The sequence below is a fragment of the Telopea speciosissima genome, chromosome 11, assembly GCF_018873765.1.
Source record: "Telopea speciosissima isolate NSW1024214 ecotype Mountain lineage chromosome 11, Tspe_v1, whole genome shotgun sequence".
NCBI lineage: Eukaryota > Viridiplantae > Streptophyta > Magnoliopsida > Proteales > Proteaceae > Telopea > Telopea speciosissima.
In genome coordinates, this window is record NC_057926.1 from 49,597,159 (window position 1) to 49,727,028 (window position 129,870).

Sequence of the window (129,870 nt, forward strand, 5' to 3'; positions counted from 1 at the left end):
GAATAGGAATTGGAAAAACCGAATAGAAACCAGTACATCTAACTCGAATACTAGCCAATGCATCCATTAGATTAATTAATAATATAATAATTAATTTAATAAACAAAAATTATTGCATCATACTTGAAAAATAAAATAAATAAAATATGTTGGGTTAACTATATATTATATTTGTTCAATTGTCCTTACTTGCTAATAGAAGAAATAGTTTGTTTATCATGTGAGAGTAGAAAAGGAAAAAACATAGGAAAAGAAGGACGGGTGAAAATGGGAAGTTTTTTTCTTTTTATCACATAAGGCATGGGAAATATGATGAGTGAGGCAGATCGGAGAGAATGGGGAAACATGGGAATATGAAAGCTTTGAAAATCGAGGTTGTCTTTATTACTGTTTCCCAAAACTAGCACTACACAAACCGCATGTAAATCGATTGTGAAACGGATAACAAAAATAACGAATAGAAATTGTTAAAATTGGATCGTATGCAAAATGGTTATAATTTTGGTTGATTTCTATCCGGTTCGGTTTTGATTTTACCTTATCAAAATGTAAACTACACCGCAACCGAACCGAATAACCAGAACCGCACCGATTGCAACCTGACCTCAACCCAACCCAACCCTGACAAGATTTCCCCAAGCCTAGCCCAGCCTAGCCCTGATCGGCCCTAATTCACCTAGCATATCATTTAATAAATATTGAATATATAATATCATGGAACTAACAAAGCCCATCATAGCGCACTTTTGTTAAGCCCAGGCTTTAATATTTATTGTATATATAAAGGACCGAGTTTCCCTCCACCCATCCCATTCACCAAAAGGCATGAGAGGGCAGGAATGGGTATCAAGAGGGCAGTTTGAAAAATTATTAAAACCCTAGGATGGTGGGTGAACCATCCTCTATGAGTGGAGAAAAACTTTATCCCCAAAATCTTTTAACGTTTAGAAGGGTTAGACCATTCTTTATTGCCACGTGTTGTTATCTAGTAGGTCCTTGGAACATGTATCAACAGCCTACAAATAACCCTATCATCTCTCAAAAACTATAGCTCAGCAGTTAAATGTTGCTTTGTAATCCCTTTTCATTTACTACTACAACAACAAGAACATGGCTCAGCAGTCCATAGGTAATAAAAATTTGGGAAGCAGTTTCTTGTCTAGGAGTGGAGTGTGGCCTGCGGTAGCACTCCCATGTGTCTATTTCTCTTCTCCTCAAAACAAGGGACAGAGATGTCTTTTCATATGAGGAAGAGAGAGGTAGACTCATGGGAATGCTGGCATAGGCGACACTACCGTACAAAGTTCTTTTTCCTTAAAAACTTTCACAAGATTTTGATCTGGTTTTTGCTGTTTCAGAGACCGTTTTGGTATATTAATCATGGGTAGTTCTTGTTTTGTTGATTGATGGTTTGTGATTTTGATCTGTTTTGTGGTGCATGCCTGCCCTTGTTTTTATTAGCAGTACTGTATCTTCCAACAGGGCAGACCTATCCTCCTCCACCTCCTACCCACCACCAGTTCTGCAGGGATAACAACAGGGACCTTATGTAGCTCCTCCACATGTTGGCTATCCTTCCAAAGATGGTTGTGGATACCCACAGAAAACTCCTCCACCAGCAGACACCAAGAGCAGAGATGGGAGTTTGTGTACTTGGTTAACATTTCAAGAAACTCAAAAAAAAAATTTCTCTGAAATCCAACATAGGCGTTTTGTTGAAGCTTTCTTTAATACTTTTTTGTTACTTGGTTTGCTTTGCAGTTGTTGCTGCTGTTTCTAGGATATGTGAACTTCTTGAGGACTGATTGTCTAGAGAAAATTGGGGTTCACAGTTCCTACATCTCTATATGTGCATTTTATGAGTTGTTCTTGTGTGAGAAATAGTGAGAGTCATATATGTATAGTAGATGTATCAAGTTATATACATGAACTCAAAGATGGGTTGTTTTTAATTGAGGGCAGAAGGTTTAACGTAGAATTGAATGCCATAGAAATTGCAATTAATTCTAATATTATCTTTTCTATTTCACTTTAATTTCTATGGAATTATTTTTAGAAAAAAAAGATATTTTTGGGTGGTCAAAACTTATTCCCTTTGCATGGATTTAGTTTCTTGTGTTTGAAAGGTTACTAAAACTGTTTTTGTATGGCAACGTTCTGGTGTTTTTGTACTTTTTTGGAACACATTTGGAACATAGCTTGTATGTGTTGTCTACGCTGTTTTTTGTTAATCTTTTTTGTTTTTTTTTGAGTTTGTAGTGTACCACCACCACCACCATCTCCACTCTCAACTCTCGGCTACCACCGCCGCCATCTCCGGCACCACCACCACCTCGAGCAATCAAAGTTCATGTAACTGAGTGTGGGGGTATAATTGAGTTTCATGTAACTGACTTTTTGACTCATTAAAAAGAAACATGTATACTCTTATTAGTAAGGTCACTAAGCAAGAACAACCCAAGGTTTACCTGCAACTCTCTCTCTCTCTAGATTAGTTGCAATCTGCTTGGATCGATCTATTTTTCAGATTGGCTTAAGAATCGATTATATAATTTTGCACATTCTTGTGTATGAATTCAAATTGAAAAATTCCCCAAATCTGATTCTGTTTCTGATTTCAATTCCAATTTCTCAAACCATGATATAGATTGGAGACTGATACTGTGTGGCTAAGTCACTTCCCACCTATTTGATGGAGATTTTAGTTCTCATGGTCCAATGGAGATCCACCATATTGATAGCAGAGTCTTCACCCGGGTCTTCCACCCATCTCTTCTCATGCTGAAAAAAAGTACTGTTGAAATCCCCTCCAATACACCAAGGATCAAGAGCCACCTGAGAAGAGAAAGAGACCAAAGAGGACCAAAGCAATCTACAGTCCAGGCTATGATTTCAAACATCTAATGCAGAAAAAAAGAAACTAACACACAGACTTGTTCCAGAGCAGTCCCTATATCACTAAGTCTGTAGTGTATAAAACTCAGAAATGCTACAGCTACAAAGAGTAGCAAGAAACCTATGGCTTTTGTTGATGGGTATTTTAGACTAATCTTCAGCTTTCAGCCACAAACTTAATGAGTCAACCCAATGGTCTGCATCAATCAGATTTCCAATTAGATGATCAGTTGATTTGATTCTTGCATTTTACAACTATATAAATCATTAAGGTAAGGTTGTTACTTATTAGGGTTGCTCCACAAAAGCTCCCACTTCAACAACCTAACCCTTGACACAGATTTCCTCCAGTTGGCCACCGATGTACACTATTCCCCCTCCCATTCTCAACCGCTACATGTCTTATGTTATCAACAGCCCAATATTTGGACCTGAAACATGACAGACTGCAAAGTGGAACCTATGCAATCCATTTCATAGGTTCAACCGATAAACAAACTTCAGCACCAAGCTGCAATCAGGCCTTCAAATGAGCATCTTCAAGATTGATAAATTTATACATTATTTCAACATTTGTAAAACAAACGCAAAACTGGAACATAAACAAGATATTTGCAGTCAAGGTTCGGATACTTATAGATGAGAAAATTTGTCTAGCATATTTCAGTTTTCTCTAAGATTTTCAACTGTGTGAGGTAGAAACCAGAATTCCTGATCCAAATAGAACCATGAAGAAAGAATAGGAAAATAAATCCCACTTTAACTAGGAATGCTAAAGCAGAGTCACAAATGAGATATGGTGAACCCTTTAATGGTGATTGACCTCTCCAACTATTTCTCCATCAGATAGGATTTTATTCGCCCAAGCACTTATTTGTTGAGGAGAAACTGATCCAATTTGAAGTTGTATATGTTTATACTGATCGATCATAGAATAAACTTGGAAGGGTAGACATAAGGGGAATCTTGGCGTGAAAATTCTGATCCAAAATGGTAGAAATTGGATCGGGATCAGTCCGAAAGACCCTAGTATCGACGTGGACAGGTTGAAATTGGGCGAGAATCTTGATGTGAAAATTCCGATCCAAAATGGCAGAAATCAGATCGGAATCGATCCAAAAACCCCCCAGAAATCAACATGGAATGATAGAAATCAGGGGAATCTTGACGTGAAAATTCCAATCCGAAATACCCGCAGAGTCTGGGGATCGACTGTAGCAAAGCAGCGGGGCATAGTGGTGCCCTAGCCTGGTGCCATTCTTGGACCTAGTAGCAGATGGCGGGCCAGGCCTGAATTCATACCCGACCTGACTCTTCTTTATTTGAGTTGCTTGGCTTGGAATGACAGAAATCAGAATCGGTCCCAACTAATTCCAATACGGTATCAATTGATTCTTGATCTGATTCATCGATTTTTAAGGACGTGTTTGGTTGCGTAAATCAACAGAACGGTGTTCTGTTGGACCATAATTTTAAATTAATAAAATCGTTTGGTTGCCTAATTTTAATGGATTACAAGAATTGTATAAGTCCAATTTTTTCACTAAACATGATCCATATCTGAGTTTAAGTTTCTAGGTAAACTCAGATATGAATTACAAATTGTAGACTTAATATAAATACCATCATCCAACTTTGAATCATAAATTTCTTGACCTAAATCGAAAAACGATCTGAAAATCGCAATTTTTGTTTCTACTAAGGAAAAACGATTGTCGTCTTCCATGGCCTGAACTGCGTTCTCTTCCATGGCCTGAACTGCGTTCTCTCTCTCTCTCTCTCTGTGCTCTCTGCTCTCTTTCACACTGTCGTCAATTAGGAGAAACTCACCTCACCCTTCGATTTCCCTTGCTTCCTGGAACTCATGAAGAAACATATGAAGCTTGAGCCCCTCGATTGTCAGCTCTGTGACGCTTCCCCCTATACCTTCCTGCTCAAGCCCCAATCCTCTCCTTATCTATACCTTGCTACTCAATGCCCGTGATTAGGTCCTTCGCATAACCCAACTTCAGCTCCAACGAACGGAGGCGACACCTGCAACACTCACTGATGTAAGGGCGCAAAAGACCAAGGGAGCTGCTGCTGCTTCGTTACCACTCAAATTCAGGTATGGTTTTCTATCTCTCTCTCGCTTTCCTTTTCACCCTCTCACGCTGGACAGAAGCCCTAGTTTCAGAGCGTTTCTCAGTCTCTCGACTCGACTCTGATGGTACTTCTCGGTTTGTGAATGTCTTTTTGATTTATCAAACGAAAGAAAGGCGACACCTACAACACTAGCGGATCTAAAGGCGCAAAAGAGCAAGGGAGCAACTACCACTTCTTTATCACTCAACTCAGGTACGGTTCTCTCTCTGTCGCTCTCCTTTTCACCTTCTCACACTATATCTGAGCCCTGATTTCAGAGCGTTTCTCTGTCTCTCGACTCTGATGGTACTTGTAGGTTTGATTTGTCTATTTAATTTGTTTGTGGTCTGAGTCGGATGTGTGGAGTTTATTCCTGATGTGAACTGATATTAACTACTTGTAGACCTGATCATCACCCATTGTTGTGAAGAAACTAATATGTGATACAAGAGAAAAACTTTAAATCATATAAGGGGTTTAATTAATGGTTCGATTAAAGCTCCCACCAGATTTCAAGAGAATTATACCCATGGTCAAGTTTTTGAAGAAATTTTTTTCTAATTTAATTTTTGCTGGGATTTTCTCCCCAGCTCCTTTTTGTGATTTTTACTGCTAGTTGTGGCGATATGTGCGGATATTCACCCCCCCTTTCGCATTGTGGTTGCTACTTCTTTTGAGGGGTGTTGAATTGGCAATGGAACTATTCGCAGTTAACTGAAATTTTTGAGCAATTTTACTGTTCTCCCTTTCATTCTATTAGGGTTTACCTTGCGTGCATAATTTATAGGCACTGAATTCTTGTTTTCATGGAATTAGTGGTGCTTATCAGTTGCTCTGAACATTTTCCATGGGTTTATTCTGTTTTGGGTAGTATCATCTAACTTCTATTAGGAAGGGATGATTTTGAGTATGGTATGTGTACACTGTTTATTCTTAAGTGTGTTGGTAGAGATCTTCTAGTACAATTTTGCTCCATGATGGGAAATGTGCTTAGTTTTGTTTTGTGATGAATTAAAGAAATTGGAGAATCTTATGAGTCCTTTGTCTCTTTCTCCTGGTTTTTTTTTTTTTTTTTTTTCAGATTAATCAACCACTGCTTGGTGTTCTAGAATCATAAACAATAATAGTACAGTTTGCATCTGAATATTTCATTTGATCAAAGCTTACTTCTACGTTGTTGACATGCTTACTTCCTTGTTGTTGTACCTGTTTAGTTAGAGATGATATGATATAGAAATTAAAGTTTTATCAAGAGTTTTTGAGCTATTGAACTCTGCACAATGGACTGGTATTGCATTGTAAGAATTTTAAAACAAATAATGTGCTATCTCTTTAATCCTTTCTTTATGTTATTCTTCTAACTCTTCTACTTCTCCCTGATTTTTGTTGTCGAAGGAAAGCTTTCTATTAATTAGGATGCAGTAGATGGGTTTTGTGGTTGTGGAGAGTTTTGCCTGGATATATTTAGGACGTGTTGATCATCTTGTTATGTGATTAGTTAATGGGTTTAAGACCTGATTAGTAGTAGCCCAAGCTGTATCTCTAACTTATTGGTTAGTCAATGAATCATAGTATTGACTCCTTAACTCATGGAAAATTCCTTTCAAGTCTTTCATTCAAGAGGGGGGGGGGACCCATGTATCAATAACATGGTTAACTTTAGATTCCACTCTAACTAAAGGTTTTCTCTTCTCATGACTTTGGAGATACACCTGCCACTAAATATAAAATCAAGAAAGTGGGGCCTGTGGTGTGTGACTGCCATTGTCTTCTTTTATCCTTCTTGTTTCATCCATTTATTCCCAATAGAAGCCTTGAAACTCTATATAAATACAGGTAACCAGATACATCTGAAGATCCTCCTCCTCCTCCTCTTCTCCCTTCTCCCTACTTTGCCAAAAGAACATCCTCTATCAAACAATATTTGTTTAACACCAATTTACAGAAACCACATAGTTGTCTGAAGGAGAAAACTGAAGAGAAGGAAAAAGGGAAAAGATGATGAATGGAGGAATGCACCTCTAGACAAGTCTGATTCTTGGCTTTGTTATTTTATGTTGTTTCTTACTTTCTTTTTTGTTTCTTCATTCTCATGTCTTTCCTTTGTAATATTAAATCTTGTCTACTCTTTGTTAAACTCAATCCAAGTTCAAGAGTTATTTCTCATAATTAAGAGCATACTTGTAGATGGAGAACTAGGGCAATTCATCCACTCTCCTTTGTTAATTTGGATTGTGTGATAGGAAAATTTGATCAAACCACTCAGCCTAGTTCTCACTTGTACTTAATGGACCACAGGGTTACAAGCTGATCTTGAATATATTAGTGATGATTATGTATTGGACTTCATCTTACTAAAGCTGATCAAAACCTTAAAATAAAAATGAGAGAATGGATTAGCTATCCTATGTTCACAAAGAGAGAGAGAGAGATGGGTATGTGTAGTTGGGTGTAGGTATTCTCCAAACAGTAAAAATTCAGAGAACTGCAGTGGGTCTGTGTCATTATCCATCTCTCTGCAGGCTATAAAACAGAGTTTATTTTATCCCCTCTGCAAGAGACTACTTGGATGCTAATGTCTCTTGTGAAACCAAAAGCTGAATGAAATTCACATCCACCCAAATTAGTGGATTTTAAACTCTAACGAAGTGCATGAGTAATCAATATGGTTGGAATCTAAATTGACAACTAAGGCCAATGTTATCATTATTTAACAAACATCTTAAGATTCAAATCTAGCCTTAAGAGTAAATTACAAAACTAATTTGATGATCAGCATTGTCTCATGATCTTATGTATATTGGCTGCATTGTGATGTAGGTTGGGATCAGCATGTGGGTAATGGTCACAATTAATGGGAAATAGAGAGAATAGAAGGAGAAAAAAGGATTTTGTAGGGACTAGGGAGAGGAAGAAGCCATCATTGTGAAGAGAGAAGAAATATGGCTGGTAAAAAATATAGGATCTCAGATATTAATTCTAAAATTGATGTTGGATAAAGAAAGAGGAAAAAAAAATAGGATCTCAGATTTTAATTCTAAATTTGATGTTGGATCTCTGGGTTGGCTTCAAATGTTTTTTTCGTTCTTGTTAAGCTTTTATATGTTTTTATGACATGGTTTATGTAGGTAGGTGAGTCTTTAGCTCAAAAGGAAGAACACCTGGGTTTGTTCCCAGGAGATGATGGTTCGACTCCATCACGACTCTCATGTAGCAGTAGCTTCTTATTTCATTTCATATCTTGAAGTGAACTGATTTACCCATCAGAATAGGGTGAGGATTGGGGGAATCTGAACTTTTTTTTTACTTAAATGAAAGCTATTGAGTCATATTGAGTCATACCCTCTATGTTGTCATACCTAAGCACACACTCACCCCCACCCCTTGCTACCCCTACACCTGAACACAACACTGACACAGTCATCCTCACCCCTTGCTGCCCCTACACCTGAACACACACACTCACCCCCACCCCTTGCTGCCCCTACACCTAAGCTCACACTCACACATAGCAATGGCATATTAATAATTTTAGGTTATATAAGGTTGGGTGATAATTGGATTTAATTAATTATTTGAGAACATTAATATGGTAATCGTATTTTTTTTGGTTAATGTGTCTTTACTTTTAAATGTAAGGTTTAGTAACTGACAGACTTAGGGTAACCAAACAGTTATTCGGGTAGATTCAGGATAAATCCAACTAACAGACTCAGGGTAACCAAACAGTTTTTCAAATAGATTCAGGGTGAATCCAATTGACAAACTCAGGGTAACCAAACAGTTTTTCAGGAAGAATCACGTCACAGAATCATGATAACCAAACAGTTTATTTTCTGGAATTACAATTCAACAGATGGTAACTCAAGTGGATGACCATCCACAATCAGACCACATCCAAAAGATTTAGGCAACCAAACATGCCCCAAAAAGCTGAATTTAGGACATACCATTCTGTTGTCACATTCACTAGCATGTAGGGGTGTCAATGGGTCGGGTTGGGCCAACTCTAAGGGCCTTAACCTATAAACCCAAGCCCAGCCCAACCCAACCCAACCCAACCCTGCCAGGGTCTAAGATATCCTCAACCCAATCCGACCCTGCCAGGGTTTTGCCTATCCTGACCCGGCCCTGATTGACCTTGATTGGGTAGGGTTGGCCCTGATTGACCCTGTCCCTGACCTTGACCTTGACTTTAATTTTTTTTTTTTTGGAAATGGTTTGTCTTATGCCTGTAATTTTTACTATGTCAAGGTTGATCAGATTGTAAGTTTCTAGAATTGTCAGCATTGCGATTGTCATATTCCGCCTCTTGCAAGTAAAATATTTTAACTTAATTTGAAGCAGTAAAAATGAACAGCTTATAAACAGTGCACTCAATGAATCTCGTTAGCTTGAGATCTGAAATTTCTCCCCATTCTGCTCTCCTTTCTAAGCTTAATTATGCATGAACAGCAACGTGGAAAGAAAAAGTTTATCAAAAAAAAAAAAAAAAAAAACAGGGAAAGAAAAAACTTGAAAGTCAAAAGATAGAAGATAGATCGCAAGAAGAAAAATAACTGCAATACTACAAGTCTTCAGTAATAAAATCAAACATGTTCATACCATCACACTAACCCGAAGGCCGGGTTACGAAAAGCCACACAAAAAATATTCAATAATCCAAAATAAATTTAAGAAAAAAAAATTATCTAAGAAAAGACATGGATTTGGGTATGTATCTGTTTTCATCTATTAATTCAAAGTTCAAGAGATCTCTGTTTTACATTCTACACCCAGTTTTATCGTCCAACAGTAACATACCAAATCCGACTCCAACAGTACAACCTATTCTCCTTTCATTACCCCCTGCTGTAAGCTTGTAACAACGAACACACAAACAAACTAACAAAAACCCTCGACGTCCACAGCAAAACACTCCTCCCTTCGACTCTCATTCCCACCCAATTCCTTGACCTCAAACCAGATAACCTCTTCAATTTTCACTGAAAATCACCCCACCCATTTGACTTTTTAAAAAAAAAAAAAAAAAAAAAAAACCCACTGTCAATTCCCAGCGAAAACGGCCACCACCCCTTCTTTTTTTTCCTCTGAAACTTCGATCAACCCCTTTTAGGGTTCGACCCAGTGAAAAGACAAAAAAGGAGAACGAGCAAAGAGAAGAGAGCGAGAGACAGAACCAAGAGAGAGATACTGAAGAAGAAGAACAATCAGACATACCTAATTGGTCCAAACTCGCCGTGCAGTTCTCCTCGTCAGCCTTCTCCTCCAAAGTCCAAGCGAGAACGATAAATGAGGCTAATCCAGACATTCAGGTGGGAGAGGAAACGAGACTTAGGAGATCAGAGTTTTTCATTTTCTAAACCAGTTTAAATCCTACGGTTCTAACAAAAACAAAAAAAAATAGTTTAAATCCTACGGTACAAAATAGACCCCAAAAGCACAACCTATATTATATATAATTAATTGGGAAGCAGTTTTTAGGGGAGTGTGGTCTACGCCAGCACTCCCATGAGTCTATCTCTCTCCTCTCCATGTGAAAAGACACCTCTGCCCCCTTATTTAAAGGAAGAGAGATAGACACATGGGAGTGCTGGCGTAGGCCACACTCTCGGACAGAGAACTTTTTCCCTAATTATAATTAGCACAGGGTTGGGCCGGGCCGAGCTGGGCTTAGCCCGGGGTCTAAATCTGAACCCGACCCGACCCTACCAGGGCTAGGGTAATGCTAAACCCAATCCCGCCCTGCGGGTTGAAAAATCAGGATCGGGTCTGGGCCGGGGTCAAGGCGAGTTAGGGCAGGTTCAGGCCGGCCGAACTTTTTTGACAAGCCTACTAGCATGGTTTGAACTTCGATTTATTTGAATCGACGAATTTGTACTGATTTTTTTGGTTTCAGACTGATTCCAACCAAATCGAAATCAGAATATATGGAGGCCAACCCTCTTGCCGATTCTTCTTACTTGAACCTTGCTCACAAGTCATGCCATGGTATCAAGCCATGTCTTCTTCTGTTTTGGTATAAATCATGCTCTTTATTTCCAATTCACTGGTTCAATTCAAAATTTTAATTTTTCCTTGATGGGTTTGATCTTGATTTAGTAGACTTCTGTTTACTCCTTTAAAGACTCAATTTTTTTGTCCTAAACACCAAAATTTTCACACAACTTGTATCGTGGAAGGACGGGAGAAGGTTCATAGATGACTATTAATTTCTTCTACACAATTTTCTATGGTGGGCGTCTAGACTTTTTGAAGTTAACAACTAACAACAATTGTAATAATCTCCTTGTGTTCACACACACACACACCAAAGAAAGCTTCACCCCTAAATTTCTTTTTATAATGTTTGAATTTTCTGATATTACAAGAGAATGAAACTTTATAGATCAAATCTAAAAGTTTAAGAACAAGCTTGAGGAGATCAGAAGCTTATCTAGAGTAGTATACAAGAGAATGGTTCAAGATATCGGTTTCCCAATTTTCTGAGACAAAACCTATATATACTATTGTATTGGGAAATTTAGATAATTTCGATTGGATAAAAAAATACCAAGTTTCGACAAATTTTAACAAATTTCAATCAATCCAATTTCGATCAGTTTTGACCAACCCATGACATGTTCAGTTTTGCCCCAAAAACACCAAAATTCGATCAAGTTTCAACCAAAACCTGGGAAATTTTGATTTCCTGACTGATTGAAACTACGTTGAAACCGAGATTTAAAACCTTGCACAGACGTCATAAAACTTACGTCACCAATACAGTGTCATACACATTCCATTCAAAATCCTACGGAGTTGACTTGGACTTTTGCACTCCCTGAAGTCTATTAACGTTTAGCCATGTGTTGTTATCTGGTAGGTCATTGGAACATGTATCAACAGCCTACAAATACCCTCTATCATCTCTCAAAAACTATAGCTCCAATTCTCTGGCTACTTTTGCTTTGTAACACCGTTTCAATAATTACTACTACTACAACAACATGGCTCAGCAGTCCACAGGTAATAAAAATTTTCATAAGATTTTGATCTGGTTTTTGCTGTTTTAGAGACCCTTTTGTGATATTAATCATGGGTAGTTCTTGTTTTGTTGATTAATGGTTTGTGATTTTGATCTGTTTTGTGGTGCATTCCTGCCCTTGTTTTTTGTTAGCAGTACTGTACCCTCAACCAGGGCAGACCTATCCTCCACCTCCTGAGTCCTACCCACCACCAGTTCTGCATGGATATCCACAGGGACCTTATGTAGCTCCTCCACCTGTTGGTTATCCTTCCAAGGATGGTTATGGAGACTCACAACAAACTCCTCCTCCAGCAGAAACCAAGAGCAGAGATGGGAATGACTGTAATTGGTTAGTATTTCAAGAACTTCTATTTTTTTTTTCTCTGAATTCTAACATTGATGTTTTGTTGAAGCTTTCTTTAATACTTCTTTCCTAATACTTTCTTTGTTACTTGGTTTGCTTTGCAGTTGTTGCTGCTGTCTCTGTTAGATTAAATTCCGTGTGGAGGAAGAATCTCTCTAGAATTCTAAGTTAGATTCTTGAATGCTTTGTTGAATCCTGAAGGTGAATTTGCTTCAACCGTATGGGACCAAATATCTCCTTTAAGACAGCGAGTACGCGTTCAAAACAGTTTATAGTTTCCTCCTCCAAATGGAATTTAATCTATTAGTTTCTAGGATATATGCACTGCTTGAGGACTGATTATCTAGTGAAAATTGGGGTTCACAGTTCCTACACATCTTTATATGTGTATTTTATGGATTGTTCTTGGGTGATAAATAGTGAGAGTCATTTATGTGTATTAGATGTATTCAAGTTATATATATGAACCCATGGCGGATGGGTTTTTTTTAATTGGGGGCAAAAGGTTTAATGTAGCATTGAAAGCCATAGAAATTGCAATAAATTCGAATGTCTTTTCTATTTCTATCACTTTAATTTCTTTAGGATTATTTTTAGAAAAAATGATATTTTTGGATGGTCAAAACTTATTCCCTTTGCATGAATTTCTTGTGTTTGAAAGGTTACTAGAGATGTTTTTGTAATTTTTGGGAACACATTTGGAACATACCTTGTATGTGTCGTCTAGTCTGGTTTTTTTTTTTTAATTGAATCGGATAAAAATAAATATTCAAAACAATTTTGAAAAACAACTAAAAGAAACTCGAAAACAGAAAAATATAAAAATCAAAAGACTGGGACAAAAATGCACATGAAACCACCACGACCATCTCCACTCTCAACTCTCGACTACCACCACCACCGCCACCTTGAGCAATCAAAGTTCATGTAACTGAGTGTGGGGGTATAATTGAGTTTCATGTAACTGACTTTTTGACTCATTAAAAAGAAATATGTACTCTTAGTAAGGTCATTAAGCAATAACAACCCACGGTTTACATTGCAACACTCACGCTCACTCTCTGTTTCTAAATTAGTTGCAATCTGCTTGGACCGATGTAGTTTTTCAGATTGGCTTAAGAATGATTAAAGGTTGGTCCCGTGACCTGATGCCTCTGCATCAGGTGGAGGCCAATAAAAACGTCGATCTAGTTTTTCAGATTGGCTTAAGAATGATTAAAGCTTGGTCCCGTGACCTGATGCCTCTGCATCAGGTGGAGGCCAATAAAAACGTACAGGGGTATTAATATGGATAAAATTTTTTATTTCACTGGGACGGGTGAGAATTGTGTATTCTTGTGTATGAATGTAAGGGCCATGCGACCAGACTGTCCCCCCCAAAAAAAAAACTCTCTTCTAGAATCTCTCTCTACTCTGCCCCCTACACTCGACGTTAAGATGATCACGTCTGTCCAAGTGCACACCAATCTCGAGGGAGCTTCAAAATGGACGATAAGATGATTCATCAATGAGTCTAAGAATATGCATTTAGTTGCAGCTAGATCGGTCGGAATTGGTTCAGATTGGATCTCCTAATCCAATAACGACGTTATGAATCTATCATAATTAGGATTAGAGAGTGTGGATTCTGATTCAAATCGGAAAATTCCCCTAATCCGATTCTGTTTCTGATTTCAATTCCAATTCCTTAAACCAAAATATAAATTGGAGCCAGATACTGTGGCTAAATCACTTCCCACCTATTTGATGGAGATTTTTAGTGTTGGAAGTTCCCCCAAATACACCAAGGATCAAGAGCCACCTGAGAAGAGAAAGCGACCAAAGAGGACCAAAGCTCTCTACAGTCCAAGCTATGATTTGAAACATATATATAATGCAGAAAAAAAGAAACTAACAAAGCGTACATCAACAAGAGACTTGTTTCAGAGTAGTCAAATTAAGCCTTAATCACTAGGTCTGTAGTTGATAATAAACTCAGACATGCTACAGCGACAGAGTAACAAGAAACCTATGGCATTGATCAGATTTCCAATTAGATAATTTGATTCTTGTATTTTTCAAATATGTAAACAATAAAGCTAAGGTTGTTAGGGTTGCTCCACAAAAGCTCCCTCTTTAACAATCTAATTTTGACTCTTTGACAGTTTATCCTCTAGTCGGCAACCCATGCACTATTCCCCCATCCATTCTCAACCGCTACATGTCTTATGTTATCCACAGCCCTTGCCTTGATGATGAACTCCATGTTCATAAGCTCCTTCTTAAAGGCTGCGAGCTGCAAACTTGCAGGCAATGCCGGCCACCATCCGCCCTACTGACAACTTGGAACCTCTACCACTCCCTGCCAGCCTATGGTTTGCTCCTGATAACTTTGTAGTATGGACAGTTTATCCATTCAAGGATTACTCTTGCCTTGTCAATCGCTGCCATAACCACACAGGCTTCAACAACTGCAAGTACTCTTTCAAGCTGCCAGATTCTTGGTGGATTACTCAAAGCCAGACCGGCAGATCAGATTTCTCAATGAATGAAGTGCATGCTGAAGAAGACCCGGCATGGTATGAATTGGACTTGTTATCAGAGGTGATTGCAGTGAGGATGAGAGAGAAATACAAAGACTGTGGCGTCTGTCTTCCGTGAACTTCCCAATGATCCATTTAAGAGCTTCATAGCATCTAGAGGGGTTATTCCTTTGCACCTGTGTGTCACAGAGATTACCCTTCTTTGATAATACACTGGACATCATGCATTCGATGCATGTCTTGAGTAATTTTGTGCCGAGCAAAGATTCAACACCACCTTGTTCAAGAAAGTAGTACATCCAGCATACACATACTACAGCCTTTTTTTTCTTTTTTTTGATAAGAATACACATACTATAGCAAACAAGGGGGGAAGGATTACATTTTCAAAATCAAAAGTATAAGCCAGAGACTCAAGCAATAGTTATCCAAAATATATACAAAGGCAGTAATAAAAACACCATGGCATTTATTAACACACCATCAATTGACAAACAAGCACTGCCATGGCAATCACTTAATGAGTCCTATACAGCCCTGCTGCATACTAAACTGTTAAATTGCAGTTGTGGGCAGCCAGATGCTAGGGGAATCCGGAGAGTTGGGAGCCAATGAACTACGGCAAAACATCTAAGATTATTTTAAGCATAGAATTTGGTTGATATATCCTAACGAAACTAATAGAGGAGATAATTATACGCATACCATTACAGATATGTCCGACGGTAGCTCTAACCCGCCCAGATTACCTTATACCCTGGTTGCATGGCATCACATGATTAATAGAAAGGCTAGATTTGGATTCCATGTTAACAACCAAACCCAAGATTTGGACCTGAAACATGACAGACTGCAAAGTGGAACCTATGCAATCCATTTCATAGGTTCAACCAATAAACTTCAGCACCAAGCTGCAATCAGGCCTTCAAATGAGCATCTTCAAGATTGATAAATTTATACATTATTTCAACATTTGTAAAACAAACGCAATTCTGGAACATAAACAAGATATTTCAGTTTTCTCTAAGATTTTCAACAGCGTGAGGTAGAAACCAGAATTCCTGATCCAAATAGAACTAGGAAGATAGAATAGGAAAATAAATCCCTTTTTAACTAGGAAAGTTAAAGCACAGTAACAGATGGCAAAGGAGTAGTATCTGAATGGAAATTGTAGACTAAGGCTCTGTTTCTTTCAAGTAAAATATATTTCAGGAAAATTAGATATCATCTATAGATTTTATCCTACAATTTTCCGCCATTGATTATCTATAAATTTTATTCTACACTTGTCGACCACCTGTCATTGTTTAGGTTGGGCATAGCAAGGAAGCAAATTAGCGACGACTGAATGAGGAAAAGAATCCAAGCATATGAAGGGAATGGAATCCTCCACAGGTGCCAAGAGTATCAATGACCAAGATTCTACCACTACTTTGGGAAAATAACATCCTGAAGTTCAAACTGGAAGTCATTTTCCAACTTTTTGTATTCATTTCAGTAAAACATTTTCTCCTCCTCAATCCTTGTTGTATTAATTTTTAATTAAAACATATAGAGCCTAGGAGAATCTAAAATCGGATTAGAAATTTAGCCGAAATATCAGAATATATCAAGAAACAGCATTAGGGTTTGATAAAAGAAATTGAATTCCTAGAAAAATAAAAGTCCAATTGGGCTGACAGTAAGGCCCACCCTATCTGTGGAGAGAGATTTCTGTATGAGGTGAAACTTGGCCTGTAGTCATTCTGGACAGAATCTCAAAGTCGGAACAAAAGGCTGTAACAGAACTACCAAGTACTTTCAACCAAAAAGAAAGGGAGAAAAATTAAGGAGTTAATGGAACACATATGAATAGGGTAAATTACAAATTATGAAATAGCAGATTCACGTATTAATTCAGCAGTTTCAGATTACGAGAAATAGCAGAATAAAAGGGATTCAAAAACAGAGAAACAGAATGGATTTGAGAAGAGGAATACTAAAACTGGACCTACTCAAATTGGCTAAAATAGAACTAGAATGGCTCACATAACTACAACATGGATTGTGGAAATTGAAGAACAGAGTTAAAGGAAATAGGAAAATCTGGTCCAGAATCTGCTCATCATAAGGAATCCACCTTAGGGTTGTTGAAAATCCATCCAAGCTTACCACGAATCCAAAAGGTGAGATAAATCAGATGACAGAAATTTTTATTGCTCAATAATCACATTCATGTCCTCTACAGCTGGATATGTAGCTATTTATAGACCTAAAATCCTAACTGATACTCAGATTGGAATAGAAACCCTAATTTCATTAGGAATAAAGCTTAAAACTAAACTCCTGAAATAGAACTTCAGACAAAAATACATAATCTGAAATAGCCTAGATATATTAGGAAACTAAAAAACAATTTAAAGAAAAAAGGCTCCAAGGATCCCAAGGCCAGGCTAATGCCCTTTTTTTGCCCTAATTCTTCACACGGCCACAGCCTGCTGTATCAAGATACCATTGCTGGATGCAATGACTTTGTTCCACCCCATCCTTTTTTTTCTCCCTTACTCTTCATATTTTTCTGGGTCTTCCGACTTTTTTGTGTTCTGGGCTCCTAGATGGACAAAGTAAGTCACCTTGCGACCAAGGTGGAGCTCCCTTCACTAATATGATTTGTATCACCAAAACATTTTGTTCTGAACATGAGAAAATCAAGCTCAAATTAAAATTTAATTCCATGGTCTGATAATACATACAGAGCAGAAAAAGAAACAACATTGCAATATAGCAATTTTTTACTAACAAAACAAAGACCTATGAAAACAAATACCGTACCTCTGGTTATTATGGAGAAAATTAGCAAGAGAAAGTATTAGCTGAGCAGAAGTGTAGACTATTATACCGAGAAAAATAAAATCTCACATGTTGAAGAATGGTCCCAGTGCATCTCTCAGACTGCTCCCTGGCCATCTTAATGTATGGTGCATCTGCTTACAACAACCTTGTAGCAATACAGATATACTACTGTTGCAGCAATCGACAAAGATAACTTGATAAGAACTGCTCACTGGCCATCTTAATGTATGGTGCATTTGCTTACAACAACCTTGTAGCAATACAGGTATACTGCTGTTGCAGCAATCGACAAACATAACTTGATAAGTAAAATACATGAAAACAGACATACAAACAGATGTGAGCAAATGATCGAGAGAGAGAGGTATATCTACTTACACAGAGTGATGTATGATGTATAAGATCTCACTCTTAATCAATTTGATTAATGCAAGCAAAGATCTCCTAAAGTTATCATTTAAACCCATCCACTGGGTTGCCAGCCGGCATGCTCAGAAATCCTAAGTGATATACTCTCAAGTCTACATGCTGAATGATGCAACTGTATATAGACGCAGACATCCATCTTCAGTCCTTTACAAAAACATCACACCCTAAGAATCCGGTCCTAGACAAAATGCATCTTCTGAGGTCTTGTACATCCTTGCCCCTTAAAATCCTCTACAATAGAAATCACAAATAATTATCTTGAATTTGATGCTCGTAAGAATGACCAATGCTAACCTCACCCAATACTTTCCCAAGGTTCTTGCCACTCTTCAAAATGTGAAACTCGCGCAGAAGCAAGAAATTTCAGAAAGAAAACTAAACCGAAAAGATTAAACTAATTACATAATAAGCAGAGATGGTAGTTGTATTCTACAGCTTTATGATTAATATTTAAAAGATCAGTAAATTGAAGTGGTTATCAAACGTTTAAATGCCATTATGCTATGCAAAGTGATGCATCACAAATAATACATCATTTCTTTTTCTAGTACAACAAACAGTTGTTATCAACAGATTAAAGTCATTAAAACTTTTCTCTAAGAATTAACTAAATTTTTTCACTTCAGAATATAGTTACACCAGCCACCATGCGAGGAGAGAGTTGCCTATCAAATACAAGCATTATTTTCAATCATAAATGCTGCTGTGCTTGACATAGTAAAAACTAAGGGTGACAATCAATTGGTCTCGCCTTAAGACCCCAGCCCTGTAGGTCTAGACCAAGACTGATCAATCATGTAATCTGTCTCAAGAGTCCAGAATGAAAACCTTTATCAAACAGTCAGTCAGTCTCAGTTAATCGGTCTCGATATTAGGTTGTATCTGACTGGGACTGACTGATTACCTGCAAAACTTAAACCCCTAGAAATACATGAGACCACTGAATGGTGGGTTGGTTCGAGTTTAAATATCAGTCTTGGTTGGTTTAGTTGGGTCAGGATAGGATTTGATACCCCTATTAAAACAACAAAAATATAACCAACCACTGTGCTCCTCCAATCTAAGCTTCAAACCATGTTACCAAAAAAAAAAAATCTAAGCCTCAAACCTTGAGCAGAAGGATCCAAAAAAAAAACCCAATCTTTGATAAACAAAGATGGTAGAAACCTTTTGAAAATCAGACATAAAACAATATGAATATATTAAATTCAACCATCATTCCATACTGGCATCATCACAATATTTCATAAGAAAGCTAAGAAGAATATAAGAAGAGAACATAGTTCTTAATTGTTACATCAATAAGAGATTGGCACAAGAGCATAGAACAAACTTCCTCCTACCAAGAACTAACAGAGATTCAGATGTCTATCAGGTATAAACTGGAATTTAAGAAAGCAAGTCAACAAAATCATATTCTCTCCTTTCATCATACGCAGCCTCTCTAATGCTTTCTACTGTGCCTCTTACTCTTCCTCCTGCTGCTCTTCTTGTCAGAATCAGAGTCTGAAGCTGAATCAGAATCTGAGTAATCAGAAGATGAGCTGGACCTCCGGTGCCGCCGCCTCTGTTTTTTCTTTCTCCTCCTCCTACGCTCTTCTTCCGAATCCGATGAGGAACTGTAACTCGAGCTACTTTCACCTGAAGAATAGTCCGACCCTGTTACTGATGATGACCCACTATCAGACTCAAAAACGGAAGCCTCACTGCTCTCACTTCCAGAGTCAGAATCCGACTGGTGCTTCCTCTTGCTTTTCTTACTACTACTCTTTTGGCCTTTCTCCACCTTCGGGATATCTGGGTTATCCAATTCATACGAAACACAGAGTTTCATTTTCAACTTGGGATTTTTAAGTTGCTGTGTCCGAGACGGTCTTGAAATGTAAACCCTTTCATTCTTGCATTCATATGTCCAGTGGCCAGTTTGGAAACATTTCTGGCATTGTGAAGAAGTGCCACCAATGGTTGACATGGAGGACTTAAGGTCTTTCCTCTCACCTAACCTGACTGCTTTTTCAGTGCTCATCAGGTACATTTGTCGCTTTGCTTCTTTCCTCTCCTGCCATCGGCTTGGCCCTTCTTCCTTCTGGCCGTAAGCATTTACATTTCGAGCTGCAGCTGCGGCAGCACGTTCGGCCTGAGCACGGCTCAAACCCTTTGCCGCTGTCAAAGCAGCAGCTTTGATTTTCTCAGCGGCAGCCTGAGCTTTTTCTTCTTTCTTACTCGACATATTCTCACAAAACCCAAATCAACAAACGAAATAAGCTGACAGATTCCCCTTTGGCGAGATGAAAAATTAGCTGCCTAAATCAAGATAAACTCACTCCTATTCCTTCAAAGCCCTCGAATCAAATTTGACTCCTGCACTCCCATATTAACAAGCAAGTTTCAGCCAATATTCAAAAGTTAAAAAAGCAGAAAGGAAAACGGAAAGAAATACACGAGACTGGAAAATCCAACGAAAACCCTTCAAGCAAAAACCGCAGCCATTAAAACCTAGAGGAAACCACGAGTGTCACAATTCTCAACCAGAAAACCACCCACCCTTCTGAAAAAACAATAAAAGAACAAGAGATTCCAGATCCAAATAAATCATTATAAGCTACGGGTCGTAAAGCATAGGTCTAATGGAATCGAGCTCGGAAACACTAAATCAAAACGATAACGGCAACTTTCCAAGCTGAAACACAAAACCCTAGATCTCATGAGAAAGCTTTCTTAATATTCGAGTTACAGATTTGGAAAAGAAAAATAGAGAACAAAAAGATTAACGTTGAAGTAATAGATCTTCGAAGGAAATACCTGCAAGAACTCTACGTTGAGCATATCTGGAAAACCTAACGACGAGTGAGACTGACGAGTCTCGAATGGCCGAGGTGCTTAGACCGCTTCAAGCGTCCTCTCGTAATAAGGAGAGCGAGAGCGGGAGCGCGGAAGGGAGTGGGAGGGGGAGCCACGAATCATTTAGGTCCGGTACTCCAATTCGATACTTAAAGAACTGTCGGACCGGTTGATCCAATTATGTTCATACTTTTTGGACCTAATTATATTACCCTCTCACATCATCCAATAAAGAAATTTGATGGGTTTTTTTTTGGTTTTTTGAATATTTAAAGTGGTACCCAATTTATTTTCACCCATGGTGAATCCTCATTGGAGCTGCAATAGGGTCGGGTTGGGCCCGGCCTTTTAAAACCCTAGCCAAACTATGAGCCCCTTAGCTAGGCCTAGGCCTAGACCAACCCGGCCCTGAGTCAGAGCCAATAAAATCCAATCCTGACTTAACCTTAGGGTTAGGTCAAACTGACCTTGATTGGCCCTTATCATGGGGGTAAGGGAGATATGCATGGGCTAGTCAAGCTGGGAAAGGGAGATGCATGGGTTGGCGAGGTAGGGAAAGGAGATGCATGGGCTGACCAAGCTAGGAAGAAGAAGAAAGAAGATAGAAAAGGGAAAAGAAGCACACAAAAAAAAAAAAAGAAGAAAGAATAGGAAGAAGAAGATAGGGTTGGGTTCGATCAGGTCGAACTCAACCCAAGGTCTCGACCCTGACCCAGCCCGGCTCTGACTCAAGACCAGAAATTCCCAACCCTAACCAGTCCTCAAGGCCAATGTGTCTCAACCCAGGCCTTGGCCGTCAGGGCCAAATTTGAACGCCTAATGCTTACCATGAAGACCTGATCGTTTGATTAATATGAGAATTTTTTTTTCTTTCACAATAGGAGGTGTGAGTTAATGATGACACAAAATTCTAATCAAAGAATCACATAACCAATGGTGAAGGGATTCTTCCTTCTCTACCAAAAAAAAAAAAAAAAAATGAGAGAAAGGAATGCACATGAAGGCCGGGCCATCAACCATTCATAAATAAGGAGAGGATTGTTTTGATATTTCGAAAGGATTATTGTCCTCATCCAAAGGTTTTAAGTACGACCATGCATGAAACCTTTTGCCAAAAACAAAAATTTAACCCTTTTAAAATGCATCCACCACTCAATATATATGCAACTTCGACTGCCCACCTCTAGGCTCAAGTTGTCCTATCAATCCAAGATCTTAAGGTTTTTATTTTTTATTTATTTATTTTTTTTAAAGCAAATCCTTTAGCAAATTAACAAAGATTACTGAAATCAGAACTTGTCCCCCACATTTTCCTAACAGACTGAGTAGTTCTTGCTCTATTAGCTAATACATGAGGTGCCCAAATTGCTGCAATTCCTATTTTATACATACAAACATCCTCAAAAAAGATTAAAAATATTATATTATATTATATAAAAGATGGAATAATTTCCATGGCTAGTGTATGAAAATTTTTCTTCTTTAACCGTAACAACAGCTTAGCAGTATCAATTCATACTTCTCTGCACTTGATGTCCTGTTCTATTGCTTCATGGAGTCCTTCAATGACCCTTCCTTCTGCTTCATCACCAAACTCTACATATCCATAATCAAAAGGGAAAAAAAAAAACAGAATTTCCATTTTCTTTTGTTAAAATTGATGCATAGTCAATTTCCTTTTTTTTTTTATGATAAACCAACCAATTTCTTTTCTTTCCTTCTTAAAACTCCCATCTTGTGGACTCAAACTTTGGAGAGACTCTGGAATAGAAGGACCAAAGGATTTAGAGGGGCTGGGTATCAAATGTTATGAAGGGTTGGGTAACAGAGCAGCAGATTTTTTTTAATTTATTTATCTTTTTGAAAAAAGGTACATAATACTTGCTACCGTAATTCGGAACAGTAAGTAGCACATCAATAGTCATGCAACTAAGATTCAACAGGTAAACACAATGTAATGCATATATATGAATGCAAAATCTTGTTGTAACCAAAGTTGGTAAGAAAAATAAGTAAAAAACTTTACTATTTTGCCCTTCTAGTTTAACACATTTCTTCTTCAATGGGGATAAAATCATGTCATTTTCACATGTGTACTTAAAAAACATGCAAAATAATGACATCTCTTAAAAACAATATAATGGTACGTCATTTTCAAATTATTTTGAAAACCATTTTTTACCCGACTTAAAGAGCTTCTGAAAATAAGAGAAGGGACAATCAAAAGAAGGTTACAACTTCTCAATTTACAGCCATTTGTCTAAACATTCCAAAAAGAAACAATTTCCAGTCTTTTAATTCAGCTTCTAAACCTTTCTTATCCTACCATTAATCAACTTGCTAGCTGCATATGGTATGAATGATAATAATGATCTTCTAATTAACCTTCATACATACTAACACTGTTCTGCTATCATCCATCTATCATCTATGCATTGCTTTGGGAAGGGTGGGTGTATAGGGTAGGTGCATGCATGTTACACACACAATGTGTTGGTTTGGACAAGTTAAACTGCAGTTGCAGACAACCAGATACTAGAGGAAGCGAGAATTTAGGTCAGAAATGAATCAAGAAAATTAAACATGTAAACATGTAGGGATATTTTAACCAATGACAGACTACAAAGTGGAATCAATTCAATCCATTTCATAAGTTCAAACTATGATGAGCTATAATTTCCTTTCACAGACTTCAGCAACCATGTTGCCATCAGCACATTCAAATGAGCTGTTACTTCAAAACTGATACATTTTCTCAACTACAGAAGTTGGGGGTTCAGCAACTATCATCCCTCTGCTGGCTTCTGATGAGGATGAATCATGCAGGTTTGCACACATTTTCCTCTTCCATAAGTAACACAGTGCCCCTTTTCATTTATAATTGAAAAATAATAGGGTAAAATACACGGACTTCCCTTGAGTTTTGCCTTAAATACACGTACCGCCTGAGTGAAGAATAGGTACACGTACCTCCCCTGAAAGCCAGACGTTGTAACACTATAGTCCATTCTGTCACACCTCATTAAAAAATTCCGTTAGTTGTTGCCGTGGTGTTTCCCCAAAATTTTAAATGGCCAAACTACCCTTAATGTGATGTAAACTTATCAAATTGCCCATGAAAAGCTAAACAAAATGGGGACGAAAAGAGAGGGAAAATTATGGCCAATTATATAATCAAATTATGTTTTATTTATTCTCATAAATAAAAAGAAAATTAACCAATTAATATTCCAAAATATTGTCTTATACAATTAAACTCTTTAATTTGTAAATAAGACATTCCACTAATCCAATATCTTATAATGAGGTATAGGATATGTAATTAAATACTGTCAATCCCCAACTCATTGTAAAGTCCATTTTAGAGATTCTGTGATTGTGATCGGACGCCCGAAAAATATTTTAAATAAATTTAAATACTTAAATAATTATTTTTCATATTACAAAATAGTTTTGTAAAAAATTTATAAAAATGACACTTGTACTAGATTTTTGTCCTATCCATCACAGACTTTCTCTCTCCTTGATATTCCCGAAGTAACGGCAATGGATTCCATGTTGAGCATCTCTCTCATTAACAATGTGTGATCACGTGTCCAGCGCGCCGATATATAGTCCGTAGGACGTCAACCATTAGCTTACCAAAATAAATGACTCAGTACTGCAACGAATAGGATCTCTCAGGTCAAAGGTCAAATGATAGGTACGAATCTCGTTCTCACACAACTAGTAGTAGCACATGCGAGACTTTTACCAGATTTTTTTCTATACACACAGTATGTATACCCACATTTATGCACCGAAAACTCATTTCTGGTAACATACAATGTGACGACCATCTGAACAGGATGTCCGGTCCTGTCCCTAGCCGAGAACCGTTTTGGGTAAAAACTCATGGAACAACTTACAAACCCAATAAAGATATATGTCATGCGTAAAAAAAAATAACATTTTATTATTAAACCGGGTTTGATGGACACATGTCCAACACTTTCGACAGGGAGCTCTATCAACATGTCCTACACACATTCAATGTGTGCCTGTTCTTGAAGGCTGAAGCCTTATTTTCTCAAGAAATTTGTTGTATATTTTCAAACAATGGGCTTACATAATCCAAAATCTGAAGAGCTTCAATTATCCTTTTTTGTTGAAGAGTAAGTTATTAGTCTTTATGTCCCTACATGCAGGATAGATTTGTAAGAGAGATTCTACGTAACATGTGGAAATTCCTAAAACTTCAAAAATTATGTATTAATTTCAAGAAGAATAGATCAGTCACCATGTCAAAACCTTATTTGCTAAACATTATATTAAGAAGGCCTTGCACCAAGATGGTTGCTCAGTTGGCAAATACCAACACCTTATAATTAAGAGGTCATGCGTTCAAATCTCTTTGAGGCCTACGTATTTGGAAAAAAAAAAAAGAAGGCGTTGCAATGAACGTGGCACATACAATATGAATTTTTATCCTCTGCTGTCCGCTGCCCGGATAGCAGAGTGTTGTCCCCTCACATGGGTGCAAAATGACGATTTACCCACCACATACATATAATATGGGAGAGGGATTGCAATATCTTCCCAGCTTGAAGCAAATGTTGCACCATGGATCTCAAGTGTAAAATTTTTAGATATCTAGTTGTGTGCTAACTTGTCCATTGTTTTATTAATTTTTTCCATCTGTCTAACCATCATTCTCGGCGGAAAAAAAAACCATCATTCTCAAAGTCCTATATGATAATATCATTTTGCAGCTTTCATGGGAAAATTATCGCCCCCAGTACTGGGGGCGCTGCTGTGCGCATCGTACGGTGCAGCAACGCCCATGTGTGTACAGTGGGGCCCACTGTGCACACATGGGCGCTATTGCGCCGCACGATAACTACTTGCTAAAGTATCTCCTTTTGCTCATGTTGGAGAAGTTAGGACTATCACCAAGCAATATATACTAAGAAGGCACATGCACTCCTTTGAGTGTTAATAACACATCTGAATCATCCTCATTTCCAAATGTTTCCTTTCAACAGATATAATAACTATGACGACTCTAATGATCGATCATAGGCTGCTTCAAATATAACAAATCCAAAGTGAGTGTTGTCCTTCTTTAGAGCTGAAAGCAACATAAACATAATACATGACTGACACAATGTTATGATCATGGGTAGATGGGTAATTAGCAGATAAAGGTAGATGGATAATTTCATTAGATAGGGCTTTATATAGTAAGAAGATAGACAGGAAAGAGAGAATTGATATATTTCTTATGCTCTTTACAACGATCCTCTTACTATATAAAGCCCTATCTAATGAAATTATCCATCTACCCATGATCATAACACACAAGAACAATTAATAAATTTAGGAAGGTTTTCTATTTTTCAAGTTCTACTGGTGAAGGGTCTAATGAAGAATATGAGTATTGACGTGGCCATTTGATTGATGGAATAGTAACTGGTCTCGATGGCTGCGAGTGTTACTTCTGCTGAGGAGAGTTTGGAAGGTCAGAGCAGTGGGGTTTCTTTTAGTGCTACTAAGGGAGTTGCTGCCGGGGCAACATCCCATTTTAGGGGTGTGCCTTAGGGAGTTGAGAGTGTGACTTCCTGTGGTGCTACTCAAGTCACTACTATTGTTACTGTGGGGAGGTGGAGTGCTATATTCTGATCGTCATCTAGAAATGTAGTCTGCCCAAAGTTGATTGAAGAAGAGGAAGTGCACCTCTGTAACAATACACTTCTGGGGTACTTTGTGGGTAAAAGACCCCCATTCTATATGGTTAGAGATTCATTGCTAAAGCAATGGAAGTGTGGGGGGAGAAGTGAAAGTTTCTATGTTGGAATCTGGTGTTTGTCTTCTCCTTTACCTCTGATGATGATAAGTTCAAGGTCATTGAGAGGAAAAATTATCCTCTTAGGTTCTCTGCCAGGTACAGTTCCCTAGTAGTGCCTCTAATAAAAGGGGGGTGGACCCCACCCAAGTAGTGTGTTCGAGCAGGGGGTAAGGTCTTCATTTCCATCCCCCTATGAGAGGAACCAGACGAATTGTACCGAGCAGGAAACCTGAGAGTATAAAGATCCAACCTAGGTTTAGGTTGATCCATTTACTCAATATAGCTTTAACAGGTATGCTGTTGTGGAAAACCCTCCATAGGGAGATTTGGCTCCTGTCCTGCAGTGGCGGGAGCTAGACCATGCAACCCAGTTAAACGACACCAAAAAAAGGGGTGGGGTGGTCATTTCACAGGTGGGTCCCACCTGGGCCCCACATGTGAAATGACCACCCCACCCCCTGTTTTTAGGTGGTTTTGCTGGGCTGAACGCTCCAGCTCCCGCCAGCTGCAGACGGGGCCGGATCCTCCATAGGGTGGCTCTGTCTGTAGTGGCGGGAGCCGGAGCGCCGCCCATGGAAACCACCCAAAAACGGGGTGGGGTGGTCATTTCACATGTGGGGCCGGTGGGACCCACGTGTGAAATGACCACCCAACCCCCGTTTTTGCTGTCGTTTAGTTGGGAAGGACGCTCCAACTCCCGCCACTGCAGGACAGGAGCCAAATCCTCCATAGGGACTCTTACCCTTTATTTCGTTTTAGCCTTTTTGAGAATCACGGTTCATTTGGTCAAAATTGAATTCAACCAGAACCAAACACTTATGGTTCAACCGGGGGGTCGGGTTTTATGAACTATGTTCTGAAATGTTTTGCTTTTGGACTTAGACTTTGGGAGGACCGAGGATATGGAATCCACTCTTTCAGAATCACCTATTCTTCGCTCTTAAGCAAAGATAGCAAACCGCTACAGTCAGAATAAGAAAGAGAAGAGGAGCAATTTACCGTTTGAGCACAGGCCCGCAAGCAGGAAGCAAACAGAGAAGAAAGTTTGATTTTTCATCGGAGAAAGAGAGAGAAAATGGCCTTACAGTGGCTTATATTAACGTACGTGGTGGCGGCTGAGGCAGCAGCGGCACTTCTGCTGACCGTTCCGGCACCAAATGTCTTGAAATCTCGCATCGTCTCCCTCATATCGCTTATCATCCAACCCGCCATAGGCATCGTTCCTTTCGCCGCCTTCCAGCTCTTAGGTTCGTTATCTCTTCCTCGGTTTTATCTCCTAATTAGGGTTAGGGAATTTGAAAATTAACCGAGATGGTTCTTTTTTAATTGGTTTCGTTTTGGGTGTGATCCCTTGCAGACATCTACTGGAAGAGCGAGCACCGTTTAATGTGCACTTCAGAGGCTTGCACTGCCACAGAGAGGGACCGATTCGAAAAAGCTGTAAGTCAAAATTTTCGGTTCATGGTATTTGATCTGAAATACAACGTTAGGAATTGTGTATTCTCGAGGGGAATTCCATAGCTTACGTTTGATATAAAGTTACTCTTGTGTTAATCACCGAAGCCTAGAAGATTTTTTATATCAATTAGACCTGGCTGATACTAGAGGGAGTTATTCAAAGGGCTAACCAATGGGCCTGGCTGGTTTCTTAGGCATAGGCAGTTTTATGATAGAGAGTACAGCTTATGAAAGTTGAAACTGATCATAGACAATTGAATTTCACAATGTTTTATTATTATTACCAGATAGACATAAATGGGTTACAGAAAATCAAGCTATTGAATTATTCGCTTGAAGCAAAAGAAAATTGGTGGTTGGTTGCTTGGCCTAGAATGCTTACCCTGGCATCTGCCTTATTTCAACCTGCAAGACAATATTGGAATATCTGTATGTTGTTCATCTTCCAGCTCACATTTCACACCAATTTATGGTTAGGTCTGTCTTCTATATGGCCAGCTTATTTCCTTTTGCATAGTAACCTACCAGCTCATCGTTGGGGTGAAGTTGTAGCCTTACTGGCTCTGTGGTCTTTCCATCCAGCATTCCTACTAGCGTTTAAATTTGTGAGCCATGCCAACATACAACCTCTTCCATAGGAAAAACTGGGAGTTGATGAATTTTAGGCCATGTATTTCTCTAATAATTATAGGTTAAAGCTCTATATACATTACTTGAAGTTCCTGTTGTCAAATGTGGTAACCTGAAATTTCAAACAAGGAATTGTGATATTTTCACTGTCAAGTGCTTGAGCTAGTTCCTGCAAATAACTCCAATTACTTCTTAGGGAGTTGGTGAGAAAATCTTACCATTTTATTATTGTTAGTTTGCCAACTGGAGCCCCAATATGGTTTGGTGGAAAGAAATGAATCAGCTACATTAAAAGGAGTGATAGCCTAACCTCTTATGGAAGCTTTAAGAAGGATCCTTTTAGGCGTCACAATGCCTAATGAAGTATAACATTTCGCTATTTTCCACTTGACAGTACTTTTGGTAATTTACTAAAATTTTGAATCAGAGTTCGAGTTTCTGTTCAATCCAAGTCAGTCAGGTGTCAAAACAAACCATTAAAAATCCAGGCCTACGAAGAGGGTGCACTGGATTACGAGGAGGTGTATTGCTAAGTGATTGAATTTGAGGCTGAAATTGACACATGACCAATCCGGACCTTGACCTTCCTATCCAACAATTGGAATAGCCAACATCATCCTGGAAGTAGGGGCATTTGCTGTCGGGTGTGATTTCAGAAGATCCATAGTTTTTCCTGCTTAGAATTTAGTTTCAGGCTTTCTCCTTTTCTAATAATGCTTGCTTCTATAAATTTGGGTTTCTTTTTTGTTTCCTATATGTATAAACGCATAATATTAATTAGAACCCATCTTGGTGGAAGGAAAAGTTGTGTTAGTATAACGGTGGCTGGTATGGGGACCATAATGGTTCCTAAAGCAGTCCCTTTAGCGAAGTGTCGTCCTCTCAATTTCCACAATCTTCTCTTACCATAATCTCTAAAATTCCAAGGAAGGGTTAAGTACCCTTTTTTTTTTTTTTTTACTTCAAGCCTCCACAACAATATTTTGATACTTTGGGGTTCGAAGTTATCTTATCTAATGCAGGTTCACCCTGTTCCACAACAATATTTCGATTCTAGGAGCTTGGGATGGGTGAGATCTAAATCAGAGAAATGCTGTTTTGTGATCTTAATAGACCTGACTGGGGTCCTTGCTCAGCACTCTTATCCGATCCAGGACCTAAATTCATGGCTTTAATGTGGATTGAACTTGGATATTCATGTTTTTATATTTATGCTTTCTGAATGGTGATATATAGCAAGGATCTGGAACTGAGCTGATTTTCCAGCAATTACCAATACTTGAATCCAACCTGGATCTAGATTTTATCAGATGCTAACCCTGAACCGGCCTTATTTTTGTTATTTTAGGTGAACAGATCTCATCTAAGATCCTGAGGTTGTATTTGGATATGGAAATGGATCATATTTAATTGAAAGTTGTGACTTGCTTTTGGAATGCTAAACACTAAAGGTGGTCAGGTTTTTCACTGGGTTGGCTTTTATTGGGCTGGGCCGATGGTTTTCAATGTTTGAGTAGAGTTTCTTAACAAACTCTGAATGCATCTTTTGAGCCATCGCATAAGAGTTAGGCTTATGAGATAGAGATGGGTCTGTGAGGTTTACCAGGATCTCTGAGAGGGAAGGGAGAGGTGTGACAGCAGCGGAGCAGTGAAACAAAATTTGCTTCGGGCTCAGCTTTGAGTGTTTAAGTATTTGGTAGTTTCTTTCGGTTTATAATAGAAAATCATCTCATTTCATCTGAGGATGTCAGTGAATTTGCTGAATCATGTTAAGTCTTGGTTTCTCTACATGTTTTATTTTATTTTCTTATTGATTCTTGTTGTAACTGTATTTTGGGTGCATTTACCATTGCAACAGATTCCATGATCTATGATAATGTTGTTATTGTTGTTTTGTTTGATCGTTTCTCTACATGTTTGTTATTGTTATTACTACCATATTAGTTGCTGAAGGGTTTATTGGTTGATACTTGGTAGCTTATGAATATAGAGTCTACTAGATTCAAGTTTTGGCAAATGTGGCAGAGTGTTTTCTTCTTGTACCCGACTTCTATCTTGAACTCATGGATTACTTTCAGACGTCCATTCCCCTAAAAATTGCTATTTTCATTAACTGATGTGAGCTATATATGGTGTTGTGCAGGTATACAAATCGCAAAAGAATGTTATTCTGTGTGCATCTGCATGCCTTCTTTATTGGTAGGTGTTGAACACATTGAGCTATCCTGGTGTTCTCAATTGTAGTAATTCTGTATTTATGTGATATTTACATTTGAACTTGTCTGTTTTGATTCTGGTATAGGTGTGTGTACCGCATGTGTAAATACTACAAGGAACTTCAGAAATTGGAGGAAGTTGTGAAGAAATACAAGGAACAGTAGTTGGCTGTAAGATGTGTTTTTTTTTTTAAAAAAAAAACTGAATCCTCAGAGATAGTCTTGTACTCTAGTTATTACCACTTTGTAGACGCTTATGTGGAGATCACTATGATGTCATTACGCTTATCTTTTTCTGTAATAGATTCAGTTTGAGTTTGTATCACCAATGGATGGGTCTTACTTCAATGTTTCCATTGCTACAAGTTTCATTTCTTCTTTGATATAAATCTATACAAACGTAATTGAATGTAGCAAAGGATAGCAATTTCTCATTTGTAATTTTATGAAACTTTAAGCAGAAAGTAGAAGTCGGATTATTCTCATACTCTACATGATTGGGAAAAATTATTACATTAATCGTATAATATTGGAATTGTCATTTGGAACCAAATCATGCTTTGGAATGTGGTCAGTCATAAACCCTCTTTTAACTTTACATGCATCTTTCCATTACTTAGCTTATCCAATGTCTTTTAAGTTTTTCTTACTTTCCTTTCCCTTTACGAGGATATCAATTTTTTACTATTTTGTTTTTGAAAGGATCCATGTAGCTGATCCCATTTAGTTGGGATAAGATTGGGTTGTTGTTGTTGTTTAGTACGTTGACAAGGTTACAAGTAGGAAAATTATCGCCCCCAGTACTATTGGGGGTGTTGTGCGCATCGTGCGGTGCAGCATTGCCCATGTGTGCACAGTGGGCCCCACAGTGCACACATGGGCGGTGCTGTGCCGCACAATGCGCACCCCAGTAGTACTAGGGGCGATAAAGGTCCGTTAGAAGTAAGCGTGTCAAAAACCTAAACCGAACTGGTAAAATTGGGCTGGTCAGACCTATTTGAGCCCGATCCAAACCGAATTGAGGACTAATCGGTTTGGCTTTGTTCCACGGGTTAGCGCACAATTTGGTTTCGGCTCGGTTCAGGCTAAACCGATGGGCCACCGATTTGCCCTTTCGACGAACCGATAGGACGAACCGAATGCTACAACTAACCCCCAAAACCCTAAAAACACTACCTAATCCCTACCCAAAACCAGCTTATACCCTGGTTTCAAATGGAACCGAGCCGAATTGAAATCGATAGCACTAAATGAACTGAACCCGAGTCCAACCCGAATTGAAACCGAGCCTAACCCAAAAAGTCTTTATTGTTCTAGTTTCGGTTTCCCTGAAACCCACACCGAAGCCGAAAAAACCAAACAGAACCGACCAACTGAATTTTCTAAATCTATTGATAGAAGAAGTGAGTTTTCAAATATGTATTTGAAAAATAAATTTGCTCCAGTGAACTCTACTTTTTTACGACGCTTAAGGTTGGGTCATATTGGAGTGCATATGATAAATAAGTTAGTAAAGATAGACCTTTAAATAGTCTGAAGGTGGAGTTTTCGACATGTGAATCCTGTTTATGAGGACAAATGACTAGGAAGCCCTTTTCCAGCAAGGGTATGAGGGCCAATAGTTTGTTGGAGTTAGTCCATTCTGATGTTGTGGTCCTATAAATGTTCAAGCCCGATATAGATATATGAAATATTTGGGACTTTTATTGATGGCTATTCTTGACATGGGTATGCTTATCTAATGCATTGGAAGTTGAAAGCCTTAAAAAGTTCAAAGAATTTTGTACCGGGGTTGAGAATCAATTGGGTTAGTATATTAAATTTTGTAGATATGAAGGATGAGAATATTTGTTAGATGAATTTGTGGACCATCACAAACATGTTGGGGTTGTCTCACAGTTGGCAACCCCAGGGCACCACAACAAAATGGTGTGTCAGAGAGATGAAATCGTACCCTATTAGATATGGTTCGTTCAATGTTGAGTTATAATGATTTACCTCATTGTACATGTACAAAAACAATAAACAAAAAGTTGGAGTCTCGTATAAATAGGTGTTATTGTTTGGGATATCCCAAAGGTATCAGGGTATTATTTTTATAACCATGCAGATTAAAAGGTTAGTGTAAGTAAGCATACTACTTTTCTAGAAGAGGATTTTATCTTGAGACAATCTAATTTTGTGGTTATAGAAGAGTTATCTAATGACCAGGTTCCATCTATATATCATTTGTACTAGCAAACTTTATAGCTGCAACTCCCAGTGTTGCATTAGAACCCCAAGAGATTAAATGTACTGGGAGGATTATAAGATCTCGAAAAAGAGTTCTACATTATGTCTGATTCTATTGAACTAGACCCAATTACATATGCTGAGGCTCTTAGGGATTTGGATGTAGTTAAGTGGTTAGAGGCTATGCGCTTAGAAATAGACTCTATATTCCAACTACGTTTAGACTCTTGTTGATTCACCACAAGGCGTAAAGCCAATTAAATGCAAATGGATTTTAAGAGAAAAAGAAATGTGGATAAGAAAGTAGAGTGTTTCAAGGAAAGATTAGTTGCAAAAGATTATACACTAGGAAGATGACATTGCTTATGATGAAACCTTTTCTTCTGTGACAATAATCCAAAATTGTCTATAGCCACATACCATGATTATGAAATCTAGCTAAATGTATAGATTGCATTTCTAAATGGATAGCTTGATGAAGATATCTATATGATACAACCACAAAGGGTTTGTCTCTCTGGGAGAGGAAACCAAAGTATTCGAGTTGATGAGCTGGAACATCCATTTTTATCAAATCATCAAAATGTTTGGGTTTGAACAAAATATGGATGAACCATGTGTATATATAAAGTTCAGTAGGAGTGTAGTTTGCTTTCTAGTCCTATATGTGAATGATATATTGTTCATTGGGAATGTTGTGGACGTATTGACATCTGTAAAGGTGTGGTTGTCTCCTAATTTTTCGATAAAAAACCTTGGTGAAGCAAGTTACATATTTGGTATAAAGCTTGTGAGAGATCGCAAGAATAAAATGATAGGTTTGTTACAATCCAACTACATTGATAAGGTTCTCGTTAGGTTCAACATGCAAGATTTCAAGAGTGGAAATATTCCTTTCAAATATGGATTTATGTTATCCAAGTTTCAGTGTCCTCAAACCATTGAAGAAATGAGGCTATGAGGAGAATTCTCTATGCATCAGTTTTGGGAGTCTCATGTACGCAATGTTATGTACTGACCCAGATATATGTTATGTTGTAGGGATTGTGAGCATTGATATTAATCCAACCTTGGACAAGAACACTACATAGCCATAAAAAAATATCTGCAAATATTTGAGACCCAAAGACTATTTTTAGTTTACGTATGACTAGTTATTAGTTCTAAGTTATATGGACTCTAATTTTCAGACTAATAAGCCACGTTTGGGATGGTTTTGTTTTGGGTGGTGGAACAGTTATATGGAAGAGTTCCAAATAGAAGTCTACAGTTGACATAAAATTTTTTTATCTAGATCCTATAGCAAATAGTTTGTCACAGCGTTTTTAGAGACATGTTGAGAACATGTGACTGCAGCATATAAGTAATTGGATTTAGTGCACAAGTGGAAGATAATTGGAAGTGTGTCCATAAAATTAATAAATAAATTATTTATTTATGATTATGACTGTATAACATTAATGAATTTCTTTTTTCCAAAACTTTTCACCTTAAATTTTTTATAGTTAGGGAAAGAACTGGGCATGGTCATCACGTTGTGTGTGCCAACGAATGTTGATTCGGGGACACAAAATGTCTATGTACATATTTTGTGTACATTGGATCTATTCACATGAGAATCTTTAATGGAGTACTATCAGTTGTTTGAGGACAAGATTCTCATGAGTAGTTTTCAACTAGTCTCCAGACTTATGAGGTCCTTATCGTTGCATCCATACATTATGGGTAATGTAGTCCTAGGTAGGAAAAGTCCCACTAGGAATCAGGGTAATAGGGTTATGTAATAGGGTTGGCCGAATGGGACAGATTTGGCTAATTAGGGTAAAATTTAGGGTTAGGGTTGAATAATGATAAAGGGGTTTATAGGGTTTTAATATGCAGGTTTAGGAGGTCTTAATGATATAAAGATGTTAGGGTTTGGAGGGGTTTTAAAATTCTGCAGTTGGGCAGAATCGGGTTGCAGGTTTTAGGGTTTAATGGAGTGAGGGGATGGAAGGGTTAGAGTGCATACTAAAGGCTAGGGTTAAGGTCGAATGTGGGGATTGGTGTGGGGAATATAAGCTGGAAGTAGGGTTCGAAAGTGATGGCTAAAACTGGAGTTATGGGGGAGTCCTAGTGGAGGTAGGAGTGCAGGTTTAATGGAGAATTAGGGTTTGATGGATGGAGGGGACTGTGGATTAGGTCTAAGGGAAGATGAAGGATGATAGAAGAAGGTTTAAAATAAGAAAATAGGTTCACACTCACTGTATTGCAGGACAGTGGCAGCAACTTGATGATTTGAAAGAGCCTTCCGATCTTCACAATGCAAGGAGTTGCAAGAGTCCACCTACCCTTTACCACCTTGAGATCCACAAAGATATACACTCACAAAGAGCAGCAGCAATGGCAGCAAGCATAAAGCTAATTTTTATTAATCAAATTCGTATCTAATGTTGGCCTCCCTTACAACTTATATAGAAGACTCAAAAATAGACTTAGACGCTAAAAAAGAATGGCCTAACCCTATCCGTAACCTCTTAGGTAACTTAAACTGACTAGGAAGCTAGAATACTAAAGGAAATAGACTCAAAACATGGCTGGACTTATAAAGTCCTAATCCAGCCCAACTTATATCACATGACCAATTAAGTTGTCACCTCACCACTTAATCAAGTCACATGATCACTTAAATTGAACCAATTGGATGCAACCAACTTGAACCGGTTTAATTAAAAAACATAAAAATAAACTAAGTATTGGGCTAATCCTGTGTGCAACCTATATACCCATATTTTAGGCCCATAAAAGTGGCATATTACATTAGAAACCCATTGGGATCAAATGCCCAACATGTATGTAACTCAACCCTAGACTTATTCCCAATGAAACAAGCCCTATTTGGTGATGAATCTGCATCAACTCTCCCTAACTTGACAAAATTCGTCCTCGAATTTTGTAGTGATGAAGAGGAATCAACATGTGATCACCAGCTTTGACCATTCCCAAACAGAATTCCGGTGAAGTAGGAACATTGGGGATAAAATCTCCAAGGCGTGGAGCTTTTACTTCGAAGAACCATGTTGGCATAACAAACTCTATGTGTTCGTTTTCTAAATCAGCAGCAACTGTAAATTTCCTATCCGTAGAGTCTTCAGTGCTAGCAACCTTCGCATCTAATACTAGAGACACAAGCTCCACCTCTTCAAAAATAGTATCTTGAATGCCAATAATTTCTTGTGGAGTGTTCTCAATCACCACTTCATCTTCCATGTCCTCAACCTTGTATACTTTGCTCTCTTCAGTAGTTTTCAACTTGTCTCCAGACTTGTGAGGTCCTTATCGTTGCATCCATACATTATGGGTTTTGGTGTACTAGTGGATGATGTCTCTCAAATTATATATAGTAGTTACTGGATTCATGGTGTTAGTTTGCAGACGAAAGAGATGTATAACAAGGAATCCACTTTCATATTAGGTGAAGATTAGGGAGTGAGAGTATCTGAACAAGTTTCACTTTTTGTAAAATGTTTACAAAAGTTATTTCTGAAATTTTAATATTGTATGACTATTTATTTTAAAAAATGTTTTAGAAACGTTTTGAGATACCAAATTGGTCTCTACGGCATTATGACAAGCTTAGTTTGTGACAATTATTATTTCCATGCGTAAAAGATTTGCATCAAATCGATGGTTTACTATTGACACTCTAGGGTGAATAATAATTATATCTACTTATGATGTACTTGATGATAAATATCTTTAATTGAGAATTATTGGTATTTTCCAATAGGCATTTGTGGTGGATTTCCTAGAAGAGTGTGGATGTCCATACTCTACTAAGTGGGCGAGCCTTGGTGCAACGATTAAGTTGTGCTATTGTAACCTGTTGGTTGTGGGTTCAAAATTTGGAAACAGCCTTTCCTAGATAGCAGGGGGGTAAGGCTGCGTACATTTGCCCTCCTAGATCCTACAGTAGCAGGAGCATCGTGCACTGGGTTGCTCTTTTTTTTCTCAATCTACTAATCATTCTGTAGAGAGTGATATAGCAGAATAATAACCCAATCAATACCCTGATAGATGCGGTTTGGAGTTCAATAATGTCTAATCTAATGGGCATGATTGATTGGTGTTGGGAATTAAAAATGACAAAGAAGAGTAAGAATATAACTTTGTTTCTCAGGGAAAAGCCAAATCTGTGCTCCAAACTTCTGTTACAAGTAGTCCTGCATTTCATGATAGAAGGTTTGAATCTTTATATATTGCTTCCAAAATGAGGAATCATTTTACCCACCTTTGCTCTTATCTTGTACCTTCTTTTCTTCCCATGGAGTTTATGTTTTAGCCAACACAAAAACTAACACCAGATGATTATAAAAATTTAAATCACATCTCACACTAAAACATTGAAGAAGTAATTAATCAAACAGAAGTTCAAAATAAGATGTAGAAAACAACTAGAAATAATCTAATGCTGACTTGCACCAGACCAACTGAGATGATTGAAGAAGGCATTGTCAGGAGGGTGGATGCATCACTTTTCGGATAAGTCTTAGTAGGCCTTAAATTTATGCCGCCGCCGCCGCCGCCACCATAACCTCCAGTTCCTCTCCCTTTCCGGCCACTCAAATGGAAGATTTTCACTTCCTCAGATCTTCTTTGCCCATGATCTTCCTTTAACCCAATTGTCACATTTGAACCTGCAGAATAAATCAAATTCAAGTATAAATCATTAAAAATTTCCAACTTTCTGTAGCAATTCTTCTCAAAACCATTAACTTATAAGTCCTACCATGTTGCTGCTTTAATAGGTCAGAACCTGCATTTGTGAGGGTAAGATTGCTTTCATGAGTCAAACTGAAAACTGCTTGAGAGAATAAGATGAAGAAGAGCCATATATTTAGCAATTTTAGCTTCATATCTGATTGTGTATAAGAACACAAAATGATCTTTGTTGGGTTTTCATGAATTGGTTGGTTGGGTTTTATAAAGACAAGAAAAGATGGATATCCAAGCAATGGTGAGACAGAGAAGAACAATAATTTTTAAATCTTGATAGTTTAATGAAAAGGTGATTGGCAAAGGCAAAAATGTGAAATATTTAAAATGTGATAGTGGATCTGATTGTCTCCATGCATGAGTTACTGATGACTTCTGGAACAACCAATCTCAGATGCATTGGTGTCAATTTAGGGGTGTCAAAAGTTGGTCCGAACCAAATCGACTGAAACCGGTCTGAGTTGAAATCGAATATAAGCTTATTGGATCATGTTTCGGATTGAGGCTTTGCAACACTAAACCCAAACCTGACCGAATCAAAACCCGATAAGACACTGAATAAAAAATTGGACCAAAACTAATACATGCATTTTGTTCAATATTTATGAATATATTTACATGATAACCGAACCCAAATCGAATCGATAAGAGAAATAGATAAGAAACATAAATCAAATCGAAATTGATGTAGAGGAAATATCGGATGAGTTCCTGAGCCGGTTGGCTGACAGAACTCCACCCGAACTAGTCAGAGATATTAAGTAGCATAGGTCAAAATACATAAATCGAAGATCTCGACGAGCTCTATAGGGGCTAGTGCCTTGGGCGATGATGTATGCGTTTTTTTGGCCCTTTTCGTGCGTTTCACAGGCCAAACGGTCTGCCGACGTTTCAAAATTTGAATTTTGATTTTTGATTTTTGAATTTGTTTTCTTCTTCCGTAAGCAAGCCTCTCTATATTAGGGTTTTTAATGCTCCTTTGTAATCAATTTTGTATTTTGAATAGAGTTCTCCATTTTTTCTACTTGTGGATTCAAGTTCGTCGACAATAAAACGAGATCTAAACCGGCCCCCACCCCTTTCCTTCTGCGTCAGAAATTGATGCACCCTTATTGGATCATGTTTGGACTTCCTCATTCTCACGTTAAAACTGATGAAACCGAACCAAAACCAGATGCACTCATGCATGACCTAATTGGCTAGGGCATAGGATCAATACTTAGGTGAGTCGAGCATGAGCAGCACAGCTCAACTATCAAGTATCGATACGTTCTGTCTTTCAACGCTTGAAGGGATTGTTTCTTTATGAGTTGGAAATGAAAAGAATCTATTTGCTTTAGGTGCCAATTTCTGAAAGTTCGAAAGAGTGGAAGGCATCTTTGAATTTGATTCTTTAAACCCATTAATGATCAGTGGAGAGAGTGAAAGGAGATCAAAACAGATCTATTCTTTCAACGTGGATGGAACATATGAGGGAATATGATACGATCAACTGTTTTTTTCTAGGAAAAAAAAACCCTCCCAAAAGAAAAAAAGGGTTTCTGTAGGGACAAGCACATGCCTAAGAATCAAGAATGTATGCTACAATCTCAGGATCTGGATCCTCTGCAGTGCGGCTGGGCGTCCAGCGCAATCGGGGCAGCAGGGCCGTTCGATGTATTGGAAAAAATCAAATCGAGAAGGAACTTGTAATCTGCTTTGAACGCGTACTCGCTATCTCAAAGGAGATATTTGCCCCCACACGACAAAAATCACCTTCAGGACTCAACAAACCAATAAAAAATGAAACACAGGATTTCTTTGGCCGGGCGCCCTACTGTGCTGTAGAGGAGCCCAATCCACAATTTCATTGATGATTTATTTTTTGGAGGGGGTGGGTGTTATTGGTGAAGCCTGATCTCAGTCCAGAAAGTGTTGTGGTGATTCTTTGGCGGGTTAAATTGCCTTCAAAATGCGTCAGAATGGCCTAAAAGTGCTACAGCTGTAGAGTGCGTCGAGATCTTCGATTTGATATGTATTTTGACATATGTTGGCCAGGTTCAGGTCCGAACCAGATTGGATGGATCTCTTGGGTCTCTAGGGGTAGTTCTGTACTTTTTGGGTTAGGGTTTTCTTATAAAGCTTTATTATCTCTTTGAGAGGTGTGTGAGATTTGAGGGTTTGTAATTTTTGCTTCAGAGAAGTAGTGAAACCGCTCTATCGCTTGGATGTAGTCTTCCTACTTGGGGGTGAACCACGTAAAATCTTATCTTGTGTGATTGTCTTTTTTTTCTCTTTGTTTTTCTTCTGCAAAATCGCTATTATTTTGTAATTAAGAAACTTTGATATATATAAAGAAGGGTGATACTATGCCTCGTGAGGTATAACGCTAAACTAGTTACCACTAGGCAATTAATGGGTTAGTCCATATAATATAGAACCCCATATACATCTCAATGACCAAATTTTAGAGACTGGGATCCTCTCCAACGCGCATCCGATGGTTGGGCAGCACTTGCTGTGTGGACTTTCAACAGGGATAAACAAGAAGAAGAGATCCCCTTTTATCCACTTTAATTCCCGCATCTAAATGGTTGTCAAGCCTGCACCATGTTGTGCAGTAAAACTGCTTATTTGGTTAGCCGACATGAATGTCACTTCACCCATTAACACAAAGAACACTAAAGTTTTGTAAAAAAAGCCAACAGCACTTGAATGATTGAGCAAAAAACTATTCTATAAACTTTCTAAAACTTTCTATGGAATGTCCTTGTAGATGTATGGAAAGCAAGAGACAGAGCTAGTAGATTGGATCAATTCTACTATTCATAAAGGTTTCATAAAACCACTGTAAGAATCATAGACTGTAATTTCCACAGTAATCACATAACCCGCCTTGTTGGCAGTCAATTTGCATTATAATCCTTACAGGATCCCAAGTACAAGAAAAGCCAAAATGAAACGAAAGCCATGATATTGAGACCCTTAGAGCTGATCGAGGGTGCCCATCAGGTGGTGTGGTGCAGGTGTGGCCTTCCCTGCCTCTAGGGCAAGCTTATTAACTCCAGTCACTGCACAGAAAAAGTGAATTTGAAAAAAAGAAAAAGTTGATTTGCTGGTTTCTCGGGTCTCAGCTGGGTTGTAATTCTTTTTTTTCGTCTGGGTTTAATCAATTTTTTATCCACAAACAAATTTGATTTGTAGTCAAAGACTTCCGCCACTGCAGGATTTGGGAAGGGATCATAATGTACGCAGGTTTAATTCCCTTTCGCCGAGAGACTACATCTTGACTCAAACCCACAACCATTAGGTCACTATAGAACAACCTTACCAAGGTTCGTCCTCTTGAAAAGCAAATTAAAGGACCCATTTTAGTGGTGGACCATTAAGTAAATATATGACACATGCATCCTGGCAATGGGCTGGGTTGGGCCGGGGTTTTTAAAACCCAGCCCAACCCTAAGGTCTCTTGACTCAGCCTAGGCCCAACCCTGACAAGCGCATCCCAACCCAGCCCAGCATTGGACCTGAAATTTCCAACCCAAATCTGCGTTACGAACTGAAACGCTTAGCCTAGGCCCTGTTTGGGCTCAGGACGGGTTTGGGCGGGTTTGGGTTTTTTTGACATCCCTATGACAAATACAATACATGTTCAATGACCATCATCTCTTCTGACTGACTTGAGTTGTGTATTGACCAATTCAAAGATCTGGTCTTCAATGTATTTAGAGTTATTGCAAGTCAGGAGTATTCTTGCCAATTGGTGTATTGTGTCGTCTCTTTCAGCCTTTTAGGGATTGAAGAGGTCACCACTTATTGTGTAATAAAGGCTTTTTCAAAGCATCAAATTGTTCACAAAAAAAAACCCCCCCCCCCCCCCCCCCCCCCCAAAAAAAACCAACCCAGACCTGTACAAGAGCAAAATGACAAATTATATAAACCTATGTGTGCATTTCTCTCTATAAGATGAAGAAAACCCATTAAAAATGTGACTAAAATTAGAGATTGAAGATATAAGGTTCCCTAAAGCACTCTTAATATCATTTTATGGTTCTTTACAAAGATTCCAATGGTTTGACTGGCCTATCATATCTTGTCTTGATCTTTATCTTCTCAAGTGCGGTGCACTGTCTAGTGGTGCACCTTAAAGTAGATCTGACGGTAGGCAATACACATATTCACCTTTAAAATCTAAGAACATGTTCTTAGCCACGGTCAGATGGACTTTTGCACTTGAAAGGATAAAAGTTGAGCTACAATTTTTAACCTTCACTGTCATCAGCTCTTTCATGATTGTGTGTGTCATAGACAAGTGCAGTGCACGGGAATCGCAAAAGTCCATCCAACGGTGGCTAAGAACATGTTCTTAAATTTTAAAGGTGAATATGTGCACCACACTTGAGATGATAAAGATCCACTTTACAATCCATCTGACACATTTTAGGTAAAAAATAGTCACACAACTTCACAATCATAGGATGATTAATTTTTTGCTTAAATTCTTTGTGGAGAACCATAAAATAGTAGTAAGAGTGCTAACAAACCAGAAAAAAAGTATATGAGGAAATCAAAGGGAATATAATAGGAGTTATATATAGTGCAAGCTTTTCATGGGTGCAACTGAGACCTTACTTTTTTTGAATCAGTTAAAAAAAAAAAAAAAAAAAAAAAGGAAATGAAGGAAATGGCAATGGAATGAGACAGGACTCTGTAAAGTTGAAGGTTACTCATTCCTACCTTAGTAGTGGGACTGAGGGGAGATAAGCCAGTCGCATTGTTTTTCCCTTTCAATGTCAATGAATGGTCATAATCTTCTTCTTTTATTGTGTGAAATCCCGAAAATGGCTAGTCTATAAAGTCCCATCTAACAGCAATGAAGGTGACGGGTGAAGGAATGACACAGTAGAAAATATGCGGGCTAGATAGCGCTAACTAATAGCCGAATCTATAATGTTTTTTTTTGGGTAATTTATACAGACCGTCCCTGAGGTTTGACGAAAGGATGATTTTATCCCCCAGTTTTGAAAAATTCTGTGTACCTCCCTGAGGATTACAAACGATAACAAATAAACCCATTCCGTTAGTTTATGACTAACACTGTTAAAATCAAAAGGTAAAGTGACAAAAATGCCCCTTCAAGAAAAAAAAAAAAAAAAAAAAAAAAACCTTCAACTCATCTTTTCCAAACCGATCCTGATTCACTCTCCTTCCTTTCCCTCTTCCATTTGCTTTAGGTTTTAACTCATTTATATATGTGTTTCTAGCTTTTGCTTTTAACTCTACGATCAACTTTATTTCTGTTCAGAATCTAGGGTTTGTTAATTGTTACCATCTTCAAAATTGCAGTTTAAGTTCAAAGAGTAATAACTAATGGGATTTTATGCTGCTTTGATTAGGTTAAAAAATTCCGGATTAATGAGATGGAGTTGTCATTCACGCAAGGTCGCTGGAACTACAAACGATGGGGTGGATTTGATCTTGTATTGAGCGCAAATGCGAAACTCCCGGAGTTGAGTTGTGGGCTGTCTTCGATGTCCCCAAGATCAGGTCAATTCAACCTGGAAAAATCTGACCCACACCTTCTCGGGTCTCTTCTGTACTTCAATTAACTTGTATGTCTGCACAATTTCCTCCCCATCTCCTTCTTCTCCGCCCGGGTTTCCTCTTCTTCTATTTTTTCTGCTCCACATTTCTTTGAACCACAGCCGACAATGGATTCCAGAGAGCTTGTGGCAGCCAATGGATTCTGATTTTGCAGTGGGTTTGGAAAAATGGGAATAAAAGAAAAGAAATAGGGATCCGATGGTTATTGGGAGGGAAAATGGAAAAGGAAATCAAGACATGATGGGATCAGAAATGATAAATTAGTTGAGGATGGGTGCGGTCATGGCTGGAATTCAGATTGGGGTTTTGTTTAGACAAGGATGTGAGTTAGATTAGAAGTGAAAAGTAATGGAGAGGAGAATCGATGATGGTGGGATGAGGGTTTTTAGAATGAGAATGATAAAAAAATAAAGAGAAAAGAATAGGGATGAAAGGAGAAATAGGGTTAGTGGAGATGATGACGGTTTTAGAAGAGATGGGTTTTGAGAGAGGGTCGGTGATGGGGTTTCGGAAATGGAAGATGTATTTGCTTTTGGGCTTGGAATCATCTACTGCTTATGCTTCTCCACATTGGAGCTTTCGACCATTCTCGGGTACCCTAAGATATGGTGCTCTGCCATAGGAGGTTGTTTTTACTAAGAACCTAACTCCCTGGTTGAAGTTGCTCCCTTGTCGAGATAAAGTTGGGCTTGCTGTTCTAATGGACTCTATCTATAGCCTGCAACTCATCTTTCCCCAATCGATTTGGGGAAGATGAGTTGTAGGTCTTTTTTTTTTTTTGAAGGGGCATTTTTGTCACTTTACCTTTTGATTTTAATAGTGTTAGTCATAAACTAACGGAATGGGTTTGTTTGTTACCGTTTGTAAACCTCAGGGGGGTACGCAGAATTTTCCAAAACTAAAGGGTAAAATCATCCTTTCGTCAAACCTCAGGGGTGGTATGTGTAAATTACCCTTTTTTTTTTTTTGGGTAGGTACCTATTCTTTTCTATTTCATGGGGGAGGGAGGAACATGAGAACCTAGGGCTTGAATCTAGGGTTTAAGATCATTTATTTAGTTCAAAACAGCTTTTATATAAGAATGTTGGATTACAATTAAGAAGGATATTAGTATTATGGCTCTGACAACCCCACCCAAGTGAAAAGTTATGATTCTCAAAAATTGCACTGAAAATCAATATTATTGGCTTGATCGAGTGGATTTTTGTCAGTTTAACCGATCCAAAAATTCTTCATAAATCTTCTCTACATCAAGAAATCTGTCCTATCTTTAATATCAAATTATGTCACGTTTTTAATGAGTTTTCATATCATATGAAAAAAATGCACACGTGTTTAATTTGCTTAATTTTCCCATACACATTGGCGCCCTTATGTTTTTATATATATGTATGAAAAGGAAAAAGATGATGAGTTGAAGTCTTTGTCATCTTTATTTTAAGGAAAAAAGAAGCTATCTATGGATCCCACAGACTCTCTCTTCACTAAATGCTCTTGGACGATTTGTCACCCTCCCCATTATTGGTGTAAAGCTTCCCTATGGCATCGTATCAAACCTTCCTCCTTATGTTAATTTGGTATTGATCTATAGACTAATTAGCCTAAGCTTGATTAGTTTTAGCCTATACCAAAGTTGCTAGACTTGATTAGTTTTAAACTATATCATATTGTTATGCAGGTCTAGCCACTTAGGTTTGGATTCACATAAGTTAAGTTAATATTTTGGTTTAGTTTATTAGGGAAATACAATCAGAGGTTTAGGGGGCTAGCAAGGATTGGTAACCTCCATGAGCTTCACAGCTAATGCTCCCAACATGACGAAAGATGAACCAAAAATTAGGGAAAAAGAACTCTGTCCGGGAGTGTGGTCTACGTCAACACTCTCATGAGTCTATCTCTCTCTTCTCTCCTTATGAAAGACATATCTACCCCGTGTTTTGAGGAAGAGAGAGATAGACACAAGAGATTGCTGGCGTAGGCCACACTGTAGGATAAAAAACTGCTTCCCCAAAAATTATTGATAAAAAGTTGTTACCTTGAAAAGGGTCTTAAGGAGAAGAAAGCATATGCAGGTCCATTTTTAGGGTCAAATCAACCACCATGAAAGAGAATATTTAAAATAAAAAAATTTTATTATCTTGATTTTTAGGTTAAAAACTGGATCCATGGGAGAGATCCATAATATCTCTCCTACCCATCACACTTCACATTAGACTTAGATCCTATCTAAAGGTTATGCTTGGATTGGTGGTCAACATTAAAGCTGTGGTCCAAAGCTTGAAGTTAGTGAACCAACCTACTTCACCTGCCATTGATTGATACTGTTATAAAAGAAATTTCATTATTTGAAACTTAACTTCACCCTTGCTTTGTCAGACCCCAAGGTCCCCAACTCATTAATTCAGATTTCAATTTAAATGGAATTAGCTAGTTAGGTGCCCTGAAAATCTAGAGTTATGGGAAAGTGAAAAAGCGCTGGGTGTCTAGTGTACAAGATTCTCGCCATCGCAAGGTCTGAGAAGGGTCATAATATAAGTAGTCTTACCCCCACAAACTACCCCCACTTTGTGAAGAGATTCTAGACTTGAACCTGTGACCACTAAGTTGCAATGGAACAACCTTAATGTGCATGCTAATTAATGTATAAACTGACTAAAAAAAAAAGAGAGAGAAGGCACCCAGTAGAAGATTAGATACATGGTTAATCCAGACAATTTCCTAGATTTCAAATGGTTGGAATTGCCACATTAGCTTGCCATGTGACAAAAGTAGGTGGATGTACCCTTTGAAGATTCCCTTTTTAGATCTCTGAACCACAAAAAAATTCGGATAGACCGGTTAAAGCCCGACCTAGATCGTACGATTAGTAAATGGTCCAGTGCTAGGCTTAGACCGATTATGAACTGAATACTCTCATTATTTGTTTGTAGCCCGACGGACACTCAACCACCACTGTTACCCAACTGCGCTCTAACCGAACGTTTAGGCCCAATTAGTCTATTTCTAGCTCGATTAACATAAGCCTGATTATGGACTGGTAATTGACCAGTCAAGTAGAAATGTGTCCGTGCTTAGCCTATGACAAACAATCAGTTACAATGCGAGGCGTTAAATTGGTGGAGACCGGTTAGGAACCTGATTATGAATTTAAGACAGCAATTTTGCTAAAATAATCGCGCCATTGAGTTGCCATCTCTATCAATCCACCATAAAAATTGAAGGAAAAATAGAAATTATATCTAAAATTAAGATCACTAATTGATTATAAATACTATATTGCTAATAAAACCTTGCAACAATCAACAGAATTAGATCCAACTTATGAGTTAGATCCCAATTATTCACCCCTTTAACACTAACCACAACCAATTAACCCCCCCCCCCCCCTCTCCCTCTACATCCTTATTGATGTTGCAAATTCTCAACAAGTTGAGATTGCAAGACATAGACAAAACACATAATTATTTTCTTAACAATAGATTTAAGACACAATCAAAGCTTCAAAATCTCCAAATAGACCAAATAATATATAGGTATAAATCTTTTCTCTTTTATTTTTCCCCTTTGAATCAATATATAAAATTTTGATCACCAATATAAAAAATGGTATATTCATCAGTACACTTTTGTACATTCAAAATGATCTTTTGATCCCCTTGAAATCCATTGAATCAATACACTCACACTTGTCTCTGTTTAGATTCAACCATTTCAAAAGCTCACTTGCCTTCTCCTTTGTCATCTCACAACAACCAACTTGTAAGAGCAACAATAGTTTCTGGAAAGCACCCACTTGCAGAGCTTCAACTAGAACACCTCCATCATCCCTCTTCTCAAATTTGCAGAGCTTCCAAATAATGGAAACAGAGAACTCAGTAGCCATATCTGATACTCTCAGAATCTTCTTAACTATAACTGGTATGGTTAAGGCATGACTATAAGCTTTCTCTCTAGCTTCTTCACTGCAACATAACCCATCAAGAACACCCAAAGCCTTCTCACACAGACTCTTCTCTGTATCAACAAGGTTCTCAAGTAGTAATTCTACCAAACCCATATCTGCAAATTCTGTTCTGATCTCATCTCTTGAATTGAATGATGAAACCATATAGTAAACAACCATCAAAGAAGCTTTAGTAGAAGTAGGGCAGATGGGTTCTTTGATTAACTTAACTATTGCTTCTTTTGCTCCTTCAATTCTTGCTAAGGCATCAACATGTTCTTCACCCAAAGAAAGCATCTCTTTAATGGCTAAAACCGCGTTTTGTCTTGAAGTAAGATCACCAGAATTCAAGAACCTTACCAAGCAATTTAAAGAATCCGGTGAAGCTAAGGATGAAGCAGCTTCCCTATCAAGTGGAAACATTAAGGTCAGTGCTGACAAGATCTCTTCCAATAGCCCTGAAAATTTCTCAAACGAAATTGCTGCAAAAGCTTTGAAAACCGCCGATAAAGTCCAGCCGGCGCCATTAGCCTTGATGCACTTCTTGTTCCGATCACTCTCCTTCCCTTTATTCCTGATCTTCATCACCAAATTCCTGCACTTGGATTGATCATTAACCCTTGTGGAATCCATAATTTCAGAAAGAATCTCCATAACCTCAATTGAGGTCACTGGAACTCGAGGGGTTGGAATCCTTTCGATGCCATAAGATCGATTCTTGACACACCAGTCTTGGATCATCTTCCTTATGGTATGATTCGGTATCTGTTCGGCGTTGATCAAAGCTTGATTTGTAACAGGACAAGTGTAATTGCCGGATTCGATCCAGGACTCTATACTTTCGCGATCGTAGGTGATTCCGGTGGATAATGTGACAGGGTCCTTCATAAAGTCTAGTGAAATTGGACACCTGAAGTGGGTTGGGATGGTGACTTCCAATTCTGGTTGTTGGTGGTTATCACCGGCACGGCGGCCACCGCCGGCTTTTCGGCTTCTCCGCCTCCATGTCGAAATCGAAATCATTGTTTGGATGAGCTGAAAGACAGATTAGAACTGAAAGAATTATTGTGTTTTGTGTTTGTGTTTATTGTTTGTGAAGATTGATAAAAGGGGGGGAATTATATATAAATGTGTGTTGGGTAAGAGAGTTGGTCTAATAATTCAAAGTTCAAACACGGTTTATTAAATGTGTTATTTTAATAGACAGATGGAAGCGTTCAAACAAAAGAAGGTGAGAGAAGTGGGAATGGAAGGTAATGTTGGGAGAGGGGGGGTGGAGAGGGGGTGGAGAGGGGATTTGAATATTTGACCGTTGAAAAAGAGACCCGTCAAAGAGAGGAAACGGTAATAGATTTGAAAACCGTGAGGGTTGACGTGTTGACCAAAAGCTGTCAACGGGAGCGGTGTGACCGACTGACTGGCTCTTCCCCTTCTTTCTTAATTTTTGTAAAGGCTACGAGAGAATTGGTCTTTGTCCCTTAGTGTTTTTCAAGTTTTCCCTTTCACTCACGGTTTGCTCTTGTTCTTAACGCGCCCTAGACACGCACTTGACGCTAAGCCATAGCCCTTAATTCTAAAGGACTCTACCCTCTATCAGGGGTGTCAATTGGTCAATTTGGTTTGATTTTATCAGTCCATTATTGGGTTATTATTGGTTCGGTTTTATTTTTCATATACATAAATTAAAAATAATTGAAAAACATGTATTTTTTTTTAATGTTTTTTCTATTTTTATCGATTTTTTATGGGTTTTTCTTCGATTTCGATCTATTCAATCAATCAGTCCAATCCAATTCAATTTCTATCAGTTTGGAAAAAATTCAAATCGAAACCAAACCAATAGAAGTTTGATACATTTTGATTAAGTTTTTCCCAATTTGTTTCGATCGGTTCCGATGCTGAAATTGGCACCACTCTCTTAAGCATGGACTTGGGGAGTTTCTTTGGTCTATGCATGGAAATGTGAAACCGAAGACTAGCTTCCTAGTGGCAAATAGGACACTTGGCATTCTCTAGAAGTATGACAGATGAAACCCCCACTGGTTAATTGGTTCCCAATTGATAGAGTCCTTTCAAAAAGTCACATATCAAATTTGGTGATTTTTCTCAAACATACAATTCGCATCAGCATCACATAGATGTTTTTTCTTGTGTGTTTCAAGGATTTTGATTTTAATAGTCATAATCATTTTCAATTTTTTAAAAATATATTTTTATAAGGATAAAGTTTTCTTCCACCCATAGAAAATTGTTCACCCACCATCCTAAGATTCACAAACCCCTCTTCGGGTTTTGGTATGTTCCAAAATACCCTCTTGATACCCATTCCCACCCTCTCCCACCCTTCGATGAATGGATCCCCGAATAAAGTTGATTTAATGATATTTATATGGGGAGGTGAATCCTTAGTCGTCATGTGTTAAGTTCATCACAATTTCATAAAGTATTTAAAAAGGAAGAAAGAACGCCACCATGCCACGTATAAGGTACGCTAAATGCCTCCATGTGTCTATCTCTCTCCTCCCTATATACGCCTCCTATTGCAAGAGCAAAGAGATAGATACAAGGAGGTGCTATCATACAGTACATAGTTGGACAAGAAACTTAATCTCATTAAAAAATTATGAGAAAAGAATGTATATGCAACACCTTTTACATACACACTCTCACACATTCTCTTTCCTCTTTCATCATTAATAATAAATATAAATCATTTATTGTATACTCCGACACTAGTTGAAAATTGAAATGGATGTTTTTCTCTTTAGTGTATTTGATGTCAATATACAATGCTAGTTTATAGATCCTTCTCCATTTATATGAAATAATGCGATAAGTTTCATGGATAATCAATACTCAAAATTTCTACCTCGCTTTTTCGTGTGGCAAACAATGAGTGTCGCTTACAAAACCTCTCTAAGCATGCTTCTCTTAAAAAAAAACTTTTGCCCATATTTAATGATGGAATGATTTGATTTTTTATAAATTGGAAGACGTGTCGTATTTTTGTTGTAAGAGACTAGCCTTATGGGGTGTTGTGTTCCTAAAACCATATTACCACCATATGTGAGACAAACTTGGGGTTGGGGTGGGGATTGCTTCCTAGATTACCTCTAGAAACTAGAAAGGGAAATCAATCTACCATGTATGGTCAACTTAATTCAATCTTTCTCTCAAATGTATTATTTTATTATTTTCTCTCCTCTAAATATGTGGGTTCAATGTGAATAATATTTTTAAGAACAATCATCGATGTAGTGTACAGATTTCACCCCACACTGGCGCCATAGGGAATTCTCTCCCTTAACTATTATATCAAATATCTTTCTTTTTTTTTTGTGTTTTTTTTTTAACTTTTCCTCTCTAGATATAATAAACTGCTATCTTAGTTGTGTTTTTTTTTTTTTTAGGTGATAGGAAAATTCAAGATTAAAAAGAAATAAAACGATTGTGCATCAACAATTATATGCTGCTTAGATACACAGATAGATAAGATAAATAATAGTCTCAAGATTTGGTTTACATTGATGGAAGACAATTATTCTGAGATAACCAGATAAAGTAACAAGCTATCGCAACAATGTGCATACAAAAGAAAATGCTTCTCCATTTTGGAAAAATTATTTGTAGTTAGAAGCAAATCAATCAGTTAGAGAAATGAAAATGATTGCAGGGTCTCAGTGTGTAACCCCAATGGTCCTGTTGCTGCCCAAAAGCGCTTAAAAAACAAAACACATGATAAGAAAAGATGCCACAATGTTTTTTATTCCTTATGACAAAATACACAAATTGAATCTAAAGATTTAATCATATATTTAATCAATAACCTACCAGCTAACATTTTTCAAAGAAAGTTTTTAAACGTATGATGTACTTTAGTATTCACAAGATGGTCCAAACCAGAGTTCGGTTCCTCTGCACATACCAACAAGTGAACGTGCATGTGAGCGCCAACCACTTGTCCTATTTTTGCCATTTATAAGGGGTGGAGACAGTTTTATGAAAACAAAATTAAAATGTGATTGGGAGGTACGTGCAAATGATCCATTCTCTCCAAACCATTCAGCTACCAATAACAATAGAAGAGTCAATACTATTTTGAAAAAGAAAAGCGAGTAATTAATACCGTTAGATTATTCCAAATAATAGAACTTCTTTTCGTAAAGTATTTGATACTTCGCCCACAAGGCACATGGGTTAGTTATTAATCTCCATGATAATATGAGTAGGAAAGCCTGATTTGTGCATTCTAGTGTTGTGAAATCCTACTCCACCCAAAGATGTTTGCCTGCACACTGAACTTCAAGAAATCAAAGACCATTTTGGTGAATTAAAAAATTAGCATTAATGGAATTTAACTTTCGATAGATCGAGTTAGGAAACCAAAAATAAGACATCCAATACGTTGTGACAGAGTTAAGAACAGATTTAATCAAGACAATCCTATCAGCTTGGGACAAAAGAACTTATTATCCATGTACTTCACTTTGTTTAAACCCTTTCTTTTACTTTTTTTTTTTTTTTTTTTTTTTTGATAAACCTAAACTTTGGAATTTGAGTGAGTAAAGAGAAGAAGTAAAGTTACCTTTTTTTTTTGATAAGTAAGTAAAGTTACCTTTATACTCTCGAAGAGCAAACCAGGCTGTCGTTCCTGACTTTAGTAGGAACATCAATCTCAGACTTGGATTCTAGCAGTCTCTTACGTCTCAGTCATTGGCCCATTAGTATTTTCTTTTCACTACACTCTTTGTACCATTGTCGAGGGCAATTAAAAGTTGGCATTAACTCATTAAGGCTATTTCGGGTTGAGAATATGGTCCAACAAAGAACTGGCGGATCCCAGAATTGGACCTGAACTGACCTGCTATGAACCGAAATTGGCCCACCCATTCATTTATTGGTCCAATTTTGGATCAATTTTTTGGAATCGATTAATTTATTGGTCCTAGTCAATTCTGATCCAATTCTCCCAATGGTTACAAAACCGAAAGCCCAATTAAGAACCGCTGGAATCGAAACCGTTAAGGAACTGTTTCAAAACTACCGCGACTGTTTTTAGGGTCTCTCTCTCTGTGTGTGTGGTGAAGAGAAGTTCCACATCATACCTTGGGATCTTTTGGTGTCTTTTTCTTTCAATTTTAGATCTCTTTACGATTTCTTCTGGATGAAGCAAAAGCAGAATCTATGATATGAAAGTTATGGGCTCAAAAGATAGGGATAGGTTTATTTTCACCCACACAGCCAAACATAGACCATGTGCTTGCTTTGCTATAGATGTTGGTCCTTATCTAACCAAAAAAACATTCCTAAATGAGTTTGCACTGAAGGATTCTCATCTCTGTCACTGTACACATAACCATCAAAACTTGAAACCAATTTGGGCCTTGTTGGAGTGTGACAATGGTAGGTCCCCTACTTCATCTTGCCATCTTCGAAAAGCCCATTTGTCGCCATTCAACGCAACAGTGAAGTTTATAGAAATCCGATCCACCCATTAGTTAACGGCGCTAGATCTCAGGTTTGGAACCAATTAGCTTATTGTCTTTATATTGATTCTGATCGCATAGTGTCAAAACCATTCAAGAACCAGACTGATTGCCTAGAACAGAACCAATTTACACCCCCAGGCTGATGTCAACTCAAGCCCAACCCATCCCAGCCCAGCTCAGCCCAACTTGTTTGGGTTAGGCTAAGGTCTGTGATATTCAATGTGGGCCATTGTGACAAGATTCCATTTTTCCAACTTGTCCTTATCAAGGTGGGCCCCCAATGAAAACACAGCTCTGGGTCCATGGATAATGGAATTATTAAATGCCCCCTTTTTTTATTTTAGAAATGTTGGGTCCAAGTCAGATATAGAGAATATATTGAGACTTAGTGGCTAGAGACTAATGCAAGCTGGCAAGCACATGCAAAAAAACTAATGGTCTAATCCTTTGTATAGACAAGTGTCCCTACAAACCTTCATACATCGTTGGATGTCTTACCAGAGATTCTTATGTGAATGTGTGTACTTGTGTGTTCTCTCTCAATCCAGCTCCTGATTTAAGATTCCAATAGCTTGGAAACCAACCACTCAATTCTCTAAGATGTTTCCAAAAATCACAAGACAAATCTGAACCATCCGTTTATATAAATGTTTTGAGAGAAAAAAAATGCTATACACTGAGCATCGTGAAATGACTATCTTGCCCCTGGTTGGATGTCTGTGTACTTGATTCCATTGGCCTCATTGTTGGTGTAGTGGCCATGCAATTGGGCAGCGATCCCCCTCCCATATCTTTTTTTTTATTTTATTTTAGACGATTTGTTTCCACTTAGAGTTGGGAGAGTGCATAATAATATCTAGAGTACTAATACACTATATGGGATATACATGAGATATATGCCAATACAGAAAAGGGTATTTGATGGAAGGGGCGTTGTTCTCTGTGCCGTGGTGTAGGCTGCGCCCAGGCACATGGGGGTAGGCGCAATAACCACCCTACCCCCTTGAGTGGCAGGCCCATGTGCCTGGGCAGAACCTGCACTGTGGCACAAAAAACATTCTCCCTCGATTGAATTAGACTCTAAAATTTGACTACTAGCTAATCTAGATCATGTTCTCTCTATCTAAAGGTCGGAATGGACATATAATCTGTCCATGTGAGAGAATAAAATATAAATATCTTACGATATTTGATAAAATAATATACCTTAATGACAATAATAATTCACCAAATAATATACTTTTATGACCTCATTTTTCTTAAATTAAACTTGCCACCAAATCAAAAAATTTTGCCATATGAGTGGATCTACGTAATAAAAGATTCCAATCATTCGTTGGTAAATTTAGGATGTGTTTGGTATGCATTTTCGTTATAGATTTTAGATTTAGAATAAATTCTGAAATGAGAAAATAGAGACAAATCGGGTTTCAGAATGCCAAGTGGATCCATATTATAGAGGATCACATGAACATCCCACTAGTCATTTCAAAGTTTCAGACAATTTGGGAGTAATTTTTTGAAAAATTGATCATAATTTTAAAACACTTTTTTCATTTATTTGCTTTCAAAATATAGAGGAAATAGTAGTCAAGGTCATAAGTGGGACAAAAGCATGTGTGATCTGTGGAAAAGAATGCAGAAAATATAAAATGGAATCCACTTCTTCCTAGTCCATATTTGCATTTCTAGAAGGGCAAAACTTCGCCCCATAGGGCCCCCTCTTCCCAAAAGAAACTTTTCAAGTTAAAAAAAGACTGTCCACACTCCAAATTCCAGACATTAACATCCCAACAGAGGGACCCCGTTTAACATGAAAAAGAGAATAATAAAAAAGGAAAGAACAAACCCTTACAAGAAGATCTAACTAAGAAGATAAAAAGCAGAAGAGAAGCACATGGAATGAACAAAGCAGAGCTCTCATGATTCATGAGTTAAAATCACTGTGAACCCAATATTTTTTCTCTGGGTAATGAACCCAACATTTCATTGTCCATCTTCTTCTCTCACCTTCCATCAGCAGATGTAAATGACTCAGCAAATCCAGAAGGTCTGGTGGGTATGCTGGTCTGTGTGTTGTCCCTGCTGGCGACGTATGATGATGTGTCTGTGCCACTGCTTCCCTCGAATGCCTGCCACTTCTTAAGGGCCTGTGGCAGGGTCATGTCGAGGTCAATGCCGTAGATATCCTCTGAGTCTTGGTCTGAAGGCTTCCATAGCTCGGCTAGAGATGATAGCACATTGACAACATGCCCCATGTCGGGCCTTTGATGTGGCTCCCTTGCAGTACAGTGACCGGACAACTCAGCAACAGTGCTGATGCTGGCAAGTGTCTCCTCATTGGGGTTAATTGTGGGGTCTATAGAATTGCGGAACGTATCCTTGTTGATGTGCATTCTCCTGAACCATGTTACTAGGTGCATGCTATCATCAGGTCGGCTATCATCAAGGGCTTTCCTCCCTGTGATTAGCTCCATCAATACCACACCAAAGCTGAAGACATCGGCCTTGGTAGTTACTCTCCCCGTCACTGTCAATCAAATTAATCAAGAGACATCATTTCTAACTCAGTGTGGTATAAAAGAGATTAACTAATTGATACTTCATCTGAAGAGCTCAGTGAAATCCATTATCCAAACACAACCATCTACTCTAATCCTTTCAATACAAAATAGACAGTACAGAAGAAAAAAAAAGATGAGTCAGCAAAAATTCTGTCCAAAGTAGCCTCTGATGAATCTGTGGTTATAACAAAAGGATTGGGCTTTAGAATTTGGTTAATCCCAAGAAAGCATCACAGAAACATCTAGGCGACCCAAGGCATTGAAGAGGGCCTGGACACAATTAAACACCAACAAGTCAACCAAAGCGCCTAGGCAACACCTTGACAACTATGACTAAGCCAGTATTATGTGGTTTAAAGGCAATCAACCATCTGAACTGTTTTTAGAACACTTGATATTTGAAGTTTTAAGAGTTTGACAAATGACCTTTGCCATCATACATAAGCATGACAACCACTTGCTAGGTGGTGCGACTAGGACAATTGTTTACTGTAAAATTTCTGGTGCTGAAATTAAAAAAGATATTGTGAATCATATTACATGCAAATTAAGAAGTCCCAATCGACAAAACCCACTGAAGGTCCGATCTGAGGAGATGAATTATACTAGATGGTAAACAGTCAGTTCAATAGTATAGATGGCATTCACTGTGCTTATTATCAATTAGAGAACCATTTCATCACACCTGTGTGTGTGTGTGTGTGTGTGTTTATCATAAAAATGAATGTGTAAACCGTACGGTTGATAAATTCATTCTTAAAATAATGTAATATGTCCATTTCAACTCTAAACAATGTAATATCATCCAACTCTACTACCTATACCTCCAAAGTTTCATAACCATAACAGCCAAGTGCACATATTGTCTAATCAATTCTCAGATGATGGAATGGAAAAAGAGAACAAAGTAATATAATTAACACATAATATTGAGTATAGTGTTCAATAATAAAGTTTGCCATTTGCTTGTTGTTTGCCCACCAAATGACCAAATTACTAATTCCAAAAACGACATCTCAACCCAGCCTCTCAGTTCATTTAGTGATCCATTTGACTGTTGTTTATCCACCATATTACTAAACACAAAAATGACATCTCAACCCAGCCTTTCTGTTCATTTAATGCATAATCATTCAAACATTTCTAATCCAAGTAAAGAGAGAAGCTAAATTACCTGCATATTCTGGAGCAAGATACCCAAAGGTTCCTGCGAGTCTTGTCTCAACAGAAGCTTTCCCTTCAGGCGCAAGACGGACAAGACCAAAATCTGCCACCTTAGCCCTCATATCATCTCCTAGAAGAATGTTTGACGGCTTTAGGTCCCTGTGAATGAAGCTTTGATGGGCTAAACCATGCAGATACTCAACACCCCTAGCCACATCCAGGGCAATGCTCAACCTTTTTGTCCACTCCAGTGACATCAACCCTTCTTCTTTCCAGTTGAAAAGATATCTGCTGAGAGTTCCCTGAGGCATGTACTCGTACACAAGAAGCCTCTCATTTCCATCCAAACAATACCCAAGAAGAGCAACCAGATGTCGGTGCCGGACCTTGGTAAGAACAGCAATCTCAGACTTAAATTCCGTCAATCCCTTCTCAGTCATTATACCAGAATCCATTCTCTTCACCGCAATCTTTGTACCATCATGTAATTCACCTTTGTACACTGTCCCAAAACCTCCTCTTCCCAATATGTTCTCTTGACTAAAATTGTTAGTCACATTCCTTAAGACTTGAATGGAAATCACCATGTTTCCAGTTTCAACCATATGAATGTCACTCGGCCCACTGCTTGTCTGGCTGTAGCTTTCACTTGAGGCACCATTCATACTTGGTCCGCCGACCGTGATCTTCACTATCTCAGGATCAGAGCCAGAGTGTCGAGGATGGACCACCATCGCATTGGGGCTCTGTACTCTACCAAACCGCTTTTGCTTTCTCCTGTAAATACAGAAGACCAAAAACCCAGCCAAGAAAACCAGAGTGACACCACCGATTACTGCACCCACAGTAGCTTTAACGGGGAATGAAGATTGACCGTTTGGACTATGGCTACCATCTTTTCCATTTGTATCATTACTACCACCAGGTGATGGGCTAGATGGTGGGCTAGATGAACTCCCACCTGGGGCTGGAGATGGGACGATCTTCCCGATGCCTGGGTTGCCATTTGTTTTTACAACAATACTGTTTCTAAATGTTGGGACTAGCCCAGAAAGCTGATTATTTGAGACATCAAGTTCAGTAAGACTAGGCAGAGTTGTAAGCTCCACCGGAATGGTACCGGCGAGATTATTGTCCGCAAGAATCAATCTTTGCAAGGATTGAAATTTAGAGAAGTCGGGAGAGATCGTACCCGTGAGAACCATTTTTGGAAAATTAATCACAGAGATGTTACTATTGCTGCAAGAAATTCCGAACCATGAAGCACAAGGATCGTTTCCCTTCCAATTTTCCGCAAATTTAACTGGGTAATCCATGTCTCGGGCGGTGGAGAGCAATACATTCACACGAGAATCGCAGGCAGCTGCTGGAGTGGGCAAACAGAAGCTATTTAGACCAGCCATATCCACTGCAACAGAAGTTGGAAACTTTGGAGTAGGCCCTTGAAGCAAATTATTAGTTAAATTCACAATCTGCAACGATGGAAGAGATACCAAAGAATCAGGAACAGGACCCGTTAACTGGTTGTCCCTAACGCTAAAGCTCTGCAAGTTTTTCAACCCAGAAACATCTGGCAACGGCCCTGTAAAAGCATTTGAGTGCAGCCAGACCTCCGAGAGGGAGGTCATGTTCTGTAGAACCTTAATGCTTCCACTGAGCTTTGTCGTCTGCCCATTCAGCCAAAGAGTCTGAATCGAAGATCCGACAAAACTCGCGGGTAGCCCACCTTGGAGGTTATTGAAAGCTAAATGCAGGTTCGTCAAGCTCGGAAGGGTGGTTCCCCCAAAAAAATCAGGAATCGTCCCTGTAATGTTGGCTGAATTAGCAGAGAAGTTGGCAATACTGGTTGCAGTCTGAAGACTAACAGGAATCTCCCAAGCAGAAAAGGGGTTATCATCTAAATCAACAGCTTGAAGAGACGAAAGCCCAGAAAAGAAATCCGCTGGAATGGAAGAGAACTGGTTGTCACTAAGAAGCAAAACCTGTAACGAACCCAATCCACTCAAGCTTGGAAGAGAACCCGAGATTTTGTTTTTCATAAACTCTAAACGCTGCAAGGCAGTGAGGTTTTGGAGACCAGAAGGAAGAGTGCCTGAGAGACCCTGGTTTCCAATCTGAATCCGAGTAACCCTTCCATTCGTGCAACCCACTTGATTCCACTGACAAGGATCTGGGTCAGTCCATCCAAGGGACTTCGGAGGGTTCAAACTCTGCTTCAAAGCCATCATCACTGCCGCATCTCCCGAATCCGTCACCGACTCCACAGGAATAAACACTGAAATAAAAACTAAAAGAAAAAACTTCAGAACTCCATGTCCCAGATGGGTTTTCTTCATCTTCTTCATCTTGAGATGCCAACAGTAATTACTCCTCAAAAAAAATGAAAAAAAAAAATCTTTAGATAGATTTTTGCAGAGACGATTCAATAACATTTCAAGCCGACATTGTAACTCCGTTTTCCTGTCTTAGGGAGGTTGCAGAAGGAAGAGAAAGAGAAGAAGGAAAGAGGAGAGGAGAGACTTTAGATTACACCGAAAGCGGCGGCGATAAAGGAGGAGAGGATAGAAAGGTTACAGAATGAGAGATTGCCCGAGAGGATGGTGTTTTGATTTAGTGCAGAGAGAGAGAGAGAGAGAGAAAGAGAGGGGGGAGAGCAAAAGCTGGCACATGTCAGTGGGGTCCATAAATTTTGTTAAGGAAGTGTGAGACAGATGATTAGAGTATTCTAAATTCTTCACGGGTATCAATCGGTTCGATTCTTTTTTTTTTTGGTTTGGTTTGGTTCAAGGTGTAATATATAAACAAACATAAACCAAATTAAAATCAAATAATTTTTGTAATTTTAAAAACCGGAATCGAACCGATTTGATTTGTTTTATTCAAAATAACTTAAGTAAATAAGGATAGAACTTCTATGTGATGGGAGTGTACTGCCCATGCCTAGATATAAGGGGAGCAAAATGATCGTCTTGCCTCCTATGATGCCAATATGTGTGTTTTCATTGATCCTTATGTTTGTATAGAGGTCATGCTTCTTCACAGAAAACGTTTTAAAACCTCGTAAAGATAAGATATTATATAATATTAAATCCAGTAGCTTTTATCCCTTTCTACACAACTCAACACAAAGGCACAGGATTGTAGAATTTGGTTCAATTTGATTCAAGTAAATGATGATATTTAGTCTAAAACCAAAATCAAACGAACCAAATTGAATTTTTCAAAGAAAACCAAAACCAAACCGGAAGTTCGCCCTCCTTTGTTGAATTTTACCCGTAATTCTTACGCATTGCGTTATTACATACTTGAAAGTAGTCAATAATCTAAGAAAGGAATTTAATAAGGACTATTTTTGGGAAGTAAATATATGTTAAGAACGCGTTTATTCGATCTGTGACTCTGACTGTGACTGTGACAGCCGTGTTTGAAACTCGTTTCTTTTCATAAAATTGCTGTACAACTTCAACCTTTCAATAAACTGGCCCGTTTTATACTTTTCAGGAGGACCAGAACTTCCAGACTTCAGAGGTCTCATACTCATATGGTCTAGAATCCAGATGGCACCGGGTAGGTTTTTTTTTTTTTTGGTTCTTGTTTTTTTTATTAGGGTAAAGTACACGTACCCTCTATAATGCACCCAATATTCCTCGAACCCCCTAAGCGGCTCAATATTTCACGTACCACCTTTCAATATTTCACGTACCATCCCTGTTTTACACCCCAAATGCCAGATAGGTCCAATCCGTTAAATACCACCGTTAGATGTCAAAATTTTGATCATTTTACCCTTTGCTCCATTTTCTTAAATTTGAAAAGATTTAATTACTCTCCTTTATTTGTTGCCCTAAACTAATTGAAAATGACCATTTTACCCTTTGTTTTATTTTTATAAATGAAAATACCTAATTGCCCTCATTCATGTATTACCCTAACCTAATTTGAAAAGACTATTTTACCCCTAAATACTTATTCTTAAAAATCCCAAAAATGCTCTCATCTTCCCCAAATCATCATCTTCTTTTACATATCCACCACCACCACCGCCACTGCCACCACCACCACCACCACCACTGCCACCCACCATTGGCTTTTGGGTTCTAAGACAAATGAGAGAAACAGAGAGCAACAGAGTGAGGGAGTAAAAGAAGAACGGTTTTGAGGTTTGACTATCCATTATAACAAAATTTAAACTACCTTATATTATTACGTGTAATTAAATAAAAATTAAATAAAAGAAAAAGAAATATGAGGGCATTTATATAATTTCAAATAAGACCCTTCAACATAAGCCCTAGTGATACTTGTTTAAGTCCTTCAACATCAAGTCTACTCGAATTTTTGTTTTCTTTAGATCTCTTTCACTCAGACATCTAAGGATGTAAATGGATAGTTGAAAATATGTATGTATTTGAAAAACCGATTTACAGAGATTATTTGAATATGTTCGAAAGCAAATCAGATACGAATGTGCGGACAATGTTATATTCGATTTGTATTTGATCCGTTTACATCTCTAAGCAAAACAAAATACTGAAAAAATCAGAAGAGGTTCAATAATGTTTGGAGCTTTAGTAGGTGTGTATGAATATACATGAGGATGCATACCAATACATAGAGGGTAACTGATTGAATTCAAGTCTACAATTTCATATGTAGTCGATCTAGACCAGCTCCCAAGTATCCTATGATCGGAGTTGTCATTTTAATCCTCCCACGTGACAAAATTACATGTCCATATCAAAGACTTCTTCAATTGGTCTATTGACTAGGATGGTTTGAGGTATCAGTATCGCATCGCCCATATCGTTATCACTAGCCACCGATCCCAGTTCATGACTGATCCCCTATCGATGGAACATGTCAAAAATCCCAATTATTAGGAAAATCAAGGGCAATATTTGATTGAGAATGAGGATAAATATGTTATGGGATGCATAGAGATAAAAGTTAAAATATGAAATAATCAAGTCCAAATACAGATGAATTCAACAAAAAAGTACAAGTACATATAATCACGATTTGGTTTTGTTAAATGAATTTTTTTGACGAGCATCTAGATCTACCACATGGCAAGTCAGATTAAACCGAAACTTTGTGGATGCATAAACCTCAAGATCTTACATGTTAAGTTTCAACCCAAACAGAGTTTATCAAATAACAAATCAAAGCATTGAAAAATCAAACAAGATTTAATAATTTTCAATGTGAATGAACATATAATGGGATGCATGTCGGTATTTTATTAAATTTAGGGTTGAAGATTTTTACAAATTAAATTTAAAATAATAACATCATCATTTTAAACTCCAATATTTTAAAATATGCTAAAACCCTCACTTTTAAATGTTTTTTGGTGTACCTAAAGTGATAGTCCACTCTCTTATTTATAATACAAAATTTGTTCAATGTTGTCTTTAGTGTAGTCTTGTTCTTGAGATACTAATCATTGATATTTCAATATTTTAAACTCTTTAATTTTGCCCATTAAATGAGTTTTGTATAAATTAGGAATCCTTCTACTTGTTGCAAGCAATTCAAGAGACATCTAAGAAAGGGTTGGAACATTATATGCTCCATTTGAAAAATAGAAATAAGGTCGGTTTGATAAGCATGGGAAAAGCAGTTGAGATATTATGTAGTTGTTATCAATTGCCACCAAACAAGTAGTAATGCTTGTTTGCCATGAAGGGAGATTTAGAGAATCTTTCACACTTTAGAGAGATATTTATCTTTCTGAAAATGGGTCAAATCCTTTTTGTGATTGATGTGGAATCATCTCCCATATATGATTGATATGAGATCGTAACATATCACTTCAGATCAGGTAGTCCCTTTTAAGCGGTTTCATTTTTGTTCTAAGGTCTCTACCTGACACTAAGTAGCTCTTTCTTAGCGACTTCACTTTGATTCTAGGTCGCATCTTCTATGTGAGAGTTGGAATCGACAATCAACTGCTCTGATATCATTGATGCGAAATTTGAGAGAATTCAACCCCATAAACCAACTTACAAGGTAAAAGAATCCAAAATCACATCAATCCACACCAAATCCCTTTTGAAAACTGATATAGAATAGTCCCCATATGACTGATATGGATTGTAACACACTCACACATTAATCCATGGACAAGAGTGAGATGTAAGGTAGCCAAGAGAGACATCTTTGATTAAATCTTAGTCGTTGATAGTCTAAGCCACCTCTTAATAATTAGAGAAAATTACTTAGATCCACTAGATAAGAACGGAAATTACAAGATAAGTAGGTTTCAATTTTGTTTTACATCAACTACTTTTTATTTTAAAAAGACTTACTTAATTCCCAAAGTTGGTTAATACTCATGCCATGCAAAAATAAAAAGAAAAGCAAACTTCCAAAATTGCCCCTCTTTATTTAAATGTTTTAAAAACTGTGAAATCCGATGAAAGTGCATCTTAATTGTAGGAGTAGAAATCAAAGCTCCTATTACCCCTTCATTAAAAATAAAAATAAAAAGGCTATAGCATCGAGTCCAAAGGGAATTTAATTGTTGGAATAGAAAACAATAGAAACGTATTATTTAAAACAAAATAAAAAAACAAAAGAAAAAAACAAAAGAAAAAAGAAAAAGAAAAAAAGAGAGGATGGTTCACCCACCATCCTAGGGTTCACAAACCCCTCCTAGGGTTTTAGTATGTTCCAAAATTACCCTCCTGATACCTATTCCTGCCCTCTCCTGACCTGATCCCAATCACCGTTGGTGGAAGTAAACTCGATAAAAAAAAAATAAAAAAAAAATGGAAACAATAATTTTAAAAAAAAACATGTAGAGAAAGTTGCGTGCCTCTTCCCTCCTATTTTTCTCATCGTGGTTTAACACAGATTTTCGGGGCAATTTTGGAAGTTTGCTTTCATTTTATTTTTGCGTGGCATGAGTACTAACCAACTTTGGAAATTGAATAAATCTTTTCAAATTGGAAAGTAGTGGATGTAAAACAAATTTGAAACCTACTTATCTTGTAATTTTCGTTCTTATCTAATAGATCTGAGAAATTGCCTCTAATAATTTCGAGTAGATAGCTTGGGTGATAGCATTAATGTTTCAAGAACATTTACCTCAACCATCTTACCCAAAAAAAATTAACTCAACCACCCTTCTTTAGTCTTCATTAACTGTTTTCAAACCAACCCCCCCCCCCCTTTTCTCTCTCTCTCTCTCTCTCTCTCTCTCTCGGAGAAAGAGAGAGCATGGTTATATCCAATCAAGTTAGGAGCAACCATAGTCTCATTAAGTTTAATTTGAGGGGAAACTTTCCAAGTCAAGAAATAATTACTCAAACACGCAAACTACAGCAGTTTCTATTCCCAAATTTCCAACTTTGTATAGGAAATTCGGGTCATCAAGAAAAGCTTACATTTCCTCTTTTTTTGTTTTTTGTTTGTTTTTTGTTTGGATAAGAAGAAAAGCTTACATTTCATTCCCTAGGAATCCACAACCGACTTTCCCATTTTAAAAGAATCCTGATGGGATGTGATAATTTAATCTAACTAAACCCTTTTTCAACAATGCTCGGGGCGGACGGCACGGTCGCATGCTCGACCATGGGCTGATTTCTCCCGCCCTTCCCGTGCGAAATCCCGGGATTTGTCTCACATGACATGCATCTCCTCTTGAGAGGGTAATTAGGTAATTGACACACTAATGATGCTACCACACATGACACACCCTCATCTTATGAAATTACTCTGATACCCATCAAACAGAAGAATATCAAAGGGTATTTCAGTAATTAGAGAGGGTCCCCAGCCACCCTATTGAGAAATCTCTCATGCCACAGCAATGAAATCATCTACATGAGACCCATATGGGCAGCACCATAGAGAGAAAAGCTCATATGAGATGGCAGTTCATTCAAGGGTTTTGGAAAAATTTGGATCCTCTACTAAAGAAATAGTGTTTTGATTCAGTATCGGACCGATTCGGACAATCCATAACGGTTTTGCCGGCAATCCCAATACCATGAACTAAATCCCTTGAGTACATTGGCTCAAGTATGGGAAACTTTTTCCTTTTAATCTTTAGTAATAAAGGAGTGTTTATCTGAGTCTGGTTATCTCCTTTCAGAGGTACCTTTCTCCTTACTGAAGCAGTGAAACAGTAAGTGGAGCTTTTAGTACCGGATGGGAAACTTTAACCTGCATCTGGAAAAAGCAGGCACTGATAGAGTGGGCCCATATTGAAATTTTTTATGGGTCCATATAGAAATGTAGAGAAAATATAATTATTGCATTGTACAACCATAACTCTACCCTTTACTGTGCAACTATGTAAGAAGTTACATAAACTTTACAGCAGAAATGCAAAACTAAAGAATACAATTGCAGTCATTGTGACTTGGGTAGTTGCTTTAACAACTTGATTAGTTCGTAAGTTCTTGTGTCCTTACCAGAATAGAGACAGAGTTCAAGTGGGGCTAAGCAATCCTGAAACACAAGAACCAGTGTCAGCTAAGGCAGACCAAAACCGAATAATTATCCCCTCCAATTCGCTGGCACCTCCAATTCCTCTAATAGGGGGGAGTGGACCCCACCTTGGGCAGTGTTTTCAGGCAGGGGTAGGGTGGTCATTTCTGCCCCCATGTGAGGAATTGGAGGGGACAGCGAATTGGAGGGGATAACGATTCGAACAAAACCATCTTAGGAAAAAATGCATTACGTGGTAAGAAAGTAAAGTAAGTCATCCAATAGAAAATGCAGTCAACTGTCGAAAGAGGGGAAGTAGGTTAAGTATATCATTATATTGGACTGATAAGACAATCAAATTGGTCTTCTGCTTGTTTATGTCAACAAATGGTCCATCAGCCAAAACAGTCTAAACATAAGATTTTTGATGGGCGAAGCATGTAATCTCTGGTAAGAACCATCACCACATATAATAATCACTCAGGAGAGTTTTGACAAAAGAGAAAAGACAAACAGGTCCACTTAAAACACCACCATAGCAAAGGTTTTTCCATAGGAAACAAAAACCTTTAGTAGGTGATTACCCGATTTTTTAACGTCTTATTAGCTCCTTTAATCAACAAGAGCCTCACTGTATCTGTTCTTCGGGTCTGAACGGCAAGATGTAATGGTGTCCATCCATTCTGCAAAGGAAAAGAACAGGATTACATTTGAATTACATTAAGATAGAAAAAGATACAAATGAAAAGCAGGGAGAGGGGGGGGGGGGGGGAGGGGAGCCAGAAGACTTTGCACCATACATCATCTGGAAGGTTAATATCAACATTATACAACAGAAGAATTTTAATTGCGTGACTTGATGCAGTTTGGACAGCATAATGCATCAAGGTGGCCCCTTCCTGTTATAAGCAAAAAATGGAGAAAAATTGGGTCAATCAATATCTCAATCAGTTTACTACAGATAACAAATTTTTGACTTCATCTATAACAATAGTGTATTAACTTAATTTAACTAAGCTCTATCTCAATCATTCAACTCCATATATAGCAATAGATAATTAAAGAAAAAAGCAAACAAAACTGCAGGTTCTGAGCTACACCAACTGAAAGAGAAAGACAACACATTATTACCCATTGGAAAATTCATATGACATCTCTTACTGATTATTCAACTGATCCCTCCAATGGTACAAAATAATTTTGTTTCACTGAAGACAATAAAATGACTAAGCTGTCAGAAATCCTGTAACTTGCGCATGGGAAGGACCAATTATAGCTATGGCATTGTCACATCAGGATGCTTATGCTTTTAAGTGTCAGATGCAAATAGGGAAACCCATTTGGAAAAAGTTTTTTGAGGATTATTATAGCATATAGAAGCCAAGAAAATGACAGTGGCAAATATGGCATCCCTTCACAACGGACAACAGAAAATCAAATGAAAAAAACACTATTCTAAGATTCTCCCACAAAAATGGAAATATATTTACAGCAGGCATTGTTAAGTCTTGAATTCAAGTGTCTCAAGGAATTGATAAAGTAACCACAAGTGACATAAAAAGATCAATAGATGGCTAATCATATTCGAGGGCGGGCCTTGGTGTAACGGTAAGGTTGCTACATTGTGACCAAGTGGTCACGGGTTCGAGTCTGTAAACAACCTCTCTGCAAAAGCAGGGGTAAGGCTGCGTACATTATGACCCTCCCCAGACCTCGCAGTGGCGGAAGCCTTGTGCACTGGGTACACCCTTTATTTAGATGGCTAATCATGTTTGTTTCAGTTTATCGGTTAATCATATTGATAACTAACAAATTTTAAGCATCAGGAAAAAAAAAATCCAGACTTCATATGATTCTTGCAGACCGGTAGCAGACACAATAGAATTTCATATGTCCAGAACAAATTCCTACTCACTTTATCACGGACGAAAGGATTTGCATTTTCTCTCAAAAGGTAGTTCATAATTGCCTGCTTCTTGCAAATTATTGCTCTATGAAGTGCAGTCAAACCATCCTGGGGAAAAGGCACCAAAGAGCATCATTAATCTAAGAGCTCAAAGTAAGAACGTAGAAACTAAAATAAGGAGCACAGTGGCCAACATTGGGGTCCTTGAAATATAAGCTCCTGTTAAATGATTAGTGAGAATACAAAGCAAGATAAGTTTGGTGCATGATAAAACTTAAATGACATGGTTTGATTCACTATTGACTAATCGCAAATTATACCTTATCAGCAGCATTGATATCAACATTGTGCTTCAGCAAGGAATCCACAAGGTAGAACTCTCCAGATGCAGTAAGTGTGTGAAGAGGCAGCCATTTCCCCTGAAAGGAAGATCATTTTTGTCAAAATTGGCTGATGCACTAAGCCACATAAGCAATACAATTAGATCTATTGCACTTAAAATCCTGTGCATTTAAAGCCACTAAAATAAAGTTACAGATCGTCAGTTACATTCAAGGAATAAAGAAAATTCTGCAGTTGCAGCCTTCAATGACATGGCATAATTCACTTCTGTTGCCATCTGGTGAATGATTTACTGACATTTCAAAAAATAGTTATGAATTTATCATCAATTTAAAGCTATGAATTCATCATCAAGAAAACAAGTATAAAAAATAGGATAAAACACAAAGAAAGAAATAACACTAAAATAGAATGTACATATTATGTACTTGTTTAATTTTTCCATGGTCAAAGAAAGAACCCCACCATTCACGAATATCATTTTTCTGATAAAAAGATTGGAGGTAGGAGGATGTAAAATTCTATTAGACAAGAAGCATAAGTGCTCAAAACTAGTAATTTTATTCAGTTCTAGGATATTGAACAAAGGATGGCCCCCCATCCCCACCCCCACCCCCCCAAAAAAACAAAATCTTAAAACATCTCATTCATAAACTGTTTAAGCATGAACACACCGCCATGATAATCCAACTAGAACTTAACAGTATGAGATTAGGAGCATTAATAATTCAAATGTTAAACATAAGACATTAGCATCATACCAGATTACTCACAAATTACTTTTTTTTTTTTTAAAAGATAGTTTACAAATTATAAATTTAATGAACCTATTTAGCAATACTGTAGAGAATAAAAAATAGAACCAATTAGATGAGATGATAACAACATTTGCTACTACCTATCCAAAAAGTTAACCACAGTCAGTGAAGATGGAAAACTTACACAGGTTGCATCTGCCAGATTCGGTATGCGCTTATTTAGGAGAACCTTTTCCTCCTTAGTGAACAACTTACGACCTGCTCATTCAGGCGTGGAATAACAAAAATGTTGGTGCTCCATGTTTCAAGATCTTATTCAAGACAAGACACAACTAAAAAGATCATATTTCTTCAACTTTACTAGTAATACCACTCAGGAATTTCTTATAAGATGAATAACAAAGAAACAAGACAAAAATATCTTGGTTTCCCATGTACAAAGGTTTGCACGTGAAACGTTATGCTCCTTGTAGTTGACATGGAGAAGAGCATTCAATTGATGTTCTGCAGATAACAATGTTGGGCCAGCCTTCCATCACTGGTCATGGAAGTCACTTGCCTCTTGTGCTTTGCAGGACAATTTGGGAGCAGTAACATCATGCGATTTCTAAGTGTAAAATCAGACCCCATGATTTAAGTTATCAAGCAGGTGACTAGACTTCTATAAACTACTGCGCTAAGTCTTCTATCGGGCTGAATTCAGGAGAACTAGATTCTCTGTAGTCTGTATTTCGTTGAAAATTGGGAAAATCTGATAAGTTTTGAAAACCTAAACATTCAGTTGTTGTACAGATGGATACATAGTTCTCCAATCATGCTATTTTTCGAACTATGGGGGTTCGGCATCTATACTACAGGCTGGCTGAGGTCCATGTAAAAATAATATATAACAAGAATCAAATAAATTATACAATCAATCAAATGTCCGCATCCTCAAATTGAGCAGATATAGCATAATGGAAAGGGACTGGGGGCATTGGCACCATAATAAGTTCGGGTATGGCAAAAAAAAATGGTACAGATATGTATGGGTAATAAACGGACAAGACAGCAATAATACTTTTTAAAAATTATGCGCAAAAAAGCGTGTAAGGCAATCATACGATACGACTTTAATACAGTTTCTTTGTAAAAATCCAGGAGCAAAAATACGGGTCACTAGGCAACAGACATGTACATCACTTAATCAACAAAATAATAAACATGTACAAAATGATTTATCAAAAGGAAGCCTCAAAACTGAAAATTACTCAATACTTAACATGGATGATTTAATACAGGGTTTTGGTCAGGATGAATTGATTATTATTGGAGGTGACTTGAATGGCCATGTTGGGAGGGATAGTAGAGGATATGAAGGTGTACATGGTGGTTACGGGATTGGGGAGAGGAACAAGGAGGGGACCTCAATTCTAGACATTGTGGTAGCTTATGATCTTTCTATTGTCAATATTTTCTTTGAAAAAAAGAGAGGAGCACTTAGTTACCTATAAAAGTGGGAATCATACCAGCCAAATTGACTTCTTCCTAAGTCCTAACAAGAAAGGCAGACAAAAGGATGTGCAAGAACTGTAAGGTTATCCCTAGAGAGAGATTAACCACCCACATAGATTGGTGGTCCTGGATTTGCACCTCAGTGCACAGAAGCGTCGGAGGAGGGAACCGATGTACCCTAAGATAAGGTGGTGGCAACTAAAAGGGGAGTCCCTGAGAACTTTCTCTGATAATGTGGTCAAACAAGGAAAGTGGGACTTTAAGGGAAACATAAATGCGATGTGGAACAAGATGATGATTTGTATTAAGAGGGTTGCCAAAGATGTATTAGGGGAAGCGAAGGGTAACTGACAGGCCCCTAGGGAGACTTGGTGGTACAACAATGAGGTCCAAACAGCCATTAACACCAAGAAAGATTGTTTTAAGACTTGGCAAAGGACTAAAGAAACCAAGGATAAAAAGAGGTATATTGACGCCAGAATCGAAGTTAGGAAGATTGTGGGGATGGCTAGGGAGAAGAAATATGAGGATCTCTATATAAACCTAAACATTAAAGAAGGGGAAAAAGCTATATATAAGATAACTAAGATGAGAGAAAGGAAGGATAGAGATTTCGATCAGGTGAGGTGTATCAAGGATGATGATGGAAGAGTGTTGGAAGGGATGAAGACATCGCGAAGAGATGGGATGAGTATATCTATGACCTACTAAATGGTGATAGATTGAGCAGAAATGACACAGACGATAACATTATTCAACAAGACACCTCATGCCATAGATATGTACGAAAGGTTAATGAGGCAAAAGTTAAAGAAGCCTTAATAAGAAAGATGAAAGCAGGCAAGACACCAGGCCCAGATGAGATTCCAATACTAGTGTGGAAAGCCGAAGGACGTTGTGGGGTTTATTAGTTAACCAATCTGTTTAACAAAAATATGACACAAGGAAGATATCAGATGAATGAAGGAGACGCATTGTAGTCCCGATCTACAAAAATAAAGGTGATATCCAAAGATGCAATAACTAGAGAAGCATAAAGCTAATGAGTCATACTATGAAACTTTGGGAGAAGGTTATTGAAGCCCGGTTGAGAAGAGAGACTCATATCTTGGGGAACCAATTTGGCTTTATGCCAGGTAGATTACGATAGAAGCAATCTACCTACTGAGGAGGCTTATGGAAAGATATAGAGATAGCAAGAAGGATCTCCATATGGTCTTTATTGACCTGGAAAAAGCCTATGACCGTGTCATAGTGAAGAGAGGGGTATCGAGTAAATATGTGGATGTAATTAAAGATATGTATGAGGGAGTGATGACTAGCGTCTGACCTGTGGGAGGTTAGGGCAAGGAATTCCCAATTACGATAAGGTTACATTAGGGATCAGCCTTGAGCCCTTACCTTATTGTGCTTTTCATGGACGACCTAACCAAGAGCATCCAAGACAAGGTCCTGTGGTGTATGCTCTTCGCTGATGATATCGTTTTGGTGGATGAGACAAAAGCAGGGATCAATGCTAAGCTAGAGTTATGGAGATTAACCTTGGAAACAAGTAGTTTTAAGATCAGTAAAACAAAGATGGAGTATATGATGTGTAATTTTAGTCACACTAGGATGGATATCGACATGGTGCAAATTGGGGAAAGAGAGATACCGCAAAGTGACTATTTTAGATATTTGGGTTCAACCATAAATAAAGAAGGTGACATAGAGGATGATGTTTCACAGAGAATTAAAGTGGGATGGATGAAGTGGAGAGGTGCGTCCGGAGTGTTGTGTGACCAACGTATTCCTTTAAAGCTTAAAGGAAAGTTCTATAGGACTGTTGTACGTCCGGCTACGATGTATGGGGCAGAATGTTGGGCAGTTAAGAAGTGTCAAATTGGAAAGATGTGTGTAGCAGAAACGAGGATTTTGAGATGGATGTGCAGAAAAACTAGGAAGGATAAAGTAAGAAATGAGCATATTAGAGCTGACTTGGGAATTTCCCCGATCAATGACAAGCTCCGAGAGAGCCGTTTGAGGTGGTATGATCATGTTCAACGGAGGCCTAGGGACGCCCCAGTAAGGAGGAGTGATATGATCCCGATTGAAGGAGCTAAAAGAGCTAGGGGCAGGCCTAAAATGACCATAGGAGAAGGTGTGAAGAAGGACATGCATAGTCTAGGTCTGTTGGAGGGCAAGGATCCATGTAGCAGACCCCATTTAATTGAGATTCCCCTCCTGACTTTTTGGCTGTGCCCCTTTCCTCTTACTCTCATCTTTCATCTTTCATTTTTTATCCTTTTCTTCTTGTATTTTACAGTTTCACATTTCTCACCTCTTTTCCCCATCTCTCCATTCCCCCTTTTTTTTGGTGTAGACCTCAGTTTTCACTACTTTGTTTTGTTGGATCCATGTAGCCGACCCCATTAAGTTGGGATAAGGCTGAGTTTGTTGTTGTTGTAGAATACTTCCTTGACCAAATGTTGATGGACTAAAACAACTGTTTTGTGCACAAGCAACAATGGATGTGAGATCATATGGTAAAAGGTTAGTTCTTGAGGGTTTCTACACCTCAGTATCTGCCTAACTGGATGTTGTGACCTTAGGGTTTCTTTGGCCGAAACATATTAATCCAATGGACATTATTCCTCAAACCAAATATGAACATAGTTTACATATTAATTAAATCTCAATTGGACATTATTCCTCAAGCCTGATCCAATAAATAGTGCACATTAAGATTGAATGCCTAAAAAACGGAGAAAATCATAGCAATTGCACTTTAGGAAGTTCATATTATGGCACTGGAACTCTCAGTCTTTCAAATATTTATCAAAAAAAATTCTGTGGTTATTCTTAATATTAATGACACAATTGCTCTCTCTCCTAGAGAACCAAACTACTACCATGGATTGCAGATACCTAATATCCCAGCTTCAGAATGTAAGTGTTAAAGGCAACTCACCATAGGGGGAGTGTCCCTATCGTGATGTACATATAGTTGTATGGTGTGTGTGAGTGAGTTGTAGAGTCGTGTTTTATTTTTACTTTGCTTTTAGTTATTTGTTTTAAGTTGTAATTAGGACTTAGACTTTTAGTAGGAAACCTACTAAGAGTATATGACTGGAATACAATATAAGAGGCAAGGCTGGTCCACAATAGGCATATTATTGAGTCCTATAGTGTTCTGGGATTCATCTTCTTCTCTCTCCTTTCTCTTCTTCTTCTTTGCTTCTTTCTTCCTCCTTATGAGGACTGGTTATCATTTTCTCTGTTGCTACAAGGTATCAGAGCAAAATTAATTAGTTTTCACCATTTGATTTTCTGTTTTGATAATCCTTTGAAGTTTTTTTTTTCCATGGTTGCAGCACCTACGCTGCCATCATACTGTAAGGACAAAAAAGGTGTTAAAGGTGAAGTATGCTGCTTCGTTTCGAAGCTCCGTTTGCCAGGCATTCCCTAGGAATGATTCCCTCGGTATCACTGAAAACTTGTGATTCCAGTCAAGTCAACTACTTTTTTCAGCAGCTAGGGTAAGGCCTTGCTGATCATATGACGATGAACTAGGGTCTCCTTGCATGTACTAACTACATCAGTCCCTCCATGGAGTTTTCATCTATCAGAATCACAGTTTATCCATATAATGCTGGCGGTACTCTGTTTTCTGGGCAGATTTGAGATCTGATTTTTCTGTGCATCGAGCCAGCAGATCTGTTTGAGATTTTGGAGCTTTGTTGGCCCTTTTGGTAAGGACACTCAATGCTTACTTGAGGCTGATCCAAGTCTCTGATACTGAGTTATTGTTTTTTTTCCATAGAGTTGGCGATACCCTGTTTTACTGCAATTTCTGGCTAGTTTTGAATCTGGAAATCTTAGACACCAGATCTGTCTGATGTTTTAAGTGATTATTGGTGCATCTGAAAGTGTCACTCGACCATGGTTTGATGTCCATCTGACACCCTGAATCCAAATTCTGGGTGGTTCATTTCAGATTCTTATTGTATCACTGCTGCATAATAGCTATTCATTTGATTGCTTTAATACTGTGAGGTTGTTCTTCCCCATTATCTCACTACATCTGTCCAGATTTGAAGACCTATCTTATTATTTTATTTTGGTGACCTGCTGTTCTGATCAGAATCTGCCCATCTGTAGCTGCCACTGGTTACTGTTCATAATTATATCTTCTTCAGGGATTGCTCTTTGATATATCTATTGTGCTTTGCTGCTAGTAATCTTATTGGGTATCGATTGTTCATAATGGGTGATTCAAAACCCCCACGGACTCTTTCAACTTCCAAATCATGTCTATTAAACTCAATGATGCATCAAATTATTTAATCTAGGCACAGGCAGTTAGAGTGTATACCACTGCCAGGTGAAAAATGGATTATCTGATAAAGTCACTCCTGTTATGACTGCTGCTGAGTATCCGGAATGGACATCAGAAAATGCCACAGTACTTCGTTGGGTATGGAACAGTATAGAGCCTTCTGTGGCTTCCAATGTGATGTGTCACACCGCAGCTAAGGGTGTCTAGGATGACCTCAAATAAACCTATTCTCAGGATAAGAACATGTCCAGGGTATATGACTTATACGAAAGTTCTTCTCCTTCAAGCAGAGTGGCAAATCCATTGGTGACTACTGACTACTAGTACCTTGAAAAGCATGTGGGAAGAACTCAATGTGTACCAACCTCTCTCTACAAATATTGAAGTCCTTAAATCTCAATGTGCTGAGTTCTTAGTTGCAAAATTTTTATCTGGATTAGACTCTACTTTCATCCAATGAAAAGGAAGATACCATCCATTAATGATGCATTTTGTCGGATCCAATGTATCGTGTCTCCTTCCTACACCAAATCTGACTCGCCCTCATCTAGCAATAATTCAACGCTGTTTCAAACAATGGGAGGCGTTGCCGTGACACTGGTTGCTCTAGAAGAGGTCACAGTCTAAGACCTTAGCAATGGTCGAGGCACAGGACAGTCACTAGATCAAGGTACACATCAGTGTACTCACTATGGTAAGATGAATCAAACTGTTGATACATATTGGGCCAAGCATGGTAAACATGAGTGAGCTCAACAACTGTTTGCTACTATTGCTACTATTACGGGAAGCGTACCTAGTACACGAGGCTCCCGCCACTGTGGGGTATGGGAAGGGTTATGATGTACGCAGCTTTACCCCCGCTTCGAGGAGAGGCTATTTCCAGACTCGAACCCATGACTACTAGGTCACAATGGAGCAACCTTACCATTGCATCAAGTCCCACTCACTATTTCTACTATTATATCTGATCAAAATTCAACAGTGGCGTCATCCTTGGACACCAATCAAGCTTCTAACTTTGGAGGTAGTCAGTTTGTTTCTCTTTTGCACGATGAACTCAATTAATTACATAAGCGTCTTCAGCAAATTGAGACATCTGTCTCTACATCCATTGCGACCATCGCTCATTCGGGTACTGGTGCACTTCTTGCTTCCTCTTCTTTCACAGCAAAAGAAGTGTACAGTACTTCCCCTGCTAATAACACCAACACATGGGTCATTGACAATATGGCTGGTAAATCCCATGCACTCTTCACTTCAGAAGATCAATCATCCCTCTATAATCATTCTTGTTGATGGCTCATCTACTCAAGTATCCGCGTCTGGTTGTGTTTCTTTATCCTATCTTCCTATGTTGAAATACGTGCTCCATGTTCCTAACTTACCCTTAAATATAATCTCTAATAGTCAACTGACTAATAATTCTCTTAACTGTTTAGTAACATTTTATCCTACTTCTTGTGTTTTCAGGATCTCCAGACAAAGAAGATGATAGTGGCACTCCTACCTTTGCTTCTACTGTTTTTTGTGTGTCTTCCCTTCTCCAGTGGCATTACTGGTTGGGACATCTTTCTCTTTCCAAACTCCAACATATGGTTCCCAGTTGCAAGCATATATCTCGACTTGAGTATGAGGCGTGTGAGCTTGGAAAGTATCATCATGCTGCGTTCCCTTCTCATAGTCTCATTATGTTTCTCGGAGTTCCTCCTTATTTTCTTCAATTCATTCTGATGTTTGGGGTCCGTGTCGTGTCAAGAGTCAGTTAGGTTTCTTTTATTTTGTTACCTTAGTTGATGATCACTCTCGAATGATTTGGTTATATTTGTTAAGAGATCGATCAGAATTTCTATTTGATTTTAAACACTTTAATAATAAAATAAAGACTCAGTTTGGTGTGCCAATTAAAGTTTCCTGCTTTGACAATGCCCTTGAATATACTCAACGAAAAATATTTGAATTTTGTTCTGCTAATGGAATGATACATCAAACTAGTTGTAGGTGTGGTAAAGAGGAAAAATCGGCATTTGTTGGAAGTTGCTCGATCTCTTATGTTTCATATTCACGTTCCCAAGTTTTATTGGAGTGATGCGGTTTCGATTGCCTGTTATTTGGTTGATCGCATGCCCTCTTCAGTCCTTGATAATTTGTCTCCTTTTTCTGTGGTTTCTCCAATATCGTCTTTGTTTGCTTTGACAACATTAAGTATTATGGGAATTTCTCAGGTAGTAAAATGGAGCATATGTATATATTCTACACTCAAGATTAGTAGGAATTTGTAATGGGGATAAATAAAGTACAATTATTGCAGACAGACAAATTCCAAATAGCAAATATCAATTTAATTAGTGTAATAAAATTTCTTATCCAAATGAAATTTGTTCAAGAACATAGTAAACAGATTCAAAATCCTGCTCATATAGCTTATGTGCATAGAAATTCAGTTCAATTTGAAAAAACCAACACAATTAAAGAACCCGAAAGACATTAGTACCTTCAGATTTTTTGCCAGAGTCCTCTCCAGGCTGATACTTCGGGCTATTAAAGAAGTCTGATATGTCTTCCAATGTACCTCCATAAACTGCTTTCCTAGGGTTTCTAGATGGCACTCTGCCACTAGAAGAAGAACCCACTTCAGAAACATTTTTATCTTCATCCACCACCTCCTCTTCTTTCAAAGGATAAGTAGGATTATCAAGCACCACAGGCTTCAACTGCGCCAACTTAGCCGACCGATACGTCAAGAACTTCACGGTATCCCTGAAATCGACAACTGGCTTCTTCTTCTCAACACGTCTCCCGTACTCTAATTCCTGAGCAATCTTACGCTTCTCCTTCTTCGTCAAATTAATCTCAGCTTGCAATTCCTTCCAATTATCCGGGACCAAGTTCTCCTCCACTACGGGCTTCGATTTCTTCTTATTGGGTTTATTTCCATGGAAGTTGTCTTGAAGATAAGGGTCTTCGAAGACACCCTCTTCAAAGACAACACAGTCGCCGATAACGAGCTCATCGTCTTCTACTTGATTTGTTTCTTGTTGGGAGGAATGAGAGAAGGAAGAAAGAGAAGCAGAGATGGAGAAAGATAGCGAGGAGATGTTCCTTGAGAAGGTGAGAGAACCCGACCCAGTAGAAAGTTGTGTAGGAACAGAGAGGTGAAATGGAGAGTTGGGGATTAGAGAGAAGATTTGGGGGATTTGGGATTTGTGTAGTGTGAAGGGCTGCATCTTTTTGCTTCACGGAAGAATTACAAGTTTTTCATTGAATTCATTCCTAATCACCAGCAGAGGCAATGAGATGCAGAGACAGATAGTATCAACCTCCACTCTCTGCTCTGTTTTGTTTTGTGAGAGAATCCATGAGGTCTGGCCGTCGGGTTTATGCTTTTCCTGCTCTGTTCGTTGGTTGGTCCATGGGGAATTGAGGTTACCAAGCCCAAATATCTCTGAATCCCCTTTCATAGGTTGAGAGCTCAACACCTGGCAGGTGCCATATCCAACGGTGACAAGCTCAAAAAGAAAGAAAAAAAAAAACCTGACTCAATCACCTCAAACCGTTGGATGTTGCACGTACCAGGTGTTGACTTCTCAACCCCGAACTGCTCGATCAACAAGCAATTAGAGAGGATTTTAATCCCAATCCTAGGGTTCACAAACCCCTCCTAGGGTTTTTATATGTTCCAAAATACCCTCTTGATACCTATTCCCACCCTTGTGCCCCTTGGCGAATGGGGTCCCATATCGTGGGTGGAGAGAAACTCGATTCTTGTTTTTTTCTTTTTCTTAGGGGAGGGGTACAGTTTTAGGTATCGACATCAGTATTAGATTGATCAATTCATATCAGTAACAGCTATGAGTCTATGACCAATATTGCTAGCTGGCCTTTTGATCTTATATTGATCCATTATACCCTGATACATCGATATTGATATCAATATAGCCAACGACCGATACCGGTGCCATGAACTACATCCATGGGGTTGGTGGTGAGGGTTGGGTTACCAGGTCTGAGTTCAAATAAGATTGGGGTGAAATATTAGAGAAAACTAGCATTGTCCATGCATGTCTCTCCAAGCCATGGATTTAGTAATCGGTATCGGATATGGTATCGTCTTAGTCGATACTGACAATATCACTTCAGATCAGTCTGTATCGGTCTAGATCAGATAGAATTGCCCATGTTTTACACTAATCGCCATCTTCTTACAGTCATATACACCCACTATACTAAGATGGTGGTCAGTAGTTACATATTCCATGGCGTTTTTATATTCCATTTCTAAGGCATGGATTTTTACTAGAGGTAATTTTTTTACTGCCAAAAAAGAATATTTTTAGAGTTGGTATAATGAAAGGTTTTTACAAGCTCTGTTCCCACGCCTCTCTGTGTTTACAATGAATTTCCTATAATTGTAATAACTCTCATTGCACCAATTTATAGGGAAATAAAAAAATACAAATTTTTGTAATCACCCCGTGTAAATCCTAAAAATGAAACCTCAGGGGGCTGTTGCCTCCAAACCCCCCCCCCCCCCCAAATGGAATCCCCAATTCATCCCGCTCCAGGAAACAAAGATAAAAAACCAAGATGCCCCGACTCCTCTAGATTTCAAGTCCTACGGTTTTCGACAGCCTTTTGAAAACAGCCCACAACCCAATGCACAAAATACAAGACATCGACCCTCAAAAGAAATTACATACAAGTAGAGCCTATTAGAGATTGTTGAGTAGAATGAACGAGATGATGAAGTGATTGCATTTGAAGATAAAAAGATGATTTCTTTTATTTTGTTCTGTTAAGGTGTGGATGATTTCTTCATGAGCTCGGTTATTTACATAGCCATTAGTTGAAAAGTCCATTACTATTTGGACTTGACGGTCAGTGCCCACCCTGAGCCTGAACAGGGCCTGGGTTGAGATCTCTGGCACTGAGGGGCGGGTCAAGGTTGGGAATTTCTGACCCTGAGTCAGAGCTGGACTGGCTGGGCTGGGTCAAGATTAAGGCCTCGAGCTGAGCCTGACCCGGCCCAACTCAACCCTATCTTCTTCTTCTTCTTCCCAGCTTGGCTAGCCCATGCATCTCCCTTCCCCCACCCACCCCCCTCATCAGAGCCAATCAGGGTCACCTTGACACAAACATGAGGGCAAATCAAGATTGGATTTTTCTGACCCTAAGTCAACGTCGGGCCAGGCCTGAACCCAAATAAGGGGACTCAGGATTGAGCTGAGGTTTTCCCAACCCGGCCCAACCCAACCCTATTCCACCCCTATCCATACCATTAGTTTGGAACTAGGTATTCAAGAAGAACCCATGCCCTTCTAGCTCTTTTTAATAAATGGAATCATGGGTGTGCCTTGAAGGACCTCTCCGTAAAAGAGATCCAACATATAATAAACAACTATGGATCACCTTCATCTTTGTATTCATCTTCAAATTAAACAGTTTCAGCAGTGACCTTTTATAGGGTTCAAAGGCTACACTTTTTTTCGAGATTCTCAAAGTCTATAGATCCTGGAAGAAGTTCTTACTCGATCATAGTGTCTAATGCTAAAGTAGTGGAACGTATGTCAGAGAACTGTCGTTAGTGGAAGCCCAACCCAACATGCTTTTAGGACCAAAAACTGTTCTTAAAGGTCCTCTTCTTCTGCTCCTCGTCGTATTCTCCAGATCCCTATGAGAAAGAATATAATATCCCTATAGGGGCTTCCTCTTTAGTTTAAAAAAAAAAATCCCCTTATTTCCAAGAGGGTTAGATCTCTATAACCCCTCTCAACGTTTCTCTCTCAATCCAATGATCCAATTGTGGGTTTCTAAAATTAGGGTTCAAAACCTTCATGCATGCAGGTCACTGGACAAAGCCGGCCTGTTTATCCCTCTCCATGGTTCTCTCTCCTTTATGAGTCAAAATATGAAAAATTTAAAAGGCTAAACCCAATGACCAATGTTTAGAACAGGTTATTCTATCCATAAAAACATCGAAAACATCTGAATCAGATCCAGAGTGGCGATTGTTGTGGTGCATTATTCTTGTAGAAAATATTTGAATATAAAACAAGGCAGAAAAGAATAGAAATAGCAATCAAATTAAAATCACACAATTGAATACAAGGATTTACGAGGTTCAATAAGATTGCCTAAAACACCTATGCTGGTGAGATGAGTCTCGATTCACTATCAATGAAGAATAGGGTTACAACCGCTCGTCCTCACACCTTTCTCAGATTAGTTACAGAGAAAAAACTATCGCTACACATATATAGCAAAACTGTATACAGAAAATTTATCAAAATACCCATATAGTCCTAAAAAATTTGTCCGACATATCATCCCTTAACCCCGTATGGACACGCTAGTTCATCGAGACCCCATACAACCTCTTAACCACCCTTCGAAATCAGCCCACTTGGCCATTTATGCAAGCTATGGAATATAAGACATCAAACCCCAACAATTCCCACTTGCTATAACTACAACTCTGGATAAGCTCAAAAAATACATGTTGAAATATTGTTTCCAGTATGAGCCACAAGGATTATGTTCTCCCTTGTTTATTATGCAATCTTAAATCTTGTCTATGAGTTGACTGTTATATAGTCTCAGTAGACCTTTCTTTGTCTTTGAATACTCTTACATATTGAGACCTTCCAGTCCTCTTATAGGAATAGTTAAACATGTAGTGGTGCAGCTACAGGCTGTCTCAATGGGAGTCATGGACACCACAACCAATTGTCTGTAAGTGACCAAAGGTTGGAGGAGGGAACAGGTGGAGCCCCCATAACTCCAACTAATTAGGGCATCTAATTATTTGTGAAAGAAAGTACAAGCAGAAAAGAATAATACTGATACTTAGAATTGTTTCTGGTTCCATTAAGGAATTTAGGCACAAGCATAGGCAAGCCACAAGCAAAATATATTACATATTTGGACTTAAAGATCTAGAGACAAACACACACTGAAACACACTAACAAGCAAGGAACTAAGGAAATGACCATCAATCAAGAGGATTGATTCTGGCCAATTAAGAGATAAAATCAAGTACTTAAAAGTTTTACTGAAACATATAAGTATCAGTAACTGTTACTGTTGAAGATATTGATGAAGTTTCCAACTTCTTGTGTTCCCATCCCTATTCTTACCAGGAACCCACCAGGATCTTCAAGGTTTGGCATTAGATAAGCAGCTTCGGGAACTGGTGTTGCTAAGAGAGCAGCAGTAGAAACTGTTCCCCAACCAAAATCAAGTGCTTGGAATGGAAACTTGAGCCAATCAGTTATTATAGTTAACTCTCTCATTGATGGAAAGAATTTATCAGTAGACTCAAGTGCTCTCACATACAGTTTCACATATTCATCTGTAATTGCATCTTTTGCTGCTTGAATCCTCTTGATTGTGTCATGAAGAAACTCCTCTAGTAGATTCTTTACTAGACATGAAACTGAAGCTAGAACAAAGGCATTTCCGGTGAAATTCTGGCCGAGTGGTGGCTGAATCCTGTTCCGAGAGTTCACTGGGAATTGTAAACATATATTCGTGTTCGGAGGTAGAGAAAGAGCCTTCACTCTTGCCTGCAACATTGAAATATCCTATAATGAGTTGAAACGAGTCTCGATTCTCTACCCATGTGGGGTGCCACACCACATAGTGAAGACCAATGAAGAGGAATCTCCACCCCATCTGACATAGAGTCAAAGGGGGTCAGATGGGTAGAGATTCCATTTCATTGTGTGCCCCCCCCCCCCCCACACAATGGTGAAGACCAATAAAGTGGAATCTCCACCCCCTCTGACACAGGGTCAGATGGATAGAAATTCCATTTCATTGACCCGACCCCATGTGGGGTGGGGTGGCACCCCACATGGGTAGAGGTTCCCGAATCATAATTCTATGGAGAGAAAATTTTCACTTTGTGGATTAATGAACAACCACCAAATGGTTGATGTTGACTGCAAAAGATGGACCATATCAGATATTGAACCATCCTAAACCAGGAGGAGTTAATAGCATCTATGTCTTGGCTGTTTGGACCAGTTGGTTAATTGGGACCATTTAGATGGGGGACCAATATCCCAAAATCTTGTAGCCACTGTTCTAGGGTTTTGAAAACACAGAAATAGAGGGTGATATTCATTAATGGTTATATTGATGCATAAAGCTAAGTTGTGTACACATTCAAACAAGCAAAGGCATTGAGTACCCAAAAAAAAAAAAAAAAAAAAAAAAAAAAAAGGCAAAAGTATAATTTTTGCTCATATGTGAATGTATATCTAAATGTGTAGTGTATTAAGGAAAACATTTCTCATTATTAGTATTCCATGCACATGGTGAACACTATTCCTTCCTAGTTGGCTCATCTAGCAAACCCTAGTGGGATCAACAATCATAAATTAATTTTTGTGGTAACATTTAAAGTTTTATAGTTAAGGACATATATAATAGAACACAAGAGTATAAATTAGAATTAACATTGTTAGAAAAAGATATAAAGGTTGTGTCAGCTTTAGGACATCAAAAAGATTCAAATTCTTCTAAGTACTGTTAGATAATATATGTTTCCATCCATGCACCCACATGGGTCTCCTATAACAGACTAAAATACTACTCAAGTACTGTTTAGATAATTTATGTTTGTCCAAAGAAGCTAATAACTATAGAACCAACTTGAAATAAGACCTGGTTTCCATGAAAAAAATAGTTTATAAATGGTTTGCATTGGAACTTTCTCTATTTCTTTCATGTATTGTTTGTCTGTGATTCTTTTCCTTAGTTATAGTATCTTATATATCCCATTGTTTCTTTTTTCATTGGTTGGTTTTTGGTTCTTGTAGTTGGGATATTTAAAGGTGGTTTGGTCTGTCCTTATCACTTTCAATAGCCTTTTTTAGTGATTTTGGAATCATGTCTTTAGGTTTATCTTGGAAGGTTCCTTGTTTAGTTTTCTTTTGTTGCCTTGGTTTGTCTTCCTAGACAAACCTTGTATTTCTGTATGAATTCTGTTCCTCTCTCTCTCTCTCTCTCTCTCTCTCTCTCTAATTTCCTTTTCCATGATTGTTAATGTGATATTATACTTAATATCCATTACCAAGGTTGCGAAAAAGAAATCAAGTCAGGTTCCTAGCAACACATACAATGTGATAGAAGCCCAATAGTAATTTTTTTTTTCTTTTTTAGGTCATTGTTCTTTCTCATCTGTGAAGGCATAGCAATCAGAGATACTTTCTCTGATAATATTGTTAAACATAAAAAGAAACTTGCAAAGAAAAATGAAAAGTGACTTCTAGTAGTAAAAATTAATGTAAACAGGCAAAGAGAATCCTGAGGTTTAGTTAAAAACTTACCCTCCACACATGTGCACAAAGGACATCAAAAGTTGAACACTTAGAGAGTTTGCCTCTTTCAATGACAAGGGCCTTAAATTTCTCTACAACTTCCTTCTTCATGGACATAGTTAAGAGTTGAAGTCCTCCTTGTGGAGCAAGTTGCCCAAATGTTGCTAATGCAGTTTCCCAGCATCTGTCATCAGATGCCATGGCTTGCATTGGAATCCCATAGAGATCTTGTATAGCAGTAATATGGTCTTGCTCATAAATGGAAGTAGCAACTGGAATTGTATCAGGAGATAAGAGAGCATCCAAGAATGCATCTCTTGAATGGTTTGGTAAAACAAGTTCAGACTCAGATTTCCCACTTGACAGATGAGCCCAAGATGACAAGAAGTTGAATGATCCAGTTCCATCAAATAAAGCATGGCTACCCCCAAAACCACAAGCTAACCCTCCACAAGCAAACCTTGTTATCTGCACAACAATGAAATAATAAGTACTTTAAAGAAACTTGATAACTCTATGCTATTAGATAAATCAATTTATGAAAAAAAAAAAAACAAAACTGCACCACAAACATGGGGAATGGAGAGAGAGAGAGAGAGGGTACCTCTCTGCCTAAAATGATCACTCTAGCTAAAAATCCCTTTATGATTGAGGATATAAGCATAGTAGAGTCTCTGGTGTTGGAAGAAAATTTGTGAATTTATCATATTTAGTTTCAGTCTCTCAATTTTAGAGAGAGAGAGAGAGAGAGAGGTACACCTCTCTTACTGAAAATACCACTCTAGCTACAAATCCCTCTTTTATGATTAAGGTAGAGTCTCTAGTGTTGGAAGAAAATATGTGAATTTATCATATTCAGTTTTATTTTGTCTCTCAATCTTCTTTGAAGTGATCCAGGAAATCTACAGCCATCCGTGCAATAGTGTTTCCATAAATGCTCTTTCGAGTGAGATACCTTGAGAATGATGATGCTTAAATAATTAAGCAAAAGCTTTCTACTAGCCTTTTTATGGTCCTAGTGTAATTTGATTGATGAACCCAAAGAGGCAATAAAGAGATTTAACTACAATTTCAAGTTCTTCATAACTAGGAGATGACTTTAATAACTAGAACAAAGATAGAAACCAAAGTTATTATAAAGCAATATCACTATATGATGTTCAAGGAAAACTGAAAGCTAGGGTTTTGAATTTTTCATGAACAAAACTAAACCTGCACCACCACAAGAGGGTTTTCTGATATATCTTCAACTACTGGAAGTTGAGGAACAAGCTTTTCATAACATGCTTTATATTCATGCAGCTTCCCAAGCTCTTCAAGCTTAGAATCTGTCACTGCAGCGACGAAGGTGACGCCTTCATCTTTGCAATCAATTTCCAGCTTTCCAGTCTCTTCATTGATTCTAAACCTTCCAGCTGCTGGAAACCATGAAACTAATACTTTCTCCAGACCATATTTTATCCTCTCAACTTGATCTTCACCCTTGAGAGGTATGTCATCATTGAGAGGAGCATTATAAAAGAAGATGGTGTAAAAATTTGCAGGAGATATCCTGTCAAGACCAGAGAGTTGGATAGTTTTTGTGTTGGATTGCTGACATGGTTTGAGAATTATGGACTCTTTCAAGGAAATCTTTAAGTCCATGGCTTACAGAAGTAGCTAGTACTGAACTACTGATTGAGGAATTGATGGATTATTCCAGAATGGAAGAAAAAAAAAACCCTAGATTTATGCACCTCAAGAACAACCCCTGTACGGGAAATCGATTGAGATCTGCATTAGAAAAACCCTAATTTTTAAGAAATTGGGCCATGTGAACTTTGCTTTTGTAGACAAATCAATAGTGGGATATCTAGGAAACCATTTGCAGAGAAAAAGATAATCAATTAAAAAATTTCTACACCTTGACATTAAGAGAACATTAAGATTGATTGTGTGATTGTGAGAAATTTTGTCAACTATCACTTTTAGATCTTTTGTCATCACTCATGGCATGGATTATGATTAGACTGGCTAGTTGGTGATTAGGTTTTGTTGTTTTGGGAGTGACTTGTAATATTCAAATGTAAGAGAATAGCTTTCTTTTTGATTAATTTTGTTATGGATGTCGGTGATTGGGAGCCAAATGAAGGTGGGATTACTTAGATTCTGAATGTTGGTTTGTTTTCTTAATATATCTTTTTTGTCACTAAGTACCATTCCATTATCCTTCTCATTTTTAATCACTATAAGCAATGTTTTGAAGTAACCCTAATTCTTATAACTTCCAGATAAGTTGATAAGGCGTAACGATTAGGATTGAAAGTGAGAGAGATTAGCCAAAATTAATAGTTACAAAGATACAAAACTCTTAACATCATTCAGTTTCTTCATGGCCCCTCTGTTATAAAGCTTGGTAAGTACAGAGGCAATAACACTAAATATATATATATATTGAAGTGTTCGTTGAATTGCCCAAAAGAAAGAAAAAGGAATGAAGGACTGTTCCTTTCACATTCTTTGCTTGACAAGCTTATCAGAAAACATGTATGTGGTCTAATTTGTTTCATGTCTCTGCATTGTTTCTACTTTAGCAAAGAAAAGGACCTTCATTTAGGTAATTAGGTATTGAAAGTGGGTTCCATTCTTCTTAGCCAAAAAGCTTAAGAGGATTAAAGGATACAGACTTTTTCTCCACCTTCACTATATATTCTCTAGTAGTACTATTCCTTGCTAATCGCTAATTAATCTAGTTACCTGAAGGTTATCTCTACTTGGTGGTGTTTCCTACGTCCTCTCACAGGGCACCGCTCGTGAGATGACGCCTCTGCCTCCTGGATTGTGTAGAGACCATGCGACCAAATAGACATCTCCTATATATATATATATATATATATATAATAGGATAGTTGACTTAAGTTTGAATTCTAGAACAAAATTTTTTAGATGCTAATTAATTAGTTTTAGCTAATGACAAGATAAGCTAAATACTCTGCTTATGAGGCTAATTTGTTTACAGCCAAATGACACACTATTCCATGATTCTAACAAGGAGGTTAGGGTACCTACCACAAATCTAACCCGGCCGTGTGAACAATTTTAATAAATTAATTAACAATCTAAGGAACACTGGACCATCTAATTATATTTTTCTCAAGCTTGACTGGCCAGGGAACATTATGTACATTATATATAACAGCTTTAATGGCAGCCTAAGAAGATTAAAAATATGAAAATTCAAAGTGGTGCCATTGGATAAGACAATATAAGAATACTGGAGATTACTTTCCAATATTATATAACCCTTTTGGCTAAATATATAAGTTTCTCACAGAATGAATCTTTAATTAGGTGATGTACTGAAGGAGTTGACTATAATAAATTGTGTGTCACTTAAATGTGTTTGAAGGTAGAAATGAAAAGTGAATTTATTTAAACAGATGAATCTTCAATTATTGTGTTTACAATGTATTTGTTAAGGATTAATATTCTATGATACTCTAAAATCGAGATAATGGGTTTCATTCTAACTCTAGAGAACAAACTAGGTGGTGATACATTGATGGTTTTTAGGATTCATCTTGTTGCTATCAAGATCTGCTCTCGCGGTTTAGTTTCATCTCACACACAATAGTACCAGAAGACAGAGCGGGTGGGTGAGTGCCTCGGAATAGGTTCTGGGAGAGACTCTCCGATGCCTAAGTTAGATCTCAGAGCAAAATAGCATGCACTTAATGGGACCAGAGATGGAAGATTTGGTTTCAAAGCTTCAAGGTTTAAGCCAATGGAACAATTGTAGGAATCTTACCCCCTTCCCTTCTCTCTTCCTCTTTATATATGACGTTGTCTCAAATGTCCCTCTTCTCCTTAGGATAGTGTATTCCTCAAGTTACGCATGGTTCAGGTGTGAGGCTAGGGTTGAGGGCCAGACCAGGTTGTGGGTTCTTATTTCTTGAATTGTTCTTTGGTACGTTCAACCCTGTTACACGTGTCTTCTTGCCATTGAAGATTGGATTCTGTATATATCACATCTTATTTTAGTTGAATGATTTTTCTCCCTATATCATTCTTGCTTCTTTGGTTTAATGTGATAAGTAACATTATTATTCATGAAAAATGATGAACTATCATGGTGAAATGGATGCATTTTGCCCAGATTTTGTAGGTTCCCCCCACACCCCAAGAAAATGTCTCGCTTGATGAGCCATATACAAGGGTGCTGGTGAGGTTTCTGAAGTTGGCCTCCCAAAAAAACTGAAATGCTTTCTTATAAAATAATAATCTATATTAGTTTATGGGATTTCAATTCTTCCAAGTTGTACATGGAGCATATTGTCTTTTGAAATTTGCCCTTCTTAAGGGAAAATCCCCCATTGTCTGGCAGGTATAGGAAGAATAACTAGTCTAACACACCTATTTACACCACGTGGAAAGGTGATGTGATTATTCTAATCGTTAATCAAATTCAAATTTCAGACTCTAATTCCATCAAATACCCTCCCGTGTATTGGTACACATTTCGATGTGTATCTATGCATGCCTATTAGCACTTGATGTCAACTAAATCAGAATAATTGGGGAATAGATTTATCTTAATAGCTCGGTAACTAGGTTGGAATATCACTCAAGTGTAGGATAGCATTGAAATGGTGAACTTGAAGACTCGTCGTCTGCATAACCTGAAACTTCGGTATTGCTAGGAAAGATGGTGGGGCTGAGTTATGTCACTGGTCATTTTCCTTAAGACAGTAAATGCCCCCTACATACGATGCAAATCGGGTTGATCCAAATCGATCTCAAAGATGAAACAACTCCATAGACACAGATGAACTTAACCTTTAATATAAATATAGATTTACAAAATGATTTCTGGTTTTTTATTTTTTGTTGCATACATGTTTTATGTAAATTTTTTGAGTCCTTTTGATCCCAAATCAATAGAATAGTCATGTTTCTGCATATATAACATTTTATGCAAAATTTTTAATATTTTTTAGGCTTTATTTTGTATTATTTCATGCGTATATACATTATAAAAAATAGGGCATTTTAATACACGAAGTCCAAATTTTTATATTTATATTTTTTTATGTTTTTTTATACTTCTTACCTTTAAACGTGTTATAATAGGTTAGTTTTTCATAAATTTATTTTGCACATTAGTCTAGAATTACGTATAGAGATATTTAAGCCAGTTTATGGTTATTTTAGTTTATTCTATGTTTTTTTTTTTATGAATAAAATTGTAATTGCCTCCATGCACGATCGAACTACAGACCTTCAGTTTACAAGACTGACGCTCTACCACTGAGCTATAGAGGCTTTTTCTTAATTATTATGTTGTATAATATTTTATTTGATTAGATTAGATTATGTTTACTAACTAATTCACTAATTGAAGAAGACAACAACATACGTTAGTGAAGTATAACTCTTCACTATTTGCCACTTGAGATGTATGTGAGGTCCCTCTATCACATGGACTAATCTATGTATTGTCAAGTGACAAATAGTGAAGAGATATACTTCACTAGGCATAGAGAGACACTTAGAAGTAAACAAAAAAAAAACATATAACATAGTATTTGAATCTTTTTAAAATACAAAGTACTCCATACAAGCTGCCACTTACCTGCATTCCTATTTGCATAATGACCAGCTTCTTTCCAAATGGTGGCGTTTTTTCTGGAAACGTAAACTTCATCCGAAATTTAAGCTGTTTTTTTGGCGTGTCTTACATGCAGGTTTATCTGTCATACTATCTCACAATGGTTGCCGATCGAGCCTACATGTTTTCTCTGTGGTGCTCGTTATGAAACCCAATGGCATCTTTTTATATCTTGTGAATGGACTAGCGTGTCTGGGCATCTGGGCCCCTCTGCCTGAGAACTGAGCACCTTAGCAGCCCCAATATTGCACAGCTCTGTGCTTCCCTCCTCAACTCTATGGCCCTGGATTTGAATTATGCTTCTTGGTTTTTTTCTATTGTTATTTTAACTTGCTACTTTATATGGATTGTACGAAACAAAGTATCTTGTGGATTAGCTCCAGCTAACTCACATTTGGTGTTATCAAATGTCAATCGTTGGATGTACTATTTAGATCTTTGCCCTCCTACTTTAAATGCACTCATTATAGATCACCACCAAGCCACACAATGCACTCTAGTTTTCACCCACCATTTGCCTAACAACGAAGTGAACTTCCATGTTCTCTACTGCGTAGGCCTTTCTGAACCATCAATGGGACTAACCGGATGGGGGTATTGCTTTTTGTTAGATGACCAGAGTGTTTTAACATCAGCAGGAATTTCGTGTTCATCCAACCCAAAGGAGACTGAGCTGATAGGAATCTTGCAGGGGTGGAAACACGCTCTCAAGGAAGGGATCCATTTAAAAGAAATTTGGGTGTCTAGTATTAGCCTTAGTAAAATTTTGCAACCAGGACAAAATCCATGTGTACCATGGACACTTCTCTCTCTTTTTGTTGAACTAACAGAACTCACCTCAAACTTTACTTCTGTACCTATATATCTCCAGCGTAACCAATGGACAGCAGCCTTAAGATCTTACATTCTAACATCAGTTAGGAACAATTCCCCCTCAACACCTTTCTTGTATGATGTACATACGTTTCTGGTAATATAATCTTGACTTTTCTCATCACAAAAAAAATAAAATAAAATTTGGCAGCAAACTCCCTGGGCTCGTGCAGTGCGCTGGATCCGATTCCTCTCTAGTAAGCCCAGCATCTAGTGAGCATCCTACGGCTGGACTAGCTAGATGCACGCAGGAACACATTCCGGTGCGTATCCAACCAGCCTAGTCGTTGAATGCCGGCTGGAGAGAGCCCAGTGCTGGAGAGGAGCCTGATCTTGGTGCACTGCCCCTGCACCCAGACACAAGGGCATGCGAAATGACCACCACACCCTCAAAAGTCCAATCACTACTAGATCTTTATTAATTTTTCAATGCTTTTGTTTTGCCACTTGGCATATTCTGTCTGAATAATTGAAACTTGACATGTGAAACAAGGGACCTTGGGATCTACCTAATCACAAAATTTTAGCTCCATCTAACCTTCCATGTAGCAAAGATAGTCATGTAGGACAGTAATTTGTTCTACTTGCCCGTCAAGGTCCCCGCATGGCCGCACCCATTCACAAAGACAGCCTTATTAATTCACAATGATTTTTAATTAAGACTGAGTTTTGCACAATTTCATTTTCGTATTCATTAAGTTTCTGAAGAAAATGATACTAGAAAAATATCTTTCCAAAGAGAAATTTGCATTTGATTATTGGGAGATTGCAAATAAGGAGATCTCAGAAGGGGAAAAAAAACTAATGAGGAAGTTGAGGTATCTGATGAGTATATTATTGCACTATAAAATTGATGGGTCAAAAATAAACGAAGCACATAATCAAAGTCATTTATATTGTTCAAAATGTCATTATATATATATCCATTGAGATTGAGGACCAAAGAGCTCCAAATAAATTTAAGATTATTTATGGATGTTCGTTACCTCAGTGAGAAACATTTTCTCAAGTAAGTCCTTGTTTCATCACAAAGAATTGAATTTCATTAAGAGCTATACGGATCAAACTTACATAACTCGATTATAACGCATTTAGTATGAGACCGTTTAGTACAAACCCGATTATAGACCGGTTACCTGACCGATTATTTATAAATGACACCATGCTTAGCTTATGAGGACCGATTAATTAAACCGGACCAATCACAGTACGGGATCTAGGGGACCCCTTGACACCCCTAAAGCAATAGTATTAGGCAGAATTGAATAATGGACAAATTAAAAATAGAATCTCAGTATTCAACCTTTAGGTCTAAGAGAAAGTAGAAAGTATAAAAAAGCAACAGAATAAAACGACGAAGAATGATCTGTCGTTTGAAATATTCGCGTACTTTTGAAAAGTTCGTCTAGGAATTAACACATATAATAGAAACAGTTCGTCTATGGTTTAAAAATTCGTACTAAAAGTTCGTACAAAGTGCACTTGTATTTTTGAAATGTTCGCGTAAGTTTGAAAAAATTCGGCTACTTTAAAAAAAGAGTTTAGACGAATAGTTCGGATAGGATCTGAAACAGTCCGTCTGCGTGTACATTTGAAAAATTCGGATATGTTTTTTTTTTTATATAAAAAAATTCTATTCAAATTCGGCTAGGGTTTGAATTGCGAGTACGACGATAAGTCATCGGAGCATGCTTGCGAGGAACCTTTGTTTCGAAAAAACAGATCTTAGATGGGTTCTTTTTCTCTGTAATGCAATCTCAGTAAGGTTTGTTTGGATACCTCAAACCATGTGAACTAAAAGACAAATAAGGAAGAGTGAGTCGTCTTCTTCCTTGCGTCAATAACCCCATGGCGGAAAACCAGAGTTTTGTTACAGGAGAGAAAAATCTTTCTCAATAAATACTCTCCGAACCAATCGACCTGAAATTTGGTATTAGATGATGATAGCTATCTTAATTCTCTCTATCAAACCTGACCGATAAACACCTGATTTGACAACAAGATCGTGAGTGAAAAAATTTGATGAAAAAACAGAGCCAGGCGGAGGCTCTTTTTAGGCAGCCATTGTTGTTGCTTCTGTCTAGACAGATTCTGTTCTAGTAACAGAGGAAAGGGTCGGTTTGTAAAATTCGGTTTAGAGTCTGAAATAGTTCGGATATGGTTAACAAAGGCGGCTGAAAAGTTCGCCCAGATTTTGAAACATTCGTATGAAAAGTTCGCCCAAACTAAAAAGGTTGAATCTGAAAAGTTCGTATACGTAAAAAGTCGATAAATGTCCAGGGGTTATGGATGAAAAAGTTCGTATAGGTTTTAAAAGGTCGGACGAAAAGTTCGTGTAGGTTTACAAAAAATTCAGTTCATGCTTGCAAGGTTCTTCTCTGAAATGCAATCGAGACGTGTGTGAAGCCGAGCTGCTGTTCAGCTGTTGTAAGCATAAATCTTTGTGTGCAACTCTGTTATTATTGTTTGCGCTCCCATTCTTTTCACCTCCAATGAGGTTTGTTGTGGACTAAAGAAGATACCTTGAAGCTGCTCTCTTATTGTTTAAACTTAGTATTTCTGGATCCAAAATTATTTTTGGATTTGGGGCTGTTGATGAGGAAGTGGTGTTGTTAGAGCCTGAAAACCCAGAAGCCTGGGCGCATCAAACAACGGGTCTTCTTATATGAGTGCATAGATGGCTGACTGGGTGTGTTACAATCAACAGAAGGTAGCACCCCGCGTAGCTCATGGTTACTGTCTCACTGAGTAACCAACTCAGCGATATAACCAAAGATCTACACTGACAACGTCGGTAGTTGGTTGACCCAAAGGCCGATCGGGCATGGGGCCTCCTGCACTCGTATCATATCATAAACCCTATACATTAAATCATAGGGCTGTAGCTCGCACATCTGATCCAATAGAAAGAAAAAAAAAATCATTTAGTTGATTGGAAGACATTTTCTTGCTGAGTTTGTCTCTCAGGACCTTCACTTACATGGAGAACTAAAGAACAATTTTTATCACAGAAGGGGAGAGGGGCATGTAAAATTCAAGGTATGGCTTGGTAGCTACACAAAAGAATGAGAAAGAACTCGATTTTATAAAGAGTATCAAATATACACCATTCAGGAACACAGGAAAACCCACAGCACCTACACGTCCCCTCTTTCCAAACACCCAAAACAGGCAACTTGGCCCTCTCTCACCTACTAGAGATCTCTATACAAACAAAGGGGATGGAAGTGCAACTGTCGTATACAGATACCCGAAACAGTTGTAATCAAGTTAAAATGGAGAGTTGGTTCCAAGTAAATTGGCCACACAAATCTCCACATACCCTCCCCTGAGAGAACAACCTTCATACATAATCGAAACAACACCAGCCAGCCAGCCAGCAATGCCAAAGAAACTGGACATGTACCGCGGCACTGTTTTAGGCAGGCATCCTCTTAATCGGTTTTACTGTCCCTGTCTGCTAATTTTGGTACTCCTGGCAGATGGTAAAGGGAATCTTGTCAGTTGTCCACGGTGGATTTGGATTCAAAGAACTTCGACACCGCCTGATAGAGATTTTCCTCCTCAAAGGGCTTTGAGACATAACCATCCATCCCATTCCTCACGCATTCCTCGTACGTGGCATGAATCACATCAGCTGTCATGGCCAATATTGGCATATGCAAATCTCTCTTCATTGCTGAATCTTCAAAGCAGGATCCTCCTCCATTCATTATCTGCTCATTCGATTTGCTCTCCATAAGCCTGATTAAGCGGGTTGCCTCAAACCTGCAGTTACAGAGCTTAATTCTTCTTTAAAAAATAATCAATTCATAGAGTGAAAATGCCTTTTTTAAACTGATAATTCTTGAAATTTCCTGCACAAATCTAGGTATTTTATGTGGCAGTGGATTGCAAAGCAATATAAGGGGGCACAACATCATGGACAAGAGATAAATCCCTTCACAAATAATTCAGACACTTGCAAACTCCAGCCATTGCTGGAATAGCAATCACAGTGATTTCTGCAACTGCCATTCTTCCAATAACTTTATATTTTAGCACTACAATTTATAATATCATCTTTAATTAATAAATTTCATTCACATAATCAAAATTATATCATCAGAATAGTCCAAAAAATACAGGTTAGCATCCATTATAACATGGTGTGAGTTGTCTCTCCACCCCCTCCCAGAACTGTACAAGTGATCTTATCAAAAAACATATGGGAATTCCTCGGAAAAGATAGACAACATGGCCAAAGTGAGAAATGCCTAACAAGAAAACAGACAACAATGAAAGAGTCCAGCAGGGGGGGGGGGGCTCCATAATTTGGAGAATGACAAAACATGTTTATGTTTCCAGATAGTATCTGGGGACAGCATGACAGACTAATTTGGATTCCACACAAACTGAAGGCATAAAACACCAACAAGCAAGAGACTTTCAGATAAGTCAATACGATGAAAGCAAAAGACTAATGATGGTGAAATTTTGTACAATCAACATATGGTGGACAAACAAAGATCAAACATGTAAATCCAGAGAAAAGTTATGCCACATTTTCAGAAATTAAATCCACTAAACAATCAAGCAAACTTGCACATAAGTAACAAATGTCAATACACAGGGGCTCTAAAGTTTCCGTACTCCTAAATAATGGCTTGTTCCAACTGAAGAACTTCTGCAACAAAGAACTAAACCTTTTGCTTTTGTATTAGACCATAATTATCAGTTTGGCAAATGGCAATATTTCAGTAGAAAATAATTTGGGCAATTTTTAATTCTGGTGATCAAAGATTTGAGTGAAGATATGTAAAATAAATAAATTCTGGAACTGCAAGAAGTATTGTACACTGGGACGCTCTTTTTTTTAATGTGTCTTTAATTATTAAAAAAATACCAGCATACTTTTTTATGAAAGTAATGTATAATATATTAAATCAACATGAATATCTTGGCACCAAAAAAACATCTAATAATATATATTGAAAACTATATTCTGCAGTATGTTTTAACCCATATCAATAATTATATTATTTTTTATGTACTCAACATATCTCAAAACTAAGTACACTTTTCAATTTGTCCATGCTTTTGAATTTTTTTATTCAAAAAATACACAAGGATTGTATATTATATGTGAAAAATAAAGGCATTGCTGTAACAATCACTTCCTGTGCTTGTTTCAGGCTGAAATTTGACCAGCGAGATGGGTATCAGATCCTTAAAATGGACCCACCCATTCCCATCCAACTCTGCCACATGGCAAGAAAAAGGTTCCTACATTTTGTTCGAACCCTTTCCTAGACACCCCCTTGGAAATTTGTTGGCAGTCAAAGTTGGTGGACATGTCAATGTCTCCATCTAGTCATTGTTAAATTTCAGCCTCATCAAACTTCTCCATGAGTCAGAATTGTCTGAAAAAAGTCCGTTCTCTTTGGGACTTCTTTCAAGAACAGGGACCGCTGATGAAACAATGAGAAATAGCCCAGTAAATGGTGAGTCACCAAATTTGACATGTGGCTTAGGGAATCACCATGTATCCAATTATCAGAACACCAAATCACTGTGTCCACATGGCAGAAAGAAGGCTGGCATGTAGCCATGTCCTGGCATTTCCAAACAGCCAGGAGATGAAAAAATAAGATATCCTAGTTGCCAAGTTAAATAGGAATAGCATGCAAGCCTAATGCATAAGAAAGAATAAAGCATGATCATAGTTTTTCCGTAGAAGGAAATAACTAACACCAAGACACATATGACTTGTAATTGTTTGGCGGCCATTGCTTGCAATTGGTGAAAGTTTTTTCTATGGTATATTCAGTGGATAATAACCAAAAAATATAACACAAAGTAATTTCAAACTTGAAAATGAGTCTGGTGTCAAGTCGAAACCCAGTTCAATTGTCCACTGAACTATGGTCTGGACACAGAACCCCCCAGACCTAGAAACAAAATCAACTGGACATTTTTGACGGATTTCTGCAAGCTACAAAAAAACCACCAGATCTATCATTTTTTTTATTTCACAAAATTTTAATTATATTTTAATTGTTATATGCTTTTAAAAACTGCAGTTGATCAGGACAAAACCAGATTGAACCGGAACCAAACATTTTTTTTCTGTTCAATGCCTAGTCAGGCTTTAAAAACTATGGAACTACCCACTGTAGCCAGAGACATTAACTCCATGATTAACAGGTCCTTTTTGGAGGTTTCGATCAGAACTCGCCACTCTCCAAGTGCTCCAGAACTGCTTCTCAATGCTCATGAGAATATCCTCCTTCAAGTTCAAGCAGATTGAATCAGTTCAGATCAACGGCATTGTTGCTTATTGTAAGAGTTCAAGTTCGTGGCCCCACCTGTGCTGGCACTGCCAGCTAACCCAAGCTCACATATAGCACCTCCACCACTATTTGTTTGGTAGCAAACATTATTCCTCCCATTGATGACTGACCCAGCCCCAAGACACTAGACTTGGGCAGGGCTGCACGTCACTGCTTTCCAAAACCAAGCTTCTCTACTAAATCACTTTCTACTACTTTCTGATTTAAAGCCCACCAACTTCTCCACCTTGTTATGGCTCGGCCCAGCCACTTATACCAAGCGAATCAAGTTCACCTCCAGCTCTCAAGAACCCAAGAGGGGTCTACACTCTGTTGTGCCAACATGGTCAGCATCAAGAGGCAGATCAAGGGTGGCAAGGCACCATCTTTGGGTGTGTTGGACATGAGTTACACAGTAGGGTGGCAGTGGCTATAATGTTGCACTTCACAAGGATGAATGTGATGTTTCCATCGGAGAACATACAACAGGGGAGGAAAATTTCCTCAACTTTTTATAATATTATGGCCTGTACGTTTATTCTCTATTTCTTGGTTACATTTTTAATGATCCTCAGAGTTCACTCTTAAAGGTTTTCCTCAAAATAAAGCAAAGGGAAAGGGGTGGGAACAACAAAGTGGAAGCAGAAATAGTAAGACACTTCAAGCACTCCAATGCAACAATTGATAGCTGCCAAATAGATGAATTACAATTCTATTTCAAAATCAATCTCAAGAGTTCTTTAAGAAATACATACCCGTCCATTTCTGGCATCTGAATGTCCATGAAGCAAGCATCAAATTTGTGCGGCTGTTTAAGCAGGTTAACTGCAGCTTTCCCACTTTCAGCACACTCCACCTTGGCCCCAAACTTCTCAAGTGCACCAGCAGCAACTCTGCGATTTACCCTATTGTCATCAACCACTAATATATTCTTCCCTTGCAGCAATTTACGAAGAAAAGTAGATTCCTTGCGCATTTCTTTTCCTTGTTGTTTCTTGTTGCCCATCCCCAGCACCGGCTGAAGGCATGCTGCTAGCATACTTGCTCTAAGCGGTTTCATGATGATAGTATCAGCAAAACCCACAGCCTTCGCTTTATCAAATTCAGCAGGGCTAATAGATGTGGCGAGAAGCATCATCTTAGGTAAATCCACCATGCGTCCATACTGTTTAGAGTCCATTAAACATACAGGCAAGCCACCATCGGCACCAGAAATCCAGGAATCCTTTTCAACCAGAATCAAACCCAGTTGCTTTCCGTCTCTGATATGTAGAAAGTTGTTGAACTCAGCAACGAGCTTAGAATTATATTCACTAAAGCAAAGATAAAAATTAATCTTCAGAACAACAAATGCAATGGAAAGAGAGAGCAGCTATATTGTTAATTGACTTATATGCAGTTTTGGAAGCATGGTCCTAGTGGGTTAGACCAGTAAATGATATTCAATTTTTTGGACTAGCCAAGGCAGTTACGCATTTTTGCATGAAACCATGTCTACTCCAATCAAAACAAACAGGTGCATGGCAATGGAGAAGATAAATCTGCACATTCATTAAAGAAAATGGTAGTTAATCTGGTCTTGCCGAGGTTTTATAGGGATGAAAGGCATAAGGGGTAAGCCGAGGTTATATGCTGGTACAGATCATCAAGTTCTAAATTTCAAAATCATCATATGAAATAGACTCCCACCAGAGTCAGCAAGAACCAAAGCTTACCCGGATCGTAAATGACCATTTGATTCAGGTACTGCACCAACCGCCACCGTGATACTACTAGCAACTTCTACCAAGATACCTAGTCTCTCAAGATGGTACTTTGTCACAGCTGCTCTGACAGGTTTGCCATCAATTATAACTGCTTTCATCCCTTTGAACCTAGTAGACAGTGCCTCAGAAAGAGATATTTGCAGATCATTACTTGCATTCTTTTCACATCTTCTCAAGACAGCAGTGAATATAAATGTGCTTCCAATGTGAGGCCGGCTGACAAAGTTTATCTTCCCACCCATCAGCTCAACTAAACATTTACTGATGCTCAAACCGATTCCAGTTCCCCCATAGTTCCGGGAGGTCGAACTGTCTGCCTGCATAAAAGGCATGAAAACCCGGCCTTGGGCATGTAGCGGTATCCCAATCCCTGTATCCTCAACAGATACTACCAAGGTCACATTCCCACAAGCATCATCAGAAGCCATCCATTGATCTGAAGGATCAGAGCAGAACCCCTCATCTCCAATTAGAAGCTTTAAAGCTTCCCAGCTGTACCGACCATCAGCTGATTCACAACCACTCAAGGTATTGAACTGGTTACCACATGCAATTAATTCCACTTCATCTGATCCCCTCTTAGTCCATGCTTCGGATTTTGCATCCATTACCGACTTCATATGTTCAGCTAGATGTACTTGTACAAATATGTGCCCCCTCTCAGTAAACTGTCAAAACAGAAGTTCATATATACATACAGATACATACAAAGTGTTAAAATACATAAATAAATCAATGATAAATTAGCTTACTGGCCCTAGCTTATGCAAGTGCATACACAACACAGGCATGGTAATGACTTAAAAGGTTGAGAACCTTCTTAATAAAAAATGCAGTTTATAGCCTGAAAGTAACAGGATCAAGACCTTGAATTTCTCCCTCTCCATCACATATGTGAAAAAAAATACATATTATAAATAACAGAAGTTGTTGGTATCTCAGCAACATGATAGATGACTTACTTTAACAGAATTTCCCACTAGATTTGTAATAATCTGACGGATTCTCCCTGGGTCACCGATAAGAATTTCAGGAACTTTATCAGAGACAAGCACGGCAAGCTTCACTTCCCCAAAATTGATAATATGTCGCCAAAAAAGAAAGGTCAGAGAACGTAAATCCATAGAACTTCCAACATTGAAAAGAAACATGCCAAACTATCATCTCAGCAAGGTAAAATGCAAAATTCCAGACACTAAAAGATGTATATGATCTTAAGGCCCTTTAAGCTAAAGCAAACTGATCTTTCCAGGTCAAAACACTAAAAGATGTATATGATCACTTGTGCTAACCTCAATTCCCTTGCGCCTAGTCTTCTCAGAAAACAAGGAGATAACTTCATCTAGAATGGATCGAAGGTTGAAGGGGATAGCCTCTAACTCTAACTTGCCAGCTTCAATTTTCGCTCGATCAAGCACTTCATTTATTAGTGTTATCAGTGCCTTCCCACATGCTTGAGCAGTTTGAGCATATTCTTTTTGGGCTGAATCTAGATTTGTATCTAGAAGGAGACCAAGCATTCCTGCAATCAAAAGAACAATAATCACCTTCCCGGTAAAGACATTGATATATCCAATCAATAACCTCTCCCACGCAAACACAGACAGCTTTACTGAAGGAACATTCTACGTACTGAACTGAATCAAACAATGAAAAACTCAATTCAATACTTCAATGGACCTTTTTGCCTAGACGTTAATTTCTACCAATAATGATACATGTTTAAATGATAGACATAACTGAGGATCTTCAACATACCAAGGACACCATTCATGGGCGTTCTGATCTCATGAGAAACAGTAGCTAGAAACTGCATTTAGAATATAAACAAGACTCAGTCAAGATGAATAAATGAGATTCAAGGATTAAAATATGCTTTGGATGGTGTCAGATGGGACCTGAGATTTGGCAACATCAGCAGCTTCTGCTTGGGCTTTCAGTTTTTGCATTTCATGGAAATCATCCTCAACTTTCACAATACGCACACCTGCACCATAGAAGATATATCCTAACAATACCAAGATCACGAAGATAAACAATGCGGTTGCAATAGCTGTCCATGAAGGGGGGCGCTTCTGCTGGTATCTGTTTAAGATGGAAAAAAAAAATTATTATTGAAAGCATTGCAGTCATTACCATTCGATATGACTTCTCTGGTAGAGATCAGTGACTGGATGAACTTACCTACATCTCATCATGTGCTTCCTAAATGGATCCCCAAAATCAAGCATGCTGACATGCAAGAGGGACATGTCACCGACAGGATGTTGAGGTCCGTACATGATCAGTGGATCAGAAGAGTTAGTGACATCATATACATTAACCACAATTGCTTCGTTCCCAGCAAGTTGCCCAAGCAAATTCTCCACAAGTGATTCAACATCAAAAGATCCACCAAGGTATCTGCCATTATTGGTACATCAGTCTCCACAAACATGAGCTGGAACTTTTACATGAACTTCAGAGACAGAGAGAGCGTGTGTGTATGTGTGCACGCACACGCGCATAACCAGTGGAAGGATAGTGCACTTATATTTGTGCTTTCAATCTCTATATTAGAACCATAAACATTGGAAATATTAAAAAATCAATTATCTGGGATCAATTGTGAAACTAACTGAATGCAAGGTTTAAAACTCAGGCTCATGATCATATTGAAATCATATGTTCCAAAATTTCCCCTAATTTATATTGTACAGGAATCATCAGAAATTCATCAAATTTCAGAAATATCAACAATTTCAAACAATTGTGCAAGCTCAAAATAAACCCAATCACCAGAATTTCATCAAACTTAAAACCTTAAAACAAATCACTGGCTAGTTGGAACTCTTGACAGAAGAAAGACAAACACACTAGCCACAGTTTTGTCAAAGATCATCAATACTTAGTATACCATAATTCCTTGGCGAAAGAGGTTACATGAACACGTTAACAGGAACAAGATACAACTAATAAGCCTATGGCAGAATCACAAGCATGGAAATGGTCCTCATATATGATTTACAGGGCACAAACTCTGTATGGATTTTTCAGCATACAAGATACAAAATTTGAAACAGAAAAAGAAACCACTTTATTTACTCCTAAAATGCGTGTACGGGGCTAAGTTATAAAGTTTATATTGGTAACAAAATTACTTATCTTTTATGACTCAATAATAACTTGTAAAATTCATAAGGGCGTGTGCTTTCTATCACTTATAATGTGGTCTTTGTCTGCTAGACAAGACTAGACATATAACCCTATAAGGTACTGATAACTTTCTTTTTCTTCTTCAGTTCCTATGTTGCTGTGGTTGTTATTGTTGTTTTCAATCAGTCTATCAATGCTGTATTGCTGCTCCATCTTCGGTTTTAACCATGCTGTGCATGTATGGATTTGTCCATTTCTACTCATTTTGTGGGTTCATGTCTGACACTACATAACTGTGCCAGTGCTTTTGTATTGCCAGCCCCGGGGATGGAGGGTTGATTCAACAGGTTGACAATGGCAAAATAAGAATGACATAGCTGACAACAATTAGTTGGTGATAAGGCTTAGTTGAGTCAAGTTATGTTAACACCACGTCGCCAACCATCCATGTTTAAAATCACACCTGTTTCCATTTGCAGACAATGTTTGGTTTCAATACTCAAAGCAAATTCCGACATCATGCTTTGTGCTTATCATTGGGTTTGAGGCCATATAATTAAATAAGAAATTCAAATCATACAATATCATAACCGAGTTGAAAATATGGTAGTGTTTAAATGTCATAAATGAGTCTTAATTTCAATAGTTGCATATATTTCCAGTTGACAGCTCGGATGAGATGAAAACTTATTCGTTGCCACTTAAATACAGAAACATATGTCAACATACCGAATGTATCCATCATTCACATCATGACTTGTCGTGTAAAATACCATTACTTGTTTGTTATCTCTGAATGCTATTCAATCACTGTTAGTTGATAATAATGTGTGACATGCATTTCAAGATTTAGTTCAAATTTCTAATCACAATTGGCATACACAAAATACTTTCAGTAAAGGCTGTTTTGTTTCACTGTAAAATGTATTATGGGATTTGTTAAAAATCAAAACAATTGTAAATGGATTATAAAGGAGGAAAAATGTTTTCCTGAAATTCAATACAAAACAGTTGGGAAACAACATCCATTTCAAAATTCATGATGTTGTTTTCCCAAAATAGTAATGATAACTTGATCACTGGTGCTATCTTGGCACCCATGGAAGGCTCCCCCGCCCCATCATATGGCTGAATTATTTGCCTCAATCTTTTTCATATGTACTTATTGGTCATATGCAACCAAAAAAATTTCCCAGCCACACAGACCCCAAAGTGTACCTGCACAAACATTTAATGGCAGCAATGCTAAGAAGAGTTCAAAGGATAACTCCCCCAGAAAAAATAGACATAATATTGTATCGATAGATTGGCTAAGATTGACGGCTCCAGGAATGTAACCTCTACAAAGTGAACCCATCCTCCCCAAAATTTGACCAGAATTGATAATATTTTGGAGATTTTCCCAGGGAATGTGAACTGTTTCTCATCACACCCTTCACTTGAGTACATGGTCTACTACTTTTCGTCTCCCACAAATTCCCCAGGCTAAGTTGGCTAACCAAACAACCACATGCGTAGGGTTTTCAGATTCATCCGAGACAACCTCAAGCCGTGAACTTGACATAGTACTAGGTCATCCCAGCTCTTACTTTCTGTCTTCAGTTAGTTACCTTTCCCACTAGCTCATGGAACTCCATCCTGAACTCGTGTCTCAATATGCGCCCCCAACTTTAAAACAGACACCAAAAGTTCAAGAAGAACTTCACAATAAACAAATACTGACCAAGAATGGTAAGCTTGAAGACTTACCCAGCAGTTGCTGTGATGCGTTCTGCAACCGTTGCATCACAAGGGACATTGGTGCGGTAAACAGGGAAGGTCAAGACAACACCCAGATGATGAGACCCAAGCAGTCTAAAAGGGCTTGTAAGAACAGCTTTCCCTGTTGCTCTAGCCCTCAAGATGTTTTCCCGGTCCTCCTGTATCATTAATAAGAAGGAAACAAGTTGTATAAAATAAGCAGTAAACAAGTTGGTCAGTTAACCAATCTTTAGAAAGCACCACAGAAGAAGAAGAAATTGAAATTTGGTAGAACAAAAGCTACCTCCCCAGACATCATATCAATGGATTCAAGGTAGGAAACAGTCTCCTGTGCAAATATCACAGGGCCATATTCCTCTCGAATTGGCGATGGCTCCCTCTCCATTGTCTTAATCGTCCAGCCCTGCTTTTTCTCAAATTCCCCCCTCTCAGCATGCAGAACTCTTTGAGCATATGCTACCCCATTCAATAATGGCCGCTCAAAAGCCGTACCACCAGTATATCCAGCAAAAGTCTCCTGCATTTAGAACCATAACACAGATTAGGAATGGAATTTCAACTAGAGGCTTTAATAGCCAGGAAAGACTTAGCAACAGATAAGAAAGAAGATGAAGACGAAGAAGACCTTATCAATGGCAGAAGGGTCCTTGTAGTAATGGAAGGTGGAGACAAGAATTGCAAGAGCATGGACATGATTTACGCTAACATTGAATTGGTCTTGAAGCATCCTCGCCCGCTGATCACACATGGTCACCAGAACCTCTTCCCATCTAGCCAAGGCGAAAAGGTCCAAATAGTAGTAGAAAACACTGCAGAGAATACCTATAACACACACCCACAACAAGAGTAGCTTCGGGAGCCAAGCACTGTGCGCCTGAATCCAGTCTTTTGGCTTCTGCTCATTCAACTTGACAGCCACCGTGTGGTGGCTCTGATCCTTGAGACCCATAAACAAAAAAGAAAAATGCACTACTTTTGCTTCCTGTCCTGTACTTCTTCTTCCTCTTTTTTTCCTTCTCCCGACTTCATCTCTCAGCTAAAAGAGCCTAATAACCCCCAACCACGCCAGCCCAAAAAGATAAGAAAACCCAAAAGCTTTCTTCAGGAGTGTTGCAGTATCAGAAAAGATTATTTTACAGTACATCTTTTTTTTCTCTGCAATAGAAAGAAAAGAGTTATTTGCTGAACTTAGCCTATACATCATTGAAGTAGTAGCATTGTTTTGTGTGCTTCAAGCATGGAAGATAAAGTAGAAATCAGAGCCAATGCCAATATTAATAAGCCCAATAGATTTGAAGTTTTGAAAACATCGCCCTGCTATATCATCCCTTTCTCTCTCTGTTTCTTCTCGTCATTAGAGAGCTAGAAAGAGAAGGAAGGGAACTTTTACAGAACAAGCATGACTGAATTCTTCTCTCAAAAGAAGGAAAGTTTCAAATCCCAAAGAAGAAAGAACATATGGAGGGTTCTCTTCCCTTCTCCTTCTCTCAGGGTTTGTTTGATTTCTGGGTCTTAAGGAATTAAAAAAACCCAGAAAACCAATCATGTTCTCTTCAAGCGTGGGGTTTAGTTGAGGCATCCGGACAAAGAAGAGCACGTTCACTGTCTCTCTTCAATTTTAAAAACACAAGTACAAAATATAAATTGACCCAGATCGATTTATTTAAGCTCGAATACCAGCGAAGCACAGAGAGATTGATAGAGAGAAAGAGAATGAGTTACAGAGAAGAAGTACAAGAAGAGAGAGAGAGAGGGAGGGGAGGAGCTGTATGTGGGTCTGGGTGATTGTGTGTTGTGTGGTTCTTTCTATGTACATATATACCTGTTTTGAGGTGCATTGTATGGTTGTTCGTCTGTATCACGCAAAATCTTGATCGGACCCTCTATTCTAATGGAGATATTAGCTTTTTATACCACTTTTTCAAAGCAACTGAATCAAATTTCTGGATATCTGTAGATACGCTACTGTCCCCAAAAACCATATAAACAAAAACAACTCTCCCCCTCTTCTACCCTGTCTATATTCTAATCTTCCCTTATCTTCTCTTCTCTTCTCCACACAAATATTCTATTTCATTATCACACTCTCTGTTTCTTCTTCTCTTTACTCTTTTTTTTTTCAACCTTTCTTCTTTCTTTACTTTTTCTCCTGCTTTTCTCGATTTTTCAACCAGAACTCAAGCTTTGATTTTCCTTTCTAAAATCTAATTCAAACCCACTCTCCCAAAAGTAAGAACAAGAACAAAATCCCACCCCGCCTCTCTCCTTCCCTTATCAGCTACTCTCTGCTTTCTCAACTTCTCTCCTTTCTTGCTCCTTCACTCTCAAATCTGAGCTACCCTGTAAATCTTGCAACTGCCACTCAAGAACCCAATCAAAGCTTGAAACCAATAACCCTTTATAGAACTATAAATCCACTATTGAACTCAATTGACTTAATAGAACACCTTGGTAATCTTAATTATCAAGAGATTAAGACAAAGACACCATTAAAAAGATGCAGAGCTCTCTCTCTCTCTCTCTCTCTCTCTCTCTCTCTCTCGGGCTCTGCAGCCTCTGCTTTAATGGGTATAGTAAGAGATGGAGAAGATGGGTGTTTTGACTTACAGTGGAAGCAGTGATTCGTTCTGTGTTCTATGCCAGGTCGCACAAACTTAATGCTTTTTTAGAAAGAAAAATTAAAAAATTTGCTAGCAAAGATCTCCTGGAAAACGACTTCCGACAAGAAGCAGATCTCATTACGATATTACTAAAAATCCCCTTATTTGTATCTGAAATTACAAATATATCCTTTCTATTTAATAGATTTTAAAAAAGAACTGATTCTGATTTGGCATATCTCGACTCTCCCAACAACTCCCAAATTGATGGACTATCATCTTCTGTGGTCCCCATTATCTGTTCTCATGTTCAAGAACTGCCAACCGTTAGATGGAGATTAAAGTGCAATTATGGGTCCCATTTGAAACTTCCATGGTCCCCATTATATCCTTGGAATACGGGTCGGATCCAATTTTATTATAGAACCCAACAATGTGGACTAATTCCACATCAGATGTGAATTAATGATCATATAAGATCATATATGCCATGGAATATACTTATTTGATACATATTTTCCATTGAGGATCTTTGTATATAGATATATCATCCTTAATGGAATGCACTTAAGGGTGTCAATTTAGAATCGAACAAAATCATATCAAATTAAAATAAATTAGTTCAAATTTAGTTTCAAATTTTGAAATCTTTTTTCGGTTCAATCGGTTTTAGGGTTGAAATTGTCCATTCCAACCGAAAAACATTTGGTAGATTATAGTCTTAACAAACAAGGAGTTTTATTTACTTTTTTTTGGTAAAGATATAAAAGTTTGCCCAAATACCTAAAATAGGATCCAAACCGAATAGTGAACTAAATATGAAAATGAATAAAAACCAGATGTCATTTTAGTTCTTATTTGGAAAAGATGCTCTTATTCGATTTTGGTCCGGTTTTAATTTTTCGGATGTCATATCTTGAACCAAACTGACTGAAAACCTTAAGTGTGTGATCGATACAACAAATACTATTGAACTGATTGATTGGGATCTCATGATCTATGTTAGGTATTCTTAACCTAAAGTATATCTAACAGGACCATATGGTACATATTCCTACCTTAAGATATTGCATTCCAAATCAAATATCCAAATTTGAAATCTATATCCAATAAAAGAACAATCATTGATTAAAACTAGGTCACTTCATTTGGGGATTGACTGATTCTCTTGAGATTAGTCACTTGCTTGCTTTTTTAAAGATCTCAAATTGCACTTATTGGATCAATTTGGGCAATCCAAGGCAAGTTGATGGAAGAATGTGATATAACTATTGCTAAAAGGGTGGTCATAAGAAAAGTTTATGCATGTAATTGCTTTTAGGTAAGAGGTTTTCCAACGATGCTGACAACTAGGGAGGAATCTACATGTCACACCAATGATTGTCCTAAAAAGGATATCATTCACATGAGCCCATATATTCAGAATAACTGAGAGAAATAATAAAAAAAATTATATGAAAAGAAAATTGCACTCTAGCATCATGGGAAAGTTTTTCCCTTTTGTTTTATGTCCCAAAATGTATATCATTCCCACCTTACAAGAGTCATATCTATCATCCTCCAATGTCACTAGGGATGTCAATTTTGGACCGGAACCATCTCGCTAGGAACCAGAACCGATCCACCCAATAGCTTATTGGTTCAGATCTGGTCTTAGTGATAGCTTATTGGTCTGGATCTGATCTTGTCCTAGGAACCGTTAGAACCGAAATAAATGACTAGGATTGGATTATTATCTAATAATATAAAATCTAACGAATGATGTCATACAAAAGAAAAACAACTTCAGAAGCTGTGTTTTTTGTATTATCTCCACTCATATCTAACAACTGCAATGTATAGATTATTATTTCAATAAAAATCTTTATTCACGAACCATCAAATTGATGATGACAGATGGTGAATTATTATAATAGTTTGCTATTTTTAAACTCTCGTTGTGTTTCTCTGCATAAACAAAGTCTAAATATGAGGAATTATGTGAAAGTGATATGCATCAAAATTAGTTCAAGTCAAACATATCTGTTCATGAGATGATAATATATACATTGACAAATTAGAACATCTACCGTTTTTCTAGAGCAACTCCTATTGTCCTTGTTTTGGGCTCTACATTATAATAATGCTTGGACCCGCTTAGGAACCTGAATCGGAATCGGACCACCCATTACTTAATGGTCCTTGATCTCAAGTTTGGAACCGGTGAGCTTATTGGTCCGGATCTGGTCTTGACATCTTAGAGCCGGAATCGCTAGAGAACCAGACCGATAGCCCAGAATTGGACCAATTGACACCCCTAAATGTCATCCCTATAAATAGTAACTGCATCATTTATTCACTAAGCTTATTTGGGATTCTGTTTGAATGGTGAAAAATATTTAAGCTATATTTGGATGATTAGAAAAGAAAAGAAAAACATAATAATACAAAATCGTGATGAAGGTAATGCTTGATTTATGTATCTATTTTTCTCTTTATTTTCAAATTCTTTTGAATTTTTTATTCTCTTTTCTTGCTTTCCAAACATAGCTAAAAGAAGCAAAATCTTGGTATGGGATTGCCCTTGATTCTTAATTGTTACTATCCATGATAGATCCCTTCTTCTTACTAATTTAGTTATGTGCCAACAGTTCAATCCAATTTAATTCCCATAAAAATATCAAAATATAGCAAAGTAAAAAGGATTTTAAAAAACAGTCAGTCAATTTTTTATGCATAAAAAATAGAAAAGAAAATGTGTATTGCACAATGACTATTGAATTAGGGCACCAAATTTGGGATCTTTATCGTTATCTGTCCTTTCAGTTCCTCCATTTAATCTCATAGGGCGTAGAAATGATCACCCTACCCCCTGCCGGGTGGGGTCCACTCTCCCCTATTAAATGAAATAGAGAAAATGGAAAGGCAAATAAATGGAAACGATAATTTTCCCCAAATTTGGCATCTAAGCTAATGTGGTTTTTTCTCATTCAACGATTCGGATTTATTCAATTAATTAGGTTGCCATCTGGAAGATTATTACGTGGAGGTCATTTAGAGGCGGTGTGACAATAAAGGTTGTGTTCTTTCTCCCAATAATAAAATTTTGAAAGCCACATCATATTTGGGTCGGGTCATGGATCGTATCCGCTCCATTTTGCTTTGTATGAGAGAGAGAGAGAGAGAGAAAAATAAAACCCTAGCGAAAGTAGCAAAAGTGATAATTGATGATGAGAATAACGGTGAACAGAACAAAACCAACCATGACCCTGACGTTAACGAAGTATTCAATAAACAGTTTCATTACAAACGTCACGTCAGCAGGGTACGCATGTCCAGGTCAGATAGGATTCGCTTGTCAAAGTTTGTCGTGATGTGCATTGTGCAAGTTCTGAGTTGGGACTTAACAGTCATTGTCAGATAAGTTATGGGTAACAATTGGAAATTAATTATTAAAGTAAAATTAACCTATTTAATAAAATATATACATATTCCCCTCGATTCCCGCACAGGAACGATATGCTTACACCTTTCGCAAGGGCTCTCTCTGATCAGACAGACTCTGAAAAAAGTTACTTTGAAATAATTAAAAATAAAAAGAATAAAAAAACAAAAAAAATTTCTTTTTTGGTTGTAGTGTTGTACGTACTACCACACTCTTGAGTCTCTTGACTGTGTTGAACAGTTGAATTGGGTGGTCAGACATTGGATGTTGTGGATGTTTCCCCCCATTTGAGTGCGTTAAGACTACGTGAGATGGGTGGTCAGACATTGGATGTTGTGGATGTTTCCCCCATTTGAGTGCGTTAAGACTACGTAAGATGCATGGATTTGTGGATCCAAATCCTCTACTCCGAGCTGCCCGGCAGGACCGTGTTCCTCAGACCCTCAGACACGATGCTGGGTGTAATGATCGCATTACCTTTATTCAGGCAAGGTCTTTGAGTAGGGGTAAGGCGGATATTGTGCGTAGCATCGTGTCTCGGTAGCATAGTCCTGTCGGGTAGCTCAGCATTAGAGAATTCAAATTGTAGATTTGTAGGGGTCAACCGGTTTGAGTTGGTCGGTTTCAATCGAGCCTAATCGATCCTTGGAGGTCAAAATATGGATATGTTTCTATTTGTCTGATTGATTATTAGTTCATAATCGAGCTCAAGATAATCAGGTTTTAAACAAACTAATTGATTAATCTGGTAATAAACTATTCTTAAATTACCTTGCATCTAGAACATTCGATATTAATTGGTTAGTGCTTAAGTCCAACACATTTAGTAATTGGTCGGACTAGTCTTGGGCATCAACCAGTTGATCCAAGTTGAACCTATCGATGTAAGCCAAATTTTGACACCCTTGCCTTATCATTGATGATGTGTACGAGACTCATGCCACTACGAGCTCTAAAGAGAGGTAGATATGTGTGTAGCTTTGCTCTTGCTCTATAAAGAGATTGTTTCCTGATTAGAACCCAAGACCATCATGTCGCAACTGCTCCATGAGTAGGTTGTTTCCCAATTTGAATCTGAGACCATCATGTCGCAATAAAGCAATCTTACTGTTATATCCTGGCTTGCCCTTTGGTAACTTATTACTTTTGTTGATGAACTTGCAAAATTCATAAACTATAAAAAAGTTTATTTGTTTTTAATTATTTGGGACTATACTTCCTATTAGGTTGCAAGTAATCGTTTAAAAAATTTAGGGTCTAGACTAGGTTTGACATTATGGGACTGGGTTGGATCTGGGTTGATGACTTGATGCCTCAATTTGAGCCCGGCCATGCCATCTCTCTCTCTCTCTCTCTCTCTATCTCCACTATTGATTAATATATTAAATATTATATAATTAGAGTAAATTCTATTCCCCCATCCTCCCAGACCTTGCGATACGTGGGAGCCTTGTACATTGGGTACGGTCCCTTTCTTTCTAACCCCCACCCTCTCAGACCCTGCGACACGTGGGAGCCTTGTACATTGGGTACGACCCCTTTCTTTCTAACCCCCCCCTCCCCTCTTTTGTACAAAAAAAGAACCATCGGAATGACAAAACCAAGGTAAGCACTCAAATTTAGTGGCATGTTTGTCATATCATCACCTATTATTCTATTTGGAAGTGTTTGAATAACACCTCTACAAGTGTATTTAGAACTTGACACCTTTTAATGGTCTCTTGTTTTATCCTAAAAAATTCTTCAAGATACGGGTATTAAAAGGTTTTTCAAAAATAATTTGAAAGTAACACATTGTTACGTCATTAACAAAGGGTATTATTATCATACCTATTATTCGAGTACACATGTGAAATGATACTATTACCCTAATTTAAAAAATTATATATCATACAAAAAAAATTAAAAAAAAAAAATTATAAATCATTTGACACCTAAAGATATCAATAAAAATATCATCATTCCTAATTACAAACACAAAATGACACTTCTATTTATTCCTTGTAATATTGTTCTTCTCCTTCTTGTAGCCCATGTGGTCCATCGACTTCTCTAGAATCAAGTTTTACCCCAAAAAAAAAAAAACTTCTCTAGAATCAAGAATATTTTAAGACACACATGCTAATATCATATGATATTGCTTGCATGTTAAGGCTTTAGTATAACCCTAATTAATATTGAATAGTAGTATCAGAAAACTATACATATTCTTTCATTGGAACTAGAGCCATTTCATTTTTTCCTTAAATTAGTACCAAAACTTACAAAAGAGAGAGGTAACCTACCATATGAACTAATTTTGAATAAAAATGTACTATGCATTGTACCCAGCTCATTTCCCAAATAAACCATATACTAAATTCTAAAGGATCTGCAGGATCAGTAAAATGGTCTTGGATTAAGCAAACCAATCACATGTGTCTCTTTTTTTTTGGTTAAAACACATGGAAAATTATCCTCTCGGGTAGGAGGTAAGGTGGTCATTTTCGTCCCCCTATGAAATGAATCGGACGAACTGTACTAAGCAGGGAACCTGAGAGGATAAAGATCCTGAAACATATGTGTCTCATGCTTAGTTTTTTCGTTTTAATCTTTTTTTTCAAATCTGTTGCGTCAAGAAATCGTCGAGCGGTCCTGCGAGTGCCGTCACCTGCAAGTGGACCAAAGGGGTCAACAGAGAGAACCGGTGTGGTCCCGGCCTAGGGCTCTCCGATGCCAAAGTTAGATCTCCTGGCGCAAATAGATGAATAGTGATTATTCAGTATGAGTTTTTATGTCCCCTATGGGGTTGTGTACCTTTGTCTTTTATAGTAGCATATGGCGGTGTGGAGAGTCCCCGTTTGATTGACGATTGTGCCGTTGAGTGGATAGAGGCCCCGGGGTAACGGGGCTCTATCCTGATTGGTCATCTCCCCGTGGGAGGGAGTGTCCTGGTGGCATCAGGATCCTTGATGGATAGATACCTGCGTGTGGTGATAACACCCTTGGTGCTTGAATCCGTCTGGATGACGTGACCTCTAAGCGGCGGTTTAGAGTCCTGGTAGTGACATGAGTCTTAGCGATACGAAGGGTCGTAGATGGGTGGCCCCCACCTCACGTGCCCACGATGCTGTGCCTGATGGTGAGGAGGCCGCGCCTGGGTGAGGCCGCGCTGGGTGAGGCCGCGCCTGGTGAGGAGGCCGCGCCCTCGTGAGGAGGCTCCGCCTGGGTGAGGCCGCGCCTGGGTGAGGCCGCGCCTAGGTGAGGCCGTGCCTGGTGAGGAGGCCGTGCCTAGGTGAGGGGGCCGCTCCTGGGTGAGGAGGCCGCGCCCTGAGGAGGCCGAGCCTGGGTGAGGGGGCCGAGCCTGGGTGAGGAGGCCGCGCCCTGAGGAGGCCGCGCCTGGGTGAGGTCGCGCCCGGATGTGTGGCCGCCCCCGAGTGGGGCTGGGACTCCAGTTCGTTCCCCCTGGCTATGGGGCGGGTCGTCTGTGACACGTGGCGGTCGTTGGTAGGCCCGATGAATATTGGATGTATCATTTGCCCCCCACTCTCTTAGGATAGGATGTCCAAGAGAGTAGGTGTCTTTGCATAGTAAGGGGTCCGCTGCGAATAGACTTTCCTGTGGGGCTTGCCCGTAAATCCACTAAGGAGGTAGGAGAGGTTGGGGGTTCAAACCTTACCTCCTACATTTTTTCTTTTTGTTTTTTGTGGGTATATGTGCCTTCCTCTCCTTTCTTCTTTCACTTCTCATTTCTCTTTCTTACTTTTTGTCTTCCCTTTTGCTCTCCTTTAATTCTCCCTTTTTGTCTTTTGTCCTCTTTTTGGTGCCCACCATGTGTTTGTTTTTGGGTCACCTCCACTAGTATCCACTTTGCTTGATTTTGGGGTCCTTGTGCTTGGGTTGTGTTCTCTTGGTGCCTTGGTTTGCTTGGAAAGCTTGAGTGGTGCTTGGCTTGAGTGCCTTGCCTCTTGTGACCTCTATTCCTTGGTTGCGCCTCGTGGTGTGGCTACGTCATCGCCGTGTGCTTGTCCTTCCGGCGCGATCACCTTTTTTCGGAGGTACCTCGATTCCAGCCCCCTTTTTTTTTGTGTAGGGTGTCTCCTCGAGGCCGTGCTTGCGGGGTGTGGCCGCGGTGAGGCCGCGCCTGCTGGTGCGGCCACGGTGAGGCCGCGCCCCACGGGTGTGGCCGCGCCCGGCGGGAGTGACTGCGGTGAGGCCGCGCCCGCGGGTGTGGCCGCGCCCGGCGGGAGTGGCCGCGGTGAGGCCGCGCCCGCGGGTGTGGCCGCTATGAGGCCGCGCCTGCTGGTGTGACCGAGGTGAGGCCGCACCCTGCGGTGTGGCCGCGGTGAGGCCACGCCTGCTGGTGCGGTCGAGGTGAGGCCGCGCCTGCGGGTGTGGCCGCCTGGCGGCGCTGGGTGGCCATGCCTGGGTGTGGTCCACGCCTTGCCGGTGATGCCGCACCTATGGTGGCCGCGGCGTGGGCGTGATGGACCCTCGCTCTTCTTCCCTATTCCTCCTCTTGTATGTGATGGATCTGCTGTTTATATTTTGCAGGTGACATTTCTTTCATTTTTCTTGCCAGCTTCAGGGAGATTGCTTTCTCGAGTAAGTAGTTCGTTCCCCTCTTGTCCTTCATGTCGTTCTCGGGTGACCTTGGCCTGCTTGATCGGGGTTGGATCTTGAGGAGCGTTCCCGGATCGCCTTCTTCGTGGGTACTCCGCCCTCTATACCCTCCCTTAGTGATCTTGATGGACGAGTGGGACCTTCTAGTGTCTCCGATCCCCGTAGGGATCGTCGACCCTCTGGGCGGCATCCTCATTGCCGGTCCTGGCGATAGGTTAGGCCTTGTTGCTAGCATCTTGTCACCCTCTGACTTGGTTTCCCTCCGTGAGGAGTTTCATATTCCCGTCGAGGTCACGTTGCGTGCTCCTGGGCCTAGCGAGTATGCCTTCTCTCATCGTGCGGGGAGATCGCCTCTACCGTTCATTTTTCCTCCGGGGCCTTCGCCTTCCTATCCCTCGCTTTGTCGAGTTGGTGTTAGAGCATTGGCACCTCACCCTGGGCAGGTGTTGCCCAACTCTTGGAGGGTGATCTTGGGTTTCTATGTCTTCTTCGCACTTGGGCGTGCCGCCTGTTCCCCTGTTCTCCCACTTTTATTCTGAAGAAGGGGAACCATGGATGTTATCACTTTGCTCGCCGCGTGCTCAAGGGGCCCTATGCCTCTGTGGAGCTTCTCACGGGGATCACTAGCAACGTGAAGTATTGGAGGGATCGCTTCTTTTTTGCCATGGTCCCCCGATGCCCACTACGGACCGTTAGGGAAGTTATTGACCTCAAGAGGGTCAATCAGGGGCTTGAGCTGAGTGATTTTGAGGGTGACTCCCTCAAGCTGTGCCTGGGTCGCGATCCGTTCCACGTCCAGGAGTTGGACTCGGAGGCCTTCCTGTCTCTCTGGAAGCTGAGTCCTGGTAAGAGCATTGTCTTTTGTACTTGATTGGCATGTTGGTATTTGAATGTATGTGTCATCTGATTGGTTGGTCGATCTATGCAGTGGATACGCGTTCGGACTTCAGTTTGCTCCGCGGCAATCTGCGGAGGAAGGCCGCTTCTCAGGGTGGTCCATCTGCTGGAGTGACCGATGTTAGTGGTGCTTCTGCGCCTGTGGTTGTGGGAGCGAAGCGGAAGGGTGGACCAGGACATGCCCGCGTGACGAGCTCTGGCGTGCGGGTCCTCCTTCCCTGTACTTCCCCTGGTCGTTCCAGGCTCTGTGCCTCTGCCTCCCTCTGTTGTTCCTTCGAATCTTCGATTGCCCCTTTCCAAGGGGAAAGGTGTGAGTTCCTCGGGCGCACGCCACTGATCTTCCCACGCTGGGTGAGTCCCTGGTGATCACCTTGGGCGTGCCGGAGGGCACGACCTTGGCTGAAGCCGGCGTATCGCGGGAGTGGGTGGATAGGGCGGGCTCCCTACCACGAGGATGGCCTTGCGAGGCTTAGCGATGCTTGTCGGCTCGGACCCTCTACCATGACATGGCTTCGGTGAGTTATTCCTTTCTTGTCTCCTCATGTCCATTGCTCCATTTATTTTTACATTATTTTATCGCTTGCCATGTTGATTGTAGGTACATCACCGTTGCGAGGCGGTGCTTGATGGAGGGTCACGCTTCTCGTGAGGTGCGGATACAGCGCACCTGCGTGGACGTGGAGAGGAGCTCCGGGGTCAGGTCGATGCCGTGAGAGGGCCGAGGCGACGCGCAGAGGGTGTCGGGGAGCTGTTGTGGCGTCGGGAAGCTCCTAGAGGTGTCGAGGAGGCTGCGTGTGACCTGCTGGTGCGGCGAGAGCTCGGCTAGGGTTCTTGCTTTGGAGGAGGAGCTTTATTCATTGAGGGAAGGCGGGAGGTGGAGGTGGCATCCGCGGGTGAGCAGTGTGGCTGAGTTCCAGGCATCCTCGCATTCTCGATCTTTGTCAGCGCGACTTCAGCCCGCCTATGAGGGAGGGGTCCGGGACTTAGCCGCTTGTGTCTGGAGGTGACCCCGACTATGACTTCTCTGTCTCGGGGTTCTACGAGTTTGCTACGGCGCCGGTGCGTGGGGTGGAGAGCGCTCGGTGTCGAGGTGGAGGCTGCCCGCCCGAGGGGGTTTGCGCACGTCTCTCCGAGGCGGACATGATGTCTCGGTGGGTCGGAGGTGACCCACCACTCGTGATCCATTGACCTTACGGTCGTCTCGATCCTGTAGCGTCTCCACCTTTTTCCTTTTTTGAACTTGAATTGTAACTACTATGACTTTTCTATGTGATCGCTTTTGCTTCTCTTTGATTGCCTTGTCTCTTGGTGATTATTTGCGCGTTGATGCTCTCTCGACCCTTTATAGTTAACGCCTTAGGCGTAGAGCCTCAATGGTGGCATGGCGCCTTAGGCATGAAGCCTCGGTGTTGGCATGTTGCCTTAGGCTTGAAGCCTCGGTGTTGGCATGTCGCCTTAGGCATGAAGCCTCAATGTTGGCATGTCGCCTTAGGCATGAAGCCTCGATGTTGGCATATCGCCTTAGGCACGAAGCCTCGATGTTGGCATATCGCCTTAGGCACGAGGCGCTTGAAGCCTCAATGTTGGCATGTTGCCTTAGGCTTGAAGCCTCAATGTTGGCATGTTGCCTTAGGCACGAAGCCTCTGTGTTGGCGTCTCGCCTTAGGCAGGAAGCCTCGATGTTGGCATATCGCCTTAGGCACGAAGCCTCGATGTTGGCATATCGCCTTAGGCACGAAGCCTCGATGTTGGCATGTTGCCTTAGGCTTGAAGCCTCAATGTTGGCATGTTGCCTTAGGCTTGAAGCCTCAATGTTGGCATGTTGCCTTAATGTAGTGGCCGTGATTCGATTGAGTGGTAGGAGAAGACAAGTATTCTTGCAACATTTCTTTGTTTTGACTGAAATTCACATTGTCATTGATGTCGTCTCGCTACTCCCTACGCTCTACATTATCACTACCACTACTTGCTATGCTTCTCTTTGGTAGTACTTCTTTAGATGTTCGAGTTCAGTACGGTCTACCTTCTTGCCCCGGAGTCTTCAAGCGGTAAGTCCTGGGCATATCGCTTGGAGACTATGTAGGGTCCTTCCCGGTTGGGTGACAGACTTCCCGCCTTCGTGGCTGCGATGCCTTTGCCCGCCGTAGTACTAAATCTCCCTGGTGGAATAGCCTTTCCTTGACCACTGGCGTTATAGTACCTGGCGATGCGTTCTTTGGTAGGCGACGTTCCTTAGTAGTGCTCTTTCGCGGACCTCATCTATAAAGTCTAGGTTTGCCGCGATCCGTCGACATAGGTGCGTTCATTGAAGTGCGAACCCTATGGGACATAAGCGCGAGACCTCTACCGGCGCCAATGCTTGATTGCCATATGCTAGGCGGAATGGGCTCTCTCCTGTGGGTGTCCGTCATTTGTAGTTCGGTATGCCCACAGGACGCTTGGTAGCTCTTCTACCCACTTGCCTTTGGCTCCTTCTAGCCTTTTCTTGACTCCTTCCAGTAGCATTACATTGGTGACCTCCACGACCATTGGCACGTGGGTATGCTACCGACACAGCCGATAGTCGATGTTGTAGCGGTGACGAATGCTTGGAATTTAGGGTTGTTGAATTATTTTCCATTGTCTGAGACCAGGATCCGTGGTACCCCGAACCTATAGATGGTTCGTCGCGGACGAACTTCTCCATCTCTGTCTCTGTTATCTTGGCCAAGGGTTTATCTTCAACCCACTTGGTGAAGTAGTCGATCGCGACGACCAGGTACTTTCTGTTTCCTGGTGCTGCGGTGAAGTTGCCTAAGATGTCTAGTCCCCACATGGCAAAAGGTATGGGGTTGAGGATTGATGTCAGCTTGGTGGCGGGTAGATGGGGTACTGGGGCAAACAACTGACATTGCTCGCACTTCTTGGCATATTGGATGGCCTCCTCTTGCATTCGTGGCCAGTATAGTCCCTGGCGGAGGATTTTGTAGGCTAGGGCTCGTCCCCATGTGGCTTCCACATATCCCCTCATGGACTTCGGCTGGGCGTACTCGCCCCCTTGGGTCCTAGGCACCGGAGTAGTGGTCTTTGTTGCCCCGCTTATGCAGTGCCCGTCTAGGACGGTGTACTTTGAGCTCTCATCCCGATCTTCCTTGCTTCGGCCTTGTCTTACGGTAAGACATCGTTGAGGTAGTTGAGTAGAGGGTCCATCCGGCCTAGGTCCCTCCGTGATCTCGTTAACTCTGCTTTTCCTTATACGTTGGCTCATGCAGATCTCCACACAGCTGCGCTAGCCAAATTTGAGTTCCTCATTGGCTAGCCTGGATAGGGCATCGCGCGGCGTTCTCCTCCTGGGAACTCGAACCATCTCAAACTTCTCGAAACCCTCGATCAATGCTTGAGCGCGTGCTAGGTATGATGCCATCCTCTCATCTTTTGCCTCATACTCTCCATTCACGATTCACCACAGTACGGGAGTCGCTCCGGGTGGATAGGTGTGTGACTTGGATGGCTTTGGCCACCCCGAGTCCAGCTAGTAATGCCTCGTACTCTGCTTCATTATTGGATGCTTGGAAGGTGAACCGGAGAGCATATTGGATCTGAAATCCTCGGTCTTGGTTAATATGAGCCCGGCCGCTTCCGCCGCATTGCTCGACCCGTCCACGAACATGTCCCACGATCCGTGATCCTTCTCTTCGGGCTCCCTGTTTGTGACTCGATCTCGCAGTGGGTACACTCTGCAATGAAATCGTAAGAGCCTGGCCTTTGATGGCTGTCCTTGGTTGGAACCGATGTCATGCTCACTTAACTCCACCGCCCATGCTATCAATCGTCCGGAGGCGTCCGGCTTGTGCAATATCTTCTTCAAGGGTAGGTGCGTGAAATTGTGATGGTATGGGCTTGGAAGTATGGTCGACTTCTGGCTGCCATTACCAATGCATAGGCTACCTTCTCGATCCTAGTGTACCTGGTCTCGCATTGATCGGGACATGGGCGCGTAGTAGATAGGCCTCGGACTTTGTCTTCTTCCTTGAAGATACTACGCTAACCGCGACGGGGTGGCGGCCAGTAGAGCGCAACTCTTCGTTAGGTTACAGTCGCCCAAGCAATGGTGGGCTCTCTAGGTACTCCTTCAATTCTTCAAACGCCTTCGGCACTCTTCCGTCCATGTGAAATCTTTAGGGCTTCGGAGGTTCTTCAACATTTTGAAGAATGGTAAGCATTTATCACCTGATCGTGACACGAACCTGGAAAGGGCGGCGACCCTTCCATTCAACCTCCGCACTTCCCGGCCGTTCGAGGAGGTGCCATTTCTTGGATGGCCTTGATCTTGGATGGGTTGGCTTCTATTCCACGATTTGAGACCATGAACCCAGGAATTTTTCGACGTTACGCCAAGCGCACTTTGCGGGTTTAGCTTCATCGGTTCCTCCTCGACCGCAAATGCCTCCTCTAGGTCGGTCGGTGTTGGTGGCGTGGATGCTCTTTACGAGCATGTCATCCACATACACCTCCATGTTGCGCCCGATCTGCTCCTCGAACATCTTGTTGACCATTCTCACGATAGGTGGCCCCTGCGTTCTTTAACCCGAACGGCATGACGTTGTAGCAATAGTTCTCTTTGTCCGTCCAGAATGCGGTGTAAGACTCATCATCCTCATACATGAGGATCTGGTTGTATCCGGAGTAGGCGTCCATGAAACTCGGCATCTCATGGCCGGCGGTGGCGTCGATCGAGGTCGATCCGGGCGGTGGGTACTCATCTTTTGGGCATGCCTTGTTCAGGTCGGTGTAGTCGACACACATCCTCCACTTCCCATTTGGCTTTGGTACCATGACCACGTTGGCGAGCCAGGTTGGGAACTTCTCCTTTCTGATGAACCCGGATCGGCTTAACTTCTCGACCTCCTCCTTGATTGCTGCTTGTCGGTCGAGGGTGAAGTTACGCCGCTTCTGTTGAACGGGCTTCCTGGTAGGGTCGACATGTAGTCGGTGTTTCGCTATGGAACGTGGTATTCCTGGCATGTCGGAGGTCGACCATGCGAAGACATCCATGTTCGCTTGGAGGAGGTGTCCAAGCCCTTCTTTACGCTCCTTGCTTAGCGTGAGCCGACCTGAACGACCTTGGAGGGTCGTCTGGCTGAGGGGCCATGGGATGAGGTCTTCCACTGGCTTTCCCCTTCTCTCTGTCAATTCATCTCTTTGGTCATGATCATGCTCTCTAAGCGAGTGCCATTCCACGGTGTTGCCATTATTCTTTTTCATGAAGGTGGCGTAGCACTCCCTTGCTTTCTTCTGATCTCCTCGGACTTCGCCTACCCCGTTCTCGGTGGGGAACTTCATCTTCAGGTGAAGTGGTGATATGACTCCTCTAAGGGTGCATCGGTGATGGTCGCCCTAAGAGGCCGTTGAAGGACACCACGGACTTGACTACCATGAAATTTACCATGATGGTTACTTGTTGAGGGTGTACCCGAAGGTGACGGGTAGCTCTATGGTACCTCGATGGAGGTGGTGGCACCTGAGAATCCATGGAGATAAGTGGGCTCTGGTTTGAGGTGGTCGTCCCGAACCCGAATTGTCGATAGGCGCCCAAGGAGAGTACGTCAACGGACGCCCCCTGTGTCTATCGTACCTTGTGTACAAGTCGATTGGCTACCTCCACCTGTACTACCAGGGCATCTTCATGCGGGAAGTTTAGTCCTTCCAGGTCTTCATCCGAGAAGGAGATCACCGCCTCGATCTCGGCTATCTTCTTTGGGCTTCTCGCCACTCCCACGAACCTGGCATGAGCTTTAGCTTTTCTCGGTGGACTCTTGCCCTGGTCCTCCAAGTATGGTGAGGATAGGAGGTCCCTTGGTGCCACTAGGTTCTGTGGCATCTCTCCGCTCTTACGGGCGGTCTCTCTCTCGACTGTTCTTCTTTCTTCTCGTCTCGGCTCCACTCTGTCTCCGTCGCGACCTCTATCTCCTTGGCCCGAGCGGTTGTCACGTCTCCCCTTCACATACTTGTTCAAGCTTCTGCTTTTACCAGTTGTTCTATCTCTCTCTTCAATTGATAGCACTCCTCGTGTCGTGCCCATTCTCTTTGTGGAAGAGACAATATTTGTTAGGGTTTCGCTTCTGCGCGGCTGCTAGCATGGGTCGTGGCCAATGGAGTAGGTCACGGTCCTGGATCTGCATGAGTATCGGGACTGGTGGTGTTCGATGGTGTGAACTCGGGGTGCTTGCCCTCTCGCTTCTCTCGGGCGGCGGTCTGTCCTCCTAGATGGGCGGTCGCTCTTCTCTTGTCGGCGCTCTGTCCTCGACCTCTTACTCTCGTTGCGGTCATCAGTGCTGACCTCTTGTTGTCGTGGCTTGGCCTCGATTATTTTTGTTCTAGCTTGTAGTACCTCGGCCATATTTGCAAACTCGTTGCACCGCTCCAGGAGTTCTTTCATAGTCCTGGTCTCGTGACGTGCCAGGTCCTTGATCAAGTCCAGGTCCCTAATACCTCTGCTAGGGCTGCATGCGTGTCCGGTCATCCAAGTCTCGAACCTCCAAGGACTCCTTGGTGAACTGTAACGTATTCCCTGAGAGATTCCCCAGGGTTCGTACCACGTTTAGTAGATTGACGGTGGTCTTCTTACGCTTGACGTTGCTTTGGAAACGGGTGACGAACTGTCGCATAGCTCTGCGAATGAGCATATAGATCTCGGTCGTAGCACGGAGAACCATGATGTGGCTGCTCCTTGAGGGACGCGGGGAATGCCCGACAGGATACCACATCCGACCCCATACATGCGTCATCATGCCATTAAAGTAGTTGATGTGGTCATTAGGGTCAAGTGGTACCATTGTAGAGTTCAAAGGTGGGTAGTCGAAACCTGGAAGGTAGTGTGGCGACATGATCTCTGCGAGAAGGGGTGTTGTCCGGGTATGGAATGTGTCTCGCCTTTGGTCTCGCTTCTTCAACCCTTCCAGACTTCTCATCCAGGTCGCGGAGTCTTTGATCGAGCTCCTCGTCCCTTGTCCGCCCCCACGCCTAGCCGGACGTTCGCTGCGACCCCGTTCACGCTCTCTCCTGGATGTGCCCTCCCGCCTTGAGTGTTGGCGGGATGGTGAATGGTCATGCCGTGATGAACCCTGTCGTGAAGGTGAGGGCTTTCTTCTCTCGTAGGTTCGGCTTCGTCGTGGTATGTGACTTTCTCCCGGTGAGTCCGTCAAACACGGACCTCCGGACCGATCTCTGCGGGCTAGACACCTCGCCTTGGGTGTTGGCGTCCTCCCACGTTCGACCGTGGGGAGAGGTCTCTTGTTCTCTCGGGATGCTGGGAAGGCTCCCGCTGCGGAGTGGGGGTTGCACGTCGCGCAAGTCTCTCGATCTCGCGCCCGGGAGATGATCTCCTAGGGTTTGGCTCTTGTTGAGGTATGGACTCCACCCTTCAGCTTGGTGAAGTCCTCCGACGGTGAGATGTCGCACGCTGCGTCCAGGTATTCTCGAAAGAGTCATTGTTCATCGAGGATCTGCTCGTTGCGGTTGTTGATCGACCCACGTTGGCCTGGAGCATTGGGGTCGTGTCACCTCCACCACCACATCGTTGGCCTCGCCATTGTTGGGCTCGGCGATCACGAATCTGGTCATTAAGGGGGATCTCCTCCTCCGAGAGGGACATGGTCCTGGTCGTTGGCTCGCTGGCGAGAGCACTGCGGGGTGGTGATCCATTCCTTGCTCCGTTGTTGGTGGTGGTAGTCTTCCTTCGTGCCATTGAACGAGTATGGAAGCGAGCTAGTAGCTGTAATGGCTAGCGTCGTTCCCACAGACGGCGCCAATCTGTTGCGTCAAGAAATCGTCGAGATGTCCTGCGAGTACCGTCACCTGCAAGTGGACCAAAGGGGTCAACAGAGAGAACCGGTGTGGTCCCGGCCTAGGGCTCTCCGATGCCAAAGTTAGATCTCCTGGCGCAAACAGATGAATAGCGATTATTCAGTATGAGTTTTTATGTCCCCTATGGGGTTGTGTACCTTTGTCTTTTATAGTAGCATATGGCGGTGTGGAGAGTCCCCGTTTGATTGACGATTGTGCCGTTGAGTGGATAGAGGCCCCGGGTGCGGGCTCTATCCTGATTGGTCATCTCCCCGTGGGAGGAGTGTCTGGTGGCATCGGGATCCTTGATGGATAGATACTGCGTGTGGTGATAACGCCCTTGGTGCTTGAATCCGTCTGGATGACGTGACCTCTAAGCGGCGGTTTAGAGTCCTGGTAGTGACATGAGTCTTAGCGATACGAAGGGTCGTAGATGGGTGGCCCCCACCTCACGTGCCACGATCTTGTGTCTAGGTGCGAGGCCCGCTGGGTGAGGCCGCGCTGGGTGAGGAGGCCGCGCCTGGTGAGGAGGCCGCGCTGGGTGAGGTGCGCTGGTGAGGAGGCCGCGCCCTGGTGAGGAGGCGCGCCCGGTGAGGAGGCGCGCTGGGTGAGGCCGCGCCTAGGTGAGGCGCGCTGGTGAGGAGGCCGCGCTGGGTGAGGCGTGCCTAGGTGAGGGGCCGCGCACAGGTGAGGAGGCGCGCAGAGGGCTGAGGAGCCGCGCACAGGTGAGGAGGCCGCGCCCTGAGGAGGCCGCGCCCAAGTAGTGGCCGCCCCCAAGTGGGGCTGGGACTCCGGTTCGTTCCCCCTGGCTATGGGGCGGGTCGTCTGTGACACGTGGCGGTCGTTGGTAGGCCCGGTGAATATTGGATGTATCAAAATCTATTTTTAATCTCTTGGAACAATGGATAAAGATCATGTAGTTAGTTTGATTGGTTCGATATATTATCGATCACTACCGAATAGAACTTTAACACTCATTACATGAGGGGTAAGGGGAAAAGGAGTGTGTTATGGTACAAAGTGAAGATAGGAGAGTCGAACCCATGATCTCTTGAGAGTCTACACTCTACTAGAAATTAAAGGCACCAATTAATTGAGCAAGCAGTTGTCTTTTGTGGTAATTTAATTTACCTTCAAAATTTATTGACACTTAAGCTATGTTATGTTTTTATTCAGACAAAATTTACCATGTGACAAAATGAATCTATGAATCTAATCTCTCTCATGGTTCGGTATATAGAAATGCCTTTTAAGGTGGTTCTAATATCTACAAAATGGTAAAATAGGTGAGGCCCAAATTTTGTGGCAAGTAAGGCTCCAGATCTCCATTCACATGTCAAGTTCTAGGCAAAATGGAAGTGAACATGTGACAAGATAACAAGTAAAATATATTTTACCCAAAAAAAAAAAAAACACTCTTAGTGTTTAGTTGCAAGGGAAATATAAATATTTCTCTAAGAAGTAAAATATATTTTACACATAATGCAAATATTTTCTTTCACTTTACTTCCCTTGCAACCAAACAGAGTTGGAAGTTTGTGATAAAAATGTTGAAATGCAACCCATAAAAAATGTCATTTTTTTGGACTGGTACATGATTGAATTTCAATCTCAAATTTAACAAGTGATTAATCTAAACATTACCTATCTATCCAGTGGTTAATTGCCACATCACCTTGCCACATGAAAAAAATTAATGGTCTTAATTGCAAGGGACCTTTAGCCATAATAAGTCAAGAGAATGGATAAATATCAAATGCATGGCAACATTTAGCAATTCAAATCATACCATATGGCAGGACATGGGAGAGCCTAGACATTTATAAAATGTTTCCCAAAAAATTAGCAAAACTCAGCTCAAAACATAACAAGGTAAATAGGACTCTAGCCGATAGTGTGGCTTTGAGCCTAGACACGGAATGGGTGAAATGATCGCACACCCCATGAAAGATAGAAATCCCGCCCTTGTTACAATGCTTCCGTGTGCAGTTCCATTAGCCCTCGCTCTAGAACAAGGGTCATGATCCCAAACAGAAAACCTCCACCCATATAACAATTCTATTCCTCAAGAGTTCACCTAGTTGTGCCATGTAGAAAGGTGATGTGGCCATTTCAACTAATGGATTGTAAGGAATGGTTGGATTAGTCACAAGTCGAATTTTAAAAGGAAAATCTTGTTGTAATCAACCTTGTTGTAACCTCATTTTTTGCCCCTTATCTTATTCCTAGAATTTATTTAATGATGTATTTAATGCAGAAGTAAAAAAGGTTATTCAAAAAGTTGAAAACCGTTTTATACAGACAGAATTATCCATGCATTAAATAGTGTAATAAATGACTTTTAGAAATAAGACAAAGGGTAAAACAATAAAGTTACAACTTTTTAGTTCACCTAGTTAGTGACAACTAGATGCGCCGGATTTTAAAACCACCATTCAATCATTTATTCTTTGGTGTATTTGCATTTTTTTTTTTTCTTGAATTTTCGATAATCGTTTATTTTCAATCATTTGGTAGGAGTTTCATTTTTCCTTTTATCAATCCTAGAGTATATCAATCTTAGAGGAAATATCTAGATTATCAATCCTAGAGGATATATTTAGACCAACACAAACATCTACATTCAATCTTTTATTGCTTAGCTCGGCCACCCCAAGATTGGATCGTTGTGAACTGTGATGGATCGATAAAAGAGAATCGAGGTGGGTATGGGTCTATCGGACGTGATGAAGAAGGGAGCGTTCTATATATTTGCCTTGGCTGGTGCAACCGAAGACAACAATATCTTGAGAATGGAGCTCTATGCGATCAAGAGCGGCTTGCTTAAGGCCAAATCCATCGGCTGCACTTGAATCCAAATTTGATCCGATTCTCTCATAGCAATTCAAGTGATTCTGGGCACCTATAAGATCCCTTGGTATGCCATAGGAATTGTTGAGGAGATTCACAACCTCAGCGATAGCCTTCAGTGGTGCTCTTTCATCCACCATGTGCAAGAAGTGAACGCCTGTGTAGACTTCCTCGCCAGCCTTCTTGACTCCTCCAATGAGGTCCATTTTTATGCGAATGACCTTCCAGCTAGTCTGATTTCCCTTGTACAGGATGATGCCAGAGGGAAATTCTTCCATAAATTGTAAATTCTTCTATTCTTATTAATATAATTACTCCTTTTTCTCCACAAAAAAAAAAAAAACAATTTCTCATGTGAAGGCCCAGAACTTATAACTAGAAAAGAGAATCCCTCAATTCATTTGAGCATTAAAATTCCCTAGCTTAATGTTTTCTTTTTCATAACCTTATAAATTAATTATATTATCAAAAATAAAATTATAAATTAAGAAAATGACCTTCCAATCCCTGCATATACATTACTATTTATGCATTTGTCCTAGATTACTCATATATAAGATACATATTATTTGTAATATTTTTATGGGAAAATATTCCTATCAGCCTGTGTAGCTTGCGCCTAGACACAGGACCGCAAGAAATGACCACCTCACTCTCCTAAAATGAAAAAATCTCACCTTGTTGATGCCCTTGCACACGCTCTCATTGGTCCTCGTGCTTGTTTAGGGGTCACGTAGCCTGGCAACAATCTTCTACCCTATTTTTATGTATATGGAAATTAAATCAAACTGTTGTTAATCAGACCGGATACATTTAAATCCATTATTCATTCCGTTATTGATCAAATATGATCTAAATGAATGGTTTTGAATATTCTTTTTTTTTTTTTTTTTGGAAAATTACTTAGATCCACTAGATAAGAACCAAAATTACAAGACAAGTAGGTTTTCAAAATTGTTTTACATCCACTAGTTTCTATTTTAAAAAGATTTACTTAATCCCCAAAGTTTGTTAGTACTCATGTCACGTTAGAATAAAATAAAAGAAAACTTCCAAAATTGCCTCAGTTTTAAAAACTCTGAAATCAAATGAAAGTGCACCTTAATTGTAAAAGTAGAAATCAAGCTGTTATTATTCCCTAAAAAATATATTAAAAAAAAAAAAGCTATAGCATCGAATCCAAAGGGAAGTAGTGAAGTACATCTTCATTGTTGAAATAGAAAACAATAGAAACATATTAAAAATAAAATAAAATAAAAAAGAGGATGGTTCACCCACCATCCTAGGGTTCACCAACCCCTCCTAGGGTTTTAGTATGGTCCAAAATACCCTTCCAATACTTATTCCCGCTCTACTGTGAATGGGATCTCATTCACAGCTGGTGGAAGGAAACTCGGCCAACCAAAAAAAAAAAAACAAATAGAGAAATTTGTGCATCCCTTCCCTCATTTTTTTCCATTGTAGTTTAAAAGTTTAAAACAAATTTTTGGGGCAATTTTGAAAGTTTATTTTTATTTTATTCTTGCGTGGCATTAGTAGTAACTAACTTTGGGGATTGAATAAATCTTTTCAAAATGGAAAATAGTGATGTAAAACAAATTTGAAACCTACTTTTTTTTTTTTTTAATCCCGAATATTTTCTAGGACCCGGGCTTAACTAACTTTGGGGATTGAATAAATCTTTTCAAAATGGAAAGTAGTGATGTAAAACAAATTTGAAACCTACTTTTTTTTTTTTTAAATCCCGAATATTTTCTAGGACCTAGGCTGGCCCCTAGGATTTTATTAGAAAATCAATTCAAAACAAAAGTACATGGGGGGGACGTAGCCCGCCTTACCCCAAACCCAAGGGGACAAAACCTTTCAAGAGAAGACACTCCGCACAAAACCTTTCCCTTACAACTGAACCGGGAGAATTAAACCTCCCTAAAATCGAAACACAGGAAGTCCCGCCTTATCTTCTCTAACAATGCTAGATAGATCATGCGGGACCTCCCCGTGTGACAAAAACACACTATTTACCTGTGTGCTACAAGCCCAATTAGCCAAGAAATCCGCTGCCCGATTGCTCTCCCTAAATGAGAAAGTCACATTAGCCTGTAAGGTCTCTACCAGATGTAATACCTCCTCAAACCAGTACCAGTATTTCCACACCTCACACCTTTTCGCAGCAACGTACCGCACAATAGTCATGGAATCTGAATTCACATGGCAGCCTGTAAATCCCAATCTTTCGCAATGGAGCAAGCCATCTAACAACGCCCTCAGCTCCGCTTCAGTGTTGGAGCAATGGCCATAAAAATTAAAGAAAGCCATGATCAGGTTGCCCTTATGGCCGCGAATAATCCCACCCCCTCAGCTAAGGCCTGGGTTGCCTTTACTGGCGCCATCCACATTTACCTTCACACCATTGAAAGGGGGGCACCAGTACACTGGCGGGGCAGTCTAGGCCTCGGCGAGGGGGGACTAACCTTCAACACTTGGAATGCCCACTCTTCCCTCCAACTCGTGACTACCGAAGTAAATGTGGGTAAAGGAACCTCCTGCACCCATTTGACTATCTTTGCAATAATCAAGTTCGCAGACCGCCCCCCTTTCCATGCCTCCTATTGTTTCTTTCCCTCCACAATTCCCAAATAATAAAAGAAGGGATCACTCCAATCACATACCCGAAGGCACTGCTTAGAGAGCCGCAAGATTGCCAAAAACACACTCTTGTCCTTGCATCTTGGGTGTGAATGATCTGTATATCAAGCAGCTTAGCAAAATATCACCACACTTTGACTGTCACCGTCCCACCCACAAGCACGTGGGTAGTCGTTTCCTGCTTGGGGTGCTAGTAATAGACGCATTTCGACGCCAAAGGAACCCCTGTACGCATCACTGAGTCATCCATGGCTATACTGCCACAAAGGACCTGCCATGAAAAAAACCCGATCTTGGTAGGGACAGTCCCATTCCAAATCCAGCGTGCGAACTGTACAGCCGGGTTCCTCCTACGAACCAAATGCCAGGCCGACTTAAGGGTGAAACGCCCATCATTTGCCGGGGACCACACCAAACGATCCTTCCTAGAAGAGAGCCGAACATTGCCACTGGTCACTCTCTGTTGAACCCCCTCATTGTCAATTCTTTCTATGACCTCCACATCCCATCTTCCCAGCTCCTGCATGGCATCCTTCACACGCAACTCAGTGTCAATATGAATTGCACCATCCACAAAATCAATCAAAGGGCCCTCACCACTCCAATTATCTAGCCAGAAGTGCACATTTCCTGGCCCCACAAGCTAGATAGAATTTTTCATCAATAGCTCCCTTAAAGCCAAAGCCGCCTTCCAAGTCTTAGTGCCTGCCCCTGGTTGTTGCACTAAAGCGATGTGCTCCCCCTTCATGAACTTTGCCTTAAAAAATCTGCTCCTCAGAGACGAGTCTGACAGCGCTCTCCAAAGCCCTTTAAGTCTCATGGCCGCACATATCTCATTAAGAGGCCTAATTCCCAGACCCCCCTCTTGTATAGGTGTAAACACTTTCTACCAGCTGACCCAATGCTTCTTAGTCCCAAAATCCGACTCACCCCACAAAAAGTTGGCACACAAAACATTAAACCGATGCACAATGGTTCGAGGGATGTCCAAACAAGCAATGATATGGATAGGAAGCAAAGAGAGAACATACTTTAGTAGAGTTACATGCCCCCCTGCCGAGAGCAGATTGCCCTTCCACCCTGCAATTTTCTTTCTAACCTTGGCCAGGAAATCTTCAAAATATGACACTCTGATCCTTCCAATAAAAAGGGGTGCCCCCAAGTAGGTAAGAGGCAACGACTTCCTATCTAGTAATTTCCGTTCTTAACTAATAGAGCTAAAAAATTATCCCTTTTTTTTTGTGGTTGACAAGATTTTGAATAGTCCACATCTACCTTTAACGAACCTGATATAGATCAGATCTAAAATAATTTCGGTACATTGATTGTCCTACAATCAAAATTGTCACGTCATCCTTCCATGTGATAAATTAATTTTTGGTGCGGTGCCAGAGATTCCCTCTAGACTTACCAATTAAAAAAAAAAAAAAAAAATTTTCCTTGTAATTGATTTTTAAGCTTTATTTTGCACTTTGTCAACTCTTTATGGCCTAAAAATTAACTTGTAAGCAAGGACATTGGGGGTCTACTCTATTTATCTGATGATAGTAATAAGTAAATTAACTCTCTACATGGTGAAAAATAGATCTCTTCAGCTAAATTTATTAGCTACAGGGACTTACAAGACCTTAATTTATTCTTTTTATTTGATTTCATCAACAAAGCCAACATTATTGCTTCCTCAATGCCATCTAAGGGTCCCAAAGAAATCACTCAAAAAGAAGTTCTTTTATTGATGACAAACAATACATTGGAATCTTATTGGCCCTAATTTCATTAATCATTTTGTGGTCCCAAATTCAAGTTGTGGATATATACTATATGGAATTGTTTATATTTGTTTCTGTTTATAATAACAATAATAATAGAAAATAATGATGATGGTGGTCACTATGTGAATTTCATATCTTATAAAAACAAGTATACCATGATGACCATCAATATTTGTTTTATGGCAATCATTATTATCTATATCTTCATTATCTATTTATGTGCGAAGCTTCAATCCTCACAGAGCTCAGATCCTATAAAGCTTAAAGTAATGGTGGAATAATCAATTCAAAACAATTGATT

General features: G+C 39.6%; 7 protein-coding genes, 1 long non-coding RNA gene and 1 other non-coding gene across 11 annotated transcripts in view; 2 read left to right on the forward strand and 7 right to left on the reverse strand.

Annotated features, from left to right (window-relative positions):
- LOC122645534 overlaps positions 1-4,805 on the forward strand; it is a 17,727-nt gene extending 12,922 nt beyond the window's left edge. The window contains exon 3 of the long non-coding RNA XR_006330470.1: positions 4,715-4,805. This is a non-coding gene — a long non-coding RNA (uncharacterized LOC122645534). The remainder of the gene's footprint in view (positions 1-4,714) is intronic.
- Positions 4,806-7,431: 2,626 nt separating this feature from the next.
- Positions 7,432-31,585, forward strand: LOC122645533. 2 transcript variants are annotated; one of them, XM_043838845.1, is made up of 5 exons: positions 7,432-7,454; positions 27,906-28,090; positions 28,201-28,283; positions 31,075-31,130; positions 31,234-31,585. In XM_043838845.1, the coding sequence occupies exons 2-5, from the start codon at positions 27,919-27,921 to the stop codon at positions 31,310-31,312; spliced, it is 390 nt and encodes a 129-aa protein (XP_043694780.1). In that variant the 5' UTR covers positions 7,432-7,454; positions 27,906-27,918; the 3' UTR covers positions 31,313-31,585. The 2 variants fall into 2 exon arrangements, with proteins under 2 accessions (XP_043694780.1, XP_043694779.1); XM_043838844.1 differs by lacking the exon at positions 7,432-7,454 and adding an exon at positions 18,103-18,110.
- Positions 19,321-20,492, reverse strand: LOC122645532 (zinc finger CCHC domain-containing protein 10). Its single transcript, XM_043838843.1, has one exon. It carries the CDS (start codon positions 20,403-20,405, stop codon positions 19,620-19,622), a length of 786 nt encoding a protein of 261 aa, XP_043694778.1. The 5' UTR covers positions 20,406-20,492; the 3' UTR covers positions 19,321-19,619.
- A 15,579-nt stretch (positions 31,586-47,164) lies between the features above and the next one.
- On the reverse strand, positions 47,165-48,713 carry LOC122645972 (U-box domain-containing protein 21-like). The gene has a single exon (XM_043839406.1). The coding sequence runs from the start codon at positions 48,681-48,683 to the stop codon at positions 47,352-47,354; it is 1,332 nt and encodes a 443-aa protein (XP_043695341.1). The 5' UTR covers positions 48,684-48,713; the 3' UTR covers positions 47,165-47,351.
- Positions 48,714-54,880: 6,167 nt separating this feature from the next.
- LOC122645971 (receptor protein kinase TMK1-like) lies at positions 54,881-59,248 on the reverse strand. Its single transcript, XM_043839405.1, has 2 exons — positions 56,888-59,248; positions 54,881-55,679 (listed from the first exon to the last, which is right to left on the reverse strand). Exons 1-2 carry the CDS (start codon positions 59,220-59,222, stop codon positions 55,156-55,158), a joined length of 2,859 nt encoding a protein of 952 aa, XP_043695340.1. The 5' UTR covers positions 59,223-59,248; the 3' UTR covers positions 54,881-55,155.
- A 5,898-nt stretch (positions 59,249-65,146) lies between these two features.
- On the reverse strand, positions 65,147-77,464 carry LOC122646274 (ankyrin repeat domain-containing protein, chloroplastic). Of its 2 annotated transcripts, XM_043839795.1 has the most exons (8): positions 76,629-77,464; positions 71,239-71,241; positions 68,507-68,580; positions 67,543-67,641; positions 67,232-67,330; positions 66,117-66,215; positions 65,901-65,999; positions 65,147-65,337 (listed from the first exon to the last, which is right to left on the reverse strand). In XM_043839795.1, exons 1-8 carry the CDS (start codon positions 77,359-77,361, stop codon positions 65,239-65,241), a joined length of 1,305 nt encoding a protein of 434 aa, XP_043695730.1. In that variant the 5' UTR covers positions 77,362-77,464; the 3' UTR covers positions 65,147-65,238. The 2 variants fall into 2 exon arrangements, with proteins under 2 accessions (XP_043695730.1, XP_043695731.1); XM_043839796.1 differs by lacking the exon at positions 71,239-71,241.
- Positions 77,465-81,199: 3,735 nt separating this feature from the next.
- On the reverse strand, positions 81,200-85,303 carry LOC122646506 (brassinosteroid-related acyltransferase 1-like). Its single transcript, XM_043840078.1, has 3 exons — positions 84,674-85,303; positions 83,471-83,929; positions 81,200-81,700 (listed from the first exon to the last, which is right to left on the reverse strand). Exons 1-3 carry the CDS (start codon positions 85,103-85,105, stop codon positions 81,203-81,205), a joined length of 1,389 nt encoding a protein of 462 aa, XP_043696013.1. The 5' UTR covers positions 85,106-85,303; the 3' UTR covers positions 81,200-81,202.
- A 3,387-nt stretch (positions 85,304-88,690) lies between these two features.
- Positions 88,691-88,762, reverse strand: TRNAT-UGU. Its single transcript has one exon. It is a non-coding gene; the product is annotated as a tRNA-Thr (tRNA).
- A 4,533-nt stretch (positions 88,763-93,295) lies between these two features.
- LOC122646272 (histidine kinase 4-like) lies at positions 93,296-105,304 on the reverse strand. The gene is made up of 12 exons (XM_043839794.1): positions 104,777-105,304; positions 103,580-104,107; positions 103,238-103,471; positions 102,943-103,112; positions 100,243-100,461; positions 99,957-100,143; positions 99,817-99,868; positions 99,351-99,580; positions 99,021-99,119; positions 98,008-98,726; positions 97,048-97,554; positions 93,296-93,749 (listed from the first exon to the last, which is right to left on the reverse strand). Exons 2-12 carry the CDS (start codon positions 103,901-103,903, stop codon positions 93,482-93,484), a joined length of 3,009 nt encoding a protein of 1,002 aa, XP_043695729.1. The 5' UTR covers positions 103,904-104,107; positions 104,777-105,304; the 3' UTR covers positions 93,296-93,481.
- Between the last annotated feature and the right edge of the window lie 24,566 nt (positions 105,305-129,870).

Excerpts from the sequence above, each read along its gene's own strand:
- LOC122645971 (XM_043839405.1), bottom strand. The coding sequence starts at position 59,222 with ATGAAGAAGATGAAGAAAACCCATCTGGGACATGGAGTTCTGAAGTTT. Across the intron at positions 55,680-56,887 it reads TCTTGCTCCAGAATATGCAG|TGACGGGGAGAGTAACTACC; the intron begins GTAATTTAGCTT and ends TTTGATTGACAG.
- LOC122646506 (XM_043840078.1), bottom strand. The coding sequence starts at position 85,105 with ATGGACTTAAAGATTTCCTTGAAAGAGTCCATAATTCTCAAACCATGT. Across the intron at positions 83,930-84,673 it reads ACCCTCTTGTGGTGGTGCAG|ATAACAAGGTTTGCTTGTGG; the intron begins GTTTAGTTTTGT and ends ATTGTTGTGCAG. Across the intron at positions 81,701-83,470 it reads TTTGTGCACATGTGTGGAGG|GCAAGAGTGAAGGCTCTTTC; the intron begins GTAAGTTTTTAA and ends TCAATGTTGCAG.
- LOC122645972 (XM_043839406.1), bottom strand. The coding sequence starts at position 48,683 with ATGATTTCGATTTCGACATGGAGGCGGAGAAGCCGAAAAGCCGGCGGT.
- LOC122645532 (XM_043838843.1), bottom strand. The coding sequence starts at position 20,405 with ATGTCGAGTAAGAAAGAAGAAAAAGCTCAGGCTGCCGCTGAGAAAATC.
- LOC122645533 (XM_043838845.1), top strand. The coding sequence starts at position 27,919 with ATGGCCTTACAGTGGCTTATATTAACGTACGTGGTGGCGGCTGAGGCA. Across the intron at positions 28,091-28,200 it reads CGCCGCCTTCCAGCTCTTAG|ACATCTACTGGAAGAGCGAG; the intron begins GTTCGTTATCTC and ends GATCCCTTGCAG. Across the intron at positions 28,284-31,074 it reads GGGACCGATTCGAAAAAGCT|GTATACAAATCGCAAAAGAA; the intron begins GTAAGTCAAAAT and ends GGTGTTGTGCAG.
- LOC122646274 (XM_043839795.1), bottom strand. The coding sequence starts at position 77,361 with ATGCAGCCCTTCACACTACACAAATCCCAAATCCCCCAAATCTTCTCT. Across the intron at positions 66,000-66,116 it reads ATATTAACCTTCCAGATGAT|AATGGATGGACACCATTACA; the intron begins GTATGGTGCAAA and ends TTTCCTTTGCAG. Across the intron at positions 65,338-65,900 it reads ATAAGACGTTAAAAAATCGG|GATTGCTTAGCCCCACTTGA; the intron begins GTAATCACCTAC and ends CTTGTGTTTCAG.
- LOC122646272 (XM_043839794.1), bottom strand. The coding sequence starts at position 103,903 with ATGGGTCTCAAGGATCAGAGCCACCACACGGTGGCTGTCAAGTTGAAT. Across the intron at positions 99,120-99,350 it reads CTAGGCGCAAGGGAATTGAG|CTTGCCGTGCTTGTCTCTGA; the intron begins GTTAGCACAAGT and ends GGGGAAGTGAAG. Across the intron at positions 93,750-97,047 it reads CAGATGCCAGAAATGGACGG|GTTTGAGGCAACCCGCTTAA; the intron begins GTATGTATTTCT and ends CTGTAACTGCAG.